Source organism: Oncorhynchus keta, chromosome 21 (genome assembly GCF_023373465.1).
Source record: "Oncorhynchus keta strain PuntledgeMale-10-30-2019 chromosome 21, Oket_V2, whole genome shotgun sequence".
Lineage (NCBI taxonomy): Eukaryota > Metazoa > Chordata > Actinopteri > Salmoniformes > Salmonidae > Oncorhynchus > Oncorhynchus keta.
Window position 1 is genome coordinate 56,385,968 of NC_068441.1, and position 142,285 is coordinate 56,528,252.

A 142,285-nucleotide genomic window follows, 5' to 3' on the forward strand; every position below is an offset into this window, starting at 1 on the left:
CTCAGTCCAGATCGAGGGTGGGGCGGTGGGCCAGGTGTACATTGGGTCGCAGGGCTCAGTCCAGATCGAGGGTGGGATGGTGGGCCAGGTGTACATTGGGTCGCAGGGCTCAGTCCTGATCGAGGGTGGGATGGTGGGCCAGGTGTACATTGGGTCGCAGGGCTCAGTCCAGATCGAGGGTGGGATGGAGGGCCAGGTGTATATTGGGTCGCAGGGCTCAGTCCAGATCGAGGGTGGGATGGTGGGGGCTGTCTCCTGTACAGGTGAACATGGTCATAGAGACCTGGTGGGCCAGGTGTACATTGGGTCGCAGGGCTCAGTCCAGATCGAGGCTGGGATGGTGGGCCAGGTGTACATTGGGTCGCAGGGCTCAGTCCAGATCGAGGGTGGGATGGTGGGCCAGGTGTACATTGGGTGCAGGGCTCAGTCCAGCTCGAGGGTGGGATGGTGGGGGCTGTCTCCCTGTACAGGTGTACATTGGGTCGCAGGGCTCAGTCCAGATCGAGGGTGGGATGGTGGGCCAGGTGTCTATTGGGTCGCAGGGCTCAGTCCAGATCGAGGGTGGGATGGTGGGCCAGGTGTATATTGGGTCGCAGGGCTCAGTCCAGATCGAGGGTGGGATGGTGGGCCAGGTGTATATTGGGTCGCAGGGCTCAGTCCAGATCGAGGGTGGGATGGTGGGCCAGGTGTATATTGGGTCGCAGGGCTCAGTCCAGATCGAGGGTGGGATGGTGGGCCAGGTGTATATTGGGTAGCAGGGCTCAGTCCAGATCGAGGGTGGGATGGTGGGCCAGGTGTACATTGGGTCGCAGGGCTCAGTCCTGATCGAGGGTGGGATGGTGGGCCAGGTGTACATTGGGTCGCAGGGCTCAGTCCTGATCGAGGGTGGGATGGTGGGCCAGGTGTACATTGGGTCGCAGGGCTCAGTCCAGATCGAGGGTGGGGCGGTGGGCCAGGTGTACATTGGGTCGCAGGGCTCAGTCCAGATCGAGGGTGGGATGGTGGGCCAGGTGTACATTGGGTCGCAGGGCTCAGTCCTGATCGAGGGTGGGATGGTGGGCCAGGTATACATTGGGTCGCAGGGCTCAGTCCAGATCGAGGGGGATGGTGGGCCAGGTGTATATTGGGTCGCAGGGCTCAGTCCAGATCGAGGTGGGATGGTGGGCCAGGTGTACATTGGGTCGCAGGGCTCAGTCCAGATCGAGGGTGGGATGGTGGGCCAGGTGTACATTGGGTCGCAGGGCTCAGTCCAGCTCGAGGGTGGGATGGTGGGGGCTGTCTCCCTGTACAGGTGTACATTGGGTCGCAGGGCTCAGTCCAGATCGAGGGTGGGATGGTGGGCCAGGTGTATATTGGGTCGCAGGGCTCAGTCCAGATCGAGGGTGGGATGGTGGGCCAGGTGTATATTGGGTCGCAGGGCTCAGTCCAGATCGAGGGTGGGATGGTGGGCCAGGTGTATATTGGGTCGCAGGGCTCAGTCCAGATCGAGGGTGGGATGGTGGGCCAGGTGTATATTGGGTCGCAGGGCTCAGTCCAGATCGAGGGTGGGATGGTGGGCCAGGTGTATATTGGGTCGCAGGGCTCAGTCCAGATCGAGGGTGGGATGGTGGGCCAGGTGTATATTGGGTCGCAGGGCTCAGTCCAGATCGAGGGTGGGATGGTGGGCCAGGTGTACATTGGGTCGCAGGGCTCAGTCCAGATCGAGGGTGGGATGGTGGGCCAGGTGTACATTGGGTCGCAGGGCTCAGTCCTGATCGAGGGTGGGATGGTGGGCCAGGTGTACATTGGGTCGCAGGGCTCAGTCCAGATCGAGGGTGGGGCGGTGGGCCAGGTGTACATTGGGTCTCAGTCCAGATCGAGGGTGGGATGGTGGGCCAGGTGTACATTGGGTCGCAGGGCTCAGTCCTGATCGAGGGTGGGATGGTGGGCCAGGTGTACATTGGGTCGCAGGGCTCAGTCCAGATCGAGGGTGGGATGGTGGGCCAGGTGTATGGGTCGCAGGGCTCAGTCCAGATCGAGGGTGGGATGGTGGGCCAGGTGTATATTGGGGCAGGGCTCAGTCCAGATCGAGGGTGGGATGGTGGGGGCTGTCTCCTGTACAGGTGAACATGGTCTAGAGACCTGGTGGGCCAGGTGTACATTGGGTCGCAGGGCTCAGTCCAGATCGAGGCTGGGATGGTGGGCCAGGTGTACATTGGGTCGCAGGGCTCAGTCCAGATCGAGGGGTGGGATGGTGGGCCAGGTGTACATTGGGTCGCAGGGCTCAGTCCAGCTCGAGGGTGGGATGGTGGGGGCTGTCTCCCTGTACAGGTGTACATTGGGGGGGCTCAGTCCAGATGGGGTGGGATGGTGGGCCAGGTGTACATGGGTCGCAGGGCTCAGTCCAGATCGAGGGTGGGATGGTGGGCCAGGTGTACATTTAGTCGCAGGGCTCAGTCCAGATCGGGGGTGGGATGGTGGGCCAGGTGTACATTGGGGCAGGGCTCAGTCCTGATCGAGGTGGGATGGTGGGCCAGGTGTACATTGGGTCGCAGGGCTCAGTCCAGATCGAGGGTGGGGCGGTGGGCCAGGTGTACATTGGGTCGCAGGGCTCAGTCCAGATCGAGGGTGGGATGGTGGGCCAGGTGTACATTGGGTCGCAGGGCTCAGTCCTGATCGAGGTGGGATGGTGGGCCAGGTGTACATTGGGTCGCAGGGCTCAGTCCAGATCGAGGGTGGGATGGTGGGCCAGGTGTATATTGGGTCGCAGGGCTCAGTCCAGATCGAGGGTGGGATGGTGGGCCAGGTGTATATTGGGTCGCAGGGCTCAGTCCAGATCGAGGTGGGATGGTGGGGGCTGTCTCCCTGTACAGGTGAACATGGTCATAGAGACCTGGTGGGCCAGGTGTACATTGGGTGCAGGGCTCAGTCCAGATCGAGGCTGGGATGGTGGGCCAGGTGTACATTGGGGCAGGGCTCAGTCCAGATCGAGGTGGGATGGTGGGCCAGGTGTACATTGGGTCGCAGGGCTCAGTCCAGCTCGAGGGTGGGATGGTGGGGGCTGTCTCCCTGTACAGGTGTACATTGGGTCGCAGGGCTCAGTCCAGATCGAGGGTGGGATGGTGGGCCAGGTGTACATTGGGTCGCAGGGCTCAGTCCAGATCGAGGGTGGGATGGTGGGCCAGGTGTACATTTGGTCGCAGGGCTCAGTCCAGATCGAGGGTGGGATGGTGGGCCAGGTGTACATTGGGTCGCAGGGCTCAGTCCTGATCGAGGGTGGGATGGTGGGCCAGGTGTACATTGGGTCGCAGGGCTCAGTCCAGATCGAGGGTGGGGCGGTGGGCCAGGTGTACATTGGGTCGCAGGGCTCAGTCCAGATCGAGGGTGGGATGGTGGGCCAGGTGTACATTGGGTCTCAGTCCTGATCGAGGGTGGGATGGTGGGCCAGGTGTACATTGGGTCGGGGCTCAGTCCAGATCGGGGTGGGATGGTGGGCCAGGTGTATATTGGGTCGCAGGCTCAGTCCAGATCGAGGGTGGGATGGTGGGCCAGGTGTATATTGGGCAGCAGGGCTCAGTCCAGATCGAGGGTGGGATGGTGGGGGCTGTCTCCTGTACAGGTGAACATGGTCATAGAGACCTGGTGGGCCAGGTGTACATTGGGTCGCAGGGCTCAGTCCAGATCGAGGCTGGGATGGTGGGCCAGGTGTACATTGGGTCGCAGGGCTCAGTCCAGATCGAGGGTGGGATGGTGGGCCAGGTGTACATTGGGTCGCAGGGCTCAGTCCAGCTCGAGGGTGGGATGGTGGGGGCTGTCTCCTGTACAGGTGTACATTGGGTCGCAGGGCTCAGTCCAGATCGAGGGTGGGATGGTGGGCCAGGTGTACATTGGGTCGCAGGGCTCAGTCCAGATCGAGGGTGGGATGGTGGGCCAGGTGTACATTTGGTCGCAGGGCTCAGTCCAGATCGAGGGTGGGATGGTGGGCCAGGTGTACATTGGGTCGCAGGGCTCAGTCCTGGGAGAGGCTGGCGTTTATTCTTTGGATTGTGGCAGGGTGGAAGTCCTTCCTCTGTAGAAGGGTTGGTACTACGATTATTGAGTTGGGGAAGATTGCGGAGGCCTTCTCAATCACTCCCCGTAGTGAAGTCGCAACCTCTCCTGCTGAGCACGCAGGTCGTTGCTTCAGGTGTGTATGATTATGTGGCTTGGCGACCCGAGATGGGCCTTATCAAGCAGCTCCATGGCCCTCTGCGTTGTTGGGCACCACACCTTTCTCCTTTTGTGTCGAGGGAAACGTTTCTTCTCCTGAACAAACTTCCCATTTGAGTCCATCAACAGGACGATGTCAGCCAATGTTTATTCTGGACTGGAGGGGGCAGAGGGGGGGCTGGTGGGTGTTGGAGCTTGGCTGTGGCTGGTCTGTTATGGACTGGAGGGGGCAGAGGGGGGGCTGGTGGGAGCTGGGGTGTGGCTGGTCTGTTATGGACTGGAGGGGCAGAGGGGGCTGGTGGGTGGGAGCTGGAGGGGGCAGAGGGGGGCTGGTGGGTGTTGGAGCTGGAGGGGGCAGAGGGGGCTGGTGGGTGTTGGACTGGGGGGGGCAGAGGGGGGCTGGTGGGTGTTGGAGCTGGAGGGGCAGAGGGGGCTGGTGGGTGTTGGACTGGAGGGGGCAGAGGGGGGCTGGTGGGTGTTGGAGCTGGAGGGGGCAGAGGGGGGGCTGGTGGGTGTTGGACCGGAGGGGGCAGAGGGTGGGCTGGTGGGTGTTGGACTGGAGGGTGCAGAGGGGGCTGGTGGGTGTTGGACTGGAGGGGGCAGAGGGGGGGCTGGTGGGTGTTGGAGCTGGGGTGTGGCTGGTCTGTTATGGACTGGAGAGGACAGAGGGGGCTGGTGGGTGTTGGAGCTGGGGTGTGGCTGGTCTGTTATGGACTGGAGAGGGTAGAGGGGGCTGGTGGGTGTTGGAGCTGGGGTGTGGCTGGTCTGTTATGGACTGGAGAGGGCAGAGGGGGGGCTGGTGGGTGTTGGAGATGGGGTGTGGCTGGTCTGTTATGGACTGGAGGGGGCAGAGGGGGGGCTAGTGGGTGTTGGAGCTGGGGTGTGGCTGGTCTGTGCCGGTGCCGCTGTCAGTGGGTTGGGAAGGAGGGGTGCAGCAGGCAGGGCTGGGGAAGCCTGGCTGGTTGAGCCGTTCTCCTCTGCTGTGTGAGGGCAGGGCTGGGGAAGCCTGGCTGGTTGAGCTGGTCTCCTCTGCTGTGTGAGGGCAGGTCATAGAGTGGTTATCTAGCAGCCTGTCCTCTGTCTCTCCTGCAGCTCCTCTCTTAGTATGGTCAGATTGTTATTACTGTTCTGCCTGTCTTTTTGGATCTCTCTCTCTCTCTCTCTGCCTCTCTCTAATCAGAGACCAATATGTTCCAGGCAGGTGCATCTGTGTGAGAGTGTGAAGAGAGAGTTGAGGATGTTTCACCAGTTAGCCAAACTCACAGCGCCCCCATCTGACAGAACTGCAGAACAGGACGGAACGCTAACACAGCAAGCGACAGAGCAGTTCTGCTTCTTGTCAAGAGGATGGCGCTGTAGTACTAGAGTACTGTTTTCTCACTGTGAGGGAGAACTGTAGTTATAGAGAGAGTACTGTTTACTCACTGAGGGAGAACTGTAGTACTAGAGGTACTGTTTTCTCACTGTGAGGGAGAACTGAAGTACTAGAGGTACTGTTTTCTCACTGTGAGGGAGAACTGGAGTACTAGAGTACTGTTTTCTCACTGTGAGGGAGAACTGTAGTACTAGAGAACTGTTTTCTCACTGTGAGAGAGAACTGGAGTACTAGAGTACTGTTTTCTCACTGTGAGGGAGAACTGGAGTACTAGAGTACTGTTTTCTCACTGTGAGAGAGAACTGGAGTACTAGAGTACTGTTTTCTCACTGTGAGGGAGAACTGTAGTACTAGAGGTACTGTTTTCTCACTGTGAGGGAGAACTGTAGTACTAGAGTACCGTTTTCTCACTGAGGGAGCATACTGTGCATTGATATTTTACAAGAATCTCCATTGCAAAAAAAACAAATAAATCCAGAAATACTGTCGGCTTAATGAGGATCTGAGAAACTGGGCTTTTGGTTGATTGATCAGGAGTAAAGAGTCCTGCCCCCAAACTGCTCAAAGAATCTCTTTCTACAAGTTTACAAAGTCTCTTGGCAACGTGACAACAGTGACTGAACTCCGAGCGCAGATGAACAATCTGCTAGTGTATTTTTTTGATTCACAGGCAGAATACTCAGTCGTAAATTGGACTAGTAATAATTCTGAAAATAAATTACGCAAATCTCATTGAAGGTATTCAAATGTCAAGTTACAAGTTTACGACCTTCGCTCAATGTTTTACACATCATGCAACAAGTTTGCAAAATTTATTTGCGCGTCTTTACTTGCAACTTTTGAATCTCAATGTTGCGACCACGAAATTCAAAATATAAACTCACAGGGTTTTGTCATCATTACTGTCCCATAATATGTCCTACATAGTTTTAACACAGAAAATGTCATAATTAACTACAATGGCCATAATCCATTGCGTGGCTACTTTTCCAATCTGTGTTAATTTTAGGCCTGCTTACATATGAGACAGAAGACAATCTAGAGGGAGTTGGTATTCAGTCATTATGTCTTTTAATACTTTGAACTACTACTAAGATATAAATTAGATGACATGGAATTAAATAAAACAAATGTAATGTAGACGACTGTAATATTGTATTAAATTAATGTGAATACGTGATGGACAGTCACTACCATCCTGGGACTTGTATATATTGTTTTATTCAGTATTGTTACAGCAGCAGTCAACACACATAAGAGCATTTCATGTTTTCCCCAAAAATGTAAACCTCAAAAACAGCACTTATCGCTCAGCACTAGAAACCGGTGGGTGCCTACGTCTGTCTATAAGAGTAGTGATCTGCCCAGAGACAATGTACTACTACGCCTGTCTATAAGAGTAGTGATCTGCCCAGAGACAATGTACTACTACGCCTGTCTATAAGAGTAGTGATCTGCCCAGAGACAATGTACTACTACGTCTGTCTATAAGAGTAGTGATCTGCCCAGAGACAATGTACTACCACGCCTGTCTATAAGAGTAGTGATCTGCCCAGAGACAATGTACTACTACGTCTGTCTATAAGAGTAGTGATCTGCCCAGAGACAATGTACTACTACGTCTGTCTATAAAGAGTAGTGATCTGCCCAGAGACAATGTACTACTACGTCTGTCTATAAGAGTAGTGATCTGCCCAGAGACAATGTACTACTACGTCTGTCTATAAGAGTAGTGATCTGCCCAGAGACAATGTACTACTACGTCTGTCTATAAGAGTAGTGATCTGCCCAGAGACAATGTACTACCACGTCTGTCTATAAGAGTAGTGATCTGCCCAGAGACAATGTACTACCACGTCTGTCTATAAGAGTAGTGATCTGCCCAGAGACAATGTACTACCACGTCTGTCTATAAGAGTAGTGATCTGCCCAGAGACAATGTACTACCACGCCTGTCTATAAGAGTAGTGATCTGCCCAGAGACAATGTACTACTACGTCTGTCTATAAGAGTAGTGATCTGCCCAGAGACAATGTACTACTACGTCTGTCTATAAGAGTAGTGATCTGCCCAGAGACAATGTACTACCACGCCTGTCTATAAGAGTAGTGATCTGCCCAGAGACAATGTACTACTACGTCTGTCTATAAGAGTAGTGATCTGCCCAGAGACAATGTACTACTACGTCTGTCTATAAGAGTAGTGATCTGCCCAGAGACAATGTACTACCACGCCTGTCTATAAGAGTAGTGATCTGCCCAGAGACAATGTACTACTACGTCTGTCTATAAGAGTAGTGATCTGCCCAGAGACAATGTACTACTACGTCTGTCTATAAAGAGTAGTGATCTGCCCAGAGACAATGTACTACTACGCCTGTCTATAAGAGTAGTGATCTGCCCAGAGACAATGTACTACTACGTCTGTCTATAAGAGTAGTGATCTGCCCAGAGACAATGTACTACTACGTCTGTCTATAAGAGTAGTGATCTGCCCAGAGACAATGTACTACTACGTCTGTCTATAAGAGTAGTGATCTGCCCAGAGACAATGTACTACCACGCCTGTCTATAAGAGTAGTGATCTGCCCAGAGACAATGTACTACTACGTCTGTCTATAAGAGTAGTGATCTGCCCAGAGACAATGTACTACTACGTCTGTCTATAAGAGTAGTGATCTGCCCAGAGACAATGAACTAGTAATAGTTTCCTTACCAGAAGGGTTCAAAGACAAAATGCAATTCATTTAATTTCATAAAAACAAAAACATTGTGTTCCTAAATTCCTGTTTTAATATAATCTCATCCAGGAAACTTGAATCAGTTCCCAAAGTATTCTAATCTGAAATACAGGGAAGCTATTCATTCACCCTCTGCCTTCCCAAATAGCAAACTATTCCACCCTGGATGGTGCACTCTATGGGCCCTGGTCTAAAAGTTGTGCACTATATAAGGAATAGGGTGCCCTTTGAGATATACCCACGATAATATCATTAGAATGGGGATTTTAGAGTAAAGGGGGGACTTCACTGTTGATGACCTAGGACACAAAGGTTCCATATTTTGCAACAGTGTATAATATAATAATATATGCCATTTAGCAGACACTTTTATCCAAAGCGACTTACAGTCATGTGTGCATACATTCTACGTATGGGTGGTCCCGGGAATCGAACCCACTACCCTGGCGTTACAAGCGCCATGCTCTACCAACTTAAAAAAAAAAAAAAAAATTGTTTAAAACAGCTGACCTAAAAGGTCATCAGAGAACAGACACAGGGGGCACTGTTCAGATGACTGAAATCTGGTTCTTGACTCTGCAGATTTTGCTCTTCAATTGAATGTTTCAGTGTCCCAAATGGTTCACCACTTATGACCAGGGCCTCATGGCCAGGGGTTACGTTAACTGGGGGTATGCTGTGGTCAGAGGGAGGGGTGGTGGGGAAGGTTCTAGGGTGGTCCAGGTGACTAACCAAATGAATAGGGGCCCCCTGGGAGGTTAGGTCCCCAAGGCACGTGCCCCGTGTGCCCGGTAGGTAATTCAGCCATAATTACAACAAGTTTAGATAACTGGCTAGACGAACTTGACTAACTACCAATCTATAAAATGTTATCTGACATGAGGAAACTGCTGATGCACAGCCATATGTAAACTGCTTGTTGTGTAGTCTACTATCCTAACTACCAGTAAGGCCGGCCTTACACCATTTTAACCCAGTCTACCGTTGGGCTCCTGGGGATTTTAACCCAGTCTACCGTTGGGCTCCTGGGGATTTTAACCCAGTCTACCGTTGGGCTCCTGGGGATTTTAACCCAGTCTACCGTTGGGCTCCTGGGGATTTTAACCCAGTCTACCGTTGGGCTCCTGGGGATTTTAACCCAGTCTACCGTTGGGCTCCTGGGGATTTTAACCCAGTCTACCGTTGGGCTCCTGGGGATTTTAACCCAGTCTACCGTTGGGCTCCTGGGGATTTTAACCCAGTCTACCGTTGGGCTCCTGGGGATTTTAACCCAGTCTACCGTTGGGCTCCTGGGGATTTTAACCCAGTCTACCGTTGGGCTCCTGGGGATTTTAACCCAGTCTACCGTTGGGCTCCTGGGGATTTTAACCCAGTCTACCGTTGGGCTCCTGGGGATTTTAACCCAGTCTACCGTTGGGCTCCTGGGGATTTAAACCCAGTCTACCGTTGGGCTCCTGGGGATTTAAACCCAGTCTACCGTTGGGCTCCTGGGGATTTTAACCCAGTCTACCGTTGGGCTCCTGGGGATTTAACCCAGTCTACCGTTGGGCTCCTGGGGATTTAACCCAGTCTACCGTTGGGCTCCTGGGGATTTAACCCAGTCTACCGTTGGGCTCCTGGGGATTTAACCCAGTCTACCGTTGGGCTCCTGGGGATTTAACCCAGTCTACCGTTGGGCTCCTGGGATTTAACCCAGTCTACCGTTGGGCTCCTGGGATTTAACCCAGTCTACCGTTGGGCTCCTGGGGATTTAACCCAGTCTACCGTTGGGCTCCTGGGGATTTAACCCAGTCTACCGTTGGGCTCCTGGGGATTTAACCCAGTCTACCGTTGGGCTCCTGGGGATTTAACCCAGTCTACCGTTGGGCTCCTGGGGATTTAACCCAGTCTACCGTTGGGCTCCTGGGGATTTAACCCAGTCTACCGTTGGGCTCCTGATTTAACCCAGTCTACCGTTGGGCTCCTGGGGATTTAACCCAGTCTACCGTTGGGCTCCTGGGGATTTAACCCAGTCTACCGTTGGGCTCCTGGGGATTTTAACCCAGTCTACCGTTGGGCTCCTGGGGATTTTAACCCAGTCTACCGTTGGGCTCCTGGGGATTTTAACCCAGTCTACCGTTGGGCTCCTGGGGATTTAACCCAGTCTACAGTTGGGCTCCTGGGGATTTTAACTCAAACTTCTGACCCTCTGAGAATGTGATGAAAGAAATAGTGGAAGGCTATGCAAAACATTTGACCCAAGTTAAACTTAAAGGCAATGCTACCAAATACTAATTGAGTGTGAAGTTCTGACCCTCTGGGAATGTGATGAAATAAATAATTGACATTTCATATTCTTAAAATAAAGTGTTGATCCTAACTGACCTAAGACAGGGAATTTTTACTAGGATTAAATGTCGGGAATTGAATCCATGCAGCTTGTAAAGCACATTTTTACACCTCAACTTATTTCGGCTTGAGGTTGAAAACTCAAATCAACACATTTCAGGTTTGAACGTATTACATTTGTAAAAATTATGAGAAAAAAAACCCCATTATGTATTGTGTATGTAGGCCTGTGACGATATCAATTCAATACATTTAAAATTCAGGCTGCAACAAACTGGAGAAAGTGACTGGATGTGAATACTCCCCCCGAAGGCACTGTATGATAACATGATGATGTAGAACAGTTTCTTATACAGTCCATCTTAATACTCATTACCATCTTGTCAATGTTCTGAATACTCTGGAAGTTCTCTTGTCTCTAATAGGAGACGTGTCAGTAAGCCCGCTTATTTTAATGATCAAATGTACATAATTCCTGGGCATGTTTTCTCACATTATGCCACCAAATACTGTGAGAAAACAAAAAACAAACAGCTTTTTTGTCATTTTAACTTTCATCCCAAAACAAGCACTGATGAAACAAACATACGACAGGCATCAGAAAGTACAAATACATATTTATTATCAGAAGTTATTGCTGAAGATACAGGTTATAAGGACAGGGATTGGCAAAGTCCTCGAGACGGATTGTTTTTTTTTTGGGGGGGGGGGTAAGAGAAGAGTTGACGTACAGATTAAGGCCAAAACGCTAATTCAAAAGCTGAACAGAAACCAATTCAGATAACGACAAAGTCCAACGTTAAGAGAGTAGACTACCATTTTAGTTCAGTTGCATCTCTTCTCCTATCGACCTACATTACATAGTTATTAAATACGTAAGACTTAAGGTCAACAGCTAAATAAAGAACAGGTCTGAATAAGATGGTACAAAACCCCAGAACATTCCAGCTTTTGCAGAGCGCATTTTTAACCCACGATACGTGAAGACAGTCACAGACCTCTCAGTCCAGTCCACACACACACACACACACACAAAAAACAGTAGTTTGTAGAAACTGAACGATTAGGGATTGATTGAGTAGTGATCTTGCGCAGCATTCAGCATGGCTGAATCACAGGTGTTTAGGCTGAAAACATAGGATAACATCTATAGTGTTGCTGTACAATGACCACAACCATCAGTAGTAACAAAAACTTAAGTCTGGACTTAATCATTTGGGCTCGGTTAACTTGTTTTGACATATTTAGTTGATAAATGTCATTCATTTACTTTAAACTATATTATTGTTGAGTGCAAATTGTTCCATTCATAATAATAACTATAGGGTGTATTAAGGGGTTTTGTGTTTAAACAAATATCTGGCTCCTCCCCTCCATGGCCGTCTGGTAGACAGATGGGATAGAGGTGAAGAGGACCGTCTGGTAGACAGATGGGATAGAGGTGAAGAGGACCGTCTGGTAGACAGATGGGATAGAGGTGAAGAGGACCGTCTGGTAGACAGATGGGATAGAGAAGTGAAGAGGGATAGAGGTGAAGAGGACCGTCTGGTAGACAGATGGGATAGAGGTGAAGAGGACCGTCTGGGATAGACAGATGGGATAGAGGTGAAGAGGACCGTCTGGTAGACAGATGGGATAGAGGTGAAGAGGACCGTCTGGTAGACAGATGGGATAGAGGTGAAGAGGACCGTCTGGTAGACAGATGGGATAGAGGTGAAGAGGACCGTCTGGTAGACAGATGGGATAGAGGTGAAGAGGACCGTCTGGTAGACAGATGGGATAGAGGTGAAGAGGACCGTCTGGTAGACAGATGGGATAGAGGTGAAGAGGACCGTCTGGTAGACAGATGGGATAGAGGTGAATAGAGGACAGTAAAGTGCACACTATTCCTCATGCAGTACTGGTCAACGTAGTGCACTACAGAGGGAATAGGGTGCCATTTGGAGGTTCCCCCAGGTCTCTAGGGGACAGTGACATGGAAGGGGGAGCCGGGGACGTGATCCTCGCCCCACTTGACAACCAGGATGTAGTCGCCCTTCTCCTTGAGGATATAGGAGACGTTGTACTGCATGTTCCCCATGTGTTTCACTGATACCTCCTCACAGGGGATGTGAGGACCGTGGACGCCAACCAGCAACATGTTCTTACCTACAAGACACAGGAAACGGGATTTATTTCTTGATGAACAGATGGATTTGATGGAGCCAACGCATACGTTACCCGGAAGAGATGTACAAAGCAACATTGGAATGCTCTACCACATAGCATTACAGATAAATCACATATGACAATATTACTAACAGAGAACCAGTACAATAACCACATTCTAACATAAACCTAGTAGCCAAACAAGTCTGCCATCTTGTTTGTCAGGTTGAGCTTAGCTCCCGGTAAACTAATGTTAACTACTACTAATAACTAACAATAATAGGAGTAATAATAATAATAAGATACTGGAATAATAATAAGAAATGATAATAGGAATAATACATTCTAATAATAATAATAAGATACTGGAATAATAAGACATTATAATAATAATAATAATAAAGATACTGGAATAATAAGACATTATAATAATAATAATAATAATAATAAAGATACTGGAATAATAATAAATGATAAAGGAATAATAGGATTAATGATAAAGGAATAATAGGATTAATGATAAAGGAATAATAGGATTAATGATAAAGGAATAATAGGATTAATGATAAAGGAATAATAGGATTAATGATAAAGGAATAATAGGATTAATGATAAAGGAATAATAGGATTAATGATAAAGGAATAATAGGATTAATGATAAAGGAATAATAGGATTAATGATAAAGGAATAATAGGATTAATGATAAAGGAATAATAGGATTAATGATAAAGGAATAATAGGATTAATGATAAAGGAATAATAGGATTAATGATAAAGGAATAATAGGATTAATGATAAAGGAATAATAGGATTAATGATAAAGGAATAATAGGATTAATGATAAAGGAATAATAGGATTAATGATAAAGGAATAATAGGATTAATGATAAAGGAATAATAGGATTAATGATAACTATAATAGGATTAATGATAACTATAATAGGATTAATGATAACTATAATAGGATTAATGATAACTATAATAGGATTAATGATAACTATAATAGGATTAATGATAACTATAATAGGATTAATGATAACTATAATAGGATTAATGATAACTTCAAGGACCCAAAGTCTCTAAGTAATAAAATGTCTCCTTACCAGCCTTGCTGCAGTCGACGGAGAAGCTGGCTCTCTGACCCATGTAGGCCTTGCTGAGGCCTGGGCCACGGGTGGCCACCTTACTGGCGTCGGAGGCAGAACGAGGCAGGGCGCTGTGGGAGTTGGTACTCGATGATTTGGTTACTGACTCCACCATCAGGGAGGAGGTCTCACTGGCGTTACTCACATTCACCAGGCGCTGACCTGAGAGGAGGGAAGAGATTGATTCAAATCAATAACCTGGTCTGAAAAGGCACCCTATTCCATATGGCCCTGGTATAAAAGTAGCACACTCCATAGGGAATATGGTGCCGTAGGGCCCTGGTATAAAAGTAGCGCACTCCATAGGGAATATGGTGCCGTAGGGCCCTGGTATAAAGTAGCGCACTCCATAGGGAATATGGTGCCATAGGGCCCTGGTATAAAAGTAGTGCACTCCATAGGGAATATGGTGCCATAGGGCCCTGGTATAAAAGTAGTGCACTCCATAGGGAATATGGTGCCATAGGGCCCTGGTATAAAAGTAGTGCACTCCATAGGGAATATGGTCCCATAGGGCCCTGGTATAAAAGTAGTGCACTCCATAGGGAATATGGTGCCGTAGGGCTCTGGTATAAAAGTAGTGCACTCCATAGGGAATATGGTGCCATAGGGCCCTGGTATAAAAGTAGTGCACTCCATAGGGAATATGGTGCCATAGGGCCCTGGTATAAAAGTAGTGCACTCCATAGGGAATATGGTGCCGTAGGGCCCTGGTATAAAAGTAGCGCACTCCATAGGGAATATGGTGCCATAGGGCCCTGGTATAAAAGTAGCGCACTCCATAGGGAATATGGTGCCGTAGGGCCCTGGTATAAAAGTAGCGCACTCCATAGGGAATATGGTGCCGTAGGGCCCTGGTATAAAAGTAGCGCACTCCATAGGGAATATGGTGCCGTAGGGCCCTGGTATAAAAGTAGCGCACTCCATAGGGAATATGGTGCCGTAGGGCCCTGGTATAAAGTAGTGCACTCCATAGGGAATATGGTGCCATAGGGCCCTGGTATAAAGTAGTGCACTCCATAGGGAATATGGTGCCATAGGGCCCTGGTATAAAAGTAGCACACTCCATAGGGAATATGGTGCCATAGGGCCCTGTTATAAAAGTAGCACACTCCATAGGGAATATGGTGCCATAGGGCCCTGGTATAAAAGTAGCGCACTCCATAGGGAATAATAATAATAATATAATATAATAATATGGTGCCATAGGGCCCTGGTATAAAAGTAGTGCACTCCATAGGGAATATGGTGCCATAGGGCCCTGGTATAAAGTAGTGCACTCCATAGGGAATAGGGTTCTACTGCAGACCTACCTGTGACTTTGGCCTTGAAGGGGCTGCCAGTGATGTGGTTGGGTCCTCCATATTTGATGAAAACCAGGTAGTTCCCAGGGGCCATGGGAGTGTACTGGACCTTGTATCCCTCTGAACACTCCTGGCAGTCCATCTTGACCTTGGAGGGGCCCTCAATCGTCACCGCCAGGGCCCCGGGGCCCGCCTTGGTGTTGTTGATGATGAACTCTGACTGCTGGCCTAGAGACAAGACAGAGGAAGAAGAGAGGGTTGAGGTAGGTTTTGGACAGGGGTGGAGCAGAATCCTGCCCGCAGGGGGTTTGAGGTTAGGTTCAAGGGATTTAAAGGGACGTTACACTCCACAATTAAAGTTGGTCAGGTATTTTCAGAACGCAGGTGGTCTTATGTTAAGAGAAGTCCCAGGCTGTTCAGTAGATCCATGTCCAGATTTACAGTGGTTATTCTTTCCTTCAGGACCTGGAACTACTTGAACCGACGGTTTAACCTCACTGTGACAGACTCATCCACACGCCAATGATTGAGTGCAGTGGAGAAGGTTTGAAGTTCCTCGGGGTACACATCGCGGACAAACTGAAATGGTCCACCCACACAGACAGCACGGTGAACAAGGCTCAGGAGGCTGAAGAAATTTGGCTTGTCACCTAAGACCATCGAACTTCTACAGATGCACAATCGAGAGCATCCTGGCGGGCTGTATCACCGCCTGGTACGGCAACTGCTCCACCCACAACCGTAAGGCTCTCCAGAGGGTAGTGAGGTCTGCACAACGCATCACCGGGGGCAAACTACCTGCCCTCCAGGACACCTACACCACCCGATGTTACAGGAAGGCCATAAAGATCATCAAGGACATCAACCACCCGAACCACTGCCTGTTCACCCCCCTATCGTCCAGAAGGTGAGGTCAGTACAGGTGCATCAAAGCTGGGACCGAGAGACTGAAATACAGCTTCTATCTCAAGGCCATCAGACTGTTAAACAGCCACCACTAACATTAAGTGGCTGCTGCCTACATACTGACTCAACTCCAGCCACTTTAATAATGGGAAAATGTATGTAATAAATGTGTCACTTTAAACTATGCCACTTTATGTTTATATACCCTATATTACTCTTCTCATATGTATATACTCTATACCATCTACTGCATCTTGTCTATGCTGTTCGGCCATCACTCATCCATATATTTATATGTACATATTCTTATTCATTCCTTTACACTTATACACACACACGGTAGTTGTGAAATTGTTAAAATTACTTATATTACAGTACTGCATTGTCGGACCGAGAAGCACAAGCATTTCGCTTCACTCGCATTAACATCTGCTAACCATGTGTATGTGTGACCAATAACATCTAACCATGTGTATGTGACCAATAACATCTAACCATGTGTATGTGACCAATAACATCTGCTAACCATGTGTATGTGACCAATACAATCAGATTTAACCTCACCAGCCATGTGCCAGAGACATATGTACTGTACTGAGATCAGAAGAGCATATATACCCGTCTCCGACCTGTCTGCTCACTAAACATCAAATATATAACTCTGTCTGACACTGATCTACAGTAGTAATGTACACATACACATATATGAGAGAGCGCGCTGCCTGGGCAGAATATACAGATGGTATATACACAAGACCTGAATTAAGTAGAATTTTACATATTTGAAATACTTGCTTGACGTTCCAGATGAGCTAGGTTTGCACTATTCTATTGTTTTTATTCTGCAGGTCAACAGCTTAAATTATTTTAAAAGATTCAGAACAGTATTTGAACCCAGGTCTCATCTGCACAGAGCTGGCCTGCTTCCCAAATGCCTTCCTATTCCCTACGTAGTGCACTACTTCTGACCAGAGCCCTATGGGTCCCTATGAGAGGCACTACCTGGTCAAAAGTAGTGCACTATAAGGATTCTGTGTGCGCAAGCAGACTGAATTCTGGGAGATCAGGCCACCATAAAGACTTGATTTATGTTTCCTCCATAAGCCTGTTCTTCTTCACCACCATTCAAAACACTTACAGCCCTCGTTAAAAAAAACAAACATTGGCAGCATTTCAACTGGCACCCTATTCCCTACGTAGTACACTACACTGTGGAAGGAAACAGGGTGCAGTGTGGGACATGACCCACATCTGTTATCCAGACCTCGGGCCTTTCCTACTCCCGAGTTTCATGCTTGTTATAGAAATGGGAGTTTTAAAATGGAGGAATTGGTTGATATATGTTTGAGACACAACTTCAACAGTGAATCATGGCGGTTTAAAAACAGACTGTCTCTCAGATTATCAGTGAATGTATCACTCATATTTTTCCAATGTCACGGGCTCCGGTCAAAAGTAGTGCACTAAATAGAGACTAGGGTGGCGTTTGGGTTGCGTCCTCACTGGGCTGGATACAGGAACAGGAAACAGCGGATGTTACAACCCAAACAGTAACACTGTTGGTGACGTGACTTAGGTCGACACATTCATGTGTTACCAGGATGTTGGGGGTGTTGGTGTGTGGGGTGTGGGGTGTGTAGACAATTACAAACACGGCTTAGAAACCCCTGACTGACCATGTGAAAGAGGGGGTAGTAGCAGCAACAGGAACCTTTATTTAACTAGGCAAGTCAGTTAAGAACAAATTCTTATTTTCAATTAACGGCCTCCTGGGGAACAGTGGGTTAACTGCCTTGTTCAGGGGGAGAAAAACACATTGTTACTTTGTCAGCTCGGAGATTCGATCCAGCAACCTTTCGGTAACTACCACCAACAGCAGCAGTCCCATTGCTTCGGAGAACGAAGAAAGGCTGTGTTAAAGGTTAGAGTAAAGTGGTAACACGGGTCACCTGTGGTCCCTCTCTCCAGTCCAGCTCCGTGTGCAGTGACCAGCCCTGCGTCTCCGCTCTGACCAGGCTCTCCCACCCGCACCTGGAAGGGGCTCCCGGGGATGTGGCTGCCATTGAACTGGACGTCGACGGAGTGGAGCCCGTTCTCACGCGGAATGAACCTGATGGCATACTTATCTGGAGGGAGACGGGTACACGGTTTAATCAAGAGGGGTTATACATCTACTGAGCCTTCAGAAACTATTCCCCTCCACTTACTCCACACACTGGAATCACTAACTGCACCAAGGCTCAAAGAGATATTCAATGTCTGCTTCATTATTGTTACCCATCTACCAATAGGGGCCCTTCTTTGCGAGGTATTGGAAAACCTCCCTGGTCTTTGTGGTTGAATCTGTGTTTGAATTCACTGCTGGACTGAGGGACCTTACAGATAATTGTATGTGTGGAGTACAGAGATGAGGTTGTCATTCAGAAATCATGTTAAACACTATTATTGAATACAGAGTGAGTCCATGTGACTTGTTAAAAGCACATTTTTACTCCTGAACTAATTTAGGTTTTCCAACAAAGAGGTTGAATATTTACTTATTAACTCAAGACAGTTCAGCTTCACGTTGGTAATTCATTTGCAAACATTTCTAAAAACATCATTCCACTTTGACATTATGGGCAGGCCAGGGTCAACAATCTCAACTTAATTCATTTCAAATTCGGGCTGTAACAAAATGTGTGAATAGTCAGCGGACACATTTAGCCCGTCCCCTTGGAAGCCTCACCTTGCTCTAGCTGAGACACAGCACATTCCTCCAGAGCTCCAGAGGGCGAGTGGGCCTTGGCTTCGATGGTTCCCTTGGCACCGTTCAGATGTACCGCAAAGGATGCTGGGTGGTTTACCTTGAGGCCAGACTCCTGGAGGCAGCCAATCAACAGGTTAGTGAAGCCCCTCCCAAAATGCTCTACACACCCAGTCAGAGGGAGTGTCCCATGGAGAACCAATTATCAGCGCTGGTCTGATTGGTCAGCCAAGGCTGTGGCTTGCATTGCCACTTCAGAGCCAAGAATACATGCCCATTATAAAATTGTATACAACACTTTGGTTACCATTTTATAAAAATCAACAAATACTCCCCACGTCGGAGACAATCAGCCTGAGTTCTCCTGCTGCACAGAATCTACAAATCACCTTGTTCAGGCTGACCCTCTCGGGTGGGGAGACTTGCATCATAAGATAGATATAGACTATAGAACACAGAATACCACCTTTGCATTTGCCCTGTGCTCAGCTTGGACCAGCTAATGCCTAGAGAGGTAGACCTGAGCCCAATTAGGTAGTCTACTATAGACAGGACAGGTCTATAGGGTCGGGGGGGTCAGGGGCAGGACAGTGAACTACAGGGGAATAGAACTAAAAATCTAGTTACTAGAAAGGTTGTAGAAGACTAAACCAGGTCAGACCAAGGCAGGGGGGGCTTCCTCTCTCTGCATTAGCCAACCAAGCAGCGAGCCAGAATGATGTTGATGCTGTTAAAAGCCTTTAACTGAAACACAAGAGAAACACCACAGAGTCCCACACCAGTTTGAAGGATGTCCCGCAGCTATTTCACAACATAATTAAGCTCACACTTCATTTGGATAGTTCCCAATAGATGGTACAGAGATCCTGAAGCTAATAGTCCCCACCTAGTAAGCCAAACTGTTGTCGATCAAAATCAAGTGTAAAATAATAATATTGGATTTATCTCGATGTGTGTGTGTGCGTGTGTGTGTGTGTGTACATGGGGTATGTATGCATTTAACCATGTCTGTATCAAGAGCACCTGGTAGCTGTAACAGGAAGTTGGATTTTTAAATTTAAAAAAAAAGCTGTTTAAGTGCCATTGTTGATCATTTAGAGTCAACGGGTCCAGTCCATCTTCGTCACGTGACCTAGCTGAGACCTTAGCGGAGCCACAAAGATACTCCCTGATAGATCTGGAACACAGCGTAGTCGATCCTCCACAGATCATACTAGTGATGCCTTTAGGAACACGCAGTGATGATTCATTCCCCCTTTTAAAACCCGTTATCCAATCGGATTGAAGATAATACAGCCGACGGGCTGACCACTACCTTATAATCTCTATTTCATCTATTTTAAAGGTGATGGAACAATTCTAGTTCCAATGTTAAAGAGATTTTGTACAAGGGAAGTGTGGTAATGTTGAAAGATGTGGATCTCACTAATGAATCTGTGTTACACGCTTAACTAAATAGCTGCGGACATGGTGCAGGTGTGGGGGTGTTTCCTTGCGTCTCACCTGAAGACTAGCAACAGTGAGACGGCGGGCGTCGTCCGTAGGCGCCAGGACAGGCACAAGGTACGGGCTGTCTGGGATGTGCTCCTCGTTGAACTTCACCGACACCTCGTAGTCACCTGTGGAGAAAGGTGTGTTGACAAATCCTTCTGGTACTGTACAGACCACGGCTGTCTGAAATCAGAGAGAGGTCAGAGACCTGGCCGTGTGTGGTGCCAGGACAACAACCTCTCCCTCAACGTGATCAAGACTAAGGAGATGATTGTGGACTACAGGAAAAGGAGGACAGAGCACGCCCCCATTCTCATCAACGGGGCTGTAGAAGAGCAGGTCGAGAGCCTTGGTGTCCAAATCACCAACAAACTAGAATGGTCCAAACACACCAAGACAGTTGTCAGGAGACTGAACAGATTTGTATTTCGGTGAAAGTTGTCAGACACGTGGGTCTCTATAGACGATTCTCTTCCTCAATAGCGTGCAGTGAATTCTACTAAATGAAAACCTGAAATGAGTTTAACATCCTGGCATTTAAAACATTCTCCATTATAAATTCACTATAAAAACAGTATTTATTCACATATCCAAAATGGCTACTATTTCAAATGTACGCACAGGTTCACAGCCAGGTACACCGTTACCTTGACCAAGCAGACCCATCCAACCTTCAGACACGCAGTAAAACATTGAGCATACAAAAATAGATTTGAACATTTTTAAACTATATACGTTGGACAGATAGTTGACACAAGTGACCAGGTGCTGTGTCCCTACCAGGCTCCTGAGCTACGTAGGACACCTCACAGGATCCATCCTTCCTGTCTTCAAAGGAGATCTCAGCTCTGCTGGGCCCCTCTACAGCGACAGACAGACCACCGGCACCAGCCTCTCGTGTCCAGATACTGAACTCAGCTTGGAGGAGGAAGAGACCCATATAAATATTATAGAGTAACATTTTCCCCCATATGGAGAGAGATGTGATGAAGGTATATAGAGGGATCTGGGAGACAGATGGAGATATATCAGATGGCTCTACCTGGTTCTCCACAATCTGCCTTCTCCAGGCCTGGTCCACCGGCCCTGACCTTTCCAGCCCCTCCCTCTCCCAGGGGCCCCACAGTGAACTGGAAGGGGCTCCCTGGAATGTGCTGGTCCCTGTATTTCACATCCACCGTGTGAATTCCCATCTCATGGGGAACGAAGCGTACGCAGTAGGTGCTGGGCCCCACCGCCTCCATGTCTGCCTTCTCTGTGGCGCCAGAGGGACTGGTTACCTGGGCTGACACGTCATGGATGTCGATCTCTGACAGGGGGAGGGAGGGGGGCAGAGAAGGGAGGTGTTAGTCCACAGCAGAAAGAGCAGGAGAGTCTCCCAGTTTCTCTCAGTCCCTCTCGTCCCTCCAGAAAGTCGGGTAATGTTGATATTTCACTTTTAAAAGCAGAACGTAAAAGAAACCAAAACATGCATCTTTAAATACAACGGAATAATCTGAAAGACTCTTGGTGCATGTGAAGGCACACACACACACACACACACACACACACACACACACACACACGTGACATGCTGTGATGGAGTGCGTTCATGCTGCCAACCTCGCCATCCGAAAGCCCAGTGCTATCAACGCACCCTCCAGCCCTGTGGGCCTCGCCAGGGGGGTAGCAGCGCTCCACATGCCCACCGCCCTGCACCGTACCAAGGTAGTAGCAGTAGAGTCCCTGCCTAGAACCAGGGTAACACCAGAGGTCCTCCACATGCCCGGGGCCCTGCCCAGTACCAGACCAGACAGCCTGGACACCACTCTGCCTCTAGGGGACCCATGGGACCCTCCACGGCCCCCCAGCCACACAGAGCAGTGGGAGCGACATATAGGAGATACACCATAGAGGATTTCCTGGGATAGAGCCAGAAGGAACCACGTCACTATAGAAGAGAAACAGGGAGAGAGAACCAGGGAGAGAGAGGGAGAGAGAGAACCAGGGAGAGAGAGGGAGAGAGAGAACCAGGGAGAGAGAGGGAGAGAGAGAAACAGAGAGAAACAGAGAGAGAGAGAAACAGAGAGAAACAGAGAGAGAGAGAAACAGAGAGAGAGAAACAGGGAGAGACAGGGATAGAGAGAAACAGGGAGGGACAGGGATAGAGAGAAACAGGGAGGGACAGGGATAGAGAGAAACAGGGAGGGACAGGGATAGAGAGAAACAGGGAGGGACAGGGATAGAGAGAAACAGGGAGGGACAGGGATAGAGAGAAACAGGGAGGGACAGGGATAGAGAGAAACAGGGAGGGACAGGGATAGAGAGAAACAGGGAGGGACAGGGATAGAGAGAAACAGGGAGGGACAGGGATAGAGAGAAACAGGGAGGGACAGGGATAGAGAAATCAGGGCTGGAAAGAGAGAGGCCCAGGAAACAGGAAATACAAAAGTAGATGAAATAGCAAAGTAGGATAAAGAAACCTCAGAACCCATGTAGAATAGGGACATCAGTAGTACAGGGAACCTAGTGACCCCCCCCAAAAAGAACACTGTTGGTTCAGTCCACACCCAGAGTATGACATCAGCACACCGCTCCAGTGAATGGGCCTCCACGATATGGGGAACATCCAGCCCATCCTACTTCCTTGGGATAGCCAACAGTAAATCCTCTACAGTCCAATACTCATTCTACAGCATTGGCCAACCCTCCATCTGCATGGCCTATACAAACATGGATGGGCGTGTGGCCTCAGAGCCACAATTAGAGAGGGAACAGAGCGAGCTGGCAGGCACTCGATGAGCTGTTCTAACTTGGCTGCCAAGTGACGCGTCTTCTGAACGAGACAATGTTTCCCAGAGGTCTGTGTGTTTCAGAAATAAACTCCAAAAGAGACGTTTCTTTCTGCTGTACTATGGGGAGATTAGACGTAATGTGTGTACTTGTAGACATACCCTAATATTTCTGTCCATGTGGTTTCAGTTATAGCAGACAAACTATGGACAAAGTCCTTGCTACCTCGGCATGAGGCTGAACAGCCAATAAGATTTGTCGTCAACATACAGTAAACTTAAATTATTTAGACCGTTAAAATTACAAAGAATACTTGTCTCAACATCAATAGATGGAAAAATATATATCTGTCAAATTCCAATCTATGGCCCCCCAGATTGGAACGCCCCATTTCAGAAACGTACTTTTGGCACACATCTGTACTCATTCATACCTGAATCGAACACTCTTCCCAGAGTCAATCGAGGGGCGGGGCGAACGTACAGAGGGGCGGGGCGAACGTACAGAGGGGCGGGGCGAACGTACAGAGGGGCGGGGCGACTAGCAAACTGCTCCGAACATAAGAAATTAATAACTTTGGTGGACCAAATGTCACTGAAATTGTTCAATATAAAATATATCTTGCCGGTCAGTGAATGTAACAAATTAAAGGCCTATTATAACTAAACAATACTCAGTGTGAAAAAAAAATGCCAATACCACCAACTTTCAATATTAAAACATTTCAGGGTGGTAATATATATAGGTTATATAGGCTGGTAATATATATATATATATATATATATATAGGCTAATATATATATATATATATATATATATAGGCTGTAATATATATATATATATAGGCTGGTAATATATATATATATATAGGCTGGTAATATATATATATATATAGGCTGGTAATATATATATATATATAGGCTGGTAATATATAATATATATAGGCTGGTAATATATATATATATATAGGTTATATATATAGGCTGGTAATATATATATATATATAGGCTGGTAATATATATATATATATAGGCTGGTAATATATATATATATATATATAGGCTGGTAATATATATATATATATATATAGGCTGGTAATATATATATATATATATATAGGCTGGTAATATATATATATATATATATATATATAGGCTGGTAATATATATATATATATATATAGGCTGGTAATATATATATATATATATATATATATAGGCTGGTAATATATATATATATATATATAGGCTGGTAATATATATATATATATATAGGCTGGTAATATATATATATATATATAGGCTGGTAATATATATATATATATATAGGCTGGTAATATATATATATATATATATATATGGTAATATATATATATATATATATAGGCTGGTAATATATATATATATATATAGGCTGGTAATATATATATATATATAGGCTGGTAATATATATATATTATATAATAGGCTGGTAATATATATATATTATATATATAGGCTGGTAATATATATATATTATATATAGGCTGGTAATATATATATATATATATAGGCTGGTAATATATATATATATATATATATATATAGGCTGGTAATATATATATATATATATATATATATATATATATATATATATATATATAGGCTGGTAATATATATATATATATATATATATATAGGCTGGTAATATAGGCTGGTAATATATATATATATATACTGGTAATATATATATATATATATATATAGGTTATATACAGGCTGGTAATATATATATATATATATATAGGTTATATACAGGCTGGTAATATATATATAGGTTATATACAGGCTGGTAATATATATATATATATAGGTTATATACAGGCTGGTAATATATAGGTTATATACAGGCTGGTAATATATAGGTTATAAACAGGATGGTAATATATATATATAGGTTATATACAGGCTGGTAATATATAGGTTATATACAGGCTGGTAATATATATATATATATACACAGGCTGGTAATATATATATATATATATATATAGGTTATATACAGGCTGGTAATATATAGGTTATATACAGGCTGGTAATATATATAGGTTATAAACAGGCTGGTAATATATATAGGTTATAAACAGGCTGGTAATATATATAGGTTATATACAGGCTGGTAATATATATAGGTTATATACAGGCTGGTAATATATATAGGTTATATACAGGCTGGTAATATATATAGGTTATATACAGGCTGGTAATATATATAGGTTATATACAGGCTGGTAATATATATAGGTTATATACAGGCTGGTAATATATATAGGTTATAAACAGGCTGTCTATACATAGGTTATAAACAGGCTGGTAATATACATAGGTTATATACAGGCTGGTAATATACATAGGTTATATACAGGCTGGTAATATACATAGGTTATATACAGGCTGGTAATATACATAGGTTATATACAGGCTGGTAATATACATAGGTTATATACAGGCTGGTAATATACATAGGTTATATACAGGCTGGTAATATACATAGGTTATATACAGGCTGGTTATATATATAGGTTATAAACAGGCTGGTAATATATATAGGTTATATACAGGCTGGTAATATATATAGGTTATAAACAGGCTGGTAATATATATAGGTTATATACAGGCTGGTAATATATATAGGTTATAAACAGGCTGGTAATATATAGGTTATAAACAGGCTGGTAATATATATAGGTTATAAACAGGCTGGTAATATATATGGGTTATAAACAGGCTGGTAATATATATAGGTTATAAACAGGCTGGTAATATATAAATACATACACAGGTTGATAATACATTCTATAGGTGTTCTTACCTGGTATCTTGAGGTTGAGGTCACAGACACTACCGACAGTGGCGATGGAAGCAGCCTTCTGTCTCCTGGTGATGCTCTCTCTGATACGGCCCTCACCGGTCACCTTCACCGTGAACGGGCTGCCTGTGGCGACGAACACGCACAGCAGGGACAACGGTCACTTCATTTTACAAGAAATTAATCAAATTAACATTATACCATTTAAAAAATGAGATCACTGACAATTCACAACTTCAAGCTCTGCTGCAACACCAGATGGGCATCTTAGATACGAAGCACGTTACATCTACTCAGGGTTTTCTAAAGCGAACTAGCTTCAGTTCTTCACATTCCAGCTCTGGCTTCAACCGTGGCTAGTCGAACGCCGAAACATCAATCCATGGGCTAGTCTGAGCCACATTTTCTTTTGTGCCCAAATCAAAAAGAGGAAGTTGTCACAAATTCAGAAGGCTGTGGTAGAAAACAAGCTTTTAGAAGTACCAGGATGGAGACCAGGCAGTAATCTAGTGGAGTTATATTTAACTCTAATATCACAGAGTTGTTGAATACTTGGTTCTAATTGGTTCGAAGGGCATTCTAGAAATACAGGTGTGCCAAGCTTGTAGCGTCATACCCAATAAGACTCAAAGCCGTATTCGCTGCCAAAGGTGCTTACCCAAAGTACTGAGTAAAAGGGTCTGAATACTTATGTAAATCAGATTTATTTTTAATAAAATTAGCAAACAATTCTAAAAACCTGTTTTTTTCTTTGTCATTATGGGGAATTGTGTGTAGATTGATGAGAATTGAAGGCATTTAGCTCATCTGGTCGTGTCACTGGGCAGCTCGTGGCTGGGTTACCCTTTGGAATCCGTGATCGATGTGTCAGGATGTCAGAGTCCGGCGTAGTTAAATCTGTCCTGTATTGACGCTTTGCCTGTTTGACGGCTCGGACGTCGTAGTGGGATGTCATATAAACATCCAGATTAGAGTCCTGCTCGTTCAACGCGGCAACTCTAGCTTTTAGCTCAGTGCGGATGTTGCCTGTAATCCATGGCTTCTGGTTGGGGTACGTACGTACGGTCAACTGTGGGGACGATTTTGTCAACGTACTTAAAGAAGCCGATGACTGATGTCGTTAACGCCTTAATTCCATCGGATTATTCCAGAACATACCCCAGTCTGTTAGGGAAACAGTCCTGTAGATTAGCATTCACTTCATTGGGGTACAAGCCGGAATCAGGATGAGAGTTACGGTCAGATTTGCAGCTTTGTATGAGTCTCTATGTGGAGTAAAGGCGGTATAGAGTTTGTTCTCCCTCTGGTTGCACATTTAACATGCTGGTAGAAATGAGGCGAAACGGATTTCAGTTTACCAGCATTAAAATCACCGGCCACTAGGAGCGCCACCTCTGGATGAGCGTTTTCCTGTTTGCTTTATGGTCGTATACAGCTGGTTGAGTGCAGTCTTAGGGCCAGCATCAGTTTGTGGTGGTAAATAGTATGGTCTAGCCCCCCTATTGAGTTAGCCTGCCGCAGAGCAGGTTAGTGCTAAAGGATTCATTGTCATAGAAATGTACCTGGCTAAAAGGTGAGCCACATTCCTATGACCAGTTATCCCGAGTCGAACCCCAAAGTTACCTCGTTAACTCCTCAAACCTGATTGGTAGGATCCTCCTCGTTGACCCTGATAATTTTGGTATAAAGGAAGCGTCTGGTACAATAACAGAGCTGTACGTAGACTCACCTGGCACGTGTTGGTCAGCGAAGCGTACGGAGACGATGTAGGAGCCTGGTTCTGACGGGCAGTAGGAGACGACACATGTCCCATCCTCCACGTCCTGGGTCTGGATGTCCACCTTACTGGGTCCCTCAACAGATAGGGCCAGACCCCCGTAACCTGGGTAACAGAGTAGACAGTCAGACCCTGGATAGACAGGATCAGACCCCTGTAGCCTATAACAATACCAGTCAGGTACAGTTCTGGGAGTGAGACTGAGCAATGTGTTGCAAAGTGGCGCAGCGGTTGCGATGCAGTGACTTAGACCATGGTTCGATTCCGGGCCGGCTGTGATTGGGAGTCCCATAGGAAGGTGCAGGCCATCATTGTAAATAAGAATCTGTTCAGACTTTAGTTAAATAAAAGGTTTGAAAGCATTTTCTTTAGATGCATTCAGCAGTCGTGTCCGTTTCGGAAACCATTGGGACCATTTGACCAAATCAAAAGATGCTTTCTATCCAACCACAACGCTGGAGATGGACTGACAAAGCCAGACGTAAAAGCCACATATTATCACGTTCACATTATACAGCCAACGAAGACTAAACTTAATAACACAATCACATCTCTGGTTTCCAGAAAGAATCATTTTTGGGTTTGCCGTAATACAGTGTTTAAGGTTATATAAGCCCATTATGGTTCATTCTCTTCCTGTATATCTGTAGGCCTGTTCCATACCCAGTCTGATTGGAGGTTCGACTATTCTACCCAATCACAACGACTGTGTCCCAAACCACAGCCTGTTCACTACTTTTTAACCAGGGCCAATAGGGAATGGGGTTCCATTTGGGACACAGGCACCGACTCCACAACATCCTAGGTCCTAATCACACTGTAGAGGTTTTGGCTGAAACTTAAATTCTCTCACTTATGTTATCTACCGTTACCGGAACCTGAGACACCGCCAGAGACCATGTGTTAAGTGTGTGTGTGAAGGTGTGAGAATCAATAACAGGAAACAGAAACGCTGGGACCCAGGCCCGGACACCCAGGACCCAGGCCCGTAAGAACATGAGACTAATTCCAAAATCATCCCCCATGGCCTCTTAAAGCAACCATTCCAATAGGAGAGGCATTATTTTAGGGGGGGGTAGTAGTAACAGAGTTTGGCGGGGTGACCCTGGGCCGTTGTAATGCCTACAACAAGTTATAGGGTACTATTCAAGACACTCACCTGCTTCTCGTGTGTCGACCACAAAGTCAGACATGTCGAAGGTGTGTCCCTCGACCAGCCCCTGTCCGTACACCTTGACCTTGGAGGCGTCGCCAATCTCAGATTGCACAACCATGATTGTGATGGGGCTGTTGGGAACATGGCAGCCATTCTTCTTGATGCTCACCACGTGCTCCCCAACCTCCCTCGGGATGAAGGAAATACCTGGGGAGAGAGAGAAAAGGGAGGAAGGGTAGATGCCCTGCTAAGCTATTTTAATCTAGACATAGATTAATTTATTATAGGTCAGACATAAATCCATACCAGTGCAGTCACCTGTAAGTGACCCTACTCATACATGGTATATACCATCACCTGTCTCCATACTCCCTTGCCAAACAAATTTAATTCCTCAAGAAAACTCCCAGCCCTTCAGTCAGTTGAATCAGTGGGTAAACAGACCAACAGTTCACCCACCTTCGGTGTAAAAATGCATTGAAAGTATAAGGAGCGCTACGGTCACAACGCGGCCGGCGAACAGTTATTCCACACATTTGTTTACCGCTGAAGAATAATAATCAAGACTGTACAGGTTAAAGCTGATTCCCAGGACACACAGCCCTGTCCCAGGGGGAACAGACATGCTTTACAAGATGGATGGTTGTCGGGCTGGGGTTAGGGTCAGGTCTTACCGATGTGGTTGTCGGGCTGGGGTTAGGGTCAGGTCTTACCGATGTGGTTGTTGGGCTGTCTCTTGAGCAGACAGGGTTCGTCGCGGCCAGAGGGGGCTTTGATGCTGGCGGTAAGTAGAGACAGGTCAGTTTCTGTAATGTCCAGGGAGAAGTCAGCTGCAGAACCCAACTTCAACTGGGAACAACGTTTCTCCTCTGCGAAGAGACACAGACAGGGGTTAGTGAGTTAGAGGCAGTCACATTGACCATTCAGGATGAGACTTAAGAGAAACACTTCAGGTCAGGGAATAGGTGTTTTATTGATTACATTTACTGGCAGAACGTTAATGTTAACATAAATACCGATCTGGTGTCATTGGTAGAGAGTCAGAGAATGGACTGTAAGCACAACACTGTGAGGCAGGTGGAAATGGTTTATCAGCCTGTCCAATACACTGGAATACAAAAGAAGCCAACCACTCGACGGGCTCTTGATGAGTTTAGGGACTTTAAAACCTGTTAATGATGTGTGCGAGTCACGTCACCCATCTGGTTTCTAACCTCATCTGGATGGATCCATAACGATTTACTGCGGGAATAAAATCACTGAACGACAGAAATAGTGGAATAAAGTAGGCTAATGCAATTGAAGGCAAATGGTTGCTTACTGAAACTCCCAAAGTTATACAATGTTCAAATAGGATTTGAAGCAATAGCCTACCCACGTGTGGTCAACCATTTCAGCACTGTTTCACACTGCTCTGAGACGAGCATGGAGGACTGGTCCATTACACACTGCTCTGAGACGAGCATGGGGGACTGGTCCATTACACACTGCTCTGAGACGAGCATGGAGGACTGGTCCATTTCACACTGCTCTGAGACGAGCATGGGGGACTGGTCCATTACACACTGCTCTGAGACGAGCATGGAGGACTGGTCCATTTCACACTGCTCTGAGACGAGCATGGGGGACTGGTCCATTACACACTGCTCTGAGACGAGCATGGAGGACTGGTCCATTACACACTGCTCTGAGACGAGCATGGGGGACTGGTCCATTTCACACTGCTCTGAGACGAGCATGGAGGACTGGTCCATTTCACACTGCTCTGAGACGAGCATGGGGGACTGGTCCATTACACACTGCTCTGAGACGAGCATGGGGGACTGGTCCATTACACACTGCTCTGAGACGAGCATGGAGGACTGGTCCATTTCACACTGCTCTGAGACGAGCATGAGATTCTGTCCATTACACACTGCTCTGAAAGCATGGAGACTGGTCCGTTTGACACTGCTCTGAGATTCTGAGCATGGGGACTGGTCCATTTGACACTGCTCTGGGGAACTGGTCTTGAGACACTCTGTTTGGGTATTGGTGGGGACTGGTCTTGACTATTCTGCATGGAGACTGGTCTTGATAAATCTGATTCTGTATTTTCAACATGGGGACTGTTTGGGATTCTGTATTTTCACCGAGCTCTGAGACTAGCATGGGAACTGGTCTTGATAAATCTGATTCTGTATTTTCACCGAGCTCTGTTTTGGTGAGACTAACATGGGGACTGGTCTTGATAAATCTGATTCTGTATTTTCACTCTGTTTGGGTATTGGTGAGACTAACATGGGGACTGGTCTTGATAAATCTGATTCTGTATTTTCACTCTGTTTGGGTATTGGTGAGACTAACATGGAGACTGGTCTTGATAAATCTGATTCTGTATTTTCACCGAGCTCTGTTTGGGTATTGGTGAGACTAACATGGGGACTGGTCTTGATAAATCTGATTCTGTATTTTCACCGAGCTCTGTATTGGTGAGACTAACATGGGGACTGGTCTTGATAAATCTGATTCTGTATTTTCACCGAGCTCTGTATTGGTGAGACTAACATGGAGACTGGTCTTGATAAATCTGATTCTGTATTTTCACAGAGCTCTGTATTGGTGAGACTAGAACTCGGGTGTGGAAAGGATCATTTTACTCTTCACTTAGTAACCTTGGCCTAGTCCTGACCAGTCACGTTGTACTGCTCCATCTTCTCCTAACAGAAACACAGGCCGACATAAAAGCATTTGACAGTAGCCTCTCTTTCTTGGAAAAGAAACACCATACTATGAATCAATTTAATTTGAGATAAATAAACAAATAATTGACAAACAAATTATTTTCAACCCCATTAGTCTGTTATAAAAAAATATATTTTAAAGTCTAGTACAGCCAATATTAAAAACTGTCAAACGCATTTGTGAATTCTAACGACTTTAACCGACAAGTTACAATTTATTCATTTTTTTCTTATTATTCAAGGATCCTTTTGTTATTTAGTTTTATAACTGAAATGTTTGACGGCATTTAAAGACATGTATAACATGACACACTGTAATATAGAAAGAGGCCGGTAATGCCAATAAGTCTCAAAAACAGCAACAGAGAAGCAAGACTGTCAAACCTACAGCTCCTAGTCTTTTAACAACTTCTCAAAGACGCCCTCTGGTGGTCAAACAAGCATATTACCGGCAACGATGACGTCATGCACACCAACGTGCAGTACCGCAGCATACCACAAGCTGAACCACTGACCATGTGCTTTTCTCTCAGAGAGTGTGAATGTAACGTTAGTCTTTTCATTGCAGGGCACCAGTATGTTAGCGAGACAGAGAGACAGAGAGACAGAGAGACAGAGACAGAGAGACAGAGAGAGTTGTGATCCTAGCGTTGTGTGTGTGTGTCTTACCGGTGATCCTAGCGTTGAAGGGGCTGCCAGCGATGTGCTTGTCGTTGTATCTGACCAGGATATGGTAGTCTCCAGGGAGAACAGGCAGGTAGGTCACTGTGCAGGTACCATCTTTATTATCCACACAGGTGATATCTGCCTTGGAAGGACCCTCGATGGCCAAGTCCAAACCTCCTGGAGACCAGTCAGAAACAGTCAACGGGGATCAGATGGTTCCTCCAACACTTCATAAGGATGTTCCAGACAGCCACGGCATCGACCAGACTAGTCATCATTTACAGTAAAACATGAAAGTCCCATGTCTCCTCTGTACGTACCCTCGGCAGCGTCCTCTGTGTAGATGGTGAACATGGCGGTCTTGTTGGCGATGCCGTAGACCAGACCGGGACCGGAGGCAGTCACATAGGCACTGTTGGCGTTGTTCACATAGAACTGTAGAGGAGACTCTGAAGAGACAACGACAACGTCATCAACCTGAGACGATAAGCTAGGAGGAGGGCCAGGAGTTGTCCTTGATCAGACAGAACAACTCCTGGTCCTATAACGCATGGTGGTTGTCTACGAGTGGTGTGTCTGAGCAACAAAACTCATAGTACGCTGATGCAGAGCTATCGTCTGCATTACAACAAATATCCATCCAGGTTGGACAGCAGAGATCAGGTGTCGATCCCCCCCGTACCCCCACACTAACCCTCCATTCCTCACACCGTACCCCCACAGTAGCCCTCCATTCCTCACACCGTACCCCCACACTAACCCTCCATTCCTCACACCGTACCCCCCACACTAACCCTCCATTCCTCACACCGTAACCCCCACACTAACCCTCCATTCCGCACACCGTACTCCCCACACTAACCCTCCATTCCGCACACCGTACCCCCACAGTAGCCCTCCATTCCTCACACCGTACCCCCACACTAACCCTCCATTCCTCACACCGTACCCCCCACACTAACCCTCCATTCCTCACACCGTAACCCCCACACTAACCCTCCATTCCTCACACCGTACCCCCACAGTAGAGGTCTATCACCAGGAGAGGTCTATCACCAGGAGAGGTCTATCACCAGGAGAGGTCTATCACCAGGAGAGGTCTATCACCAGGAGAGGTCTATCACCAGGAGAGGTCTATCACCAGGAGAGGTCTATCACCAGGAGAGGTCTATCACCAGGAGAGGTCTATCACCAGGAGAGGTCTATCACCAGGAGAGGTCTATCACCAGGAGAGGTCTATCACCAGGAGAGGTCTATCACCAGGAGAGGTCTATCACCAGGAGAGGTCTATCACCAGGAGAGGTCTATCACCAGGAGAGGTCTATCACCAGGAGAGGTCTATCACCAGGAGAGGTCTATCACCAGGAGAGGTCTATCACCAGGAGAGGTCTATCACCAGGAGAGGTCTATCACCAGGAGAGGTCTATCACCAGGAGAGGTCTATCACCAGGAGAGGTCTATCACCAGGAGAGGTCTATCACCAGGAGAGGTCTATCACCAGGAGAGGTCTATCACCAGGAGAGGTCTATCACCAGGAGAGGTCTTTCATCACCAACTATCAAGCATCTCAACGGGTCTCTGAGCTCAAAACAGAATCTCGCAGAAAGGAGGATCTTTTCAACTGAGCGATTCTCTTCTTCCCTCCGCCTCTCTTCCCCCTCCCTCCGCCTCTACCCCCTCCCTCCGCCTCTACCCCCCCCTCCGCCTCTACCACCCCCCTGGTATGTCCTGTTCATGACATCAACACACAGGAATCCTGACAGGATATTCATCACTCATCTGTGCCCTGTGTAGTGTGTGTGAGATCTGTGTTCCTGTGTTGGAGATATTTGCCTTTGTTCCACAGCCTGTTATTCTAGCAGCAAAACAAACAAGTAAACAAACCCTGAAAGTGCACCGTGCACGCTGTGTGTCCGTGCACGCTGTGTGTCCGTGCACGCTGTGTGTCCGTGCACGCTGTGTGTCCGTGCACGCTGTGTGTCCGTGCACGCTGTGTGTCCGTGCACGCTGTGTGTCCGTGCTCTGACCTGGAATGTGCGTTCCGTTGTACTTTATGTGCATCTCGTGTAGACCGGCCTCAGTGGGGGCAAACTTCACTGTGACTGTCCCGTCCTTGTTGTCCATGATCTCAGGCTGAGCAGTCTTCCCCGACGGCATGTGGACCTCACCTAAGAGAGAGAACGTAGGCTACTATAAGAGAAGAGTTACACTGCCCTACCCAATCGACAGGTCACTCCACACTGCCCTACCCAATCGACAGGTCACTCCACACTGCCCTACCCAATCGACAGGTCACTGTGCCAAGAAGCTTCTCATTCCTATGTGTTTAGTTAACTTCTTTGAGACTGGGGGGGCAGTAATGAGTAGCTTGGATGAATAAGGTGCCCAGAGTAAACTACCTGCTACTCAGCCATAAAAACTAGAATATGCATATTAGTATATGTGGATAGAAAACACTGACGTTTCTAACTGTTTGAATTATGTCTGTGAGTATAACAGAACTCATATGGCAGGTAAAAACCTGAGAAAAATCCAACCAGGAAGTGGGAAATCTGAGGTTTGTAGTTTTTCAACTTGCACCCTATCGAAGATAGTGGGATATTGGTCATATTGCACTTCCTACGGCTTCCACTAGATGTCACTCTTTAGAACCTTGTTTGATGAGTCTACTGTGTAGCTCGTAAGGGCTGTTTGAGTCAGGTGTCTGACAGAGTGCCATGAGCTCATGACGAGCGTTCATGTGAAAGTTCCCCCTCGTTCCATTGCTTTTATACAGACAAAGGAATTGTCCGGTTGGAACATTACTGAAGATTTATGATAAAAACATCCTAAAGATTGTTTCCATACTTTGTTTGACATGTTTCTACGAACTGTAATATAACTTTCTGAACTTTCGCATGGACTCGCCGGCACATCGTGATTTTGGATTGTGTATTAAAACGCACGAACATCAAGGAGGTATTTGGACATAAATGAGGGACTAAATCGAACAAATCAAACATTTATTGTGGAACAGGGATTCCTGGGAGTGCATTCTGATGAAGAGCAAATGTAAGTGAATATTTATAATGCTATTTCTGACCTCTGTTGACTCCACAACACTGCAGATATTTTTTGGGCTGTTTTATTGTCTGAGCGCTGTACTCAGATTATTGCATGGTTTGCTTTTTCCATAAAGCTTTTTTGAAATCTGACACAGCGGTTGCATTAAGGAGAAGTTCATCTAAAATTCCATGCATAATACTTGTATTTTCATCGACAAATGGCTGTGTTTTTCTGTGACCAAACAATCGTTTGTGGTGCTTTCGCTGTAAAGCCTATTTGAAATCGGACAATGTGGCTGGATTTACAAGAACTTTTGTCTTTAAAATGGTGTAAAACACTTGTATGCTTGAGGAATTTTAAGATTTGTTTTGAATTTGGCGCTCTGCACTTTCACTGGCTGTTGAGGTGGGACGCTACAGTCACGAATATCCCAGAGAGGTTAATGATGAGACAGGCCTCCTCTCCATCCTATATCTTACTGGAAAGATGTGCCTGTCAACGACTCACCTATGATATGACCCTTGATCTGTTACTGCAGTGGTCAATGTCTCACCTCTTAAAATCTCCCTCAACAGGAAGTTCTCACCTGTGATCTCTCCCTTGCGGAAGGCGAAAGGAATGACCATGTCGAAGGGCCTGAAACCTGTTCCGTTCATACGGTTGGCTGGGTTATAGGACCCGTCTGTGACCTGGAGGGGAGAGGGAAAGATGATCGTTAAAAACGTGACAGATATGTCTTTGGTAGGAGATCTGTCAAAACAGGAAGTGTGACTATCTCCACTGTATTTCTACCATTTACGATCTCATTCTGCCTGAGTCGTCCTGTAGTAAAAGCAGAGGTAAGAGAAAATCAGGTAGGCAGGCAGGGATTCAGATACAAGCCATCAGGGCAGACCGGTTCCGTTCGGTGCCTCTTGCAGGGGTGCATGGAGTAAAGGAAGGAGGGATGGGTGGAGAGAGAGATAAGATACGTGGAAAAACAGAAGCTCTCAGAACTCCTGGGAAGAGCGAGGAAGAGAAACCCAAATACCTGTAACCATGGTAATATATAGTAGATGAGCAGGGAAGAGAAGAGGATGAGTAGAGGACAGAAGATGCATTTTGATAGACATTGCAAGCCAAGACTTTGCCAGATTCAGCTTTTGATATACCCTCGATAGTCAGGCCAAGGGCACGGGTCTGTCTGGTGGCCTCCCTGATGGACGGGCCAAGGGTCTGTCTGGTGGCCGCCCTGATGGACGGGCCAAGGGTCTGTCTGGTGGCCACCCTGATGGACGGGCCTGTCTGGTGGCCTCCCTGATGGACGGGCCTAGGGCACGGGTCTGTCTGGTGGCCGCCCTGATGGACGGGCCTGTCTGGTGGCCGCCCTGATGGACGGGCCTAGGGCACGGGTCTGTCTGGTGGCCACCCTGATGGACGGGCCTAGGGCACGGGTCTGTCTGGTGGCCGCCCTGATGGACGGGCCTAGGGCACGGTTCTGTCTGGTGGCCGCCCTGATGGACGGGCCTAGGGCACGGGTCTGTCTGGTGGCCACCCTGATGGACGGGCCTAGGGCACGGGTCTGTCTGGTGGCCGCCCTGATGGACGGGCCTAGGGTACGGGTCTGTCCGGTGGCCGCCCTGATGGACGGGCCTGTCTGGTGGCCGCCCTGATGGACGGGCCAAGGGTACGGGTCTGTCCGGTGGCCGCCCTGGACGGGCCTGTCTGGTGGCCGCCCTGACTATACACGATGAAAGATGTGCGTCTGTGTTCTCGGAAGAAAAGCAAGTAAAAATCCCTCTCCGTTCCAACATACTGAACCTTAGTAGTCGAGGAATACGTGTGTGATCCCACACATTCCTATTGTGGTAGGAACAGGAGAGAGGTGTTCCCACTGTAATGGGTCTGGCATGGTGCCACGGTTGGGGGCGCTGACTGACAACGAGGGCAGGATGGAGACAAGATAACGAAATGAAACTAACATGGCATGGGACACCCGTTTCTCCAGTGTACGATCAGAGAGCAGTAGAATATTAGCCCAAAGAAACAGTCAGCCATTACACATAAACAGCCATGTCCTATAAATATGATGGGAGAGAAGGACACCGTGAGAGAGGGAGAGAAGGACACCGTGAGAGAGGGAGAGAAGGACACCGTGAGAGAGGGAGAGAAGGACACCGTGAGAGAGGGAGAGAAGGACACCGTGAGAGAGGGAGAGAAGGACACCGTGAGAGAGGGAGAGAAGGACACCGTGAGAGAGGGAGAGAAGGACACCGTGAGAGAGGGGAGAGAAGGACACCGTGAGAGAGGGAGAGAAGGACACCGTGAGAGAGGGAGAGAAGGACACCGTGAGAGAGGGAGAGAAGGACACCGTGAGAGAGGGAGAGAAGGACACCGTGAGAGAGGGAGAGAAGGACACCGTGAGAGAGGGAGAGAAGGACACCGTGAGAGAGGGAGAGAAGGACACCGTGAGAGAGGGAGAGAAGGACACCGTGAGAGAGGGAGAAGGACACCGTGAGAGAGGGAGAGAAGGACACCGTGAGAGAGGGAGAGAAGGACACCGTGAGAGAGGGGAGAGAAGGACACCGTGAGAGAGGGAGAGAAGGACACCGTGAGAGAGGGAGAGAAGGACACCGTGAGAGAGGGAGAGAAGGACACCGTGAGAGAGGGAGAGAAGGACACCGTGAGAGAGGGAGAGAAGGACACCGTGAGAGAGGGAGAGAAGGACACCGTGAGAGAGGGAGAGAAGGACACCGTGAGAGAGGGAGAGAAGGACACCGTGAGAGAGGGAGAGAAGGACACCGTGAGAGAGGGAGAGAAGGACACCGTGAGAGAGGGGGAGGAGTCAGAGGGAGGGAGGGAAGGACAACGTGAGAGAGGGAGGGGTCAGAGGGAGGGAGGGAAGGACACAGAGAGGGAGGGTCAGAGGGAGGGAGGGAGAGAAGGAAGGAAGGGAGATGGACAGAGGCGTTTCTCTACTCTGTACCCAGGGCTGGAAGGAAGGAAGGTAGGAAGGGAGATGGATAGAGGTGTTTCTCTACTCTGTACCCAGGGCTGGAAGGAAGGAAGGAAGGAAGGAAGGGAGATGGATAGAGGTGTTTCTCTACTCTGTACCCAGGGCTGGAAGGAAGGAAGGAAGGAAGGAAGGGAGATGGATAGAGGTGTTTCTCTACTCTGTACCCAGGGCTGGAAGGAAGGAAGGAAGGAAGGAAGGGAGATGGATAGAGGTGTTTCTCTACTCTGTACCCAGGGCTGGAAGGAAGGAAGGAAGGGAGATGGATAGAGGTGTTTCTCTACTCTGTACCCAGGGCTGGAAGGAAGGAAGGAAGGAAGGAAGGATAGAGGTGTTTCTCTACTCTGTACCCAGGGCTGGAAGGAAGGAAGGAAGGAAGGAAGGAAGGATAGAGGTGTTTCTCTACTCTGTACCCAGGGCTGGAAGGAAGGAAGGAAGGAAGGAAGGAAGGAAGGAAGGAAGGAAGGATAGAGGTGTTTCTCTACTCTGTACCCAGGGCTGGAAGGAAGGAAGGAAGGAAGGAAGGAAGGAAGGAAGGAGGATAGAGGTGTTTCTCTACTCTGTACCCAGGGCTGGAAGGAAGGAAGGAAGGAAGGAAGGAAGGAAGGATAGAGGTGTTTCTCTACTCTGTACCCAGGGCTGGAAGGAAGGAAGGAAGGAAGGAAGGAAGGAAGGAAGGAAGGAAGGAAGGAAGGAAGGAAGGAAGGAAGGAAGGAAGGAAGATGGATAGAGGTGTTTCTCTACTCTGTACCCAGGGCTGGAAGGAAGGAAGGAAGGAAGGAAGGAAGGAAGGAAGGAAGGAGGATAGAGGTGTTTCTCTACTCTGTACCCAGGGCTGGAAGGAAGGAAGGAAGGGAGATGGATAGAGGTGTTTCTCTACTCTGTACCCAGGGCTGGAAGGAAGGAAGGAAGGAAGGAAGGAAGGAAGGAAGATGGATAGAGGTGTTTCTCTACTCTGTACCCAGGGCTGGAAGGAAGGAAGGAAGGAAGGAAGGAAGGAAGGAAGGAAGGAAGGAAGGATAGAGGTGTTTCTCTACTCTGTACCCAGGGCTGGAAGGAAGGAAGGAAGGAAGGAAGGAAGGATAGAGGTGTTTCTCTACTCTGTACCCAGGGCTGGAAGGAAGGAAGGAAGGAAGGAAGGATAGAGGTGTTTCTCTACTCTGTACCCAGGGCTGGAAGGAAGGAAGGAAGGAAGGAAGGAAGGAAGGAAGGAAGGAAGGAAGGAAGGAAGGAAGGAAGGGAGATGGATAGAGGTGTTTCTCTACTCTGTACCCAGGGCTGGAAGGAAGGAAGGAAGGAAGGAAGGAAGGAAGGATAGAGGTGTTTCTCTACTCTGTACCCAGGGCTGGAAGGAAGGAAGGAAGGAAGGAAGGAAGGAAGGAAGGATAGAGGTGTTTCTCTACTCTGTACCCAGGGCTGGAAGGAAGGAAGGAAGGAAGGAAGGAAGGAAGGATAGAGGTGTTTCTCTACTCTGTACCCAGGGCTGGAAGGAAGGAAGGAAGGAAGGAAGGAAGGAAGGAAGGAAGGAAGGAAGGAAGGATAGAGGTGTTTCTCTACTCTGTACCCAGGGCTGGAAGGAAGGAAGGAAGGAAGGAAGGAAGGATAGAGGTGTTTCTCTACTCTGTACCCAGGGCTGGAAGGAAGGAAGGAAGGAAGGAAGGAAGGAAGGAAGGAAGGAAGGAAGGATAGAGGTGTTTCTCTACTCTGTACCCAGGGCTGGAAGGAAGGAAGGAAGGAAGGAAGGAAGGAAGGAAGGAAGGAGGATAGAGGTGTTTCTCTACTCTGTACCCAGGGCTGGAAGGAAGGAAGGAAGGAAGGAAGGAAGGAAGGATAGAGGTGTTTCTCTACTCTGTACCCAGGGCTGGAAGGAAGGAAGGAAGGAAGGAAGGAAGGAAGGAAGGAAGGAAGGAAGGATAGAGGTGTTTCTCTACTCTGTACCCAGGGCTGGAAGGAAGGAAGGAAGGAAGGAAGGAAGGAAGGAAGGAAGGAAGGAAGGAAGGAAGGATAGAGGTGTTTCTCTACTCTGTACCCAGGGCTGGAAGGAAGGAAGGAAGGAAGGAAGGAAGGAAGGAAGGATAGAGGTGTTTCTCTACTCTGTACCCAGGGCTGGAATCCGGCGGCTCCAGGAGCAGCTGACTGCTGATTGGCTGACTGTTGCTGCATCATTGGATCCTCATCAGTCGCCTGGGGAATCACAACCATGTCAGGTTTCACACACAATCTAAAAAGACATGATCTTATCACCATCACAACTGAAACAGGATACAAAATGTCTGCACAGGATCAGACAAAGATACAGGGATGCATTTTCATAACATATTAGAGCATACATTCCATGACCCTGCATCCCCCGGCAGCATCCTTCCACTACCCTGCATCTCTCCCCCCACCCCCAACAGTAGAGTTCCACTACCCTGCATCTCTCCCCCCACCCCCAACAGTAGAGTTCCACTACCCTGCATCTCTCCCCCCAACAGTAGAGTTCCACTACCCTGCATCTCTCCCCCTACCAGTAGAGTTCCACTACCCTGCATCTAATATATAATAATAATAATAAATGCCATTTAGCAGACGCTTTTATCCAAAGCGACTTACAGTCATGTGTGCATACATTCTACGTATGGGTGGTCCCGGGAATCGAACCCACTACCCTGGCGTTACAAGCGCCATGCTCTACCAACTGTGCTACAGTAGAGTTCCACCAGCCTGCATCTCACCCAACAGTAGAGTTCCACCAGCCTGCATCTCACCATGACTTTGAAGGGGCTCTTGGGGACGTTCTCTCCTCCAAATCGTACGTATATGACATAGTTCCCGGGGGTCGGGGCGGTGTAGAAGATATCGAATGTTCCGTCCTCGTTCTGGATGACATCAGCCTCCACCTCGGTCCCATCCGGCGTCACCACTATACACGTCACCTTCCCCTTCCCAGCTGCCTTAGCGTTCACCACAAAGCCCACCTCTTCCCCGACCGCGATGACGGGGGCGATACCAGGACCTGGTAGGAATAACAGATATAAAAAGAGAAGTCTGGAGAAGAAAATTGTAACTGAAAAGCTCAGATGAACATCAGACTGTTGTAATTGTGGAGAGAGGCGTGTAGGATGTTATTCTAATGTGCGTTGTATCCATTTGATTCTGTGTAGCAAAACCACGATACACCCCCCCCCGGGAGAAGTATATCCTATCAGTCTGGAAGGACCCGTGTGTAACACATTACCTCTACAGGGCTCAACACCGGTGCTACAGGGACTACAGAACACTGTGTTTCTACCTTTGAGCCCAAAGACATCTCTAGTTAACATCGTTTCCTTTCTGCAATTTGTAAGTCACTCTGGATAAGAGCGTCTGCTAAATGACTTAAATGTAAATGTGCCAAAAACTAGCGAAAAAAAAAAAAAAAAATGTAAATTTGCGGTGCTCCGTGATTGGATGAGCTTGAGGTCCAGAATGCAGGTCGTATGTCAGACACCCATGACAACAGTATATTCCGAAGCACACGACGACTCCCTCACCTGTGACGGTGCATTTGCTGGCGTCTCCCGAGGACGTGGCTCTGACCCGGTAGGGCGAGGCAGGGATCTCATCTCCTCCGTACTTGATCACGATGGTGTACCGCCCCACCTTGTCAGGTACGTAGGACACCAGGTAGGTCCCGTCACGGTTGTCCTGGATACCAACCCTCTTCGGCTTCCCATCTTGGTCCTGAGAAAAACAATGTTTCAGAGCTATTATACACGTGATCCTGCTTAACAAATCAAATCAATTTATATAGCCCTTCGTACATCAGCTGATCTCAAAGTGCTGTACAGAAACCCAGCCTAAAACCCCAAACAGCAAGCAATGCAGGTGTAGAAGCACGGTGGCTAGGAAAAACTCCCTAACCCACCCAGTAATTCATTATTTGTCATCTTAATATTAAGCTCAAAAGCAACTATTTTACAATCAAGATGTTTGAGATATATATATATATAGCGCACAATTGGCCATGTCAAGTGTATAGGTTGGCAGGCTACAACTTTAATGAGGACATTACATTTACTACTATACTTCCTGTTAGTTTACTACATGACTACTGGCAGCGAGTATTATACTTCCTGTTAGTTTACTACATGACTACTGGCAGTGAGTATTATACTTCCTGTTAGTTGACTACATGACTACTGGCAGTGAGTATTATACTTCCTGTTAGTTTACATGACTACTGGCAGTGAGTATTATACTTCCTGTAAGTTTACTACATGACTACTGGCAGTGCGTATTATATTTAGTGTTAGCAATCTAGCTAATGTGTTTTGAGTTCTCAATTCCTCGTGTGGTCAATTAGCCCCCAAAATAACCCACAATTCATTAGGACGGCACATCAATATCCTGTATCACTCGTTCTTGGAAAGATATTCAAAAGAGACAGTTGTGTATTTTAGTCGAAAGCAAATGACTAGTTTTTGTTTTGCGCAACGCCGCAGAAAGAAATGGTTTCGACCAAATCATACTCAGGTGGCACCAACGGGGAGGGGGGGGGGGTTGTGTCACTGGTTAAACTGAGGAAAATGTTTGTCTGGAGTCCTGGCATGGGGTGTGTTGTTTAATCTGCTGTTGAGTAATGTGTTCTTCTGCCAATTGGCTGGGGGTCATGTGATAGGATGTTATGCAGAACAATCTGTTGGTAGGACAAGGACATGCAGGTTTGAGAACATGGAAGTCAGTGATTTATACTTGTTTGGTTAAATGAGGCAATACTGATGTGATTCAAATGAAAGTGATTTTTTTTCTAAATGGCTCACTTATTATTATTCAAATAACAAAAATATTTTTAGTCAAATTGACTAAGACTAAATATATAGTAAACCATTTGTCCCAAAAGTACAAGTAGCAGCTGATTACTACGTGAATAGAGCGTCACACCAGGCTCTTTCAAAAGTACTACCAAAGAAACAATGATCACACGCAGCAGTTAATCATTCATTACCACTTAAATGAGCTTAATAATCATTACCACTTAAATGAGCTTAATAATCATTACCACTTAAATGAGCTTAATAATCATTACCACTTAAATGAGCTAAATACTCACTGCCACTTAAATGAGCCAAATACTCACTGCCACTTAAATGAGCTTAATAATCATTATGCTGATAATCTCCTCACGTTATTTCTATATCCTTTACCCATGATGCTAGTTTGTAGTGACGGGGCTGTAGGATGAAGTGGTGTTTCCACATAGATACAATATAGTTCGTTACCTGTGGAGGTACCCACTGCTTTAGACTCCATGAACAAAATGGCTTCATTTCACAGTCCTCTTCCTTCCTTCCTTCCTACGCTGTTAGTGTGAACGTGGTAATAATGTTCGTTGTTAAAGAAAAATAAAACTGAATGAGATCAAGGACAGATTTGCCGTTGTCTTTGTGGGATGAGTCATCAACGCAGTGGTCCCTCACAAGTAACTACACTACTCAAAAAATAAATAAAGGGAACACTAAAATAACACATCCTAGATCTGAATGAATGGAATATTCTTAAAATATCTTTAAGTGTTTCCTTTATTTTTTTTTGAGCAGTGTACATTCTGTGTGAAAAGACGACGCCCTGCAGCCCCGTTCAGTACGAACATACAGGAAACTACAAAGTAGAACGTGAGAGAAGACCAAGAGGATGTTGGTGTTTTAGGTATTACTCTTTAAAGAGACCGACGTTACTACACATTCACATAGTAATAAGCTACATGTGTTACTACTAAGTAGGTAGTACTTCCTTCCTTGGTTCCTACTTCCTTCTTTGGTTCTCGTGTTTAAGACTAAATTGTTCCTACATAGTGTCAATTTTACTATGCATTTACCAGGCTGTAAAATGGAGGGTTACAGTCTACAGTTACCGGGACCATCCATAGAGCAGTGCTACTGACCGTCTACAGTTACCTGTAAAAGGGAGGGTGAAGGGTGAAGGGTGAAGGGTGAAGGGTGACCACCGCCTAGACACCAGCCGTTATATGTTTCTCGGAAGTCCAGCCTGCTTCGAGAACCACAACACAACCCTTGGGTGAACTCACTGTGATCTGGACGGATAGTTGTCCCTCTCCTGCGTCCTTGGCATCGATGGTGAACTCCACTGGAAAGCTGGCTGGCACTCCGGTGGTTAGACCTGGACCACTAGCCACCACCTTACTGGCATCATGGGTAGGCAGCACTCGCAGCTTGAAGGGACTGGACAAGGAAGTAAACAATAATAATAAACCTGGAGGAATCTAGAAGGGCGTCACAGGTAGGGTCTAGAATTAAGGTGTAAACATTTAACGGGGGATCGTTAACTTTAATAAAAATAAAAATAAATAAATAGAAAAACCGTTCTGTCCGGTGACTGACCTGCCTATACTGATAGGCCTAGGGCACGGTTCTGTCCGGCGACTGACCTGCCTGTCCGGCGACTGACCTGCCTGTCCGGCGACTGACCTGCCTGTCCGGCGACTGACCTGCCTGTCCGGCGACTGACCTGCCTGTCCGGCGACTGACCTGCCTGTCCGGCGACTGACCTGCCTGTCCGGCGACTGACCTGCCTGTCCGGCGACTGACCTGCCTGTCCGGCGACTGACCTGCCTGTCCGGCGACTGACCTGCCTGTCCGGCGACTGACCTGCCTGTCCGGCGACTGACCTGCCTGTCCGGCGACTGACCTGCCTGACCGGTGACTGACCTGCCTATACACGATGAAAGATGTGTTTGCGTTCTCGGAAGAACAGCAACTAAAAATCGCTCTGTTCCAACATACTGAACTTTAGTAGTCGAGGAATATTACTTACGTGAAGTTTAAAGATTATTTTTAAGAAAAAAATGTTACCTGCCCATTTGATTTTCCTAGACATTTCACAGGGAAAACTCTGGGATCACAGTGTAATCACAATAAAAATGGGTTTATATCTGCTGTAAAACCTGTGGCTAAAGAATGAACAGACAACCATCTCAAAAACACACTGTACTCGATGTAACAGAGTCAAGATCAGGGAGTTACCTGCGCGTGATCTCCTCGTCAGCGTACTTGACCACTACAGAGTAGGGTCCCTCCACTGAAGGGGTGTAGGCTACAGTGTGTGTTCCATCTCTGTTATTTATCACCTCCACCGGCTCAGCCACACCTGAGAACACACACACACACACCTGACATCAGGACAGGACCGACCTTAGTCGTACCGGAAATGGAAAATATTGGTATTGAACACAATAAAGTAGTATTGAATTAGACATAAAATAAATACAAAAAGTATGTGGACACCTGTTCAAATGAGTTGAGCCGGCTATTTTAGCCTGTTGCTGAAAGGTGTGTATATTAAAACTGAGAACACTGGGAATAGAAAGGCCTAAACGTGGCACAGTCATAGGATGTCACATTACCAAACAAGTCGGTTTGTGACGAAATTGAGCCACGAAGTAGTAGGCCACACAAGCTCACAGAGCGGTACAGGGCCAGTGCTGAAGAGTGTAGTGGGATTAAAAATCGCCTCGGTTGTAACACTCACTAACGCGTTCCAAACTGCCTCTGGAAGCAACGTCAGCAGAACAACTATTCCCCGGGAGCATCATGGCTGGAGCGGTGGAAAGCTAGTGGCCATTAGACTCTGGAGCGGTGGAAAGCTAGTGGCCATTAGACTCTGGAGCGGTGGAAACGCGTTCTCTGGAGTGATGACTCATGCGTCACCATTTGGCAGTTCGACGGCTGAATCTGGGTTTGGCGGGTGGCAGGAGAACGACCTCACCGAATGAGTGCCAACTAAAGTCCGGAAGAATAATGGTCTGTTAAAGCTACATTATACAATGACATTCTAGACGATTCTGTGCTTCCAACTTTGTGGCAACAGTTTGGGGAAGGCCCTTTCCAGTTTCAGCATGACAATACCTCCAAGCACAAAGCGAGGCCCATACAGAAATAGTTTGCAGAGATCTGTATCGGTGTGGAAGAACCAAACCTGACCTCAATCCCATGAATTGGCACGCCGACAGCAAGCCAGACCTAACCGCTCAAAATCAGTGCCCGACCTGCAGCTAGTGGAAAGCCTTCCCAGAAGAGTGGAGGCTGTTATAGCAGCAATGTTCCATCATCTAGTGGAAAGCCTTCCCAGAAGAGTGGAGGCCGTTATAGCAGCAATGTTCCAACATCTAGTGGAAAGCCTTCCCAGAAGAGTAGAGGCCGTTATAGCAGCAATGTTCCAACATCTAGTGGAAAGCCTTCCCAGAAGAGTGGAGGCTGTTATAGCAGCAATGTTCCAACATCTAGTGGAAAGCCTTCCCAGAAGAGTGGAGGCTGTTATAGCAGCAATGTTCCAACATCTAGTGGAAAGCCTTCCCAGAAGAGTGGAGGCTGTTATAGCAGCAATGTTCCAACATCTAGTGGAAAGCCTTCCCAGAAGAGTGGAGGCTGTTATAGCAGCAATGTTCCAACATCTAGTGGAAAGCCTTCCCAGAAGAGTGGAGGCTGTTATAGCAGCAATGTTCCAACATCTAGTAGAAAGCCTTCCCAGAAGAGTGGAGGCTGTTATAGCAGCAATGTTCCAACATCTAGTGGAAAGCCTTCCCAGAAGAGTGGAGGCTGTTATAGCAGCAATGTTCCAACATCTAGTGGAAAGCCTTCCCAGAAGAGTGGAGGCTGTTATAGCAGCAATGTTCCAACATCTAGTAGAAAGCCTTCCCAGAAGAGTGGAGGCTGTTTTAGCAGCAATGTTCCAACATTAGTGGAAAGCCTTCCCAGAAGAGTGGAGGCTGTTATAGCAGCAATGTTCCAACATCTAGTGGAAAGCCTTCCCAGAAGAGTGGAGGCTGTTATAGCAGCAATGTTCCAACATCTAGTGGAAAGCCTTCCCAGAAGAGTGGAGGCTGTTATAGCAGCAATGTTCCATCATCTAGTGGAAAGCCTTCCCAGAAGAGTGGAGGCCGTTATAGCAGCAATGTTCCAACATCTAGTGGAAAGCCTTCCCAGAAGAGTGGAGGCTGTTATAGCAGCAATGTTCCAACATCTAGTGGAAAGCCTTCCCAGAAGAGTGGAGGCTGTTATAGCAGCAATGTTCCAACATCTAGTGGAAAGCCTTCCCAGAAGAGTAGAGGCTGTTATAGCAGCAATGTTCCAACATCTAGTGGAAAGCCTTCCCAGAAGAGTGGAGGCTGTTATAGCAGCAATGTTCCAACATCTAGTGGAAAGCCTTCCCAGAAGAGTGGAGGCTGTTATAGCAGCAATGTTCCAACATCTAGTGGAAATCCTTCCCAGAAGAGTGGAGGCTGTTATAGCAGCAATGTTCCAACATCTAGTGGAAAGCCTTCCCAGAAGAGTGGAGGCTGTTATAGCAGCAATGTTCCAACATCTAGTGGAAATCCTTCCCAGAAGAGTGGAGGCTGTTATAGCAGCAATGATCCAACATCTAGTGGAAAGCCTTCCCAGAAGAGTGGAGGCTGTTATAGCAGCAATGTTCCAACATCTAGTTCTCAACTGGCCTACCTGGTTAAATACAAAATGTACTATAAGTATTCACACCCCCCGAGTCCAACTTCATAAGATAGAAAAAGGTGTTGAATTGCTGGAAATTAAGCATAACAATTCTCTGCGCCATACAAATGTGTTGCTGTAGTCGCCACAAGTCTCTCTGGGTAAATTCCCCGTCGCCTCTTACAACTAACAGAAATAAAACTAATCCAGTCTGACATTTGGCGTGCTGTGACAGCCACAGAGAGGGGCCACCACACACACACTGAATCAAACCCTCACCTTTCGGTGCGGAGACTGCTACAGACAGCGGAGCCACCCCGGCCTTGCTGCAGTCCACAGTAAAGGATTGTGGGATATTGGCGCGGACACCTGAGCTCACGCCGGGTCCTGAGATCTTCACCTTGCTGGGGTCAACCATGTCTTTCACTGGTACCTTGAATGGACTGCCTGATGGACAGAGAGAGAGAGAGAGAGAGAGAGAGAGAGAGAGAGAGAGAGAGAGTTAGATACACCGACAGCTGGGCTTGGAGTTATTCCTAAACCAGATAAGAAAATCAATGTTATGGTGAAACTCTGGGCACCAAATAGAACATTTCCAACAGCAGTGTGTCCTTCATTGGTCTCTTGAACCAACAGGCTGGTGGACAGACTGGAGGATCCGTGGTTCTACAGGATAACAGATAGTTGCCGGGAAAAAAAAAAAAAAATCAGCAACCCAGGGAACCCCATTATATTTTAGTTAAAATAATGTTAAAATCTGGTCTTTTCAGGTGAAATGCCAGCGGCACTCGCTTTTTCCAAAGCCTATGACCACGTTGTCGACAAGCAATTACATTTTTGGTTCAGTACCCCCCCCCCCTTTTTGTTCAATCTAACTTCATCGACCTCCTGCATTACCAACAACCCCCCCCAGGTTCACATCATGGCTTTGATCTAGTGTAGGGTCCCTGGGCTCGAACCAGGGACCCTCCGTACAACAGCCACCCACGAAGCATCGTCACCCATCGCACCACAAAAGCCGCGGCCCTTGCAGAGCAAAGAGGTAACAACCACTTCCAAGGTCTCAGAGCGAGTGACGTCACCGATTGAAACGCTATTAGCGCACACCACCGCTAACTAGCTAGCCATTTCACATTGGTTACACTAGCACTACGCAGCTGATAAAATGTTTTGGTAATTATTTTATTGAACACACAAAACAAACACATAACAAACACGACGTCGTCACCCTGCCAAAACCCACCTGCACAAACACTAATCTTTAACTCTGCAGCATAGTCTCAAACACAAAGCTTGATGAGTGGGTTATTGGAGTCAGCCATGCCATGCTAGGACAACAACCACATGTTCACCCAGGGAGGGCCCATTACACAGTTAGGGGAAACCCTGTAGTAGAGTCTCGTTACCTGGGATGTGTTTTCCTCCATACGTGATGTTAACGTCGTACAGGCCTGGGACGAATGGGATGTACTCTACGTTACAGCTGCCGTCCTTATTGTCTTTACAGGACATCTTAGACTCAGATGGGCCCTCGACTGTGATGCCCAGGCCTCCGATACCTGCCCCTCTGGGAAAAACACACAGGATTAGAGCAGACTACTGTATTAAATGGTAGACAGGATTAGAGCAGACTACTGTATTAAATGGTAGACATCAACAGGACTGTTGTGGAGCAGGATGAGAGCCTCAAGCTTTTCAGTGTCCACATCACTAAGGAGCCATCGTGGTCCACATCACTAAGGAGCCATCGTGGTCCACATCACTAAGGAGCCATCGTGGTCCACATCACTAAGGAGCCATCGTGGCACATACTAACAGTTGTATAAAGAGCAACAAAGGCTCTTCCCCCTCAGGAGACTTAACAGATTTGTCATGGGTCCTCAGATCCTCAATAGGTTCTACAGCTGCACCATCGAGATCATCCTGACCGGTTGCATCACCGCCTGGTATGACAACTGCTCTGCCTCCGACCACAAGGCACTACAGAGGGTAGTGCATATGGCCCAGTACATCACTGGGGCTAAGCTTCCTGCCATCCAGGACCTCTATACCAGGCGGCGTCAGAGGAAGGCCCAACATTTTTTTTTGCCAAAGACCCCCAGTCATAGTCTGTTCTCGCTGCTACCGCACGGCAAGCAGAACTGATGCATCAAGTCCAGAAACTACAAACGGAACAGCTTCTATCCCCAAGCTACAGGACGACTAATATAGTTGAACTCTATTGACTCAGATACGTTGCGGTTTATTATCTATCCTGTTGCCTAGTCACATGTACATATCCATCTCAATTACCTCATACCCAACACAAGTGAGCATTCTAATGTTAGTATACACCTGTTATTTACAAAGAATGTGACAAACGTGTGATTTAACTACTGAACTAATGCTCAAGTCAAGTTTCCCCTGTTGATCAGTGCTGTCATACCTGGGTTCATTAAACACCAAACAGGAAAAAAGGTTTTAAACGATTATGAATGAACATCGCTCCCTCCTTCTCTGTGTCTTAAGACATGAACGTGTGTGTGTACCTACCTGGTGATGATGGAGAAGTTGTTGGGGGCCTCTGTGATGGCCTCCTGGAGCCCGGGGCCCTTAGCCAGAACCCTGGTAGGATCACAGCCCTCCTCTACCCCCACCTGGAAGGGACTCTTTGGGACCGGAGACTCATCGAACAGCACTTCCACAGCATGGACTCCTAGGAGATCAGAGAGATGTCAACCAACCACATAAATCTATACATAATACCCTTTTTACGTCAACAAAAGGCTCAAAAGGCCACAGCTTTTACCGTTTTCAAAGGGTGTGTACTCAATGCCGTAGGTCCCGTCCGCCTTGTCAGTGACGATACAGTCAGTCATGGCACCAGAGGGATTTCTGACCTGGGCTTTGATGTGGTCACCTCCCTTCTTCGTCAGAGACCTGGCATCTACTGTGAATTCCGTAGTAGCTTCCCGGAACAACGCTGGAGAGAAATTTAATTAAATAAATAGTTCATTTTGGTCGACTCATTTCCAAGTCATGGTTGAGCTTTTGTTGACTTTGTTTCCACACACACACACACACAGCTCTCCATCCAGGGGTACTACTCCACAGCTGGCCCTGTGCTTTTCAACATCTGTGTATTTGTGTGGGTGTTGTCAACTCGCCAGCCTCACCAACTGCCCCTTTGAACTCTAATAGGTCTTTCATTGAGGCTGTAGTGGTGACGTGACGTTCCTTATGTCACTGCTCTGAGGTGAGGTAGACGTTTTATAGACTTCTCTGTTCAACCGCTACAGCGTTATTCAGAAGCTTCTAGAAAAACGCTCCCATTTCTTCTGGACAAAGCAACGTTCTCCACTACACAAAAGGGCTCCTGGTGTCATGTTAACCCGGCAAACTAACAGCAGTTGTGGTCGATCAGAATGAATGAAGGAGAGTCACTTTCAGTTGGAGTAGGTTTGTACCCAGACGGACAATAAAGTCAAGCCTCTCCTGCAGTTACCCAGGTTAAAGATTGAGTCACTTTCAGTTGGAGTAATTTGTACCCAGACAGACAATAAAGTCAAGCCTCTCCTGCAGTTACCCAGGTTAAAGATTGCCAAGAGACACGCTACAATACACTGGGTTTCATGAGTTTGCTTCTCAGTGCCACTCCAAAATCAAATGTTTATTTTTTTTGTTTTTAAAAACACTTTGTACATCAACAGTTGTCACAAAGTGCTTTATAGAAACATACACCCCCAAAGAGCAACAGAGTGTCTGTAAATAAACTCTACCTGGTCCCTCCACTCCGGGGCCAAACACCTGGATTCTGGATGTGTCCACTGCAGGGTCGACCATCACCTTGGCAGGGAACCCGGGCGTCGCCTTGCCTCCGTACTTCAGTAGCAGGGTGTACATCCCAGCTGTCAGGGGCACGTAGGTCACTGTGTAGGTGCCATCTTTGTTGTCGATCACCTGAATCAATTAATTATTTAAAAAAATATATAAACTATTGAAGGGGATTTGTACCTGTAAGCACATTAGTTAGCTTACAACTAAGCTTTTCTATGAGATTGATATGCAGGACTTCTAAGAAAAATGTACTACTTCAAGAGTCAACAAACAGGTTAATAATGCTAGAGTAAGTAGGATTCCTACCATCATATGAACAGTTCAATTAAACAATTTAAATTTCTATAAATATTTAATATTCCAATCTGTTAAGATCACCACTCTCCCATGGTACACACCTCGGTCTTCGCCTTATTGTTGCCAGAGTCAGAGGCAGCGTCCAGGGTGAGTTGACCCGGCCCAGCCCTGGAACAGTCCACATTCACCACACTGATCTCTCCCACCTTGGCCCTCTTCAGCCCCGAGCCAGATGCCACCACCTGACAGAATGATATTTAGAGGTATTTTGTCATTCAGCAGACACCCTTACCCAGAGGGACTTGGCTACAATAAGGGCATTCAACATCAATAGTCATATTGGTTTTTACTTGTAATGAATGATAAATCAGTCTCCCAATACATCAGTACAATCGAAACAGTATTAGCAAGAAAAATAAATATGATAAAACGAGTTTAACAGTGTAGTGTTATAAGTCCCAGGTTGGTTATTACTGTCCGGCATGAAGGCAATGAACAAGGGATGTGTGTGTGAGTACACAATATGGAAAGTATTCAGACCACTTTACTTCTCCCACATTTTTGTTAGGTTACAGCCTTAGTCCAAAATGTATTACATCTTTTCTTCCCCCTCAAATCAATCTACAAAGATGAACAGAGAAAAGTACAGAAATATCCTTGATGAAAACCTGCTAGACTGGGGTGAAGGTTCACCTTTCAACAGGACAATGACCCTAAGCACACACAGCCAAGACAGGAGTGGCTTCAGGACAAGTCTCGGAATGTCCTCGAGTAGCCCAGCCAGAGCCCGGACTTGAACCTGATCGAAAATCTCTGGAGAGACCTGAAAATAGCTGTGCAGCGACGCTCCCCATCCAACCTGACAGAGCTTGAGGATCTGGGGAGAAACTCTACAAATACAGGTGTGCCAAGCTTGTAGCATCATACCCAAGAAGACTGGAGGCTGTAATCACTGCCAAACGTGCTTCAAAAAACAGAGTAAAGGGTCTGAATATTTACGTAAATGTTATATTTCCTGTTTGTTTTTTTTAATAGATGTGCAAACATTTCTAAAAACCTTTTTTCACTTTGTCATTGGGGTATTGTGAGTAAATGGATGACGAAAAAAACGATTTAATCCATTTTAGAATAAGGCTATAATGTTAAAAAATAAAAAGATAAAGTACAGGGGTCTGAATTTCCCATATATATTATGTGCTATTAAGCAGACGCTCTTATCAAAGTGACTCAGTCGTGTGCGCACACAATTTTTACGTGTGGATGGTCCCGGGATTTGAACTCACTACCCTGGCATTGCAAGCGCCAGGATCCACCAACTGAGCTACAGTGTACGCAAGTGCAGCGTTCACGCATCTGCGCATCCCTACCTTGGTGGGGTCAAAGGGGCAGTTGACGTCAGAGTGGAAGGGGGATCCTGGGATATGAGTCTCCTCAAACAGGATGTTAACCAGGTACTCTCCTGGCTCCGTGGGAAGGTAGGACACGCTACAGGTCCCGTCCCCGTTATCAGAGCACTCGATCTTGGCTTCGGTGGGCCCCTCCACAGTCAGGCCCAGGCCACCGGTCCCTGCACCCTTAGTGTCGATGGTGAACTCAGCGGGATTACCCACCAAACCTCCCTTCAGACCTGGACCAAACGCCTTCACCTGGAGGGACAGACAAACAGTCAGTTTTAAATAGTCAATACAAAGAGCCAGTTATCCGAACCTCCACTAAACAGAAGCAAAAATGCTTTTTACATTTAAAAATTATTATTTTTTTTTTAATCAATCAATCATGAAATAATCCATTAGATTAGGGATCAATCACTCGCTGTACTAGCTGACATCCTGTAGAACCTACACATCCAAGTATATCTGACCAGATTATGAAAGACAGGCATTGTCATTTTGAATTCCGTAAAGTGAGTGTGGAAGAAGTGAAAAAAGTATTGTCTTTCAACAATTGCAAGAACCCGGGGTCTGACAACTTTGATGGAAAATAACTGAGGATAATAGTGCCACTCCCATCGGTCATCTTCAATTTCAGCCTACTGAAAAGTATGTGCCCTCAGGCCTGGAGTGAAGGTAAAGTCATTCCACTACCTAAGAATAGTAATGTTATGGCTCAAACAGCCAACCAACCAGCCTGTTACCAACACTTAGTTTTAAAAAATAAAGTGTTTGACCTGATAAAATGCTATTTTACAGTAAATAACTTACCAAACTTTCAGCATGCTTATAGTGGAGGGCATTCAACATGCCATGACTTATCCAATCCATCACTTGTGAGAAATGGATAAGATTGTGGGAACTGTTTTGTTATACTTCAGCGTGGCTTTTAAGATTATTGATCATAGTCTGCTGCTGGAAAAACATATATGATATGGCTTTTACAACCCCTGCTATATTGTGGATAAAGAGTTAAATGTCAACAGAACAGAGGGTGTTCTTTAATAGAAGCCTATCCAACAAAATCCAGGTAGAATCAGGAATTCCCCAGGGAAGCTGTCTAGGCCCCCTTTTTTCAATCTTCATTAAGGAGTGCATTTATGTATTCAGGTGCTTCAACACCACACGTCACCTTCTACAGCAACTGAAATTACTTCAACACTTAAAAGACTTGCAGTTATTTCTTGCCACCCATTTAGAAACTAAGTTAGACCAAAATATTTTTAAACTAAAAGCATTATATTTGGGACAAGTCATTCACTTAAATCTCATAATGATTACAAAGAAATTGAGGAGACTAAAGTGCTTGGAGTAACCCTGGATTGTAAACTGTCATGGTCAAAACATATCGATACTTCTCCCCATCTTAGCTACTGTTGTATGTCCATGATAAAGCGCTGCCCTACCTTCTTAACACCAACAAGGCAGGTCCTACAGGCCCTAGTTGTATCTCACCTGGACTACTGTTCAGTCGTGTGCCACAAATATGGGAGAATTACAGTCCAGAAAAGAGCAGAATGACTAAAATTATTAATATGAAGGTCAATCTCTCATAGCTCAAAGTAAAGGAGAGATGACATGTTTATTTAAGTAAATATATTAACTTTATTTAAATTAACTCTTCAAGTAGTTCTTCATTGTAAGTCAATTTCTGCCTACCCGAGACCAAACCCAGACGACGCTGGGCCAATTGTGTGCCGCCCTATGGGACTCCCAATCACGGCCAGATGCGCTACAGCCTGGATTCGAACCAATGACTGTAGAGACATCTATTGTACTGAGAGACTGCTGCGCCACGACTTGTTTTTGTAAGTTGTGTTGACAAGCTGAAGATACTGAGCTGTCTGTTTAAACTACTAACACAGCTCAGACACTCATCTATACCCCACAAGACATGGCAACCAGAGGTCTCTTCATAGTCCTTCATAGTACCACAGAGCCATGACTACATGGAACTATTCCACATCAGGTAACTGATGAATCAAATTAGATTAAAAACAGATGAACACCTTATGGAACAACGGGGATTGAAGAGACAGGGAAATACACATATAGATTGTGTTGCAGTAGTGTAGTGGCCTGAGGACACAATGTATTGTGAAATCTGTTGTAAAATTAATTTTAATGTCTAGAAATTGTATTATAATGTATATAACTGCCTTAATTGTTTGATGGACCCCAGGAAGAGCAAGGCAGCAATGGGGATTCATAACATATATACAAAAAAAAAACAGTCATGAAATAAACTCATTAAACTACAAGGTCGTGACAGTGAGTCGTGACAGTGAGTCGTGACAGTGAGTCGTGACAGTGTACATCAGTGTACGGCTGTACCTTGCTGGGGTCTGGAGGCAGTGTGGCCTCCACAGGGAAGGGGCTGCCTGGGATTGGGTGTCCATCGTAGTTCACCTCCACAGCGTAGAGACCCTCCTCCTTGGGGATGTACTTCACCGTGCTGTTCTCGGGTCTTTTCCCAGGCTGAGCCTCCAACACACAGGGGACAAGCTTACCGCTAGGGCTGCTGATCTTCACCTCCAGTTTACCCTGGCCTCCCGCTCCCTTGGTGCCCACCACAAACTCCTGGTCCTGCCCCACCTCCACTCCTGAACAAACAAGGAGAGGGGATATAGTTTAACATTTCAGCACACAGCCTTTCTAAAGACGCATCCTAAAGAAACAAGCACCAAGACAATCCTACGAAGGCACACAGGCAACAATTTCCCCCCCTCCACTAGTGGTAGGGAAGGGGGTTCATGAAGGAAGGGGGTTCATGAAAAAGGGCTTTTCCTGAAATGGCAAACCGTCGTAGGACCATAGAGGCATGCTGCCTGCTGAACACCAGCTGGGAAGTTCTCAGCTGAACCAGTAGGAAGCTAGCGTCCGTTAGGTCAAAGGTTAACACTACTTACTGCCGTCCAGGTTGTTGACCTGGACCTTGGTGACATCTAGAGGAGCAGCCACTCCCACAGCAAAGGGACTCTTGGGGATGACATCTCCTCCAAACGTTATGATGATTACCATCTCTCCCTAGAGACAGAGAACGAGACCAAGACACACAGAGACAGAGACCAAGAGACCAACACACAGAGACAGAGAACGAGACCAAGACACACAGAGACAGAGAACGAGACCAAGACACACAGAGACAGAGAACGAGACCAAGACACACAGAGACAGAGAACGAGACCAAGACACACAGAGAGAACGAGACCAAGACACACAGAGAGAACGAGACCAAGACACACAGAGAGAACGAGACCAAGACACACAGAGAGAACGAGACCAAGACACACAGAGAGAACGAGACCAAGACACACAGAGAGAACGAGACCAAGACACACAGAGAGAACGAGACCAAGACACACAGAGAGAACGAGACCAAGACACACAGAGAGAACGAGACCAAGACACACAGAGAGAACGAGACAGAGAAAGAGAGACAGAGAAACAGAGAAACACAGAGAGATAGAGAAACAGAGAGAGCAACACACAGAGAGACAGAAACACAGAGAGAGAGAGAGCAAGACAGACAGAGAGGAGGCACACAGAGACAAAGCGAGGGAGACAGAACGACAGAGCGAGAGAGAGAGGAGGCACACCGAGGGCAAGGAAGACAGAGCGAGAACAAGACATACAGAGAGAGAGACAGAGAAGGCACAGAGACAGAGAGCGAGTGTGAGACAGAGACAAACACCACGTTAATTGAGCCTTTACCTATACTAGTGATCACAGATGAAGAATGTCTGGTAAAAAGAGTATCTGTCCCCAGACAGGATGCTACACAGTACCACAGCAGAGCTCAGTCATTGCTCATCCATTTACTCCGATGCCATTCCTTAAGCCATTAGGTAGTTGTTGTGGAATTTGTTAAATGACTTGTTAGATATTACTGCACGGTCGGAACTAGAAGCACAAGCATTTCGCTACACTCACATTAACATCTGCTAACCATGTGTATGTGACCAATAAAATGTGAATTGATTGGAGCATGAGTCATAATACCCATAAAACCTAGCAGTCAAATAGGGAAATGGTTCCAAATAGTTTTCCCCATAGAGGATTTTTAGAAACACTTAAAATAAGGGCTGTTTTGTGTCGACTTCCCCGGGTGTGACATTTTGGTAACCTTTTAAATCTCTATAGGACAAGGTGACTCAAATATATTATCCTCTATTTACACGCAAAAAAAAAAAAAACGCAAATTAGGTTATTATAAAGAACTATAAATAGCTTTGTGATTTGGTATTATCTTTAAATGGACAATTAAGTGAATTGTCTTGCGCAACTTTAACATGGACACAATACTTGTTCAGCAAAGGTTTCAGCTGAGAGATGACGTGCAGGAGCTTGCTGGGATTTGTAGTTTTGCGTGATGTCTACTTTGACGCTCATTAGCATTTTAGAATCAGAGTAAATATGGACGAACAGATTGATGATAGTCACATTGTCCTAGAGAGATTTACATGGTTATCATATCACGCCAGGGTAAACCTACACCAAACAGAGCCCTTATTTTAAACGTTTCTAAAATCCCCTATTGGAAACATGGTGGGGAAATGATTGGAACCATTCCCCTGTTTGACAGCTAGGTTTTATGGGTATTATGACAGGACCGGTGTGGGGCTCTTATCTGACTGGAAGAACCACTAAATAAGGGATAGCCATTTTAACATGCACTATAAGGTTGACAGAGATGGTTCAAATACTATTTGAAATAGTTAAGACTTCAGCGATGTTTGATTGAGCTTGCCTGGCTTAGCTGACCAACACGACACGCAAAATGGCAATCCAGACAGGCTAGAGCAAACGCAAAGTTATGAAAGATGTTAAATACTATTGGAACCCATGTCTGGTGATTTGACTCAACTGTTGTATTGGAGTATACTTGACAGTATGAGAGTAGTCACCTGTTGTATTGGAGTATACTTGACAGTATGAGAGTAGTTACCTGTTGTATTAGAGTATACTTGACAGTATGAGAGTAGTTACCTGTTGTATTGGAGTATACTTGACATTATGAGAGTAGTCACCTGTTGTATTGGAGTATACTTGACGGTATGCGAGTAGTCGTAGTTGTCGATGATGTCATAGTCTTGGACGGCGTCTCCTTTGCCGGTACCAGTGAACTGAACGTCCACGGGAGCCTTGCCTGCTCCTTTAGTGTGCACCGTGAAATGGGTCGGTTTGCCACACTCCACTCCTGAACGAGCCACTCCAGGACCCTCGGCCTTGACCTTGGTGGCATCATGGGAAGGTTCCACTTTGACCCTGAACGGGCTGATGGGAATCTCCTACAAAACAGAAAACTTTAATAAAACCTATTTGCACAGGATGGGAACATTCACTTAGACATCTTACATACGTTAAAAACACAACTTAACATTAAAAACAAAGACAAGCGAACCGGGCTATTACGCTCCACATTAAGGGCCCGTTTCCTGAAAACAGATTAAGCCCCTAGTCCGGGACTAAATTTAATCTGGGTCCTACGAGTGCTGCCTTGCCCTAAAAAGCCAATGGGAACCGAGCGTAATAAACTGCTGTGTGTTTGTCAGTCACCTACCTGGTCAGTGAAGAGGACCTTGATGGTGAGCCGTCCAGCTCCAGGAGGGATGTACTTCACAGTGATGGTGTCGTTGGCATTCGGGATGATATCAAAGTCCACGTCCTCCTCTTTATCACTGATTATATTGGCATCACACTTGATACCTACACTCACGTCCCCTGAAACACACAAAACATTAAGAACACCTTCCTAATATTGAGTTGCAGCCAACGTTTGCCCTCAAAAGCCTCAATTCGTCGGGGACATGGACTCTACAAAGTGTTTGAAAGGAGTTCCACAGTGAAGCTGGACCTTGTTGACACCAAATGCTTCCCACAGTTGTGTCAAGTCGGCATGTGTGTGTGTGTGGTGTGTGTGTGTTACCTTCCCCAGCCTCTGTGCAGTCCACAGTGAAGTGTGTGGGTTCATTGGCCTTCAGTCCAGTCCTCTCTATTCCTGGACCGAAAACCTTCACCTTGTGAGGATGGCTGCCCTTCCCAACAGTCACCTGCACAGTCACAACAACAGTACCTCGTTCAATTGTACCCAAGGTCCAATGGAAATTCCCCTTCTGCTTTACCCCTCTGGAAAGACACCCAGGTCGGAGCGCACAGAACCGTTTTAGTTTCAGAGAATTGACAGTAACAACGTTTAGGACAATAACAGGAAACAGGAACAGGAAGCGTACCAACTACAACAAAACAATGGAAAGTCACACCGTCCAAAAATAGTTATATATATGATCATCTATCTGAAGTCATTGTCCTGGTTCAGCTAGGCTACGTGCGTTGAGCAGGGAGGGGTCAACTGCCATGAAGACAATACAAAAAAAAGAGGGTTTTGGGTTCTGCCAGAACTCTGATTTGATCATGTCATTTCTTTACTTCAAAATTGGATAAAAAAGCCAAACAAACTCATTAAAATCAAAACAGTCTCAGGCCCTCGCCATTTGTATCGCGTCTCAGGCCCTCGCCATTTGTATCGCGTCTCAGGCCCTCGCCATTTGTATCGCGTCTCAGGCCCTCGCCATTTGTATCGCGTCTCAGGCCCTCGCCATTTGTATCGCGTCTCAGGCCCTCGCCATTTGTATCGCGTCTCAGGCCCTCGCCATTTGTATCGCGTCTCAGGCCCTCGCCATTTGTATCTAGTCTTCCCCTGCAGAATAACTTACATGTTGGTAGGCCTCTGTTGTCCATAAAAACCGATGTATAACAGATATATTTTTAACAAGTAATATTATAGCCGCATCAAGTGCATACTATTGTTATTTATAATAATTTGATCTTAACCGAATTGCCGAGTTAAATAAAAATGTATATATTCAATCTGGATCTGGGTAAGCACATGTGTGATATTCTCTCTTCCATTAGGCAACTTTGACAGTTACAGACTCTTAGTAACTACAGTATTGCCTTCCTTGGTTAAATCGGATTTAACAACGGCTGACTTGGTGGGAAAGAAAGGCCCGTTTTCGCCCGTTTGACAGTTCAGTTTCAGGGCGAATGATTTAAGATGAACCGGCAGAATATGAAGATTGATTATCAGAGGAAAGGGATGGACAGACTACAAACTGTTGTAAACATTTACTAGCCTCCTGCGGAGTTCACTACTCTGGGCAGAAAATGTGAACAAGGAAGCTCATTGAACTTGTAAAAGGTAGCCTAAATTAAATCTCAGATGAATCTTATTTGAAAAGACGGCCCTCAAAGATTGACCTCAAAGTCTGTTAAACTTTGAGATTGATTTCCAAAAATGTACCAACCCCCTTGGCCATCTTCACAGGACTATAATACCCTGGTAGGTTGTATCATGCAACAAAAATACCTTCAAACGAACAAACAAGTTAAACGATCAGTTGGAATTCATTTGGTATGAATGGAAGTGGAAAGAAACATGTTTTCATGTATGTTTTCAATACTGTAATGCTCAGTGAAGTGTGACAGTAGTTGTAATAGATACTGTGGTCCTTTCCTAACAATGTCTTCTAGAAATGTAGTTGACCCGGTTTAGGTGGGCAGCGGCCCGAGTCAGACAGACCGGCAGCACAGAGTCATGCTGAGACTACTAGATACATCGAATTAAAGATTTGCAACTTCCTTACAGATGGGTTGAGTTTCTTGAACGAGTAAATCAACATAGTTTTTTGGTCAAATGTCTCAGTGGATAGAAAGACTACGGATATTAAACTCTTTATAGGCAACAGACACGAATCTTGACGTGAATGAAGTAAAGAAAGATATCAGGTGTGACTAAAATGTATGTTCTTATATATCGATTGGATTAAATAGTTAGAAATAGAAAGTGTTTATTAACAAATAAACCAAATATATTGTAGTGTGAAAGTATAGAAATATAGACAATCAAGTAACCATGTGGAGTTTTGATCATTGTAAGAAAATATTCCTGAAATTATAAATATACGTTCGTCAACTATATTACGCATCAGCTATACATCTGTGGTGTTACTGACCACAAAATGTACAGTATTCTTCAGAGGCTTCTTAGGTTTATTTTGTAAGTCGCTCTGGATAAGAGCGTCTGCTAAATGACTTAAATGTAAATGTAAATGTTTATATTTTGTATTCTCCTGAGTGACATTGGTTAGATTACAGTCTAGTGGTTGGGGTACCGTAAGTAGTATTCTCCTGAGTGACATTGGTTAGATATGCTTCAGGACTCTCCAAGGCGGTCATGGTTAGATTACAGTCTAGTGGTTAGGGTACCGTAAGTAGTATTCTCCTGAGTGACATTAGTTAGATATGCTTCAGGACTCTCCAAGGCGGTCATGGTTAGATTACAGTCTAGTGGTTAGGGTACCGTAAGTAGTATTTCCTGAGTGACATTGGTTAGATTACAGTCTAGTGGTTGGGGTACCGTAAGTAGTATTTCCTGAGTGACATTGGTTAGATTACAGTCTAGTATGTTAGGGTACCATAAGTAGTATTCTCCTGAGTGGTTGTGGTTATGTAACGATTGTCCCTCCCCCTTTGGGACACCAGACAGCGGTTGTTTAAGTCTTATTACCCTGCAGAGCGGTTATGTTTTGTTCAGGGACCTTTGTCCTGCGGTGGTCTTACCCTGAAGGGACTGTTGGGTACACTGACTCCTGCCCAGGTGATGGCGACTGTGTGTTTGACCGCGGCAACGGGCGTGTAGGAACAGGCGTAGACACCGTCTCCAGTCTTCTTCACCTTAACGTCGAGGGGACCGCCCTCGGCACTCTGTGGGTTAGAGACAACATAGTTACCACTAGTCTGTCTGTGTGGTGTGTGTGTGTGTGTGTGTGTGTGTGTGTGTGTGTGTGTGTGTGTGTGTGTGTGTGTGTGTGTGTGTGTGTGTGTGTGTGGGTTGTCTTACCTGGGCAGAGATCTTCAGGGGGCCTGTCCCAGCATCCTTAGTGTGGACGGTGAATTCTGCCGGTTTGTTGATGACGCAGCCACTCTTCTCCAGGCCTGGACCGTAGGCCTTCACCTGAAACAATCACAATTACAGATATGCTACTGGAGCAGCAGATAGTAACAGTAACACTACCGGTGTCCCCCAAGGCTCTGTACTAGGTCCTATATGTCTCACTACTGGTGTCCCACCGGGCTCTGTACTAGGTCCTCTATAATGTCTCACTACTGGTGTCTCCCAGGGCTCTGTACTAGGTCCTCTATAATGTCTCACTACTGGTGTCCCTCAGGGCTGTGTACAAGGTCCTATATGTCTCACTACTGGTGTCCCCCAGGGCTCTGTACTAGGTCCTCTGTCTCACTACTGGTGTCCCACCGGGCTCTGTACTAGGTCCTCTATGTCTCACTACTGGTGTCCCCCAGGAGACAGGAAGTGTGACATCACTCACCAAGCTGGGGTTAATGTCCTGGTTGTCAGGGACGATGTAAGCCATGAAGGGACTATCCTCTATATCGTCGTCGTCACACATCACGTGGACAGCGTACTCCCCTGCCTCCGATGGCCAGTACTTCACATCACATGAACCATCGTTCTGGTCCTCACACTCTATTTTAGCCTGGGACGGGCCCTCGATGGCAAAGCCTGTTAGAGGGAGGGTAGAATGGCTTATCTCTAACAAACACCAAATCAAATCTTATTGGTCACATACACATGGTTAGCAGATGTTAATGTGAGTGTAGCGAAATTATTCTGCTTCTAGTTCCGAACATGCAGTAATATCCAAGTAATCTAACAATTTTACAACTACCTTTTAGACAAAAAATAAAGGAATATGTACATATAAATATATGGATGAGTGATGGCTGAACAGCATAGACAAGATGCAGTAGATGGTATAGAGTACAGTATATACATATGAGATGAGTAATGTAGGGTATGTAAACACTGGATGTGCATCACTGAAAGCTTTAATGATATTTGTTTGGGGGAAGCTACAGCAAGCAGATATACAACACCTGGTTGATTTAAAAACTGATGAAGAACAATGTTAACGCTTTTTCGGGATGACCTACAGACCAAAAACACAGACCGCCTTGATTCAAAAACCGTGTCTTGAACTTACCCAGAACTCCCACATCAGTGCCGATGGATTCCGCCACAAAGTCAGCCGATTTACCCACCATGCCTCCCTCCAGACCTGGCCCCCAGGCCCTGATCTTCTGAGGGCCCGCCTCCGGACCAACCCCCACCTCAAACGGACTGCGAAAGAGAACCAACAGTTAGACATATGTTCCAGAGAGTTTTTTTGGGGGATATAATACAACCCTATAGAGGGATTGGTGAAACCCATAATCATGCCTGTAGTATCTCATTTCTATGCGCTTCATGTCCCCTTTGCCTTGCCATCGCTACCGAGTACAGTGGTGTCTTTCTGCACAGGAACAAGTAGGGATTGTTTTCAGAACATGGCCTTTAGAAAAGGTCTGTAAGTTAGTGGGCGGGGCAGACCGCCATTGAGGTGAGTAACGCTGGGAGCTGAGAGCCTGTTAAATGCAGAGACAGACCGTGGTAACAGGCAGACTACCCAGTCTGTCTGGGAGGTAATACCAGCTCATCCGTCTCTCAGGCATGGTGGTACCGTAGCCAAGCAGACCTCTCCATAAAATGGCTTTAAAAAGGGCCTGTGGTTAGGAACATCACCCTCAAACTCATTGCATTTCTTTCATTAGTGTTGATTTAGTCCCAAAATGTTTTGTAAGGCAGCAATCAAGTCAAAGAGAAAATTATATAAAATGACAGAAAACAGTTTTGCTACATTTATTCCGAGTGTCTGATCAAGAGCTCGTATACACATGAAAACATTAAATTACCCCCGGGGAAATCGACAGAACATTACTCAGAGAAGCCCAAAAACGATATCACGTAAAAAAAATAATTTAAAAAATGGGTGAACCGTCCCATAGAGAGCCATTTCAACCTGGTACGGAGAGCACTGGCTCTGACACAAGGTCAGCTGGGAGCATGTTCAATGCTTAGTAACACCATGGTAACAGCATGGGGGTAATTCCAGGAGACCATGCCGAGCACGAACAGACCAGAGCCCTTTCCTAAACAGTCTCCCAAGCTTTGTATTAGCATTGCCAGAGCCCTCTAAGACTGCGTTACGACCTGTAATCCAATCCCCAATGTAGTAAACCCCGATGAAGATATGGAAAGAAAATGTTAGACTAAATCCACTCACAGCGAACTGTGACAGAGTAAATTATTTTCAGTTACATAATTTCACAGGTTTCCATCGTCAGTGTGGCATAAAGATGAATTTCCTCATGCTGATACCAGGTCTTACACTAAAAGCATCATTTCCAGGGTTGCTTGTTAAGTTAATCGGTCTGTGACCAACAGTCTCTTTCTCAGGGTACAGAGCCTAGCCCTGGTGACGGGAAATGTGAGACAATGTGACACACAGCTCCCGAGATCCCACGATCCACCACACCTCAGTCCCTAGATCCCCCTCACCTCAGTCCCTAGATCCCACCTCACCTCAGTCCCTAGATCCCACCTCACCTCAGTCCCTAGATCCCACCTCACCTCAGTCCCTGGATCCCACCTCACCTCAGTCCCTGGATCCCACCTCACCTCAGTCCCTGGATCCCACCTCACCTCAGTCCCTGATCCCACCTCACCTCAGTCCCTAGATCCCACCTCACCTCAGTCCCTAGATCCCACCTCACCTCAGTCCCTAGATCCCACCTCACCTCAGTCCCTGGATCCCACCTCACCTCAGTCCCTGGATCCCACCTCACCTCAGTCCCTGGATCCCACCTCACCTCAGTCCCTGGATCCCACCTCACCTCAGTCCCTGGATCCCACCTCACCTCAGTCCCTGGATCCCACCTCACCTCAGTCCCTGGATCCCACCTCACCTCAGTCCCTGATCCCACCTCACCTCAGTCCCTGGATCCCACCTCACCTCAGTCCCTGAGATCCCACCCACCTCACCTCAGTCCCTGGATCCCACCTCACCTCAGTCCCTGGATCCCACCTCACCTCAGTCCCTGGATCCCACCTCACCTCAGTCCCTGGATCCCACCTCACCTCAGTCCCTGGATCCCACCTCACCTCAGTCCCTGGATCCCACCTCACCTCAGTCCCTGGATCCCACCTCACCTCAGTCCCTGGATCCCATCTCACCTCAGTCCCTGGATCCCACCTCACCTCAGTCCCTGGATCCCAATGAGTTCTTAGCAACAAGTAGAGACCGAACAATCAGCCGCGGACAAGCCAAGCCCCTCCCACCACATACATGCACAGCTCTAGTCGTCATAAGTGACCCAAAGGAACCCAGTCAACCCCAACATGTCGTGACCCAAAGGAACCCAGTCAACCCCAACATGTCGTGACCCAAAGGAACCAACTCAACATGTCGTGACCCAAAGGAACCCAGTCAACCCCAACATGTCGTGACCCAAAGGAACCAACTCAACATGTCGTGACCCAAAGGAACCAACTCAACATGTCATGACCCAAAGGAACCCAGTCAACCCCAACATGTCGTGACCCAAAGGAACCCAGTCAACCCCAACATGTCAGGTGACAATCTAATATATGAAGCTTTTGTTTTTGATGAACAACCCAAAAGCATCGAGAACGGGAAAGTGAAACCTTTGACGCTCCTGGTCCAATCATCTCACCTCTTAGGGATGTGCTGTCCTCCCCAGGTGATGGTGACCGTGTACTTCCCAGGGGCGTGAGGGTAATAGTCATAGTTAAACACCCCATCACCTGACTCCTTCTGTTTCACTGGCTCCTCAATACCTTCTACGTGGAGGAGGGAGGAGAGAGGAGAGGATGGAGAAGAGAGGAGAGGAAAGAGAGGAGAGGATGGAGAAGAGAGGATAGGAAAGAGAGGAGAGGATGGAGAAGAGAGGAGAGGAAAGAGAGGATAGGATGGAGAAGAGAGGAGAGGAAAGGAACCCAGGATGGAGAAGAGAGGATAGGAAAGAGAGGAGAGGATGGAGAAGAGAGGAGAGGAAAGAGAGGAGAGGATGGAGAAGAGAGGAGAGGAAGGAGAGGAGAGGATGGAGAAGAGAGGAGAGGAAAGAGAGGAGAGGATGGAGAAGAGAGGATGGAGAAGAGAGGAGAGGATGGAGAAGAGAGGATGGAGAAGAGAGGAGAGGATGGAGAAGAGAGGAGAGGAAAGAGAGGAGAGGATGGAGAAGAGAGGAGAGGAAAGAGAGGAGAGGATGGAGAAGAGAGGATGGAGAAGAGAGGATAGGAAAGAGAGGAGAGGATGGAGAAGAGAGGATGGAGAAGAGAGGATGGAGAAGAGAGGATGGAGAAGAGAGGATGGAGAAGAGAGGATGGAGAAGAGAGGATGGAGAAGAGAGGAGAGGAAAGAGAGGAGAGGAAAGAGAGGAGAGGAAAGAGAGGAGAGGAAAGAGAGGAGAGGATGGAGAAGAGAGGATAGGAAAGAGAGGAGAGGAGAGGATAGAGAGGAGAGGAGAGGAAAGAGAGGAGAGGATGGAGAAGAGAGGAGAGGAAAGAGAGGAGAGGATGGAGAAGAGAGGATGGAGAAGAGAGGAGAGGAAAGAGAGGAGAGGATGGAGAAGAGAGGAGAGGAAAGAGAGGAGAGGATGGAGAAGAGAGGAGAGGAAAGAGAGGAGAGGATGGAGAAGAGAGGAGAGGAAAGAGAGGAGAGGATGGAGAAGAGAGGATAGGAAAGAGAGGAGAGGATGGAGAAGAGAGGAGAGGAAAGAGAGGAGAGGATGGAGAAGAGAGGAGAGGAAAGAGAGGAGAGGATGGAGAAGAGAGGATGGAGAAGAGAGGAGAGGAAAGAGAGGAGAGGATGGAGAAGAGAGGATGGAGAAGAGAGGATGGAGAAGAGAGGAGAGGAAAGAGAGGAGAGGAAAGAGAGAGAGAGGAAAGAGAAGAGAGGAGAGGAAAGAGAGGAGAGGAAAGAGAGGAGAGGATGGAGAAGAGAGGATGGAGAAGAGAGGAGAGGATGGAGAAGAGAGGATAGGAAAGAGAGGAGAGGATGGAGAAGAGAGGAGAGAGAGGAGAGGATACAAGAGAAAAGCATAATTAATCTTTGTCACCGGGGAAGTCATGTTTTAACTAAGGTCTCTTTCACAAATGAACTTTGCACAAATACATAAACAAGCAAGTAGAGAGACAATACACATTAAGATACAACAAAATACTGTTTTTTTGTTAGAAATTTAAATTTCTAAGTCTGAATTAGGCCTAAGGAAATCACAGCATCCAATCAAAACATACGTTTGAGACTTCCAGCTGGACTGGCTCTACCAACCATGGTGGTCATACCATTCTCTAGACCAGTGCCAACACCAGCCTACTGCACCCAGGCTTCTAGACCAGCACCAACCTACTGCATCCAGGCCACCACATATTCCCCCCCCACCAGCCAGCGCCGGCCATCAGTCCGTATGCAGCCAGCCAGCGCCGGCCATCAGTCCGTATGCAGCCAGCCAGCGCCGGCCATCAGTCCGTATGCAGCCAGCCAGCGCCGGCCATCAGTCCGTATGCAGCCAGTTAGCGATGCTAATGACAATCGCCGTTTTGTGGATAGACTAAGACTTTACCCAAACATATTAAATGTTATCCGCAAAGAAAACTCACCTGACAAACTAGTGCCTTCACACCAACTTTTTGCACATTGTTGGGTTACAGCCCGAATTTAAAATGGTTTCAATTGAGATTGTGTCACTGGCTAACACACAATACCACATAACATTAAAGTGGAATTGTGTTTAGGATAGTTGACAAATTCATTTTAAAAATGTAATCTGAAATGTCTCGAGTTAGTAAAGTATTCAACCCCTTTGTTACAGAAACCCTCAAATTCAAGAGGATAACATTTGCTTAACAAGTCACATAAGTTGAATGGACTCACTGTGTGCACAATAGTGTTTACCACCATGACTACCTCATCGCTGTACCCCACACACAGGTAATTGTAAGGTCCCTTAGTCGAACAGTGAATTTCAGACAGATTCAACCACCAAGACCAAGGCCTCGTAAAGGGTACCTATTGGAAGTTACTTGGTGTATCAATACACCTAGTCACAACAAAATATATGCTAGGAAAGGATAGAGACCCCTGCTACAGAGGGGAGAGGGTATGAAAAGAGAGGGGAGAGGGTATGAAAAGAGAGGGGAGAGGGTATGAAAAGAGAGGGGAGAGGGTATGAAAAGAGAGGGGAGAGGGTATGAAAAGAGAGGGGAGAGGGTATGAAAAGAGAGGGGAGAGGGTATGAAAAGAGAGGGGAGAGGGTATGGAAAGAGAGGGGAGAGGGTATGGAAAGAGAGGGGAGAGGGTATGGAAAGAGAGGGGAGAGGGTATGGAAAGAGAGGGGAGAGGGTATGGAAAGAGAGGGGTATGAAAAGAGAGGTATGGAAAGAGAGGGGAGAGGGTATGGAAAGAGAGGGGAGAGGGTATGGAAAGAGAGGGGAGAGGTATGGAAAGAGAGGGAGAGGGTATGGAAAGAGAGGGGAGAGGTATGGAAAGAGAGGGGAGAGGTATGGAAAGAGAGGGGAGAGGTATGGAAAGAGAGGGGAGAGGTATGGAAAGAAGGGGAGAGGTATGGAAAGAGAGGGAGAGGTATGGAAAGAGAGGGGAGAGGTATGGAAAGAGAGGGGAGAGGTATGGAAAGAGAGGGGAGAGGTATGGAAAGAGAGGGGAGAGGTATGGAAAGAGAGGGGAGAGGTATGGAAAGAGAGGGGAGAGGTATGGAAAGAGAGGGGAGAGGTATGGAAAGAGAGGGGAGAGGTATGGAAAGAGAGGGGAGAGGTATGGAAAGGGTAGAGAGGGAGAGGTATGGAAAGAGAGGGAGAGGTATGGAAAAGAGAGGGAGAGGTATGGAAAGAGAGGGGAGAGGTATGGAAAGAGGGGAGAGGTATGGAAAGAGGGGAGAGGTATGGAAAGAGGGGAGAGGTATGGAAAGAGAGGGGAGAGGTATGGAAAGAGAGGGGAGAGGTATGGAAAGAGAGGGAGAGGTATGGAAAGAGAAAAGAGAGGAGAGGTATGGAAAGAGAGGGGAGAGGTATGGAAAGAGAGGGAGAGGTATGGAAAGAGGGGAGAGGTATGGAAAGAGGGGAGAGGGTATGGAAAGAGGGGAGAGGTATGGAAAGAGGGGAGAGGTATGGAAAGAGGGGAGAGGTATGGAAAGAGGGGAGAGGTATGGAAAGAGGGGAGAGGTATGGAAAGAGGGGAGAGGTATGGAAAGAGGGGAGAGGTATGGAAAGAGGGGAGAGGGTATGGAAAGAGAGGGGAGAGGTATGGAAAGAGAGGAGAGGTATGGAAAGAGAGGAGGGTATGGAAAGAGAGGAGAGGTATGGAAAGAGAGGGGAGAGGTATGGAAAGAGAGGGAGAGGTATGGAAAGAGAGGGAGAGAGGTATGAAAAGAGAGGGGAGAGGGTATGGAAAGAGAGGGGAGAGGTAGAGGGGAGAGGGTATGGAAAGAGAGGGGAGAGGTAGAGGGGAGAGGGTATGGAAAGAGAGGGGAGAGGTAGAGGGGAGAGGGTATGGAAAGAGAGGGGAGAGGTAGAGGGGAGAGGTAGAAGGGAAGGATGTAGAGGGATCAGTGGGGGGAGATTTAGAGAACCGAGTGGGGTGGAGTTAGTCTTCTGACCTCAAATGGAACTTCTAGGTTAAAAAGGGGTCAGAAACCATCTAATGAAAACAATTACAAAAAATAAGAGCGTTGTTGTATTAACTATTAACTATTAACTCACTGGGGCCTTTGACTGAGACCTTGAGATCCCCAGTCCCTGCGTTCCTGGTGTCCACTCTGAAGTCAGCCACCTGTTTCACTCTGACACCTCTGGGCTGGAGGCCACGCCCTGTGGCACGACACGACCCTGGCATTGACGCTGAAACACAGAAGACAAAGGAGACTTAATACATGAATCACTTGAGCCCAGTAGTGGGTCAACATAGTGAATAAGTCCTGTGCTAAAGGACCAGCTGAGTAAAATACGCCAAAGTACTACTGAAGCAGTTTTGCACATCAGTACTTAACTCATTTACAGTCAGGTCCATTAATATTTGGACATTAACCATGTTATCAATTAGGCTGTGTATGTCACCACACATCAGACTTTCAGCTTTAAATTTGAGGGTATTTACATCTAAAATCAGGTGAACGGTGTTGGAATTACAGCGCTTTTGACGTAGTCTCAAATTTAGGGGCCAAAAGTATATTAAATTGTGAGATTTAATACTTGGTCACAAATCATTTGCAGTCAATGACTGCCTGAAGTCTGGAACCAAATGCTGCGTTTCTTCCCTGGTGATGCTCTGCCAGGCCTTTACTGCAGCGGTCCTCAGTTCCTGCTTGTTCTTAGGGTGTTCCGCCTTCAGAAAGTGATATGCATGCTCAATTGGATTCCGGTCAAGTGATCGACTTAGCCATCGCGGAACATTCCACATCTTTCCCTTAAATAATAAATAAAAATAACGGGTTGCTTTCACAGTATGCTTCGGGTCATTGTCAATCTGCACTGTGAAGCGCTGTCCAGATGAGTTTTGAAGCATTTGGCTGAATCTGAGCAAATAGCCCTAAACAGTTAATAATTAATTTTGTCAGGAGTCGCGTCAATAAATACAAGAGAACCAGTTTCTATTGGCAGCCACATAGGCCATAACACTACCTCCTCCATGCTTCACAGATGAGGTGGTATATGCTTCAGATCATGAGCAGTTTCCATACACTCATCCTTCTGGTACCAGTTCATCTTTGTCTCGTCCGTCCATAGGATGTGGTTCCAGAACTGTACACGCTTTTTCTTTTAGACATTGTTTCGGGACACTAATCTTGTCGTCCTGTTTGAGGGTTTACATCTTGTGGTAAAAATAGTCCGTATTTACTCTGATGAAGTCTTCTCTCTTCAATGAAGACTGACAGACATGCTGACTGACCTCCTTGGAGGGCGTTCTTTATCTGGACAACTGTTGTAAAAGGGGGTTTTCACCAGGGAAATAATTATTCTGTCAACCACAGTTGTTATCTGTGGTCTTCTGGGCCTTTTGGCGTTCCTGAGATCAGTGTGTTCTTTTTAAGAATGTACCAAGTAGTGGGCCACACCTCAGGTTTCTTGCCATGTCTGACGGGTTCGTTTTTGATTTTTCAGCCTGATGACTTGCTTCACTGGCAGTGACCGCTCTTTGGGCTTCATATTGAGGGTTCACTTCTTGGTGACAGGGGAGGGAGGGGGCAGTATTTTCACGTCCGGATGAAAGGCATGCCCAAATTCAACTGCCTGCTAGACATGCATATCATTAGTAGATTTGGATAGAAAACACTGAAGTTTCTGAAACGGTTTGAATCATGTCTGTGAGTATAACAACTTATTTAGCGAAATACACAGGGTTATACACAGGCGAAACCCCGAGGATAAACTCAGATTTTTTTTTTTGAGGTCACTCTTTTCAATGGGTTTTCATTGGGAATCCAGATTTCTAAGGGACCTTCCTGCAGTTCCTACCGCTTCCACTGGATGTCACCAGTCTTTAGAAATTGGTTGAGGTTCTTCAATTTGTGTAATGAAGAAGTACGGCCATCTTGAACGAGGGTAACTTGTAGTCTACTGTTAGCGTGACCAGAAAGCTAGCTAGTTTGTTTTTTCTTCCTGTATTGAACAGATCACCCAGTTATCAATTTTATCGATCAGTTACGTTAAATTCCATAAAGTTGTATTTCCAAAAGTAGTTTGAAATGTTTTCGCAAAGTTTACAGTTAACTTTTGAGAATTAATTTAACAAAAAGGACCATGTGATGTTCATGGGACATATTGGAGTGCCAACAAAAGAAGCTCGTGAAAGGTAAGGCATGATTTATATTTGTATTTCTGCGTTGTGTCGCGCCAACAGGGTTGAAATATGCTTCTTTGTTTACTATGGTGCGATCCTCAGATAATAGCATCGTTTGCTTTCCCCCGAAAAGCCTTTTTGAAATCTGACATGTTGGCTGGATTCACAACAAGTGCAGCTTTAATTTTATATTTGCTATCTTACATGTGTGATTTCATGAAAGTTCGATTTTTATAGTAATTTATTTTTAATTTGGCGCGCTGTATTTTCTGGCTTTTGGCCAGGTGGGACGCGTCCCACATATCCCAGAGAGGTTAACAGCAACACACTTGAAATCAACTCTAGACCTTGTCTGCTTACTTGTAAATTAAACTAATGAGGAAATAACATATTGCATTGGAATAGCCTCAAGCAGTTGGAAATCGGGGGGTTGTACTGTAGGCCTCAAGCAGTTGGAGTAGAAGGGGGATTGTACTGTTATAAGCAGTTGGAGTAGAACGGGGGATTGTACTGTAGGCGTCAAGCAGTTGGAGTAGAACGGGGGGGGGATTGTCCTGTAGGCCTCAAGCAGTTGGAGTAGAGCGGGGGGGATTGTACTGTAGGCGTCAAGCAGTTGGAGTAGAACGGGGGGATTGTCCTGTAGGCCTCAAGCAGTTGGAGTAGAACGGTGGGGGATTATACTGTAGGCCTCAAGCAGTTGGAGTAGAACGGGGGATTGTAAGGCCTCAAGCAGTTGAGGAAGAACGGGGGGGATTGTACTGTAGGCCTCAAGCAGTTGGAGTAGAACGGGGGGATTGTACTGTAGGCCTCAAGCAGTTGGAGTAGAACGGGGGGGATTGTACTGTAGGCCTCAAGCAGTTGGAGTAGAACGGGGGGATTGTACTGTAGGCGTCAAGCAGTTGACATGAAGGGGGCGTCATTCAGACATAATAATCAACATGACTAAAGAAAAGTTGTCCAAATGGAAGATAGGTTGCAGTTTGAGAGACTTCTGGACAAAAAATATGTAATATGTAATATGCTTCCAAACTGAGAAGGCTGTAAGTTGGAGGTGGTTTGTAGAGATGCTCACTTCCCAATTCAACAACCACCTCAGTTTCAGTTACCCATTTGAATAAAATTGACTACAAATCCTTTGTTTTGGAAAATCAACTTGTGGGTCTGTAAAGCCAGAGGGTTTAGGGTCATGGCACAGTGTTGTACTGTGCCGTGAGGTCGTTGTGGCGTGGAAAATCTGCATCAGGGAGATGGAATTTAGGGTTTTATGAGCTAGGCTGTAGGAGGAAGAGAGAAGAAGGGCTGAACAAGGCTGCCAGCTCCCCTGTCCACCATGTCCTGGCTTAAGGCTTAAGGCTTACACATGCTTCCCAGGCCATATATTCTGACAACATTTTGGACTTCGGTGAGAGTTTGGCTGTTCTGGCACATTTTTTTCTGGAGGCAAGCCGAAGTTCAGAGCCAAAGTCTACACCTCGTCATCGGTGATTGGTCAACAGTAGGGATTCGTCAACAAAGTGTTGTCATTCAACGAGAGACGACTTGTCGTCGTCCCCCCCCCCCCGTCGAGAAATACTTCAGCAAACAGCCTAGTTATATTTACCACTTAGACATCCGCCGCAAAAACTTAAAACATTAATGACATATCTTGAGTTCTTAATGGACAAACACTACTATTGCCACTTTTTCTAAGTGAAGGACTTAAGAGCGTATGCAAGCACACTGGTTCTGTTCAGCTAGCCAAGTTTGTCGAGGCGCCAGCCGAACCATGCTGACGCCTTTAGTCCTAATGCTCTCCTTCTGTCCACTTTCATCTTTTCCTAATCACACCTGTCCATCCCCTCTCAGCCCTGACCCAGCAGCTTCCTGACAGCCAGAGTCGAGCCAGGTCACCGCCCCCCTGAGAGGGTGAGCGAGTACTGTAGGTGGTGAGACATGAGTTGAGCCGGGGGAGGCAGCTGACCATTCAGTGGAAACTAACAAGACAAACTATGTGCACCCAATTGTGTCAGACAGAGTTCTACAATCTAGCCAGAGTTCTGTATATAGGCTGGACCTGGGGAACAGGGGTTCTAGAACCTAGCCAGAGTTCTGTATAGAGGCTGGACCTGGGGAACAGGGGGTTCTACAATCTAGCCAGAGTTGTGTATATAGGCTGGACCTGGGGAACAGGGGGTTCTAGAACCTAGCCAGAGTTCTGTATATAGGCTGGACCTGGGGAACAGGGGGTTCTACAATCTAGCCAGAGTTGTGTATATAGGCTGGACCTGGGGAACAGGGGGTTCTAGAACCTAGCCAGAGTTCTGTATATAGGCTGGACCTGGGGAACAGGGGTTCTAGAACCTAGCCAGAGTTCTGTATATCAGCTGGACCTGGGGAACAGGGGTTCTAGAACCTAGCCAGAGTTCTGTATATAGGCTAGACCTGGGGAACAGGGGTTCTAGAACCTAGCCAGAGTTCTGTATATAGGCTAGACCTAGGAAACAGGGGGTTCTAGAACCTAGCCAGAGCTCTGTATATAGGCTGGACCTGGGGAACAGGGGTTCTAGAACCTAGCCAGAGTTCTGTATATCAGCTGGACCTGGGGAACAGGGGTTCTAGAACCTAGCCAGAGTTCTGTATATAGGCTAGACCTAGGGAACAGGGGTTCTAGAATCGAAATAAAGCTCTTCAATTTAAAAAAATATATATATATCCAGAAGGTTTAGTGGGGTTGAAAATGTAAAATGTCTGGATTGTCTTCAGAAGGTTAAAATACAATCCATATAATTGATTAACCCCACCCCTCACGAGGCGTAGGTTAGTGTTCACCTGGTCCAATGTTGACAGTAGAAGGACTCTTGGGTATGGCAATGCCTCCGAAGGTGACGGTGATTGTGTGAGGACCTTGCTGGGTGGGCTTGTAGGTACACCTGAAAACACTGTCTCCCTTATCCTCCACCATGGCCTCCAACAGTCTGCCCTGGGGATCCTTGATTAAAGCCGACACTTCTCCCACTCCTGCCCCTAGTTGTGAGAGGAACACAGCAATACTTTAGCCAAAGCACCTAGATTCACTTTTCTGCCATAAACATACAGATCTGGGACCAGTCCACAAAGTAACAAGTTCAAACTGCTAATAAACAAAGGTCAACAACCCAGTGCATTTGGTTAGTTATTATCCTACTAACAGAAGGAGCTGTGGGAGGAGAACCAACCTGCAGTGTATATGTCGAAGTATGTAGGTTTGTTGGCTATGTTTCCTATAGCTTCCAGTCCAGGCCCTTTGGCTGTAACCTTGGTGGGGTCTCCCTGAGCCTTGTCCACGCTCACCTCAAACGGAGACTTGGGGATCTGCTGGCCTGCAAACAGCACAGTCACCTAGACAAGACAACAACCATGTCAGAAAATCAACATGGAAGTGGTATCTCATGCCGCCAAACAATTTAGACACTGTCAGACCAGCTCCCGGTCAAGTGAAGAACTTGACTCTAGAACTGAATCAAGAGCTTGCCAAATTAAGTGAAGATGCTGTTGTGGGTAGGACTGGGGCAGTCAAAATTGTGTCACCTGGTAAATGGCACTCTTCAGGTTTCCACACATGCCTACAAGCCACTGATGCAGACTTCTGGAACATCCACATTCTAATACATCCATGCAATAGTCTACACCATCACAATAAATCCATTATTTATTTTAGACAGGTCTAAAGAAACATGATATGAAGAAAATGTAGTTTATTTCAGTAGAACAGAATGTCCTTATGTTAGGTCCTGATCTGGCTATGCCAAATGGCTGTAGGCTACACTAGTTCATTTAGCAGACTAGATTTGCTTAGAATTCAGTGGCATTTTATAGTATGAAGAAAACAATTGCACAAAGCTGAATAAAATAGAAATAAAATTCTCCAAACAATTTGAGGAAGTGCACACGTTCTGTGTTGAGCGGTGAAAGAAATAGGTATTATTAAATGCTTAACGTAGAGTTAAAATGTAACTTGTTCTACAAACGTTAGGCTACATGTTCAGATTTTTAATACATTGTAAGGTTGCATGATGCAATTAATGATTTGAAAAAAGTTGCTTGGAAAAGGCACGAGCTCTGCTTTGGTTTTTGTTTTTTGTGCAGGCTGTACACACTTCAATCTCTCCTTCACAGTTTGACAAGAGGTTTATAAAGCCTGGAATTTGATGGCATCCCTGTTGCCGTAATGAACGCAAAATAAACTAATTCCATGCCTTTTGCCCTTGGGCTAAATATAATACTTATAATTCTCTTCTCCCAGCTGCATGCTCAGAAGCACCTCATGTGATCAGCGCTTTCTCACAGGCTACAAGTGAAGACAAACACACGCGTCTTATTTCAATTCCAAGGTGAAGAACTGTCCACATTGAATTTGTCAGCCAACGAGAGTAGGCCTGACGAACAGGAAAAGCACTAGCCTACGGCAATCTCATATCCCCCATGGTACATAGGTCAACCTATACTATTCTGTGCGAAATATTCTAAAACAGTCTGGAACAGTAGCGAGAATCGATAGTGCCCAAATTAATACTAGCATCAAAAAAATGTTTACGCAATGTGGCTGACGCAATAGATCCGAAAGTTTAGCTTAACATGTATTTCTTCACATTTTAAGCACAGAAACACACAGTAGGCTATTAGCGGGAAAACACCATTATCAAAAGCAACCTCTAAATGTGATTATGCAGCTTTTATTATAAAAGGTGCATTTATGGTGAAAATAATCTTCCCCAAACTTGAAACTGCTTATGTATCCCAGTTAGGCTCTAAACCCCTTGTAAAATGGATTGATGTCCTTAATTTAAATGAAGTTCATCACAACTAAAGTGACCAAATAACTTAGGCCTATGGGGTAGACTACGCACAAGCGATAGCATCAGGATAGGACCCATCAGACTATTCTTGATTTAATCTGGTCTTTACTAAATAACACGAGTTAGAACGGATCATTATCATGCAGCCATTTTAAAAAGGGGAAGTGGCAACAAAAAAATGCGTTCTATTAAATAGCAGGAAGACAACTTTCCCGTAGTTCATGTTCAAGCCAGTCAGGTAGGCTATACTCCTGTTGTAAAGATGAGCCTAATAAGTTTAATATTAGGAAAGTTGAGAAATAAATAGGCCAAGTTGATAGAAAGTTGATGGAATCCTCCTCTTTTTAGTAGAGGCCATCACTGTTTTCACACGCAATTGCATGACCTATAGAAATGTTGTGCAACATGAGCTCTCATGAAGTGTTTGATTAGATTGTCCATCACATTTGCATTGATGTCAGGAGTGATTAGAGGGACAATAGAGTGCTGAGTACCAGGCAGTTAACAAGTTTGGTAGGCTACTAATGACCATCAGCAGCATCAGAGCTTGGAGAAGACTAGTTACCGTGACTAAACAGTCATGTGGAATTTGACTGCCTTCATAACTCATGACCACCGGTGTGGCAGAAATACGGTCACCGCAACAGACCGAGAAGTTTGGAGAATGGCACAAGATCAGTTCATAGTAATGGTTAGCTGCATGAATGTTTTTACAAAAGGGACTTGGGCTGTACCGTACCTTGTGATGACCCATAACCTGGGGTATGTAGGTGACACTGAAGGTTTTCTTCCCTTCGTTAGGAACCACCTTCACCTCTTCTCCGGTTCCTTCTGGATCCTCCACGTAAACAGTGACCTGTCCCTGACCAGCACTGAACGTGTCCACCGTGAAGACAGCAGGACGCAACACCCTGTTACCTACTGGCTCCAGACCTGGGGAGGGAGAGATCCGACTGATTAACACACCAGATACAGGAGACTGTACTCAATAACAGTCTCCGGAGGTCTGTAGTACTGCAGGTCTTCATCCTTCAGTAACGGATTCAGAATCAGATCAGCTGAGATTCAATGAGGTTGATTTGGAACGGAGTGCAAATAAAAGTGTCCCGAGCAGTGGGTTCTCTTTCACAGAAAGCAACGTGACATCCAGGACTTGTTACACGGAGGAAAAGCATGTCCTCTTCAGGGTACAAGGATTACAGAGACCAGGGGGGTCTGACACTGTAGCATATGGATGGAACAGAGATCATTCTCCTGTCTGATGACGGGAGGGAAAGTGCTGCTGAACCTATAGCCGGCCTGTGCATTATTGAGCAGATGGGGAACCCAGGCCATCCTGTCCAGTAAGGAATGAACCAGGCATTTAAAGCAACAGAATTTACAGGTGGACCTCTCCATTGCGTTTCCTTAAAGAGGGGAGATAAATTGTGTCTTCTGTCGATGCATTTGTCCTCTTTCCTTTGTTGTTAGTATTTTCTACATTGTAGAATAGTGACGACATCGAAACTATGAAATAACACTTATGGAATCTGTCTCATTAGTGATTGTAAACTGATCTTTGTACATAATTTATTTTACCTTTATTTAACTAGGCAAGTCGGTTAAGAACAAATTCTTATTTTCAATGACGGCCTAGGAACAGTGGGTTAACTGCGTGTTCAGGGGCAGAACGACAGATTTGTCAGCTCGATTTGTCAGCTTGAACTTGCAACCTACTGGTTACTAGTCCAACACTAACCACTAGGCTACCCTGCCGCCCCAGTCTCCGCCATAATTTTCTAAGACAGCACACAGCTTCTACTTCAACAAGTCGGACCAGGCCCTAATCCCCGGGACTCAAGGTAATGGCAGTGAAAAAACTCAAAACGAGCGAGCCGGCATCCTGACGATGTTGGCCAAAAAATAGATCACCATCGCCCTCTGTTCTACTGGTGAAAGTGCAATCAGAACAGACTGGGCGAACTCGGTCCGAGACGATCCTGGGTCCTGAAGAACTCCTGTCCTGTTTGTCAGTCGTTGCTGAACGAGGGCATGTTAATACAGCTCGATGTTATTTTTCGTTTTGCATCGTCGAAACCGGATAGAAGACCAGGGTAAGACGAAGGGAAGAGGGGTGTGTCTGTCAACAGCTGGTGATCTCATGTTAAGGAAGTCTCAAGTTTATGCTTGCCCGAGTTAAAATACCTCATGATTAGCTTGCACTAAGAACACACACACAATGAGCTGTATAGACCCATAAGCAAACAAGAAATTGCACAGTCAACGTGTGTCTTGTGGCCGATGATTTTTCCTCATTTACCAGCATGTAACCTGCAACGAGGAGAAAAATAAGTAAATCTAGATCTTAACACATACACGGCTATACAATCCTCTCCCTCACTCAATCCTCCTAACAAATTCTATCCTGGACTTCCAGGGTGGACCGCCCCCCAGGTGGTGAGGTTAGGCAACACCACATCTGCCACGCTGACTCGTACACCATCACGTGTGCTGACAGGTAGGACTGGTCACCGACAACAATGAGCAGCCTATAGGGGCGAGGTCAGAGGCCTGGCATTGTGGTGCCAGGCCAACAACCTCTCCGTCAATGTCATGACAACAGCTGATCGTGGACTACAAGGAAACGGAGGGCCGAGCACACCCCCATCCACATCAATGGGGCTACAGTGGAGTGGGTAAAGAGCTTCAAGTTCTGGTGTCCATATCGGTAAGGAATTAACATGGTCCACACACCCAAACAGTTGTGAAGATGTCACTACAACGTCTCTTCCCCTTCAGGAGGCTGAAAAGATTTAGAATGTTCTAGAGCTGCACCATCTTGAGCATCTTGACTGGCTGCGTCGCCCCTTGGTATGGCAATTGCACTGCCCTTGACCGTAAGGTTCTAAAGAGTGATGAGTAGGGCACCAGTACATCCCTGGGGCCAAGCTTCCTGCCATCCAGGACTTCTATACCAGGCGGTGTTAGAAACAAGCAAAAAAAAAAAAAAATGTCTCCAGTCCCGAGCCATAGACAGTTTCTGCTACAGCGTGGCAAGCCGTACCAGTGCACCAAATCTGGAACCAACAGAACCCTGAACAACTTCTACCCATAAGCAATACGATGGCTAAATGATGAATGAGGCTATTAAGGCCAAAGGGAGGGGGGGGTTCAAATCAATACTAGGGAGGTGTTAATGTTTTGTCGACAGCTACATGATACGTGTTTGGCAGGCACACAGTAGGACTTAGAAAAGGTGTCATTATTAATAAGCTTGGGCCTAGTAATGTTGTGCGGTTTTGTTCAAGTTATTCCTCGCAATGCTGGGATTGTGGGTAACATTTCCTCAGGTATCAGATATATTAAAGGTGAACGCATTCACTGCGCTGAAAGTCACTTTGGATAAAAGATCAAATAAATAACTATATATATATATTACCTGGTCCATATGCACGGGCCTTCTTGGGGTTGAGTTTGGGTTTGAGGGGAGCACCAGGCTTCAGTTTGGCTTTTGGGAATTGGGACAGGTAGGTCATCACGGACTGTTCATCCACACTGGGGTCAATGATCTCCTCTGGTGCAATCACCTAAGACAGAAACCCGACAATATCAGATAGCCTCTCCAGACAACACACAATGAGGCCCTGAGTTCTGCTGACAACCTATAATTATTGCTGTTCGCGTCACATGGGAAAAGTGGTCAGCGTCAAATGATCTAATCTACAGATTTCAGTATTCAAACAAAAGTCTGCTGGTGTTGAGCCTGTGGGTAAAAGAGTCAGGGTTAACACCACAGAGGAAGTCTGGAGGCAGGGTTAACACCAGAGGTCTGGAGTGTTACTACAATGTTGCCAATAGAGACACAGGTTTATACAAATCTCTGCTGTTGAAAACCAAATGTTAGTCTAAAAGAAATGGGAGATCATGTCTACATGCTTTTTAAAGTGGACATAAAGTTTATAAATTGCCTGGCTGGGCTGATGAGACAGTGGAATTGCGCAGTGAGATTGAACAGAGTAAATAGGCATTTTACCATCATAGATTTAGCCAGTGGTAACTTGTGGACTAGACACCGGCTAGAATGTGGTTTAAACCAAATCGGCGTTCAGAACTAGACCCACCCCGTTGAATAAATAATGTCAGTAAGTCTTGGAACAGCGAGACTGTTTGCAGACGTTTAACTTGGGCGTGTTGTATGATTGATTTCAGTAACGCTTTTCATTGTTTCAACGCTGCACCCACCTGGTAGGTAAATACAACTCTCAAAAATACAATTAACCACTAAAATTAGGAATCTGTCTTTACAATTTATAGCGAAGCGTAGTGTATTTTTTTATTGATTGATTCGATAAACTACTGTCAGCTTCCTAAGTTAAAAATAAGTGTATAAAAATATGAACTTATTTTCTTTGCATTATTCGAGGTCTGACAACACTGCAGCTTTGTTATATTGACCAGTTTCTGTAAATAAATGCTATAAATTACATTTTTATTTGGGAGAAATGTTGTCAGTAGTTTACCGTCAGAAACAAATGACAGGGACCAGAGGGCTCCCTGGTCCAAGCCTCACAGGGACCAGAGGGCTCCCTGGTCCAAGCCTCACAGGGACCAGAGGGCTCCCTGGTCCAAGCCTCACAGGGACCAGAGGGCTCCCTGGTCCAAGCCTCACAGGGACCAGAGGGCTCCCTGGTCCAAGCCTCACAGGGACCAGAGGGCTCCCTGGTCCAAGCCTCACAGGGACCAGAGGGCTCCCTGGTCCAAGCCTCACAGGGACCAGAGGGCTCCCTGGTCCCCAGAGGGCTCCTGGTCCAAGCCTGGGACCAGAGGGCTCCCTGGTCCAAGCCTCACAGGGACCAGAGGGCTCCCTGGTCCAGGGCCAGAGGGCTCCCTGGTCCACAAACCAGAGGGCAGGGACCAGTTGGTCCATTCTCACCTGAGGGGCTCCCTGGTCCCAGCCTCACAGGGACCAGAGGGCTCCCTGGTCCAGCCTCACAGGGACTGGTCATGGGACCAGAGGGCTCCCTGGTCCAAGCCTCACAGGGACGTCCCTGGTCCAAGCCTCACAGGGACCAGAGGGCTCCCTGTTGTCCCAGGGCTCCCTGGTCTCCCAGAGGGCTCCTGGTCCAGGAGGGACACAGGGACCTGGTCCACCTCACAGGGACAATAACGGGACCAGAGGGCTCCCTGGTCCAATAAACAAGACCACTCACATTATCAATAACCAGAGGGCTTGTTGTCCCAGCCTCCAGGGACCAGAGGGCTAAACACCCACCAAATAACAAAAAGCACACGCTCACCACCAGTTAACCTCTAGACATCAGAATGGACACTTGTACACACCTTGACCCCCAGAACCTACCTGGAGCACAGCTGTCGACCAGGGCTCCCAGGGCCTTGCCACTCTGCCAGTCTCTGCTGAAGTTGTTGATGGGCAAGTCTGGCACTTTATTCTGGATCCATCCCAGAAGCCTCTGCTTTGGAGTCTTCTTCTCCGCCTCGTCATCCACCTCGTCTTCCCACACCGGCATGGAGATGGAGTAGTGGAGGATCAGGGTCCACACCATGCCCAGGATCAGTTTCATGTTACCATCCACTATGGCCTTTGAGTCTGGAGGGACAAGACAGATCCAGGATCAGATTTTAGGTTCACATCCACATACACCATTTACTGTCTGGATGAAGGGAGGAGGAAGACAAAGGATGGACAAGGGAGGAAGAAGGGTTGAAAGAAATAAGGAGGGAGGAGCAGGAGGAAGACAAAGGACTGAGAAGGAGGAGAACGTCTTGACAATGCCAGTATTTTTCGTGACAAAACAGATCGTGCCTCCAGAAATTCCACATCCTTTTGACTTTCCCACACGGAATTAAAATATTTTTCAACTTTGTTACTGGCCTAAACAAACCCCATAATCTCAATGAAATTATGTTTTTAAAATTAATAAACATTTCAAAGCTGGAATGTCTCGAGTCAGTAAGTATTCAATCCCTTTATTATGGCCTAAATACATTCAGAAGTAAAAATGTGCTTAACAAGTCACAACAACTCAATGCGTGTAATAGTGTTTAACATGATTTTTATGACTACCTCATCTCTGTAGCCCACACATACAGATAACTGTAAGGTCCATTAATCAAGCAGTACATTTCAAAGAGAGATCCAATGCCTCACAAAGGGCACCCATTGGGAGAAAAAAAAATCAGACATTGAATATCCCTTTGAGCATGGTGTATCAGTACACAAAGGCACAGGCCTCCTTCCTAACTCAGTTGCCGGAGAGGAAGGAAACCACTCAGGGATTTCACCATGAGGCCAATAGGGACTTTAAAACAGAGTTTAATGGCTGTAATAAGAAAACTGGAGGATGGATTAACATAGTTACTCCGCAATACTAAATGACAGAGTGAAGAGGAAGCCTGTACAGTATAAAAATATTGCAAAACATTAAACAAATCACTAAAATAATACTGAAAAAGAAGGTGGCAAAGCAATTAACACTTTGTATTCAGGACAAAAAGTTGTTTGGGACAAATCCAACACAGCACTGAGCACCACTCTGCATATGTTCAAACAGTGGTGGCTGCATCATGTTATGAGTCTGCTTGTACTTAAGGACTTGGGAGTTTATCCAGGATTAAAAATAAACAGTGAAGCTAAGGACAGGCAAAATCCTAGAGGACAAGCTGGTTCAGTCTGCTTTCCATCAGACACTGGGAGATTAAGTCCCCTTCCAGCAGGACAATAACCTGAAACACAATGTAAAAATCTACACTGGAGTTGCTTACTAAGACAGTGAATCCCTGAGAAGCAGAGTTACAGATTTGACTTAAATCTACTGAATATATGGCAAGAGCTGAAAATGGTTGTTAAGCAATGTTCAACCAATTTGACACGGCGTGAAGCATTGAAAAGAATAAAACACAATGTTGCACAATCCAGGTGTGGAAAGCTCTTAGAGACTTACCCAGAAAAGTGTTTCTACAAAGTATTGACTCAGGGGTGTGAATGCAATATTTAGATTTACAATAAATTAACAAAACATTTCTAAAAACAAAGTTCACTTTGTCATTACGGGCTAGTGTGTGTGTGTGTGTAGATGGAGGAGAAGAGTAGTTAAATATACAGCCTGAATTCCAAAAGTGTTACAAAATGTAGATTAAGCCATGAGGTATGAACACTTTCTGAAGGCACTGTACTGTCTTCATGTTTAAAATTCCCTGGATAAGATGACCTTCAACCCATACAGTATCACAGCTCTCCCTTAGACCATACTGTGGAGGCCATCCTGATCAACACCAAAACAGGGGGGGGGCGGGGGCATTAGCTCATCTCTGAAGATTGCAGATAAGGAGGAAAACAGTTGACTTTGGCCAGAGTAAGACACATGTAGCTGTACAGCATCAGGTAGAAAACCATTGCTCGGGGCCCACAAGTAGACGGTTGTTCAAAAAAAAAAAAACAATTGAACAAAATTAAACCTTGAAGTTTAGAGAAGAGATTGTGTCCTCTAAAACAGTTGGGAAATCAGATAGCTGTTGAAAAATATTGCTCAACAGCCATGTCACAACAGTTTACAGAAGTGATTTATCGTTCAAACAGTGGATGCGTCCTATATAGCACCATATATCCTATATAGTGCACTACTTTTGACTGGAGCCCTATGGGGAACAGGGAGCCATTTAGTACAGAACCATTCAATAGGTGTTATCCTCAAGCGGTGTGTAATTCATTATACACATTACCACAACAAGAGACTTGCTATAGAGACGGTCAGAGCAGAAGGTTGCCCAACCTGGAGGGGCTGCGCCCTGTCCACAACTGCACCACTCACACCGCTTCAAGGTGTGTGTGTGTGTGTGTGTGTGTGTGTGTGTACACAGTATCAGCCATCTCTGCCAAACATCCTGTCAGCGAGCACATAACAATGGTGTGAGCAGAGCAGGAGTTGAACTCTAACCCACAGCTGATGACACACCCTACCTAACACAGCCCAGTGTGTGTTTACTGTGTGTAAAATAAAACACATTTGTACAAAATGTACATTTTCTATTTAAACTATATTTTCACATTGTGGTTCCGTTTTAGTTCAAGCTTCTTGGCTGTAAGAGTTGGAGCGTCATGAACAAATTATTACTTACTATGACTTAAAATATGGGGAGTTCCACAGGGTCCAGTCCTGGGGCCATTGCTATTCTCACTATGCTAATAAATACAAACAGTACTGGCTTGAACCCTATGGCTTCAGACCAGAGCCCCTAGATGTATACCAAACAGGCAGACCGCTTTGAGAGCATATGGCAGGGTGAGAGACCAGGCACTTTCTGAAATTTGGACAGAGATTCCCTGGCAGTTTGATAGCAGGGGCTGTACCGGGTTGCATCTGAAATGGCACCCTATATAGAGCAGATTTTAGACCAGGGCCCATAGTAGCTGGCCTAGCTCTGAAAGGAAATGAAAAACCAGCTTCAAAGTGTTAAATTAAGACCAAGACAACCAGCTAAAGTGGAGTACCTAACACAACCCAGAGACAGTTTTATTCTGCAGTATCACCGTGTGTGTAGTTTAGGAAAAGCCCCCTGTGGATAGTCTGGTACAGATTTAGACAGCACAGAGACAGATGATCCAATACACTGCATGGCGAGGAGTTCAGCCTAAACTCCAGTTTGAATTGTAATGCATACCAACGAATCATCCATGACCAGCCATGGACGACGCTGTGGCTAAGAGCTCACGACAATATGAAGGTGTAGAAGGACTCGGGGGGGGCAAACGAGGCAGAATCCCACGTACACAAACATGTGTCAGCATAAACTCTAAACAGAATGGCTTTTTAAACGAGGCTCCTATTTGTAGACAGAATCCTTCTGTAGCACAGTTGGTAGAGCATGGCGCTTGTAACGCCAGGGTAGTGGGTTCGATTCCCGGGACCACCCATAAGTAGAATGTATGCACACATGACTGTAAGTCGCTTTGGATAAAAGCGTCTGCTAAATGGCATATATTAGAATCAGTGGTGTTAGCTAAAATAAAGAGTTGACACTACGGTACCTCTAATGGGAAATGTCTTGGTGCGGTTGTTACTACGCCTTGGGAATCCTCGGCTGTTCCTAACAACTACAGTATGTTACTACCAGAGGCCTGCTGAAGTTGGACTGTCTCCAGCTGGACCTTCTCCAACTGCAGCCTTAACTGTCCACCTAGAACAAGGACGTCAAAATCAATTCCTGGGTGTGAGCGCCGAGTACCTAACGAATCAATAACATTAATTTGATTAAATCAGCCCACCCCCCCAGTAATTGAGTTTCACAGCCCTAACCTGGCAGCTCTGAGGCTGGGAAGGCTCCCAGCTGTGCATGGTCCATCACAGAGGGAATGACTCATTTAACCTTACTTCACTGGAAAGACCCTGCAGGCCAAACATCTCTTTAGAGAGGGCAGGACTAAGTCAGAGCCTCACTGTCTGAGGCACTGCTGGAGGAGAGTAGAGCACGACAGAGCATGCCAGAGGATAAGGGAGCTGACATGACTGGCAGAAGGGAGAAATTCTCCTGCTAATAGCCAAGACCCTCTGAACTGCTGTGTATGAGTCCTAGAATCACATTAAACCATTAACACCAACCCCCAGTTCCTGGTACCCAGCCAGCCCAGAGAGGGGGAAGGGAAGAGGTGGTAGACATGGCTTCCCCAGAGGATGTAGGGGGACCAGAGGGTTAGGGGCCTGGTCCCCAGCCAGCCCAGAGAGTGTTAGGGGCCTGGTCCCCAGCCAGCCCAGAGAGTGTTAGGTCACATCACACCCCTGACAGCTCCGTTTGGTGTAACTGAAACGCACCACATCTACGTACACCGACAGAGGAAGATAATTCATCCTTTACATTAGTACATTTAGCAACGCTAAAGACCATGTCTCTAGACATTTGAGCTGCTAGGGGGTCATTGGGACTGCTCATGAAATAAACCTTATTAATCTGCCACTGAACAAGTCATGCCCCGCTGCAGTCCTAAATAAGTCGATAAACACAGAAGTTAATATCAAACAGAAGGTTAAAACAAGTTTTATGGGGGCATGTCATTTTGAATAGTTGAGTCCCATAGGGCAGTGCATTATGGGACCAGCGTTGTCCGGGCTAGGGGAGCGTTTCCCAGCGGTAGGCCGTCATGGCAACAACCTTACACTTAACGAGGCAAGTCCGTTAAATACTTCTCAAAAAAAACTTCATAAAACATGATTTTTAGACGACAAATATCAATGAGTATTTTGCTCATTACTTAAAGGGGCAGTCCTTCGAGGCCCAGCCGTAAAATTAAAGCGAGTGTCCGATGAACCCGCAGACACTGTTATGCATCTGCGTGAAGTTAAGGAAGTTGCTAACTAGCGTTAGCCCCACTTCCAGTCATTGTACCAAAGCTAGTTAGCAATAGTTTACATAAATAACCATCAACTTACTTCTAACTGCAAGTGAAAGCAAAGGGCTTAAATTGCCAAAATCTCACACCATCCCTTTAAATAGCTTCCAGAACCAGGTCTTTTGAATTCAGCAGACCACAACTTGCTAGGACAAATCACAGTTCCATTGTTTCATTCTGGTTCAACTAAATCCTGTGCTTTTCTCACCCCAGCCAGTGAGCCAGCCAGGTGTATGGGATAAGGCCAGGGAAGAACAGAAGCGACTAGTTTGGACTCGAGTGGCAGTCGTAAATCTAGAGAAGTAACTAAGGTGCAGTCGGGCACCAAACAAGGGGAAAAGAGAACACTCGGTGCACCACTAGATAAATGTGGAAATTAAATGTCCAGGGAGTGAAGCTATAATATCAACTGTAGTAGAAATGACTGGCTAACGGCCTCCACCCGTATAGAAACACAAGACGCATTATGGTACGTTAGATCAAACGAGGTCTTTGAACACTACTGCTCTTCAGTGGAAAACATCCAAGCCGTCCCATCAGTTTAGATAGTGTGTCCTGGGAGCCAACATCACACATCACATCTGGAAATCCACTGTAGGGAGGTGAATGCTACAGGCCCACGTCCAAGCTACGATATAGACCTTTAAATCTAGAGTCTCCTTACTCCGCTGATTGGAAAGGAAATCAAACCACAGGAAGGAACCAGTTTGCCTTACAGCGGGCGGCTGTTCACAAGCGATATTTACCTCAACAGGAGTACCCGTCTATTCAAATTAAATGTAAATAAGTCAAATTTAACACTTTAGTCTTAATATATGTAACAAAAAGTCTTGTTTCATCAATTTAATCCACTTTTTTAAAAAAAGGTTTGTTTCACTTTGTAAGAACAGGTCAGTTAAAACAGCCCCATCTAACACCTGTCCTAACATCAACAGGAAGAGTCATGAATGAGATGAAACCAACACTTTAGATGTCTCATGCACAACCCTTACATTCCAAATTCCAAACACATAATTCCAAACACCACTTCACGTTCCAAATTCCAAACACATAATTCCAAACACCACTTCACGTTCCAAATTCCAAACACATAATTCCAAACACCACTTCACGTTCCAAATTCCAAACACATAATTCCAAACACCACTTCACGTTCCAAATTCCAAACACATAATTCCAAACACCACTTCACGTTCCAAATTCCAAACACATAATTCCAAACACCACTTCACGTTCCAAATTCCAAACACATAATTCCAAACACCACTTCACGTTCCAAATTCCAAACACATAATTCCAAACACCACTTCACGTTCCAAATTCCAAACACATAATTCCAAACACCACTTCACGTTCCAAATTCCAAACCAGATAAACGATTGAAGGGGGTTTTGGAAGCTGCTTATTTTTTTTTTCTTCCCTCCCCCAGTTGCTATGGAGACCAAACAAACACTCCTAGACAACATCCATACTAGAGAAGGGAGGGAGCGAGAGGGCAATGCGGGAGGGGAGGGAGCCGTAACAATGACTGTCTTAGTGTTTCTTCAGTTCAGGAAACATTCCAAGGACAGGAAGTGTGCGACTAAGATCGTGCCACAATAACCTGCAGACATTAAAATGTATTACCCTACATAACAGAGGACATTAAGTGATGTTACATGACAAGGTTCATTCATATAGGCAAAATATTAGCCAGGAAATAAAAATGGGGAATATGAAGTCTCATCCAGACACACCAACTGTCTGGCGCGTCAGAGAGTATAATGAGGATGTGAGTGAAATGTTGTAGAAAGCCTAACCTGTTAACAGTAACAATGGTGAGTTAGAAAACCTAAACGTTACGGTAAAAATTGTCTTTCATAAGTCTATGAAAACACTGGAGAATCACTATTTTACAGTGCATGTCTATTTAGCATTGTAGAAAGCCTCTTAAACAGAAAAAAAAAAAATGTACCGACAAAGGAACGTCTGCATCCGATTTGTCTATCCCCCAAAATTAAATTAAAAACGCTGACTGGTTCTCACCACAGCGGGACAATCTGGTTTCCGTCTGATGATGTCATGGTGAGTCGTGTTGCTGGCCCCACCTGCAGTCGGTCAACAGGATGCAACCTAACACTGCCAACGGTTAACAAATACAACCACTGACTACATGAGACAATGAGAATAGCTTAGACTAAGCTGGACTTCTGTAAAGTCTCAATCTATTCCTTCAGTATGGTAGTTAATACAAGCAGCTTTTCATCTTACAGCTCGAACTAAATCACATTATCTGATATTAAGCTGAGTAATACAGAGGAAGGGATTGAGAGGATTTGAGCCATGTGACCAAGACGCAACCAACAGGCAGTCCTGGCAGAACCACCACCCAGGAACATTAGTCTGTGCTAGCGAAGCAGTCCTGTAGCTTAGCATCCGCTTTGTCTGACACCATCAATACTGAGCCCGTCACTGGTACTTCGGTTAGAGTTTCTGTAGACAGGAAGCAGGAGGATGGAGTCATGGTCTGATTTGCTCAAAGCAAGGCGAGGGAGGACCTTGCATGCATTTCTATGGGTAGACTAAAAGTTGTCCAGTATTAGCGCCTCGAGACGTGGTGCGAAAAAGGATTCGTCTCCCCACTTTAAAGTCTCCGACCACGATAAAAGCTGCCTCTGGGCGAACATCGTTTATGGCCCTGTACAGCTTGCTGAGTGGTGGGATGTAGCCGATGTGAAATGGCTAGCTAGTTAACGGTACAGCTTGCTGGTAGCATTTCAAAAAAAAATCGGGTGACGTCACTTGCTGAGACCTTGTAGTGGTTCCTCTTGCTCTGCAAGGGCCGAGGCTTTTGTGGAGCGATGGTTAACGATGCCTCGAGGGTGACTTGATGTTTGCAGAGCGCCCCTGGTTTGCACCCAGATCGGGGCGAGGGGACGGACTTAAAGTCTATACTGTTACATAGACAAGCGTGATTACAGATAATGTCTTCTCTCTTACCAGGAGTTTCTCAATGGGTCGACATGTCTGGTGATTATGGTAGAACTGGGACATTTTTTCAGACTCCAGGAATTGTGTACAGAAACATGAGGTGATGAATGAATGGCACGACAATGGGACTAAGGATCTAATCCCGGTATCGCTGTGCATTCAAAAATAACTATCGATAAAATGCGAAATGGTGTTCGTTGTCCGTAGTTTATGCCTGCCCTTACCATACCCCCCCATGGGGCGCTCTGTTCACAACATTGACATCAGTAACCCACTCGCCTACATGACGCCATACAGTCAGTCTGCCCGGTCCAGTTGAGACCGGGATTAATCCACAAACTTCTGCGTACCAGCGGCCATCGAAGGTAAACATTTGCAAACTGAAGTCAGTTATGACACCGAAATACAGTCGGGTCAAGACCCTGGACCATGAGCTTCCCCGAGACGGTTTGTGAAGAAATTCTTCAGTTATCCAAACCCAGTGTCATCAGCTGTTCCGGGGTGGCTGGTCTCAGACGATCCCACGGAGCGAAGAAGCCGGATGTGGAGGTCCTGGGTTGGTGTGGTTACGTGGTCTGCGGTTGTGAGGTGGTGTTTTATGTACTGACAAATTCTGAAACGTTTGTAGTTTATGGTAGAAAAATGAACACTAAATTCTGGCAGCAAGCCAACAGCACACTCCCTCAAAACATTGCTCTTTACACACAATGACAAATACACTTGTGTGTATAAAACATTCCTGGGATCTTTTTTTTTTCGGCTCATGAAACAACCACTTAACAAAAATAAAACGCAACATGTAAAGTGTAGTTCGGTGAGCAGAAGCTGTGGACCAGTTGTTTAAAGAGGCTGTGGTGTTGCTAAGTCCGCTGTCCAGTTACAAATTCACATCCCGTTGGTAGAAACTCTTGAAATGAGCTCGCCCATCTTGTTCTCCAGTATCTGGACTTTATCCAATAAAAACATTGGGGGGGGGTTCCAGCCCTTCTACAGCATTGTCACTTGGGTAGCCCAAAATAATGGATTAGGGTCCAGTGTAAACTAGGGAATAGCTGAGTTGAAGTAGGAGCCGAAATAGGTTGAGTATTAGTAGCAGTTGATTCATAGTTCAAAAGTACTTGAAGGTAAGTGATAATGGTGTGAGCTTTAAATACAAAAAAAATATAAACAGGAAAAAAGGTCCAAATAGCAAAGTCAGGTTGGAGCACGTAAGAAGTCTGTCGGCACCATCTTTCCTGCTCTGGTATTCACGAAGACCCAGAGACACTCCAAACAGAAAGGCTGTTGGTACTTAACATCTCTGGTGTCTGTACGTTCCTGGCTAAATTCCCAATCTGGCCCTCAAACCATCACGGTCACCTAATAATCCCTAGTTAACAATTGGCTCATTCATCCCTCTCCTCTAACTATTCCCCAGGTCGTTACTGCAAATGAGAACGTGTTCAGTCAACTTACCTGGTAAAATAACAGAAGTCGAGTGGTAAATGTACATGTCGGAGAAGACAGGGCGGTGCGAGTACATGGTAGAGACCATGGTCCTCTGTGGGGGTAGCAGATAACCAACCGGTTTGTGTGAGAACCACAGAGGCCTTTGTCTGTGTGTGTCACACACCCTTTCCCAGGACACTTGACCCTACATCAGGAGCTACTGAATCTAACATGTGAAGTGTACCTTGTTTCATGAATTGAAATAAATGATCACAGAAATTAATCATTACAATTTTTTTTTTTAAAAAAGCTTCTTAAAAATGTTATGCACAAATGTGTTTATATCCCCGCGAGTAAGCATTTCTTCCTTAACAAGATTTCATCCACCTGACAGGTGTGGCATATCAAGACTTGATTAAACCCGCATGATCATTTCACAGGTGCACTTTGTGCTTGGGACAATCAAGTGTGCAGTTGTGTCACACCGCCACAGATATCAAGTTGGGGGGGGGGGATTAGTCTGTAATAAAGCCATTTTTGGGGATAAGCTCATTCTGATTGGCTGGGCCTGGCTCCCTAGTGGGTGGGCCTAGAATGGCTGCACCCCTTCCCAGTCATGTTAATTCCATAGGCCCCCCAATTTATTTCCTTACATTTAACTCAGTAGAATTTTTGAAAATTGTCACATGCAGCGTTGATATTTAGGTTCAGTATAGCTCTAACGAGGCCTGCCCTGAGAGCAGTCGGTTTCTACTCATGCCATTCTGCAGAGCGGGAGACAGACGAGCAGCTAATGGAGCAAGTCATGTATGATTTCACGGGACAGTACGGGGACTGCCAAGCTGGAGCTGTGTGTGGTGTAGTACATAGTGGAGGGAATTCCTCTCGGATGAGATCACCACCTCAGGGGAGCCAATGAGGATGTAGGAGAACAATGAGCCCCGCCCCCATAAACCCATTAACAGTCCAGTCACACGACTACAGCTACCAGCAACTTCTGTCACCTAAACCACCATCATTAGATCTCACCGAGTATGAAGGGAAGGATGGAGAACGAGACAGAACTGCAGTGTTCTGATTGACAGCCATTGAGGATAATTAATGACGGTGGTTTTGAAGCTTCATTCTGAAAACCCACGGGAGAAGGCCAGCTCATCTCCTATAAACAGCCACGGGAGAAGGCCAGCTCATCTCCTATAAACAGCCACGGGAGAAGGCCAGCTCATCTCCTATAAACAGCCACGGGAGAAGGCCAGCTCATCTCCTATAAACACCCACGGGAGAAGGCCAGCTCATCTCCTATAAACACCCACGGGAGAAGGCCAGCTCATCTCCTATAAACACCCACGGGAGAAGGCCAGCTCATCTCCTATAAACAGCCACTGGAGAAGACCAGCTCATCTCCTATAAACACCCACTGGAGAAGGCCAGCTATCTCCTATAAACACCCACGGGAGAAGACCAGCTCATCTCCTATAAACAGCCACGGGAGAAGGCCAGCTCATCTCCTATAAACACCCACTGGTGTTAAAACTAGACAATGCAACAGAACAGCTCTAACTCAACAGACTCAACTCCTCGCCTCTGCTGGCTCCCTGTGATAATATTGTTAGTACCTAATGTTAAAACATCCCCTCCCTTAACCATAAGGTACTTTTAATATTAATACACAACATACTGCACTTTAATTAAAGTTCTGAATAAAACGGACAGGCTCGTCTTGGTGGGGGACATCAAAAGACAGGCTCGTCTTGGTGGGGGACATCAGTAGACAGGCTTCTTGGTGGGGGTCAGTAGAAGGCTCGAACATCCTACCCTAGAATTAATTGGGGCAAGTGGGTAATCCTGTATCTGTTGCAGCCTCGCCACAGATGTTGAGTCAATGCTTTAATCATTTGTCAAAGCCTCCCCATCATGACCCCCACAGACCATTTGCTACAAACTTAGAATCCTAGTGTGCCCAAAACCACAAAGACCATTCGGAAAAAATTCAACTACAAAACAGGACTCCATTTTGGCCTCAGCTTTGTATGAGCAGACAGAGGAACAAGAGAGTTTCATGTTCCAAATGGCACCCTATTCCCTACATAATGCACAACTTTACCAGACACCTATGGGCTATGGTTAAAAAGTAGTGAACTATTTAGGGAATATTATACCTGGTGTAGCACCGAGCGAGAGTCCACAATGAATGTGTCCCAATACTGTAATGACCCAGTACAAATCACCAACAAGATAAAGATCACTTCAGACACCAAGGTCAGGTCTACACTTTACATGCCACTTCTGCTATCAGGATACAAAGACCGCATTGAAAATACGGGTCGACGCACAAAAGTTAATTTGTGGTCTGATTGTGTGCCGATCTGTCTGACCACTTCAAGGTGGTGGTCAGGAATGAAAATCAAGCTTCCCAAAAGCACAGTGGGCAACGTCATCAGCACCCCTCCCACAAATCCACAGATAAAACTTGTTTTGGGACCAATGGGATTTGGACCGTAACATTATGACGTTGGAGGAAATAATTTTCCAGCGTGTCAAGAAAAGGGTTTGTTGGCATCAAATGCTAGCCAGCTAGCTAACATTTGTAAGCAATTTCTTGTTTGGCTCGAGTTACGCCAACCTGTTTGCACTACCTTTAACGTCGTTTGCTAGCTACAGGAGGTTAGCTGGCTAGTTAGCTAGCTACAGGAGGTTAGCTGGCTAGTTAGCTAGCTACAGGAGGTTAGCTGGCTAGTTAGCTAGCTACAGGAGGTTAGCTGGCTAGTTAGCTGGCTAGTTAGCTAGCTACAGGAGGTTAGCTGGCTAGTTAGCTGGCTAGTTAGCTAGCTACAGGAGGTTAGCTGGCTAGTTAGCTAGCTACAGGAGGTTAGCTGGCTAGTTAGCTAGCTACAGGAGGTTAGCTGGCTAGTTAGCTGGCTAGTTAGCTAGCTACAGGAGGTTAGCTGGCTAGTTAGCTGGCTAGTTAGCTAGCTACAGGAGGTTAGCTGGCTAGTTAGCTAAAGCCATCAGTTGTGTTACCATATTTGACTTATTCCTCCATTTGTAGAAGGCACACTGGAATTTGAATATGGCGCAGGAAAATGGAATCCGGACACCGTGTTCCTAATGCCACGAGCAGAACTCTTATGATCAGAATATATAAAAGCTACATGAAAGGTCAGGTCTAGAAAGGGCTTTAGGCTCCTGGCAGACAGTGCAGCCAAGGACAGGACATTGGGACGAAACCAACAACAGGGTGTTTCACACTAATGAGCTGGCCTGGTTACACATCCAGTGTGAAAACGGTCAAAGTGCCCTGAAGTCAAGAGTCATATTACTATAGAAAAACCATATATACACACACACAACATTGTGTCTGTCCTCTGCTCTAGAAACCATCTAGTGTGGAAGTAGGAGGACTTAGCTGAACTACAGTAAAAGGGAGAGAAAGGCCTGGGATTGCAGAGTCATCAGTACATTTGGCTGTATGCATTAAGAAACTGAAGCCAGGAAGTTAAAAATGACAAGCCACTCTGGGTTGTTTTCTGGCCTGGAATTATAGTCAAAGCAGCACCGCACCCCCCATACGGGTTCACCAGGCTTTAAGCATAAATCTCAATTACAAAGCAAAGGAAGAAAACATGTTTGAAAGAAGCAATAGGGTGGCCATGGGAGGGAGGGACGGCCAAGAGGAGAAAGGAGGCGACGAGGGGGAAGGAAACAAGTTTGAAAGGGGAGATGCACCGGGGGATGGGGGGGGAACTCACTGAGACACCACCACTAGAATCTTTTGGGTTCTAACACAACCATATAGACATCTTAGAATCAACTATTAAAGACTACCAGAACCCACTGGATTCTCAAAATGACATTGAATGAGGTACAAAATACAAGCCCTCCAACCCAGAAAGGCCTGTGGTGTTGATGGTATCCTCAATGAAATGATCAAATATCAAATTCCAACGGGCTATACTTAAACTCTAACACAGTCCTTTGCTTCCCCAATATTTGGAATCAATGACTTATCACCCCAAAGTGGAGACAAATGTAAATGCGTCAACAGCAACCTAGGAAGAATCTTCATTATCATTAACAGACTAGTGCATTCTCAGTGAAAACAATGTGCTGAGCAAATGTCAAATAGTCTTTTTACCAAATTCCAGTACAACATGACAGACCACATACTCAACCTAATTGACACAAACCAAAACAGAGGCAAAAGCTTCAATTTGGCATGAGTGTCTGCTATACAAATTGTTGGAAAGCTATAAGTTTGTTAATGAATATTTATATTTTGTGTTTAAGTTATACTTGGTGTTTGTTATCACTGTTACTTACACACAATTCCATGTGGACAATTTGGGAGTTTAAGAAACAAACATGCATGTAAATAATTCTCAATGAGACATTAAGAACAATACAATCATAGGGGGTAAAACATACGACATTATAAAAACCATGTTCAAACAAGTGTGCGTTAGAAATTTGCACAAAAAAACCCAATTCTTCCCACAGGGCTTTGGGGTGAGACAGGGATGCAGCTTAAGCCCCACCCTCGTCAACATATCAATGAATTGGCGCGGGCACTAGAACAGTCTGCAGCACCAGGCCTCACCCTACTAGAATCTGAAGTCAAATGTCTATTGTTTGCTGATGATCTGGTGCTTCTGTCCCCAACCAAGGAGGGCCTACAATAACACCTAGATATTCTGCATAGATTCTGTCAGACCTGGGCCCTGACATTAAGTCAGTCAGACCAAAATAATGGTGAATACAAATACTAATTCCAGCAACACCCAGCAAAACAATGGCATAGAATGCCATAGAATGCCATAGAATGCCATAGAATGCCATAGAATGCCATAGAATGCCATAGAATGGCTGATGTTTAGGGGAAGGTGTGTAGCGTTTTTTTTTGTTGTGTGCTCTGGTTTTTGTTGTGTCCTCCACAACGCTGTGAACCAGCTAACAAAATGCATTCTATGCCAGTCTATGCCATCAATAGAAACAGAAAATGCGGCATCTGGCTAAATATAATTCAGTTATAGAACCCATTGCACTTTATGGTTGTGAGGTCTGGGGTCCGCTCACCAACCAAGACGTCCTTCTGTAGCTCAGTTGGTAGAGCATGGCGCTTGTAACGCCAGGGTAGTGGGTTCGACTCCCGGGACCACCCATACGTAGAATGTATGCACACATGACTGTAAGTCGCTTTGGATAAAAGCGTCTGCTAAATGGCATATATTATATTATCATTACACAAAAATGGGACAAACACCAAATTGAGACTGCATGCAGAATTCTGCAAAAAATATCCTCCGTGTACAACGTAGAACACCAAATAATGCATGCAGAGCAGAATTAGGCCGATACCCACTAATTATCAATTACCAGAAGAGCCATTCATTTCGACAACCACCTAAAAGGAAACGATTCCCAAAACAAAGCCATCACCTACAGACAGATAAACCTGGAGAAGAGCCCCTTAAGCAAGCTGGTCCTAGGGCTCTGTTCAAACAAACCCACCCCACAGAGCACCAGGACAACAGCACAATTAGACCCAAACACATGAGAAAACAAGGATAATTAATTGACACAGGAAATATATATATATATATTTTTTTAAAGAGCAACCTAGAATGCTATTTGGCCCAAAACAGAGACTACACAGTGGCAGAATACCTGACCATTGAGCCAAAATGAAATCTTTGACTATGTACAGACTGAGCCTTGCAATTGAGAACGGTCGCCTTAGCCGGTCTTCTCTACGTGCACACAGACTGAGGTGGAACCCGAGCTGCACTTCCTAACCTCCTGCCAAATGGATACATATTTCCCTCAGATTAGACAGACCCAAAGAATTAACAAACCCAATGTTGATAAACTCCCATATCTACTGGGTGAAATACCAGTGTGTCATCACAGCAAAATACATTACTTGAGGCAGTCAGACACAGGAAGCAGCTCTATATAAAATTAGACTTAGAACTAAGTCCTTAAATAAAACATGTAATGAACACAACTTATTCTATTAAAGTATTGTGAATAAGTGAGAGACCGCCACTACCATATCTCGTTTTATTTAGTATTGTTACAGCAGTCAACCCACATAATGCAGAGTGCATTTCATGTTTTTATTTAGTTGTCAAAATGAAATCGTGATTGCTTTATTAACTGAACAGACCTAAATAAATAACACTACCTGACATTTTTACTTATATTTTTTATTTTATTTTATTTTCTTTATTTTACTAGGCAAGTCAGTTAAGAACAAATTCTTATTTTCAATGACGGCCTAGGAACAGTGGGTTAACTGCCTGTTCAGGGGCAGAACGACAGATTTTGTACCTTGTCAGCTCGGGGATTTGAACTTGCAACATTCCGTTTACTAGACCAATGCTCTAACCACTAGGCTACCTTGCCACCCCATTCTAAAGGCATGCATCCATTTTACCACAGAACAACTTCAACACACATCTCAGTAAACGATCAGGTTCTCCTTGTTGCCACTTCAAATAAGTGCTGGTTAAACACAGCAGTGTTTGTGCTGGGTGTCTGGCCACACCCTGATCTCCACAGCTAAGTGCTATTCTATAAGTGGGTATTACCAAAGCTGAAAGATGAATCTGTCATTAACAATAGAGACCAATGACATCAGGACAACACTTTAGTTGACTAGAGGGCTGTTGGGGGGAAAAATAATAATTATAATTTCAGTCTGACTGAGATGCTCATTGTTGAGTCATGTCTGATGGTAAATCCATTGGATAGAATGTCTCTAGTCTGAACGTCGAGACAACCAGGTCATGAAAAAAGGGCGTTCGGGGTTCCATCAAGTTTCTGATGAGACGAAACGTCTGTTCGCCAGTTTAGACAAAGACTTCAGACGAGCTGTTTGTCTGGTCAACATCCAAATAACCGTTCTGCCACCTGAGGAACGCAAGAGTGAACGTCCTAAATCTTACGTCGTTTCCAAGTAAAGCCCCCAGGAAGTAACTGGGTCTCAAGAGTGAACGTCCTAAATCTTACGTCGTTTCCAAGTAAAGCCCCCAGGAAGTACGTGAACGTCCTTCTTACAAGTAAAGCCCCCAGGAAGTAACTGGGTCTCAAGAGTGAACGTCCTAAATCTTACGTCGTTTCCAAGTAAAGCCCCCAGGAAGTAACTGGGTCTCAAGAGTGAACGTCCTAAATCTTACGTCGTTTCCAAGTAAAGCCCCCAGGAAGTAACTGGGTCTCAAGAGTGAACGTCCTAAATCTTACGTCGTTTCCAAGTAAAGCCCCCAGGAAGTAACTGGGTCTCAAGACTGAACTTTAAGCTCGTCATTGTTATGGTTGAAGCTGGAGCCGTGCCGATCTCACAGCCAAGCATTTCTACTTCTCACTTTACCCGAGGGCCAAGGGGAGGGGGCTATTATTTAAGTTCTTTACTGGTACAATGACTTACCTTACTAACAAGGTGGCCAGGGGATGGCATCTTGCTGTTTTGTTGACAGTGGAGGCAGGTAGCTCCAGAGACTTCCAGTCCCCAGACCCGCTCCCTGACCAGAACAGACCTGCTTGAGGCAGTGTAATCCCAGACCAAGGTCCTTGTAGTAAAATGGCACCCTATAACCAGGCCCCATAGACAATAGGTGTGCTGTTTGGAATACACCCAGAGATTAACAGGACTGTGATGACTGCTGTACTGTGTTTCTCATGGTCACCAACACTGGGACCTGATGTACACGGCTGGACAGCAGAGGATAGTTGCAAAATCTGAAAAGTTGATTTAACAATGTTGCAGAAATATTAAAACCACAATGGCTGGATGCACAAGAAATAGACTTCATTGATGCAGACATCAAGATGAAATATGACTGAAGGGGTTATTGCTGCGTAAAGTAGACCATGGCCTGTCTGAAGGGTTATGGGGAGAGGAAGAGCCCTCCCGAGTGGCACAGCGGTCTGAGGCACTGCATCTCAGTGCTAGAGGCGTCACTATAAACCATGGTTCGATTCCAGGCTGTATCACAACTGGCCGTGACTGGGAGTCCCATAGGGCGGAACACAATTGGCCCAGAGGTGGCCGGGTTTGAAGTCCTCTTGGTCCTGTGATATTCGTGCTGCACAGGGGACAAGGTAAAACTCCTTTGAGACAGTACCCATCCTCCCTGTTCTGTCCGATGTCTTTTCACCACTGACAGCCGTTCTATAAGAGAGGAAACGGGGACTAAGACAGGAGCATCTGTCATGGCCAGCGAAGAGCCAGAATCTCAATCCCATTGAGCACGTCTGGGACCTGTTGGACCGGAGGGTGAGGGCTAGGGCCGTTCCCCCCCCGGGAATGTCTGGAAACTTGCAGGTGCCTTGGTGGAAGAGTGGGGTAGCAAGACCTGGCAAATCTGGTGCAGTCCATGAGGAGATGCACTACAGTACGTAATGCAGCTGGTGGCCACACCAAATACTGACTGTTACTTTTGATCAGGGACACATTACATTTCTGTTAGTCAAATGTCTGTGGAACTTGTTCAGTTTATGTCTCAGTTGTTGAATCTTATGTTCCTACAAATATTTACACATGATCAGTTTGCAAAAAATAAAGTTGACAGTGAGAGGACGTTTCATTTTTTGCTGAGTTTATACGCGAGTAGCTCTAAACCACCAGGAAAACACCATTATAACGCCAACTTCTATCAAACTGGTGATTGGTTGTTGGGTGACGTCCATGTTGCTGGTAGGAAAGGGGCGTTGCATTCAGCCATTTGGAACAACGCCAAGTCTCGACTTTAAGGTCAAACCAACCAATCACCAGACTGCTGACTCAGGTTGCCATGTCAACAGCAGAAACTAGTTTCATGCCCTCGAGTACCCCTCCGTGACATGCAGAGCCTGTTAAGACAGTTCCGAGGACAGTTAGTTTTATTCTGATCTGTTCCCATAGCGACTCACTGATAACATAGGGAAACACTAGATTATGAAGTGGCAGAGAGTGAAAATACAGAGGAGATGAGTAGTACGACTCAAACCCACAGTTCAGAAACACCCTCAATATGAAGTGAATTCAGAAAATATTCAGACACCTTGACTATTTCTTCCATCTTCTCCATTACAGCCTCTTTCTAAAAATGTATTTAAACCCCCCCATAGTGAAAACAGGTATATAAATGTTTGCTAATTTTCTTCTTTTTTTTTTTACAGAAAACCCTTATTTACATAAGTAGTCAGACCCTTGTCTACGAGACTAAATTGAGCTCAGGTGCATCCTGTTTGCATTAATCATCCTTAAGATGTTTCTACAACTTGATTGGACTCCACCTGTGATAAATTCAATTGATTGGACATGATTTGGAAAGGCACACACCTGTCGATATAAAGGTCCCACAGATGAGTGTTTCAGAGCAAAAACCAAGCCATGAGGTCAAAGAAATTGTCCGTTGAGCTCCAAGACAGGATTGTGTCGAGGCACAGATCTAGAGAAAGATACCAAAACATTTCTGCAGCATTGAAGGTTCCCAAGAACACAGTGGCCATCATTCTTAAATGGAAGAAGTTTGGAACCAACAAGACTCTTCCTAGAGCTGGCCGGGGCCAAACTGAGCCATCGGGGAGAAGGACCTTGGACAGGGAGAAGACCCAACAACCCGATGGTCACGCTGACAGAGCTCCTCTGTGTCGATGGGAGAACCTTCCTGAAGGACAACAATCTCTGCAGTACTCCACCAATCTGGCCTTTATGGTAAAGTGGCCAGACGGAAGCTACTACTTAATCTAGGTCCAAAAGGCTCCTAAACAGCTTCTACCCCCAAGCCAGACTGCTGTACAGCTTTTACCTCCAAGCCATCAGACTGCTGAACAGCTTTTACCCCCAAGCCATCAGACTGCTGAACAGCTTCTACCCCCAAGCCATCAGACTGCTGTACAAGTACCCCCCCCCCCAACAGGGTGTTGTGTAGATGAAAAAACATGATTTAAATACATCTACAATAATCCTGTAACGTAACAAAATGTGGGACAAGTCAAAGGGTCTGAATACTTTCTAAATGCCCTGTATGTTCAGTCCCAAATGGCACCCTGTTCCTTATTTAGTGGATGACTTTTGATCAAGGCCCATAGCGCTCTGGTTAAAAAGTAGTGCAGTTGGGGAAGGGAATACTGCGCCATCTGGGAATACTGCGCCATCTGGGAATGAGATTACCACACAAAGTGTGTGTTCTGGCAGCTGCCTGTATTCCCTAACATCAACTATAATTCACAGCTCGTCAAACCGAGGCATGCACAGGCAGAGCCTCCGTCATTTACCTGGTTACCCAACGCTCAGCACACACACTTTTGCAATCTCAGGCTTTATCCCCTGAAGTATAGCATTAAGAGGTAACAGGGTGCCGTTTTAGGCATCTAGCTGTGGAGACAAAACTGCAGGAGAATTTCTCCACCTCCTGAAGTTACTGGTGTTTGAGTTAATGATTCACAAACAAAAGGAACAGCATCTCAAATCACTTTCTCAGCCAACACCAGAGAGAGAATGAGTGAAAGTGAAAGGATATTGCTGCCACTCCAGTATAAGTCCACACCCTATTGTTAAACTTGTTCTGACAGGTTCCTGATAAGAACCATTACTCAATTTCTGCTCCATCTCCATCAATGCCGCACAGTGGACTCCACACCCAACACACACTTCCTTCAGAAAGTAATTACACCTAGACTTTCCACATCGTTGCAGCCTGATTTGAAAACTGATTAAATTGAGATTGCCATCACTGGGACCACAAAGTGGAATAGGTTTAGACAATAAAAAATAAAAAAAGTCTTGAGTCATTAAGAATTCAACCTCAATCAAACCAAAATAAATTAACAAGTAAATGTGCTTAAATCACAAGTTGCACAGATTCTGTACAAAAATGTTTAGCTTTTTGAATGACTACCCCATCTCTGTACCCAACACGTAGATAATTGTAAAGTCCCTCAGTCGAGCAGTGAATTTCAAACAGATTCAACCACAAAGACCAGGGAGGTTTTCCCATTGGCTCACAAAAGGTCACCTATTGGTAGATGGGTAAATAAAAGCAGACATTGAATATCCCTTTGAGCATGAAGTTAAATACACCATTCAAAGTATATCAATACACCCTGTCACTAAAAACTGCGACTTTACATAAAAACATACATTGTTCTAAGTGTTGTGTTTGGGGCAAATCCAACACAGCACTGAGCACCACTCTGCATATGTTCAAACAGTGGTGGCTGCATCATGTTATGAGTCTGCTTGTACTTAAGGACTTGGGGAGTTTATCCAGGATTAAAAATAAACAGTGAAGCTAAGGACAGGCAAAATCCTAGAGGACAAGCTGGTTCAGTCTGCTTTCCATCAGACACTGGGAGATGAAGTCCCCTTCCAGCAGGACAATAACCTGAAACGCAATGTAAAAATCTACACTGGAGTTGCTTACTAAGACAGTGAATATCCCTGAGAGGAAGTAGCAGAGTTGACTTAAATCTGCTTGAAAAATATGGCAAGACATGAAAATGGTTGTCAAGCAATGGACAACCACCAATTTGACACAGCGTGAAGAACTTTGAATAGAATAACGGACAGAATGTTGCACAATCCAGGTGTGGAAAGCTCAGACTTGCCCAGAAAGACTCAACAGCAGTAATCACTGCCCCAGGTGATACGGCTGGTTTATACCTCGTCTAACGACATGACTCTAGACAATTAGAATGCCACAACTGTCTAACCCCAAAACAGCATTCACTTATACTCCAGTGGACCGCCTGTAAACTGACTACAGTTGATGCAGACGGGGTCAAAGTTTAAGACATTGTCAGCTATGATATCATTACTTGAACTGGCACATCAGCTAACAAGCTAGAAACAAACCAAAACATTGTTTAGGAAGTTGCTTTCAGTTGCCTGGGTTTGTTAAATTGACGTATACTAAATATATTTTACAAAAACAGATGGATTTATTTGTGTTAAAATACACCCGTTATGCTAATTCAGACCACCAGGCTGCTGATGTCACGCAGCCTATAATTTTGTGTTTGTACTTTTTCATAACGACAAGTCTAATGGACGACAACTGTCTACAGACATCTTGATAGACCAACTAAACGAGCCGTTGTATTGACTCGTAGGGGGGGGGGGGGCAAGATGCCCCCAAAATTTCAGGTCTGCTGAGCGCAAACGTAGACATGGTCAAAACCCTCCTTACTGTGAACACTGAGGCTGTACCCGCTTTAAGTTAAAACGGCAGCCAAGTAGACTAATGTGGCTATTTGATCATAATGCAGGCCTACCAGAGAGGTCGCCCATCAGTGCACTTCATTTGCTCTCTGGCCCGCCAGGAAGGCAGTTTGCATCTTCAGACACATGAAATGGTTCAATAAAAGATTGCAAGTTCACCTACCCGGCGCGCCAGGCAGTGGAAATCAGGTGCACCTACTGCCAACAACCCATGAAGAGTAAAACAGTTACCAAGGCTTTATCATTGTTTATCTATTGACTAGGTATGCATTAAATACGGACCAGTCGATGACGTTCGACGGGTTGGTGACCACGGCGCTAGAAAGTGAAGTGAAGTTCAATCTCTTGTTTTTCTCTGATATTTCTGCACTGCAGTCCCGGGGAACTGTGCAGCAGTCTCGGGCTTACGGCGCACAGGCACAGAAAACTGCTCAGGGGTTGTGATTAATTAAAACGAGGAATTTTAGTTCCAATAAATGTGCTTAAATGTATTTCATGTTCTCACTCTGTCACCTGTTGTTTTGCAAAGCATGTCACAAATAACGTTTATTTGCCAAACAACTTATGTCTAATATAATGTTAAGATAAAGCTCAGCTCGCGGCCACCCCGGTGAGTTAGGGTGTGTTCAGAGGCTTACAGCTACTCCTCCAACAGAGTGAATGACGTAAACCCATGGTGTGCAAGGGGTGGGGGGGGACGGGGACAAACACAAGAGTTATTTATTAACTACCAAGCCCCACCTAGCTCCCAGCACCTCATACTCCAATAACAGAGCAGCAAATCACCTTTAAGAGGACTGAGGAGTCAGGAAGCTGGTCTAAAGAGAAGCTTTCCCAGTGTTCTTGTTTTCACTAAACCCCTAGTTACAGGCTACATGCTCTGAGGGTGAGAGAGGGAGGTTGGGTGAAAAATTCCTTTAATAAACTTAATGGCTGCATGAGATCATATGATAAGAGGCCACCAAGCGCAGGCCTCGGGTTTCCTTTTCTCTGTAACAGAGTGGTAATTGTGGCCTGGTCCGAGTGGCACCAGGTTGTGAGATGCCATACCTACATGTGGAGAGAAGGTGAGCGAGAGGGAAGTGGGAAGGTGAAGGGCACCGGGTCCACCACATCATCCATCAAGAAGAATTACTAGACTTTAAACCGTCTCTGTGGAGGACTAAGCCCTGTACGCCCACCGACCCGCAGGACAGACAGAACCACAACTAATCAGTCCTTTACTAAACGCTGTTTTACTGGGACAGTGCATATGAAGACCTTATTGTAAACGTACCAGATTTAGCTGGGTAGTTAACTAAAGTCCCGACACGAGATATAACTAGGATACAATATAAGTAAAGGGAAAGAACTTGTTAAAAATAAAAATGGAGGATTTCCACAGCTGAAATGTGAATTCACAAATGGCAACACCGGTTTGAGTCTTCGGGTGAGACCCCGTTCAGATAGTGAAGCATTGCACCTGACATTACTGGTCCTCAATTCCACCTAGCAAATGTATTTCAGTATCCAAAACTCAGTATTGTCATACAGGACTTGACTGCTTTGCTCTAACAACTACAAAATACTTGATTCCGACTCTTTGAATGTCGACTCCCATTTCAGAGAGTCAAGATTAGATTCCACCAAGGAATCAACTCCTAAGAATCACTATTTTTTTTTTTTTTTAAACGAGTCATCTCTGTAGTATGGAAACAAGTCGAACGCTTGCATCTTTCATCGCAAGCTAGTGAAAGGGCTCAGTATAGGCATGTTGACCACCAGACCGAGTGATACACTAGGACCAGCGATCAGAGGTTGAATCTCACGATGGGATACTGTATCTTGGCAATTTCTTGACTTATCGTCTCGCCACTTCAGTAAAGCAGGGCCTATGATCAATGAATAGACAAGGATATTCTACAGACCGAAGACTTAAAACACTGGAATCATTAGTTGCGCGGTGCACATCACTAAGGACCTATCATGGTCCAAACACACCAACGAGGACAACACCTCTTCCCCCTCAGGAGGCTGAAAAGACAAGGCATGGGCACTCATATGGCCACTGCTTGGCATCTCACCGTAAGGTTACTCTGTACCAGCACTCTTTGTACATAGTTGCATAATAACGAGGCTGTCTTACTTTCTAACACTGCATTGTTGGTTAACGGCTCGTAAGCAAACATTTCACTTTAAAGTCAACACCTGTTGTCCGGCACATGTGACAAACACAATGAGCTTAGTCTTTCTTCTCTTGCTGTCTTGGTAATCCGTATCTCACCATGTCCAGCATCCCTCGTCAATTCACCACAGTCTAAAGTTCAACTCTGGTTTGATTTAAATTAACAACTTACCCCCGGCCTTTATAGCCCATCGCCTAGTTAGGCTATAAAAATAAAAAAAACAGAGAATGTGATTTTAATGCGCAGAGAGAGAGTTGGTTCCAGTTACGAATCAACTTCGTTTAAACATTTTAGCAGTTTAAAACATTACTACTAGAGACAGTGAGTGAAGGTTGTGATGGATAAGTTATACTGAACATTGAGATTTCACAACGGTAGCCCTGCAGTGATACGAAAACACTAAGTCCCACTGCTTGTTCCAGCACACTGTATAATTTAGTCATAGAATGGAGACAGAGCCCCTGAAGACCAAGGCATTCTTCTGAGCAGCATAAAACGCCTCTGAGGGAAGGGAGGCAGGCGTAGGACCGGACCCAAACCGTCACTGTGGACTGCATAGTACTGGTACCAATGACAGAGGTGGGCCTAGAGTTATGGGGACTTCCTCCCCTCCATTTGTCCTCCTGGTGGTGACCAGGTCAAACTTCAGAACCTGTAGCATGGACCTTAAAGGGTTACTTCAGGATTTTTGGCAATGCGGCCCTCGATCTACCGGCCCAGAGTCACATTAACTTGTGGATAGAATGTTATGTCAGTGTCCAGTTTGAAGGAAGACCGAGATAGCATTGGCTTGCTAAACTAACTAGTGTTAGCACAATTAATGGCAGTCTGTGCTAGCATGATAGTTAGCAATTTATCCTACTGCGTAGGCCGACATGCACTATATAGCGGAGTCTCTCCTAGCGTCGCACTCATGTGGGTGCTAACAAGCCTGCTAGGTAGTGCTACGTACCAACAGCCAATTCACTAAGGGTTGCAAAGCTAGTGAGTTTCGATTGGTCACTTGTGCCACGAATATCACCAAAGGATTTGCATAATACAGCTCATTTTATTTGCGTAGCGCGGGACATCGAAAACAATCTACAGCAACAACTGTTTCAAGTTGAATTCTGATATTTCATCCTTAGAACCTGGTCTTAAAAGAGTTCAGTTGGGGATGTCGTCACAGCAACCAGAAGAGCTTTTTTTAAATACTTTTTAAACAGTCTAAAGTGAAGGATCAGTCCCTGATGAGGATTGCGTTTCACGTGCCTTCCTGGGTGAAATTCATCACCAATTAAGCCAAGCTGAACAGCACCCACAGCCTAAACAACCACCCCATTAAAGTAGGAAAACTCCTGTTACAGTTTTACCGTTGGGCTATGGGGCCATGGGGCTAGCTCCTGATTTCACAAGCACAAGGTAACAAAGTTAAATGACACTGGTTCTGCTGCGGTGACATGGCAGATGAAGGGAGTTAAATGAATGACCATGTTCTGCTTGCCTAGTGCAGAGGAATGAGTGAATCCCCACTGCCTAGAGGTCACCATTCAGCCACAGAGTACAGTCTCAAAACAGAAGCTTATTCCCACAAGCTCTGTCTAAGGGAGGGAGCCATATGGGCCAGTCCATCATTAACTCTCCATGTCAGTATTACTCGGCCTCTCTGGCGGGGCGGCCAGGGAACACCTCTTGCGGGGCGGCCAGGGAACACCTCTTGCGGGGCGGCCAGGGTACACCTCCGGCGGGGCGGCCAGGGTACACCTCCGGCGGGGCGGCCAGGGTACACCTCCGGCGGGGCGGCCAGGGTACACCTCCGGCGGGGCGGCCAGGGGCGGTAAGACATGGAGCAGGATTCCATCAGCATGACCTCGCTGTTTCTAGAGACTCATAAGTTTTGTAACCGTTCACGAGAAGCAGAGTGTGTGAGGAGTGTGGGAGGGGTAAGGAGGCTTTCAACAGCCCTCAAAAACACACCAAGGCCTTTCCCAGGAGAGGGGTGGTGTAGAGGTTCTGCTAGGCCAGGGCAAACTTATGTAGTACAGGGCTGACAACAACCTCACCAATCTACCAACACAAGTTTATATATAGTACTGACTACTGTATTAGAGCCTCCTGGACAGGAAGGGTTTATATAGTACTGCCTACTGTATTAGAGCTGGGCCTCCTGGACAGGAAGAGTTTAGAGTTTACTTAGTCACCCTTGACCCACTCCACATAGGACCCCAACAGATGATGCACACTCCCCTTTCCCACCTTGACAAAAAGGAATTTAACATCCACAGGTGTAAAGGCACAACGCCTCCCAAGTATTACATTCCAGTGTAAACCTATCCGTATTACATTCCAGTGTAAACCTATCCGTATTACATTCCAGTGTAAACCTATCCGTATTACATTCCAGTGTAAACCTATCCGTATTAAATTCTAGTGTAAACCTATCCGTATTACATTCTAGTGTAAACCTATCCGTATTACATTCTAGTGTAAACCTATCCATGTTACATTGAGCTGGGTAAATGGAATATGAATGACAGTCATGTAATACACAGCAAAACCTAAAAAAGGCCAACCTGCTCAAACAAATGGAAAAATGACATCTAAAAAAGGCCAAGCTCAAACAATAAAAATTACATCTTAAAAACAACCGCCACTGACAGCTACATGATTTACACCAAACCGATGCACATAAGACTCTAAGTTCTTTAAGTATTAATTCCTTGTCATTATCCTTCCATTTGTCGTTCTGCCCCTGAACAGGCAGTTAACCCCCTGTTGCTAGGCTGTCATTGAAAATAAGAATTTACTCTTAACTGACTTGCCTCGTTAAATAAAAAAAGGTTAAATAAAAATGAAATATTTCACTGTATTGTTGGGAAGGACCTGTCAGAAAGCATGTCATTTTGTTCATCTCCACACGTTGTGTGCGAAGCATGTCGCAATTTCTGTGTGTCTGTGTCTGTGTCTGTGTCTGTGTCTGTCTGTCTGTGTCTGTCTGTGTCTGTCTGTCTGTGTCTGTCTGTCTGTGTGTCTGTCTGTCTGTGTGTCTGTCTGTCTGTGTGTCTGTCTGTCTGTGTGTCTGTCTGTGTGTGTGTGTGTCTGTGTGTGTGTCTGTGTGTGTGTCTGTGTGTGTGTGTCTGTGTGTGTGTCTGTGTGTGTGTCTGTGTGTGTGTCTGTGTGTGTGTCTGTGTGTGTGTCTGTGTGTGTGTATTGATTTTTAAAGATTGAGAAAGTCAACATGCATCACGGGAGATGAGTCATAAAGCAGGTAAGTTGTATTCCTTTGGGAGCACCAAAGTTATACACAATGGATAGTGACAAACTCAATTGGCTTCCATTTTGTCCCTAATGAACCCGAGACAGAAACTAGTGCTGCAGAAGGCTGGGGGTCGGTTCTCAGGTCAACATTCATTTAGGATTAAAGTTAAGTAGTGAGCTGGTCTGCCATTGCTTCCTCTTCAAAAATCAATCAATATTCAATAGTCTGACTCACATCCTGGTCCTGCAGAACTACAGATAGACTCGACCAGTCACCACTTCTCTGACTCACATCCTGGTCACGACAGATGTGTGTAAATACAATGTAACGCGTTAATGTTGGGCTTATTTGTGTATGTGTACGAGCAAGACGAGACCTCCAAAGCTTTAGCAACGTCTAAATCCAAGCTTACCACTGGAATGAAACCTGCAAGTAAAACCCAAGCTGTTACGTGGGTATTTACCACCACCACTTCTTGGTGGTAAACAAAGTTCACATGTAGTGGGAGCGCCGGAGAGGTCTCTAGTCTGGCACACACACACACTTGCTAGCTATTAGCATCAGTACTCGCTTGCTAGCCATTAGCATCAGTACTCTATCTATTAGCATCAGTACTCACTTGGTAGCACACAGCAAGACAGCTAGTCTAGCTAAAATGAGTTATATTAGCAGTGGCCTTATCTACTGAGCAAATAATGGAGGTTAACTAGCACATCCGTGGAACAACCAGCCGTCAGTTAGCCATCTAGCTAGCGATCCTTTCACAAGACTGAAGAAAGCTAGCTTGCTAGCTAACGTAAGCATTCACCGGAAACAAAATTAGCACTGCAAAGACAAATGCATTACATTGTGTCCACTGTTTGATTTTAAACAATAAATATTAAAATATTAAATATAAAAATATATTTTTTAAAAGTATTATTTTAAAAAAAAATCGCTGCCAACCACTTCAGCACTCGGCCTGGATCTTTTGGCGGTTTATCAAACGAGATAACAGCATTTCCCCCTTTCTTGTTGTGGCAGCCGACGGCAGAGCATATAGAGTACATTATGCAGCCTGACGGATGGGTTCTGTTTTGTCGTATTGAAGCGGTCATCTATGACGTCAGCTGCAGGGTATGGAACAGCTACATTTTTAACCTTTCATTTTAATAATCAGGTACTCGTACATCACTTAATAATAACGTTGGAGCTTGTGCTGCTTAACTCATGGTTTTCAGATCAAAAGCCAATAACAAACTATTAGGTAACCAGAGCTTCAGCTTTGAAGTCTTCATCATGTTGCCAGGTTACCATCCATCAACCACATGTTTCCTGGAGACCAAAGAGGAGTGATCTCAGGTCACACACACACACCCTATAATAGGCGTTTCCATGGTGATGCATGTTATGTTTGACGTTCTAAACTAGTAAATGGGCTGGGTAAATAAATTGTGTTCATACAGGGCTTTAAAAGATAAGGACCTAGTTGATATAAACACGCGCTGTTCTTTCTCCTTGGCAGCTGAAACGCCACAGGTGTGAACCAACTTCGCCTCTCTGTGTGTGTGTGTGTGTGTGTGTGTGTGTGTATCAAGCTAGTCTCCCTGCTGGTTTGGATTACTGATCGGACACCTGAAGAACACCTGATTACACACAAGACCAAGCATGTTTCTGACGTTGTTAAAGCAACGTGTGGATTTTATCCATTACGAAGGCACGAGAAAGACCCAGAAAACCTCCAGGTGTTTCACCATAGTGAAGGAGGAAGCTAAAACAAAGCCAAAACACAAGGAATAGCATGACTGAAAACAGACCATGGTGATTGAAGAATCAAATCACTTCTGGGAAAGTGAGAACACACTAAACAAACATGAAGAGCGATCTGGCCAAAACAGGTCGCTGGATGAAACACGTTTCAGCTCTATAAAAAAAAAGAAACAAGAGTAAAAACCCTCACACGATCATTTACAACTGAGCTGCTAAAGACAAAACAAACCCGCCAACCCAAAATAGACTGTGGTGTGGACGGTATCCCAAACAAAATAATATACCGACCACAAATACTTGGCACTATCCTCAGCGCCGGCATCTTCAACAATACTTAACCCGAACAAGGACCGTGGAATCTGCGTTAGCAGCAACCTCAGGAGCTGCCTCTGCAGCATTAAAAACAACAAAAGCCAACATTCTCAGTGAAAACAATATCCTGAGCAAATGTCTCCGTATACGAGACCTCCAAAGCTTTAGCAACGGCTAATCCTAGCTTACCACTGGAATGAAACCTGTAGGTAAATTCCAAGCAGTTACGTGGGTATTTACCACCACCACTTCTTGGTGGTAAACAAGGTTTACATGTAGTGGGAGCGCCGGAGAGGTCTCTAGTCTGGCACACACACACAAAGCGTCTGGCACTACCACGTAGTCATCACAACCTAGTTGATAGACAACCAACAAAATCCTCACATGCTTTGTTGATTCCAAAGAGGTGTTGGACTCAATTTGGCACAAGGGCCTGCTATACAACATGGCCTGAAATAAGTTTATTTGGGGGGGAATACAATATTATGAACTCTGTACATAAACTAACGTGTAGTTAAAATGGACAATACAGACGTCTTTCCTCAGTCATGGGATGTAGCTTGAGCAGCACCCCCCGCCCTTTGCCTTCAGAACGGCCTCAAGTCATCAGGGCATTGGACTCTACAAAAATGTCCAAAGCGTTCCACAGGGATGCTGGTCCATGTTAACTCCGGTGCTTCCCCACAGTTGTGTCAAGTTGGCTGGATGTCCTTTAGGTGGTGGACCATTATTGATACACAGCGTTGCAGTTCTTGACACAAACCGGTGCGTCTGGCACCTACTACCATATCGGTTCAAAGGCACTTGATCCCACAGGGCCCTCACCGATAGAGAGATGAACCTGGAGAAGAGTCCCCTCAGCCAGCTGGTTCTGAGACTGTGTTCAAACAAACCCCTCACCGACAGAGATGAGACTGTTCACAAACCAATCCCCAGGACAACGAAAGTATTTATAAAGTCCTTCATACATCAGCAGTTGAGAAAGTGCTTATACAGAAACCCATCCTGAAACCAAACAGCAAGCAATACAGATATAGAAACCCAGTGGCTAGGAAACACTCCCCAGAAAGAAACTAGGCTCTGAGGGCTGTGCCGGGTGGAGGTTATAAGAGTACATGGCAATTATGGCCAGATCTTTCAAGATATTCACATGTTAAATGAACAGCAGCATGAAATAATCACAGTGGCTGTAGAGGGTGCAACAGGTCAGCACCTCTGAGCTGCACTTTCTAACCTCGCGCCAAATGTAGGACCATATTAAAAAGCCATTCATATGTAAACATTGATAAACTACCATGTATTTTTGGGTGAAACATTGCAGTGTGCCATCACACCAGCAAGAACTGTGACCAGGTTGCATCTTCCATTTTGTATAAGACCAACCGTACTAGATGGCCAACATTAAACCTTGCCAATATTCATATAACATTGTACACATCTGCCAATCTAAAAACAGGTAGAAGGTGGTATAACCAATTAAAAGACTGGAATTGCACCTTAAACATGACACTGAGACATTGCCTAATATACTAGGCAACAGAGAGGAAGAAGCGGAAGCAAGAGGGTTTTTAACCGTCCGAAATCTGTGCATGGAAACAAGCCCACGGAGTGAGGTTTTTCTTTAATGCATGTCAAGGTGTGGAGAAGTTAGTCAACAAATAATTCAATGACTAAACTGTTACGCGAGAATGACATGGTTATCAAATCACGCCAGGGTAAACCGACACGAAACAGAGCCCTTATTTTAAGTGTTTCTAAAATCCCCTATTGGAAACATGAAGGGTGGACAACCTATTACAACCAATTCTCTTTTTGACAGCTAGGTTTTATGGGACACCTTGGTTTTATGGGACACCTCCACTGTGGGGGATCTATAGTAATCACCCGCCCCAGGTCCTCAAACAAAAACCTTTTCACAGGTGAGGTCACACACCCGAGCGCACTTGACACAACGTGGACTTTAGTCTCAGGCCTGGTTCACATTACCCATAAGCACTCTAACATTCTGCTGCATGTCAATGGGAACGTCCACAACGAGGTGGAATCTCTACGCCCCATTGCGGATGAAGGCTCCATTGCGGGACAGACACTACATATTCTGACATTATCAAAACGAGGCTTCGTCTTCAGTCCAGCAAAGAACTGGAAGTAACCAAACCACTGAATAATTTTTTTTTTTGTGGTTTTATGGGATGGCTTTATGGGATAGCTAGAAACTTAGCATTTACCCATTTGTATTAGTGAGTACTAGGTTAATAGGAATGTTAACTACACAATGGGTGTTAAGGCAATTATTACTGTTGCCTCCCTCTAAGTTTGTGATGGTAAGGATCATTAGGTGGTGGCTTGCTACAGAGGCATCTTTAACATAGCCAGACTTTTACCTAGCTGCCCTGCAGGACCAACGTGCTGTAACGTTATAGAACGTGTTAAAAACACCCAAAAAACCCTTTTATTTATCATGTCTTGAATGACAAGTTATATTTAGCAATTGCTCTAAATAATTTAGATCTCCGAAAAGAGACAGGCTCTCATCCATCTCGCATTACAAACAATACACTTGTCCATTCAGTAGTGCGGCAAGACTCCGTGAAGACGTAAGGTGTAATGAGTTAAGTCTCGATGTAATGGGCATAATGCCGCGTTCAAAACATCTGGGAACTCGGAAAACGAGCTGCAACTGGGTGGGGGGGGGGCATCTCTTTTGAACAACCATCCATCTCGGAACTCCGACCTGAAGTCAAGGCTTGGTAATTTCCGAGTCTCCAGTTGTCTTGAAAGTGCCATAATTACAGGCGACGTTCCGTACACGGTCGCAAGGCCCTCCAACGTTTAGTGACGACGGCACCGTCAGTCACTGGGACCGTGCTCCCGTCCATGCAGGACATCCGACTGGTTAACACTTCAGCTACACTAATTCTCCTCTGCACAATTTACAACACCTACCCCCCCTAATCCCCTCTTCCCAAAACACGTAAATGTTGGACTTTAAATGGTTCCTTCCATTGTACTTGTTCATTATATTCTACTGAGCCATTAACTTTATCACATTATTTCTTGTTACATTGTTGAGAAGGAACATGCAAGTGAGCATTTCGTTTGACGGTGTATACATGCGTATCCCGTACATACGACTGATAAAACTCATCTAGCCCATTCTATTAGGATCAGCTAAATATATTTGATACAAATTGAGACAAAATGTCAATACAGAAAGAAGTGACTAGGACATCACTCCAAACAAAAAGTACTTCGATTGTCATCAGGTAGACGGGACCACGTGACATTAATTAAAACGGTATCTTACCTATGGAAACGAGTCGGATATTCTCCCGGTCCAAGAACTCCAGCGCCACGGACACGTTCTCGAGTTTCATCTGGCGGAAAGTAGGTCTAGCATGATACTTTCGGTACATCTTCTTCTGGCTCAGTACCTCCAGCAGGGCGATAAGTCGCAGCCCGTCGCTCAGGTCCAACTGTAGGTCGGCTATCCTCTTGTTCACACACTTTAAGTGCTCGTTGCACCAGCGCGTAAAAGTGTTTTGTTGGATTTTCTTCCATGGCGCGTCGTCTGCCAAGTCTTTCTCTGTAACCGGCATCTCGTTAACGGGTTTTTCCCCCCGGTTTCTTTCTTAGATAGTTTGGAGTTGTAGTCTCGTGTTGCTGTCGCTGGCTCCGCTGCGTTTGAACTGTTCAGTGTCCTGCGGTCCAGAGTCTTCCACCGCTCTGTGGCCTTACGCATGCGCACTGCACTTTATCCATGGAACGACTTCAACTTCCGATGACGACACGTTCACTGTTTGGCTCCTCTTTCGGTCCCGCCCTAATTTATTACCTGTCATCTCACAGGTATAATCAACTGTCATACTTTTCAGGTGTGGAGGCTACTCCTTGTAGATAAACGACAGATCTTGAAAACCTCTTTGAACACATCGTTCTCTTCTTCTTCTTGCTGCACTAAATTCTACAGATTCAATTTGGGTGGAATTTAAACATTTTGAGGTTCTGTATCTGATAAGGTGTTCATTTATCAGATTTATTACCCAAATTAGTTCCACTGACATGATATCTAAACAAATCATAATTTTAAAGTATTACTTTTGGACATAAACCATTATGAATGGCCTTATGGATTTAAAGGGAGGTATAATATTTATATTTTTACATTAAACCTTTATTGAAACAGGGTCACATTGAGATTAAAAATATATTTTACAAGAGAGCAGTGAAAACACAATAACAAAACAAAATATACATATTTAATAAAAGCAATTCAACTACATAGCGGTCCTCAGTCAATGACATCGACTGCACAGGACCACACCTTTTCGTACAAGTCCTGACCTCACACCGTCCTCTGAGTGTAGATGTGTCTATGGCAACCACAGTTTTGATTATTTTAGATTCTGTGGTGTTTCCGGTGTAACGGATCAATGCGCGATCTCTGGTGATTCACAGGGTGGTTCTATACACACATACACACACACACACACACACACACACACACACACACACACACACACACACACACACACACACACACACACACACACACACACACACACACACACAGAGGGTGGTTCTACACACACACACACACAGAGGGTGGTTCTACACACACATACACACACACACACACACACACACACACACACACACACACACACACACACACACACACACACACACAGGGTGGTTCTACACACACACACACGCGCACACACACACACACACACACACACACACACACACACACACACACACACACACACACACACACACACACACACACACACACACACACACACACACACACACACACACACACACACACAGGGTGGTTCTACACACACACACACACACACACACACACACACACACACACACACACACACACACACACACACACACACACACAGGGTGGTTCTACATTGCATCACAACTTCTTGCAGAGACACATTGCCACGCCTGCAGCCTAGCGAGTGACAGCTGTTGAGTTCAACTCTGTTTCACGAACCTTACATTTATGTTGCGATGCCACAAGGCTTTATGACAGATTTATGTTGATCGTTGAAGAGTTTATAGAGATAAAGGCATGTTTCATCCCCCAGGCTTTACTTTACCAATCAAAGCTTCTGTGTGTGTGTGTAACACCACCAATTCTTCCCAACAGACATTCCTGGTGTGTGAGTGTGTCTCAGTGTACATTTCCTGTCCCTGTATACTTGTCTTTGTTCTCACAGTCCAGTGACGTATAGTTTGGCTCCCAGAGATGTAAAGAGAACCTGCCAGAATGATGTGGTCACTATGACCCAAACCTGTTGTTCTCTGGGTCACCTCTACATGATGTGGTCACTATGACCCAAACCTGTTGTTCTCTGGGTCACCTCTACATGATGTGGTCACTATGACCCAAACCTGTTGTTCTCTGGGTCACCTCTACATGATGAGGTCACTATGACCCAAACCTGTTGTTCTCTGGGTCACCTCTACATGACGTGGTCACCCTCGCCCAAATGTGGTCTCCCTCCCCCTCAGTCTATCTGTCCGTCTCCCTCCCCCTCAGTCTGTCTGTCTCCCTCCCCCTCAGTCTGTGTGTCTGTCTCCCTCCCCCTCAGTCTGTCTGTCTGTCTCCCTCCCCCTCAGTCTGTCTGTCTGTCTCCCTCCCCCTCAGTCTGTCTGTCCGTCTCCCTCCCCTTCAGTCTGTCTATCTCACTCCCCCTCAGTCTGTCTATTTGTCTGTCTGTCTCCCTCTTTTCTTTGTGTGTCTCTTTCTCCCTGTGTCTCTTCCTCCCTGTGTCTCTTCCTCCCTGTGTCTCTTTCTCCCTGTGTCTCTTTCTTCCTGTCTTTTTCTTCCTGTGTCTCTTTCTTCCTGTGTCTCTTTCTTACATTTACATTTACATTTAAGTCATTTAGCAGACGCTCTTATCCAGAGCGACTTACAAATTGGTGCATTCACCTTATGACATCCAGTGGAACAGCCACTTTACAATAGTGCATCTAAATCTTTTAGGGAGGGGGGGGGTGAGAAGGATTACTTCATCCTATCCTAGGTATTCCTTATCAGGTAAGAAACAACACAAATCCTGTGTAGTAATCCACACTGGATCCTAGGTATCCTATCCTAGGTATTCCTTAAAGAGGTGGGGTTTCAGGTGTCTCCGGAAGGTGGTGATTGACTCCGCTGTCCTGGCGTCGTGAGGGAGTTTGTTCCACCATTGGGGGCCAGAGCAGCGAACAGTTTTGACTGGGCTGAGCGGGAACTGTACTTCCTCAGTGGTAGGGAGGCGAGCAGGCCAGAGGTGGATGAACGCAGTGCCCTTGTTTGGGTGTAGGGCCTGATCAGAGCCTGGAGGTACTGAGGTGCAGTTCCCCTCACAGCTCCTTAGGCAAGCACCATGGTCTTGTAGCGGATGCGAGCTTCAACTGGAAGCCAGTGGAGAGAGCGGAGGAGCGGGGTGACGTGAGAGAACTTGGGAAGGTTGAACACCAGACGGGCTGCGGCGTTCTGGATGAGTTGTAGGGGTTTAATGGCACAGGCAGGGAGCCCAGCCAACAGCGAGTTGCAGTAATCCAGACGGGAGATGACAAGTGCCTGGATTAGGACCTGCGCCGCTTCCTGTGTGAGGCAGGGTCGTACTCTGCGGATGTTGTAGAGCATGAACCTACAGGAACGGGCCACCGCCTTGATGTTAGTTGAGAACGACAGGGTGTTGTCCAGGATCACGCCAAGGTTCTTAGCGCTCTGGGAGGAGGACACAATGGAGTTGTCAACCGTGATGGCGAGATCATGGAACGGGCAGTCCTTCCCCGGGAGGAAGAGCAGCTCCGTCTTGCCGAGGTTCAGCTTGAGGTGGTGATCCGTCATCCACACTGATATGTCTGCCAGACATGCAGAGATGCGATTCGCCACCTGGTCAATTCTTCCTGTCTCTTTCTTCCAGTGTCTCTTTCTTCCTGTCTCTTTCTTCCTGTCTCTTCCTCCCTGTGTCTCTTTCTTCCTGTGTCTCTTCCTCCCTGTGTCTCTTTCTCCCTGTGTCTCTTTCTTCCTGTCTCTTTCTTCCTGTGTCTCTTTCTTCCTGTCTCTTTCTTCCTGTGTCTCTTTCTTCCTGTCTCTTTCTTCCTGTGTCTCTTTCTCCCTGTGTCTCTTTCTTCCTGTGTCTCTTTCTTCCTGTGTCTCTTTCTCCCTGTGTCTCTTTCTCCCTGTGTCTCTTTCTCCCTGTGTCTCTTCCTCCCTGTGTCTCTTTCTCCCTGTGTCTCTTTCTTCCTGTGTCTCTTCCTGTCTCTCTTTCTGTGTCTCTTTCTTCCTGTGTCTCTTTCTTCCTGTCTCTTTCTTCCTGTCTCTTCCTCCCTGTGTCTCTTTCTTCCTGTGTCTCTTTCTTCCTGTCTCTTTCTCCCTGTGTCTCTTTCTTCCTGTGTCTCTTTCTCCCTGTGTCTCTTTCTTCCTGTGTCTCTTTCTTCCTGTCTCTTCCTTCCTGTGTCTCTTTCTTCCTGTGTCTCTTTCTCCCTGTGTGTCTCTTTCTTCCTGTGTCTCTCTTTCTCCCTGTGTCTCTTTCTTCCCTGTGTCTCTTTCTTCCTGTGTCCTTCCTCCCTGTGTCTCTTCTTCCTGTGTCTCTTTCTCTTTCTTCCTGTGTCTCTTTCTTCCTGTCTCTTTCTTCCTGTGTCTCTTTCCCTGTCTCTTCTTCCTGTGTCTCTTCCTCCCTGTGTCTCTTTCTTCCTGTGCTCTTTCTCTTTCTTCCTGTGTCTCTTTCTTCCTGTCTCTTTCTTCCTGTCTCTTCCTCCCTGTGTCTCTTTCTTCCTGTGTCTCTTCCCCTCCCCTGTGTCTGTGTCTCTTCCTCCCTGTGTCTCTTCTCCCTGTCTCTTTCTTCCTGTGTCTCTTTCTTCCTGTGTCCTCTTTCTTCCTGTGTCTCTTTCTTCCTGTCTCTTTCTTCCTGTCTCTCTCCCTGTGTCTCTTTCTTCCTGTGTCTCTTCCTCCCTGTGTCTCTTCCCTCCCCTGTGTCTCTTTCCCTGTCTCTTCTTCCTGTGCCTCTTTCTTCCTGTGTCTCTTTCTTCCTGTCTCTTTCTTCCTGTCTCTTTCTTCCTGTGTCTTTTCCCTGTGTCTCTTCCTCCCTGTGTCTCTTCCTCCCTGTGTCTCTTTCTTCCTGTGTCTCTTTCTTCCTGTCTCTTTCTTCCTGTCTCTTTCTTCCTGTCTCTTTCTTCCTGTGTCTCTCCTCTTCCTCCCTGTGTCTTCCTGTGTCTCTTTCTTCCTGTGTCTCTTTCTTCCTGTCTCTCTTTCTGTGTCTCTTTCTTCCTGTGTCTCTTCCTGTCTCTCTTTCTGTGTCTCTTTCTTCCTGTGTCTCTTTCTTCCTGTCTCTTTCTTCCTGTGTCTCTTTCTTCCTGTGTCTCTTTCTTCCTGTCTCTCTTTCTGTGTCTCTTTCTTCCTGTGTCTCTTTCTTCCTGTGTCTCTTTCTTCCTGTGTCTCTTTCTCCCTGTGTCTCTTTCTCCCTGTCTCTCTTTCTGTCTCTGTCCCTCTTGTCTTTCTGTCTCTCTCCATGTCTCAATGAACATGGCCATTTGTGCCCACATCAAAGACAATTCAGTGCATGACGCCTCTGTTCTGTGTCCCTCCAAGAGATTAGTCCCTCTCTCTCGTTTTCTCTCCGTCTGTCTAGACTCGTCCTTCCCTGACTCACTCACCACAAGATAACAACGTCACTGTCTGTCTCACCTCAGGGCCTGATGACAAACTGACTGTCCTATCATTTAACAGTAATCACATTACACACATCATCAGCTCATCCACCTGCTTAGCTAAACCAGAGTAGACAGAGTGACTGCATGGCTAGTCTGGGTTTACTCTGCTTCTCTTCCTGCTGTGTTCTGTAGTCCTGAGAGCAGCTTGAGCTATTCACTAAAGGCATGTCTGTGTCAGAAATGGCACCCGAGTGCCATAGTCTGAAGTAGTGCCCTATATAGGGAAAAGGGTGACATTTCAGATTCACATTACTGCATAGGCTGTGAACATCCCCTTAGTTCTGCCAGTGGTGTCGTGTAACCTAAAGCTGGCTGAGGGAATCAGGATCACAGAGAGCTGGCTGAGGGAATCAGGATCACAGAGAGCTGGCTGAGGGAATCGGGATCACAGAGAGCTGGCTGAGAGAATCGGGATCACAGAGAGCTGGCTGAGGGAATCAGGATCACAGAGAGCTGGCTGAGGGAATCAGGATCACAGAGAGCTGGCTGAGGGAATCAGGATCTGAGGGAATCAGAGAGCTGGCTGAGGGAATCAGGATCACAGAGAGCTGGCTGAGGGAATCAGGATCACAGAGAGCTGGCTGAGGGAATCAGGATCACAGAGAGCTGGCTGAGGGAATCAGGATCACAGAGAGCTGGCTGAGGGAATCAGGATCACAGAGAGCTGGCTGAGGGAATCAGGATCACAGAGAGCTGGCTGAGGGAATCAGGATCACAGAGAGCTGGCTGAGGGAATCAGGATCACAGAGAGCTGGCTGAGGGAATCGGGATCACAGAGAGCTGGCTGAGGGAATCAGGATCACAGAGAGCTGGCTGAGGGAATCAGGATCACAGAGAGCTGGCTGAGGGAATCGGGATCTGAGGGAATCAGAGAGCTGGCTGAGGGAATCAGGATCACAGAGAGCTGGCTGAGGGAATCAGGATCACAGAGAGCTGGCTGAGGGAATCAGGATCACAGAGAGCTGGCTGAGGGAATCAGGATCACAGAGAGCTGGCTGAGGGAATCGGGATCACAGAGAGCTGGCTGAGGGAATCAGGATCACAGAGAGCTGGCTGAGGGAATCAGGATCACAGAGAGCTGGCTGAGGGAATCGGGATCACAGAGAGCTGGCTGAGGGATCACAGAATCGGGATCACTGAGAGCTGGCTGAGGGAATCAGGATCACAGAGAGCTGGCTGAGGGAATCAGGATCACAGAGAGCTGGCTGAGGGAATCAGGATCACAGAGAGCTGGCTGAGGGAATCGGGATCACAGAGAGCTGGCTGAGGGAATCGGGATCACAGAGAGCTGGCTGAGGGAATCAGGATCACAGAGAGCTGGCTGAGGGAATCGGGATCACAGAGAGCTGGCTGAGGGAATCAGGATCACAGAGAGCTGGCTGAGGGAATCAGGATCACAGAGAGCTGGCTGAGGGAATCAGGATCACAGAGAGCTGGCTGAGGGAATCAGGATCACAGAGAGCTGGCTGAGGGAATCAGGATCACAGAGAGCTGGCTGAGGGAATCGGGATCACAGAGAGCTGGCTGAGGGAATCAGGATCACAGAGAGCTGGCTGAGGGAATCGGGATCACAGAGAGCTGGCTGAGGGAATCAGGATCACAGAGAGCTGGCTGAGGGAATCAGGATCACAGAGAGCTGGCTGAGGGAATCAGGATCACAGAGAGCTGGCTGAGGGAATCAGGATCACAGAGAGCTGGCTGAGGGAATCAGGATCACAGAGAGCTGGCTGAGGGAATCAGGATCACAGAGAGCTGGCTGAGGGAATCAGGATCACAGAGAGCTGGCTGAGGGAATCGGGATCACTGTGTTCCACAACAGCTGCTGTGTTAAAACTGTAGTTGATGATTGTTAAGCATTTTCACTGAACACGTACACATATTTTGCAGATGTTATTGCAGGCGCAGCGAAATGCTTATGTTTATAGCTTTAGTAATATCTAACAATACATACAAATAGAAATATCAGAACAAGCAATGTCAGAAATGCAGAATATATACAGTACCAGTCAAACGTTTGGATACATCAACACTATGAAATAACACATATGGAATCATGTAGTAACCAAAAAAGTGTTTAAAACATGTTTTATGTTTGAGATTCCTCCAAGTAGCCACTCTTTGTGCAAAGCTGTCATCAAGGCACTCTTGGCATTCTCTCAACCAGCTTTCATGGGGTAGTCACCTGGAATGCATTGCAATTAACAGGTGTGACTTGTTAAAAGTTAATTTGTGGAATTTCTTTCCTTCTTTCCTGCGTTTGAGCCAATCAGTTGTGTTGTGACAAGGTAGGGATGGTATACAGAAGATAGTCCTGTTTGGTAAAAGACCAAGTCCATATTATGGCAAGAACAGCTCAAATAAGCAAAGAGAAATGACAGTCCATCATTACTTTAAGACATGAAGGTCAGTCAATACGGAACATTTCAAGAACTTTGAATGTTTCTTCAAGTGCAGTTGCAAAAAACATCAAGCGCTATGATGAAACTGGCTCTCATGAGGACCGCCACAGGAAAGGAAGACCCAGAGTTACCTCTGCTGCAGAGTAGAGTCTTTGTGAGACACGGAGTAGGTGAACGGATGATCTCCGCATGTGTGGTTCCCACCATGAAGCTTGGAGGAAGAGGTGTAATGGTGTGGGGGTGCTTTGCTGGTGACACTGTCTGTGTTTTATTTAGAATTCAAGGCACACTTAACCAGCATGGCTGCCACAGCATTATGCAGCGATACGCCATCCCATCTGGTTTGCGCTTAGTGGGACGATCATTTGTTTTTCAACAGGACAATGACCCAACAGACCTCCAGGCTGTCTAAGGGCTATTTGACCATGAAGGAGAGTGCTGCATCTGATGACCTGGCCTCCACAATCACCTGACCTCAACCCAATTGAGATGGTTTGGGATGAGTTGGACGGCAGAGTGAAGGAAAAGCAGACAAGTGCTCAGCATATGTGGGAACTCCTTCAAGACTGTTGGAAAAGCATTCCAGGTGAAGCTGGTTGAGAGAATGCCAAGAGTGTGCAAAGCTGTCAAAGGCAAAGGGTGGCTACTTTGAAGAATCTCAAATCTCATATTTTGATTTGTTTAACACTTTATTGGTTACTACATGATTCTGATTCAGAGGGGTTAAATGCGGAAGACACATTTCAGTTGAATGCATTCAGTTGTACAACTGATACGGTTTATCTTCCGTCGAAAGAGAGTCGGACCAAAATGCAGCGTGGTTCGTTCGATACATCTTTAATGAAGACGAAAAACAAACAATACAAAAACAACAAACGGAATGTGAAAACCTATACAGCCTGTCTGGTGACAACTAACACAGAGACAGGAACAATCACCCACAAAAACACAGTGAAACCCAGGCTACCTAAATATGGTTCCCAATCAGAGACAACGAGAATCACCTGACTCTGATTGAGAACCGCCTCAGGCAGCCAAGCCTATGCTAGATACCCCTACTCAGCCGCAATCCCAATGCCTACTAAAACCCCAATACGAAACACAACAAAATAAACCCATGTCACACCCTGGCCTGACCAAATAAATAACGAAAACACAAAATACTAAGACCAAGGCGTGACAACAACTGACTAGGTCTCCCCCTTTCCATGTGTGTTATTTCATAGTTTTGCTGTCTTCACCATAATTCCATAATGTAGAAAATAGTAAAAATAAAGAAAAACCCTTGAATGAGTAGGCATGTCCAAACGTTTGACTGCTACGATATATATACAGTGATATATACTGATATATACACAGTGATATATACTGATATATACACAGTGATATATACTGATATATATACAGTGATATATACTGATATATATACAGTGATATATACTGATATATATACAGTGATATATACTGATATATATACAGTGATATATACTGATATATATACAGTGATATATACTGATATATATACAGTGATATATACTGATATATATACAGTGAGATATACTGATATATATACAGTGATATATACTGATATATATACAGTGATATATACTGATATATACACAGTGATATATACTGATATATATACAGTGATATATACTGATATATATACAGTGATATATACTGATATATATACAGTGATATATACTGATATATATACAGTGATATATACTGATATATATACAGTGATATATACTGATATATATACAGTGATATATACTGATATATATACAGTGATATATACTGATATATATACAGTGAGATATACTGATATATATACAGTGAGATATACTGATATATATACAGTGAGATATACTGATATATATACAGTGATATATACTGATATATATACAGTGATATATACTGATATATATACAGTGATATATACTGATATATATACAGTGATATATACTGATATATATACAGTGATATATACTGATATATATACAGTGATATATACTGATATATATACAGTGATATATACTGATATATATACAGTGATATATACTGATATATATACAGTGATATATACTGATATATATACAGTGATATATACTGATATATATACAGTGATATATACTGATATATATACAGTGAGATATACTGATATATATACAGTGATATATACTGATATATATACAGTGATATATACAGATATATATACAGTGAGATATACTGATATATATACAGTGATATATACTGATATATATACAGTGATATATACTGATATATATACAGTGATATATACTGATATATATACAGTGATATATACTGATATATACAGTGATATACAGTGAGATATACTGATATATATACAGTGATATATACTGATATATATACAGTGATATATACTGATATATATACAGTGATATATACTGATATATATACAGTGATATATACTGATATATATACAGTGAGATATACTGATATATATACAGTGATATATACTGATATATATACAGTGATATATACTGATATATATACAGTGAGATATACTGATATATATACAGTGATATATACTGATATATATACAGTGATATATACTGATATATATACAGTGATATATACTGATATATATACAGTGATATATACTGATATATATACAGTGATATATACTGATATATATACAGTGATATATACTGATATATATACAGTGATATATACTGATATATATACAGTGAGATATACTGATATATATACAGTGATATATACTGATATATATACAGTGAGATATACTGATATATATACAGTGAGATATACTGATATATATACAGTGAGATATACTGATATATATACAGTGATATACAGTGATATATACTGATATATATACAGTGAGATATACTGATATATATACAGTGAGCACCATAATTCATCGGGCAGTTAACATTTTTTTTGTTATTTTTGTTCTGTACTCTAGCACTTTGAGTTTGCAAGGATACAATGACAATGAAGTGCAGACTGTCAGCTTTAACTTGGGGGTATTTTCATACATATCGGATGAACCGTTTAGAAATGAACCAATTAGAAATGAACCAATTAGAAATGAACCGTTTAGAAATGAACCGTTTAGAAATGAACCCTTTAGAAATGAACCCTTTAGAAATGAACCCTTTAGAAATGAACCGTTTAGAAATGAACCGTTTAGAAATGAACCGTTTAGAAATGAACCCTTTAGAAATGAACCCTTTAGAAATGAACCGTTTAGAAATGAACCCTTTAGAAATGAACCGTTTAGAAATGAACCCTTTAGAAATGAACCGATTAGAAATGAACCGATTAGAAATTAACCGATTAGAAATGAACCGATTAGAAATGAACCGATTAGAAATGAACCGTTTTGAAATGAACCGTTTTAATAATAATAATATAATATATAATAATAATAATATAATAATAATATAATATAATATTAATATATATATATTATTATTATTATTATATTATATTATTATTATTATTATATTATTATTATTATTATATTATTATTATTATATTATTATTATATTATTATATATTAATATATATTAATGAACCGATTAGAAATGAACCGTTTTGAAAGCTTTTGTACGTCATCTAATTGCATATGCTTCCTCTAAGAAAAAAGCAATGGAAGCACACAGGCTAGATCTTGAGAGGGAGCTGGAATGCTGTGAAAAAATACATAAACAATCCCTAGACAGCACCTCCTGGAGTCATCTTAAAGCAGCCAAAGCCAAACTGAATTTGGACTACACTCGGGAGATAAAAAAAAAGTTCTTTACTAAACAGAAATACCATGAGTATAGCAATAGGCCCAGTTGATTGCTTGCTTACCAATTAAAAAAGGAGCAGTCAGAGCGTACAATCATGGCTATCCGAACAGCAGAGGACGAGGTCACATATGACCCAAAAAATATCAATTGAACTTTTCATGATTTTTACTGCAAACTATATACCTCTGAGAGAAAACACACGGAGGCAGAACTCCACTCTTTCCTAGAGGGAATCTCGCTACCTAAACTATCAGAGACCGACCAGGAAGATATCAACTCCCCCTTCACTCCTGAGGAGATCCTGGAGGCAATTACCTCCATGCCACCTAATAAGTCCCCAGGCCCAGATGGATTCCCCAAAGAGTTCTACAAAGCTTTTTGGCCCCAGCTCAGCCCTATCTTCATGCCAATGCTGGAGGATTTTTGCAAAAACTACTCAATGCACACAGCTCGCATTACAGTGTTGCTAAAAAAGGACAAGGACCCCCTATCCTGCTCGTCCTTCCGGCCCATAAGCTTGTCGGATTTCGACTATAAAATAATTACCAAATTGCTCGCCAAAAGACTAAACACTCTTCTTCCCAAAATAATAAAAGCGGACCAAACTGGATTTATTAGAGACAGATACTCTTCTGATAACATTCGCCATCTTCTTGATATTATTGATCAAGTAAACGCACAAAAGACCCCTGTCCTGCTGGCTTCACTGGATGCTGAGAAGGCGTTTGACAGGATGGAGTGGAGCTTTCTGTTTTCAGTCTTAGAAAAGTTCAATATGGGCCCACATTTTATTAAATGGATCAAATCACTATACTCTCATCCAAATGCCATGGTGACTACTAATGGACTGAACTCTGACAGATTCCCTCTGGAACGGGGCACAAGACAAGGGTGCTCGCTGTCCCCGCTGCTCTACTTGTTGGGGGCGGAGCCTCTGGCAGAGCTGATAAGGAGCAATCCAGGTATTATGGGTGTTTCTGCAGGTGGCCTGCAGCACAAGATTTCGCTTTACGCGGATGATGTCTTGCTCTACATATCCAACCCTGAGAAATCCCTCCCTCTCATTTTAGACACAATTGCTCAGTATGGCAAGTTTTCAGGTTATAAGATCAATTTTAACAAATCCACTGTCTGCCCTCTCAATATTACACTCACCAGCTCTATGAAGACACTTTGTCCTTTCCAATGGAAAACACAGGGTTTCAATACCTCGGGATCTTCATAACACCACATCTGAATAGCTGGAAAATTATCTTCCACTCCTGGATCGAATCAAGAACGATCTCCAAACCTGGATCTCCTCCCAATTAGCTTAGTAGGAAGAATGTCATCCGCGTCCTCCTAGACTGAACTACAGCGCAGATGCTCCCATGCTATCTCCCCGTTTCCTTCTTCAAAACAACTAACCAAAGCATCACCACATTTATATGGGGCAATAAAAAACCTCGGATCAACTTTTCCACTCTATCGAAACCTGAATCTAAGGGTGGTCTTGCCCTTCCCTCCCTTCAATTGGACTACTGATCTGCCCAAATCCACAACATGCTAACATGGATCACAAACAGACAAGAGTCAACGTGGATTCAGATAGAAGCCCAATCCTGTGGTTCATTGCCCTTAAGCTCAATTATATTAATTACTAACTTTAGTGAAGTGGGCAACATAGCCAAAACCTTTGTGATTTACAGCACCCTACTAGCGTGGAGGGACTGTAAGAAATACCTGGGCACTTCCTCCCAAATATGTTCTCACTCACCTATAGTAGGCAACCCAGACTTGCCAAAAGCCCTGAGGGATGCCAACTTGAATCTTTGGCATACTCTAGGAATCAGGACCGTTTCAGACCTATTTCATCAGAAAACCACTACACTGAAATCCTTTCAAGAGCTCTGCAGTGAATTCGATGTGCCAAGATCCCATTTAAAAAAATATATATCTTCAAATTAGACATGTAATTTCCTCATTTTACCTCCAAGAGGAGGTTTAGAACTCAGTTGAATGAAGTTGAAACCCTTCTTGAAACCCTTCTTGAAACCCTTCTTGAAACCCTTCTTGTCACAGCACAATCCACAATCCTTTGAAAATAATCTGGGAAAAGGACCTTGGTCTGACTATTAGTGATGAGTTATGGGCGGAGGTTTGCGACAGGGTATACTGCTCCTCTACCAATGTAAAAATGAAAGAATCTAATTACAAATTTTTGTACAAATTTTATTATACTCCTTTGAGACTCCATAGAATGAAAACAGATATGTCTCCTAGAAATGTATTCTTCTATTGTGGGCCCCTAATACCCCTCCTACATTTAAAATGTGGATTGACCAGATTGTTGACTTTCTTCCTCTTGAAAAGCTCACTTATGACCTCCACAAGAGACAGCCCAAGTTTGATAGACTCTGGTCTCCTCTACTCAACTATATTTCAAACTGGACAGAGTGAACTGGGTGACTAGGGAAATGCACAGATACATGTTAACGGGCGTTCAAGGTACTGTAAAACCTAAAAACAGATTATTGGCCCGTCGTCTCAGCGAATGCTTGAAATAGCTGATAAGAACCTTGATAGTGCTGCTGCAAGTGTTATGTGTTTTTTTTGTGTGTTTTTATTTTAATTTAGTTTTTAAGTACGTGTGTGTATGTATGTATGTATATATGTATATATACAGTGCCTTGCGAGAGTATTCGGCCTCCTTGAACTTTGCGACCTTTTGCCACATTTCAGGCTTCAAACATGAAGATATAAAACTGTATTTTTTTGTGAAGAATCAACAACAAGTGGGACACAATCATGAAGTGGAACGACATTTATTGGATATTTCAAACTTTTTTAACAAATCAAAAACTGAAAAATTGGGCTCCCACTAGACTACTTACTGATATAACCCCTCCCACTAGACTACTGATATAACCCCTCACACTAGACTACTGATATAACCCCTCCCACTAGACTACTGATATAACCCCTCCCACTAGACTACTGATATAACCCCTCCCACTAGACTACTGATATAACCCCTCCCACTAGACTACTGATATAACCCCTCACACTAGACTACTGTTATAACCCCTCACACTAGACTACTGTTATAACCCCTCATACTAGACTACTGACACACTGTCTCCCCTGACATAACCCCTCACACTAGACTACTGACACAACCCCTCCCACTAGACTACTGATATAACCCCTCCCACTAGACTACTGATATAACCCCTCCCACTAGACTACTGATATACAGTGGGGCAAAAAAGTATTTAGTCAGCCATCAATTGTGCAAGTTCTCCCACTTAAAAAGATGAGAGAGGCCTGTAATTTTCATCATAGGTACACTTCAACTATGACAGACAAAATGAGAAAAAAAATCCAGAAAATCACATTGTAGGATTTTTAATAAATTTATTTGCAAATTATAGTGGAAAATAAGTATTTGGTCAATAACAAAAGTTTATCTCAATACTTTGTTATATACCCTTTGTTGGCAATGACAGAGGTCAAACGTTTTCTGTAAGTCTTCACAAGGTTTCCACACACTGTTGCTGGTATTTTGGCCCATTCCTCCATGCAGATCTCATCTAGAGCAGTGATGTTTTGGGGCTGTTGCTGGGCAACACGGACTTTCAACTCCCTCCAAAGATTTTGGATGATGATTTTTTATTAATTTATTTGCAAATTATGGTGGAAAATAAGTATTTGGTCACCTACAAACAAGATTTCTGACTCTCACAGACCTGTAACTTCTTCTTTAAGAGGCTCCTCTGTCCTCCACTCGTTACCTGTATTAATAGCACCTGTTTGAACTTGTTATCAGTATAAAAGACACCTGTCCACAACCTCAAACAGTCACACTCCAAACTCCACTATGGCCAAGACCAAAGAGCTGTCAAAGGACACCAGAAACAACATTGTAGACCTGCACCAGGCTGGGAAGGCTGAATCTGCAATAGGTAAGCAGCTTGGTTTGAAGAAATCAACTGTGGGAGCAATTATTAGGAAATGGAAGACATACAAAACCACTGATAATCTCCCTCGATCTGGGGCTCCACGCAAGATCTCACCCCGTGGGGTCAAAATGATCACATGAACGGTGAGCAAAAATCCCAGAACCACACGGGGGGACCTAGTGAATGACCTGCAGAGAGCTGGAACCAAACTAACAAAGCCTACCATCAGTAACACACTATGCCACCAGGGACTCAAATCCTGCAGTGCCAGACGTGTCCCCCTGCTTAAGACAGTACATGTCCAGGCCCGTCTGAAGTTTGCTAGAGAGCATGTGGATGATCCAGAAGAAGATTGGGAGAATGTCATATGGTCAGATTGAACCAAAATAGAACTTTATGGTAAAAACTCAACTCGTCGTGTTTGGAGGACAAAGAATGCTGAGTTGCATCCAAAGAACACCATACCTACTGTGAAGCATGAGGGTGGAAACATCATGCTTTGGGGCTGTTTTTCTGCAAAGGGACGAGACTGATCCGTGTAAAGGAAAGAATGAATGGGGCCATGTATCGTGATATTTTGAGTGAAAACCTCCTTCCATCAGCAAGGGCATTGAAGATGAAACGTGGCTGGGTCTTTCAGCATGACAATGATGCCAAACATACCACCCGGGCAACGAAGGAGTGGCTTCGTAAGAAGCATTTCAAGGTCCTGGAGTGGCCTAGTCAGTCTCCAGATCTCAACCCCATAGAAAATCTTTGGAGGGAGTTGAAAGTCCTTTGTTGCCCAGCAACAGCCCCAAAACATCACTGCTCTAGAGGAGATCTGCATGGAGGAATGGACCAAAATGCCCAAAAGCAACAGTGTGTGGAAACCTCTCTCATCTTTTTAAGTGGGAGAACTTGCACAATTGGTGGCTGACTAAATACTTTTTTACCCCACTGTATATGCAATCTATTAGCTTCCAAAATGTAAGTAGGTATATCTAGCTGTCTGATCACACATTCTGATGAAATAGCTTGTCCTGCACTTTGTAAAAACCCAGAATGCATTGAGTGAATGTTGGAAAAATATCTTGATTCCTTTCTTAACACAACAATGTGAATGCAAACAGGACTCGGACCACAACACGGATGAAGTGAACTGGCAAAAGAGTTGAGTCCTCATTCAAAGTCAGGGGCAGTGGGAATACAAAGAGTTATTTTGGTCATTTAAAGAGGACTGGGATCGGTTCTTTACGGGAGGACTGGGATCGGTTCTTTACAGGAGGACTGAGATCGGTTCTTTACGGGAGGACTGGGATCGGTTCTTTACAGGAGGACTGGGATCGGTTCTTTACAGGAGGACTGAGATCGGTTCTTTACGGGAGGACTGGGATCGGTTCTTTACAGGAGGACTGGGATCGGTTCTTTAATAGAGGACTGGGGTTCTTTAAAAGGACTGGGATCGGTTCTTTACAGGAGGACTGGGATCGGTTCTTTACGGGAGGACTGGGATCGACGGGAGGACTGGGATCGGTTCTTTACGGGAGGACTGGGATCGGTTCTTTACAGGAGGACTGGGATCGGTTCTTTACAGGAGGACTGGGATCGGTGGGATCGGTTCTTTACGGGAGGACTGGGATCGGTTCTTTACGGGAGGACTGGGATCTTCTTTACGGGACTGGGATCGGTTCTTTACAGGAGGACTGGGATCGGTTCTTTACAGGAGGACTGGGATCGGTTCTTTACAGGAGGACTGGGATCGGTTCTTTAAAAGGACAGGAGGACTGAGCTGGGAGGACTGGGATCGGTTCTTTACGGGAGGACTGGGATCGGTTCTTTACAGGAGGACTGGGATCGGTTCTTTACAGGAGGACTGGGATCGGTTCTTTAAAAGGACTGAGCGGTTCTTCAAAAGAAGGACTGAGCGGTTCTTCAAAAGAAGGACTGAGCGGTTCTTTAAAAGAAGGACTGAGCGGTTCTTTAAAAGGACTGAGCGGTTCTTTAAAAGAAGGACTGAGCGGTTCTTTAAAAGAAGGACTGAGCGGTTCTTTAAAAGAAGGACTGAGCGGTTCTTTAAAAGAAGGACTGAGCGGTTCTTTAAAAGAAGGACTGAGCGGTTCTTTAAAAGAAGGACTGAGCGGTTCTTTAAAAGAAGGACAGAGCGGTTCTTTAAAAGAGGTAGAGTACCATTGATGGTTGACCTTATAATTACCTCTGTGCCTATAGGAGGGGTTACATTAAATGGATCCCATTTCTCAGACTTATACCAAAATAAGAGGCGGGGCAGTCGCGTTGTTGTTTTTCGAACCCCAGACTGTAGCTTTAAGGGAGGTGTGTCTGGAATTCTGGAGGCCGCAGGGCATTGATATCGCTACAGGGCAGACTGAGGGCGGTGACGGAGAACTTCCTGTTGGATCCACTCAGTGGTCAGGAACAGACAGCTCATCAGTAGTGACAGTGAGCAGGTTTTTTTTCCTTCTATTGATTCTATTGTGCCAGGCAAGCTCAATCAAGAATTATTTCAGCTCAATCAAACAATATTTAAGATACTATTTGAACCGAGGTCTGCCTGAAGGGAATGAGGGCGATTGAGCTCATGGAGATGTTAGCGATATCAGAATTTTAAATGTGTGTCTGTATGGGTAAGGGCGTTGATATGGCTACAGGGCTGACTCGGAGGGCGGTGACAGTGTACTTCCTGTCTTCTCCCCTGCTGGCCAGGATCCAGTGGGTCTCGAGTGATCAGCTCAGACAGACAGCTCATCTTCACATCACTACACCTCTCGTTACTTAACCCAGCAAACCAAACCTCTCTCATGTTGTTCATTAAAGGGAGCCACATTGATTCTTACATGGCTCTGTGTGGCATATCAGTTGAATTGCATCATGGGAAACCTCTTTTACGATCCTCATTTTGAATAAAAGACATGACTGTCCTCAAAGACGACTTCTGTAATGAGTCGCACTATCAACCAGCAGCAGTGTTTCCTCAGAGGGAAGCGGGACAGGCCTGGGATCACGGTCCAGGGGCAGACAACGCTACAGACAGACCCCTCCAGACAACACTACAGACAGACCCTTTTAGACGACACTACAGACAGACCCCTCGAGACGACACTACAGACAGACCCCTCTAGACGACACTACAGACAGACCCCTCTAGACGACACTACAGACAGACCCCTCTAGACGACACTACAGACAGACCCCTCTAGACAACACTAGACAACACTACAGACAGACCCCTCCAGACACACTACAGACAGACCCCTCCAGACAACACTACAGACAGACCCCTCTAGACAGACCCCTCTAGACACTACAGACAGACCCCTCTAGACGACACTACAGACAGACCCCTCTAGACAGACCCCTCCAGACACTACAGACAGACCCTTTTAGACGACACTACAGACAGACCCCTCTAGACAGACCCCTCTAGACAACACTACAGACAGACCCCTCGACACTACAGACAGACCCCTCTAGACGACACTACAGACAGACCCCTCTAGACGACACTACAGACAGACCCCTCTAGACGACACTACAGACAGACCCCTCTAGACGACACTACAGACAGACCCCTCTAGACGACACTACAGACAGACCCCTCTAGACGACACTACAGACAGACCCCTCTAGACAACACTACAGACAGACCCCTCCAGACAACACTACAGACAGACCCCTCTAGACGACACTACAGACAGACCCCTCTAGACGACACTACAGACAGACCCCTCTAGACAACACTACAGACAGACCCCTCTAGACAACACTACAGACAGACCCCTCTAGACAACACTACAGACAGACCCCTCCAGACAACACTACAGACAGACCCCTCCAGACAACACTACAGACAGACCCTTTTGGTTCTATCGAGATTGGTGAATGACAGACAGTAGGCTACAGTTAGCATCATTCACTAAGAACAGCATTGATCCAGAACAATACCGGTATTTTGAGTTCTGGATTTAGTGACTAAGTGGACATTAGGGGTCAGGGGTCAAAACACAGAAGGCTGCTATTGTTGGCAGACCTGATCCATGTGTGTTCATCTTTCATGTCTATTCGTTGTTACTCACACTAACCTGAAGTCAGAGGGCAGTTAAAAAGCCACATTGTAAATCTGGACGGATCACGAGGCAGCAACGAGCCTCGTTGTAAATCTGGACGGATCACGAGGCAGCAACGAGCCTCGTTGTAAATCTGGACGCATCACGAGGCAGCAACAAGCCTCGTTGTAAATCTGGACGGATCACGAGGCAGCAACGAGCCTCGTTGTAAATCTGGACGGATCACGAGGCAGCAACGAGCCACGTTGTAAATCTGGACGCATCACGAGGCAGCAACGAGCCACGTTGTAAATCTGGACGGATCACGAGGCAGCAACGAGCCACGTTGTAAATCTGGACGGATCACGAGGCAGCAACGAGCTGGATTCATGCTGTAAAAATGATTAAGTAATATATATATTTTTTAAACTGTCGGTAATAAACCATTTATTAAATCATAACTCCCACATTTATAAACCATTTACTCGTCATTAAAGTATATTTGCAGTTCCTAAGCTAAAACGAGCGCTATTTAACACTGACCCAACTAACCCTGAATTCTGTGTATTAAAATAAGAACATTGAAATAAAAAGTGTAACCAAAGACAAAAACACATGACTATATGAGTCACAATGACAGACAAGTCAAAAACACATGACTATATGAGTCACAATGACAGACAAGTCAAAAACACATGACTATATGAGTCACAATGACAGACAAGTCAAAAACACATGACTATATGAGTCACAATGACAGACAAGTCAAAAACACATGACTATATGAGTCACAATGACAGACAAGTCAAAAACACATGACTATGAGTCACAATGACAGACAAGGCAAAAACACATGACTATGAGTCACAATGACAGACAAGCAGGAAAGTAAAATTGTTTTATTAAACTTATGCACAACACGCTACTGAAAATACTTTCATGTACTCCGTAAACTCTAGTATAACGTTCAATTTCTTTACAAAGTAGAATTTGAACATATTAAGGATCAGACCCTTTTTCTCCCCAATTTTCACCTAAAATAACATACCCAAATCTATCTGCCTGTAGCTCAGGACCTACAATGACATTCCCAAATTTATCTGCCTGTAGCTCAGGACCTACAATGACACACCCAAATCTATCTGCCTGTAGCTCAGGACCTACAATAACATACCCAAATCTATCTGCCTGTAGCTCAGGACCTACAATGACATACCCAAATCTAACTGCCTGTAGCTCAGGACCTACAATGACACACCCAAATCTATCTGCCTGTAGCTCAGGACCTACAATGACATACCCAAATCTATCTGCCTGTAGCTCAGGACCTACAATGACATACCCAAATCTATCTGCCTGTAGCTCAGGACCTACAATGACATACCCAAATCTAACTGCCTGTAGCTCAGGACCTACAATGACATACCCAAATCTATCTGCCTGTAGCTCAGGACCTAAAATAACATACCCAAATCTATCTGCCTGTAGCTCAGGACCTAAAATAACATACCCAAATCTATCTGCCTGTAGCTCAGGACCTAAAATAACATACCCAAATCTATCTGCCTGTAGCTCAGGACCTAAAATAACATACCCAAATGTAGCTCAGGACCTACAATGACATACCCAAATCTATCTGCCTGTAGCTCAGGACCTACAATGACACACCCAAATCTATCTGCCTGTAGCTCAGGACCTACAATGACATACCCAAATCTAACTGCCTGTAGCTCAGGACCTACAATGACATACCCAAATCTATCTGCCTGTAGCTCAGGACCTACAATGACATACCCAAATCTATCTGCCTGTAGCTCAGGACCTAAAATAACATACCCAAATCTATCTGCCTGTAGCTCAGGACCTACAATGACATACCCAAATCTATCTGCCTGTAGCTCAGGACCTACAATGACATACCCAAATCTATCTGCCTGTAGCTCAGGACCTAAAATAACATACCCAAATCTATCTGCCTGTAGCTCAGGACCTACAATGACATTCCCAAATCTATCTGCCTGTAGCTCAGGACCTAAAATAACATACCCAAATCTATCTGCCTGTAGCTCAGGACCTAAAATAACATACCCAAATCTATCTGCCTGTAGCTCAGGACCTAAAATAACATACCCAAATCTATCTGCCTGTAGCTCAGGACCTAAAATAACATACCCAAATCTAACTTCCTGTAGCTCAGGACCTACAATGACATACCCAAATCTAACTTCCTGTAGCTCAGGACCTACAATGACATACCCAAATCTAACTGCCTGTAGCTCAGGACCTACAATGACATACCCAAATCTAACTTCCTGTAGCTCAGGACCTACAATGACATACCAAAATCTAACTTCCTGTAGCTCAGGACCTACAATGACATACCCAAATCTAACTGCCTGTAGCTCAGGACCTAAAATAACATACCCAAATCTAACTTCCTGTAGCTCAGGACCTACAATGACATACCCAAATCTATCTGCCTGTAGCTCAGGACCTACAATGACATACCCAAATCTATCTGCCTGTAGCTCAGGACCTACAATGACATACCCAAATCTATCTGCCTGTAGCTCAGGACCAGATGGATATGCATATTCTTGATACCATTTGAAAGGAAACACTTTTGACGTTTGTGGAAATGTGAAATTAATGTAGGAGAATATAACACATTAGACCTGGTAAAAGATAATAAAAATAATAAAAAATATGTTTTCTTTCTTCATCATCTGAATGTCCTACATGATGGATCATTAGCTTCCCTACAGAAAATACACTAACCTTCACACATCTAGATAGCTGGGTGGGGTGGGTGTGGAGCCAGAGACAGCAAGGGTTCAAACTGTAGAACCCAGTTCCTACATTTGAATATAAAAATTGATTTTATTAAACAAAACTATGCTACATTTTTTTTATCTCTGGGGCCCTCAGGTTGACAAATCAGCCAGATTGCTGAAAGCAAGAACATCATTTACCTTCAGAGGTGAATGTATCAAACCAGTTGCTGTGATAAAATTAGTTGTGCACTCTCCTCAAACATTAGCATGGTATTATTTCACTGTAATAGCTACTGTAAATTGGACAGTGCAGTTAAATTGATAAGAAGTTAAGCTCTCTGCCAATATCAGATATGTCTATGTCCTGGGAAATGTTCTTGTTTCTTACAACCTCATGCTAATCACATTAGCCTACATTAGCTCAACTGTCCCACGGGGGGGGAGGGGTCAAACAATTAATTAATTGTAAAAAAAAACAAAGTTAATTTAAATATTCAGATAAAACTGTGTTGAGAACACGGTGTGTGCCACTGGCTTGGTTTCACGAGAGCGACTGACATTCTTTAATCATTCTTTTTCAGGAAGAAATCCAAAACCGTTGGAATATTAAATATGACAAAAGATTTTCTTTTTAACAAAATGTTTGAATAAATTGTACAAATAATGCAGTATGATATGATTCAGTAACAATTTGTATAGATATTCTGACCTTCCCTGCGTTGGTTGTATAAACTACAGTACTTTACCAAACTATACTCAGTTTGTACTCTTCCGTAACTCTTTAAGTAGTCTAATAAAACTGGTGATAAAATGATTTGATGCTAATTATTTTCAGGTGACCAAAATTACTGGATTCCTATTGGTCGGTCAGGAAGTACAAGAATTAAGCTGAATAAAAACATGCATTCTGAGACTTTAATCAGTTTGATCATGAAACTATCCATCTAAATATATGAAAACTAGATGTTAATTATGTGACAGAATTTTTTTTTTTTTTTTAAACTGCAAAGTGGGTGGTGTACATGTTTTATGTACCAATTGATTTTTAGCCAAAAGTTACGACTGAAATAAACCCAAATAACAAAAAGCCAACAAATGACTGATTAAACTGAAAGTGATCAAAACCCTCATTTAAATAATGAATGGTGGCATGCTGAACTGAAACATGAAGACTTGCCAGAGGGGTGTGTGTGTGCAGCCCAAAAGGCACCCACATCCCTATATAGTGCACTAACAGTAGTACACTAGATAGGGAATAGGGTGCTATTTGGGAAGGGCCGAGTGTGTTATCGATAGGCCCACACAGACTCACCCAGCCATCCTATAGAAAAATCAACTCAAGCAGCAGGTTGGATGATGTGACCCAATATCACTTTTAGTATCAACTTTTATTTTGTGTTCTCGAGAATGCATATTTACACAAACACACAGTGAACCACAAAATAAAAACAGTCACACATTTAGTTGTTTCGGCTCAAGCAGCACACTTTGGAAAGATACAATGACCGAGGTCAAAGTGTAGACTGTCAGCTTTAATATGAGGGTATTTTCATTTAATTCAGATTAACAGAAATGACTTCACTTTTTGGACGTGGTCCCCTAAAAGGGGGGGATAAAAGTATTGGGACAATCTCACTTGTGTGTATTAACGTAGTCAGAAGGTAGTAACTGGTCCCATATTCCTAGCAGGCAACGACGACATCAAGCTGGTGATGCTGCAAACCGGATGGGTGAATTTGCAGGTTCGTTGAGAGGTTAGCATGTCTTGGGGCTATATTTGTGCCTCAACATTTCTCTCATTCAGAATTCATTCAGGATTATCCTAAATCGTGGTGGCGTCCACATGAATGTATTAGTATGTAGAAAGAAATTATATTCCAATTTACAATAAAAGTGACTCCAAGGACACATTATTTACCATTAATTTCTATTGGGAACAAAAGAATCAGAAACACAACCAAAACAAACAGCAAATGCATCCAATGAGTGTGTAGAGTCACCAGCTGGATGTCATCAGTATCGGCTATGAATATGGGACCAAATACTAAAGTCGACTACTTTAATACACAGTGAAATTTTCCCCAATACTTTTGGTCCCCTAAAATGAGGGATATGTCGAAAAAGAGCTGTAACTTCTAAACGGTTCACCCAATATGGATGACAATACCCTCATATTAAAGCTGACAGTCTGCACTTTGACCTCAAGAGTCGTTGTATCATTTAAAATCTACAGTGCCGGAGTACAGAACCAAAGCAACAACAAGTGCTCCACTGCTTTTGGCGCTCACTGTGTATCCAAAACACATACCTGTGGGTGACACGAGACTGCATTCTTATTTGACACATTCTAGCGATAAACATCACATTTGGAAAGCGTGAAAAAGGGGGAATTGTTATTGTGTGCTTCATGATGATGATCGATGCGAGGCCTTGTGATGTGAAACACAGTCACTGTGTGATGTCACTGTGTGATGTCACTGTGTGATGTCACTGTGTGATGTCACTGTGTGATGTGTGAGTAACACGGTTCAAGGTGTCCCCCCCGTTGGCTGGCTGGACTGATTTTAACCTCCTCCTTCCTGGTGTCTCCTGTATGGTCCAGTCCTGGTCCAGGTCCTGTGCTCAGGTGGTGGTGTCACATGACAGGGGGCGTTGATGCATTATTATACATTGACATGTATTGACACAGTGAAATAGGATGAATAGCTGCTTTGCAAAGCCAGTAAACTCTGTATGGATCCTGGTATAGCCACACTGAATCGGGGAGCTTAATGGTGATGCCAGCATTCTGTCTGTTTTAACCAGACTAGGCATCAAACACACACAAAAGTAAACCCTTAAACTTTCCTTCTTTCTTCATGTTGATCGTTTCCCTGATTCACATTGATCCAGTCTCAAAACACAACGCCCAGGTTAACCTCGGACCTTTCAACCTCTTTATAAACTACACTGGACTGGTAGTGAACATCACTGTGCTTAGTGGTAGGATAACAAATAATGCCAAACCAACCAGTCTGACATGTTCATAGCTTTCTGCTCCAGATTCAGTCTGGAGGTGAGAGACGGGGAACTCCATGTCACAGACAGGTAAGGCAGCAGATTCATCCTCAGGTGACTTTGGAGTAGTGATCTGTGGTACAGAGGTCTTTCTGGCTGGCTGGGAATACAACCATTAACATTCTGGTATGGGACTAGAACCCATAAAGTACAGAGAACAGTCTGGGGACTAGAACCCAAAACATACTGTGCGCTTGGGCCTGGGGACTATAACCCATAAAGTAAAGAGGGCCTAGAACCATAGACATGGGCAGGGTCTGAGACTAGAACCATAGACATGGGCAGGGTCTGAGACTAGAACCATAGACATGGGCAGGGTCTGAGACTAGAACCATAGACATGGGCAGGGTCTGAGACTAGAACCATAGACATGGGCAGGGTCTGAGACTAGAACCATAGACATGGGCAGGGTTTGGGACTAGAAACATATGGGCAGGGTTTGGGACTAGAACCCATAAAATACAGAGGGACTAGAACCATATGGGCAGGGTCTGGGACTAGAACCATATGGGCAGGGTCTGGGACTAGAACCATATGGGCAGGGTATGGGACTAGAACCATAGACATGGGTAAACATGAGGGCACATCCTTTTCAAATCAGGTGAGGCACCACATTTTACTCTTAACACCACTTTGGATATAGTTTGATAAAAATTTTAAGACCGATTTGTCAAATTGTACAAAAACAAAATGTCTGTCCTTCACATCGGAGTGCTGCTGCAGGCTCTTTGCGTATCTTGACCAATCAGATTCACAGAAATTGCAGGAAGTGCAGGCCAGGCACAAAGCTCAAGGTGTGCTTTCCACTTTCCTCCAGTATTTATTTAGCAAGCATGATAACACATCACTCTCGACAGACACAAGCAAAAAAAAAAAAAAAAAAAAAAAATGTAGTAGCCTAAACATCAGCGATCTGACATTAGCGATCTCAGTCTGATCAACTGTTGGTTACGGACAGCTGCAGTCTAGCCTCCCGTGCCCAGTCCTTCTGGCCAGGGTAGATGATGCAGTAACATTCTGTATTTATAGCCCGTTTTGTTTCTGAGAACATGTGAATGAGATCAAATTTGGTTTACATTCAAACTCGGGCTGACACGGCTACCTAGACTGGAACGAATCAATATAAACAAAAGCTGACAAGACTGAGGTACGTTTTCATTACGCCTACAGTTGCATAGGGAAAGAGCACACGATGCAAACCTGCATATAGCAAGCTCAGCCCTATGTGAGTTTTTATCGTCCAATCATGTTGCCTTCTCTGTGTACACAGTAGGAACCTCCCTCCCCTTCTTTAAAATATAATTCATACGAACAACTACAAGGTTGCTACAGTTTGACAGATGTTCATACTCCCAAGGTCAGGAGTTGTTCCCATTTGACCCGATGGAAAAACTCTGGTCCCATCATAGCCCATATTAAACGTTTTATTTGTAATTTTTTTTATTTTTTACAACAGATTAATCACGTCATACCGTATCAGGTTCGGAGTTTGCCCTGGGTAGGTTACCATCTATCTGCACATGGGCCAAGAACCCAGAGTTAGCAGGCTAGAGTTTAGAGAGACAACTTACTGGTCCAGTCCACTACAGCCTTTAACAACATGATCAACTGAAGCCCATAATGTCTTCTTGTGGCTAAAACCAGAGGCCAAATAAAACTGTGTTCAAGTCAACATATCTCCAAAGTTTACCAAAACTCATCTAGTATCACATCCGAATAACAAGTTCTGTAGTGTTGTTTTAATAAACATGATGAATATTTTGTCCATAGTTATTGTTATTATTATTATTATTTTTTACAATACACAAATAAAACAGGACGGAATAGTTCAGCAGAGATACACGTCGGTATAAACCCAGTTACCCACACACACCAGATGGGTTTCAATAACGGTTTAGAAATGACTTCAATCCGACTCCCCTGTTAGTTTCAATAGGCACTTAACAAGGCCGGACGTTCCCAAAACAGCACCCTATTCCCTGTATAGTGCAGTACCTTTGCCCAGGGCAACATACAGGGATAAGTATGCTGGTTCGACCATTAGGGATGTAACCTAACAAATAATCACTTTGATGATTCTGGCTTCGATATTAAACTCATATTTGTAATGATGCACATGAACAACCCAACATGGTAA

The 142,285-nt window shown here is 45.3% G+C and overlaps 1 protein-coding gene and 2 long non-coding RNA genes across 5 annotated transcripts; 1 reads left to right on the plus strand and 2 right to left on the minus strand.

Annotated features, from left to right (window-relative positions):
- Positions 1–12,239: 12,239 nt before the first annotated feature.
- On the minus strand, positions 12,240–115,137 carry LOC118375212 (filamin-B-like). Its single transcript, XM_052474587.1, has 47 exons — positions 114,700–115,137; positions 82,232–82,531; positions 81,962–82,041; positions 81,527–81,811; positions 80,363–80,510; positions 77,684–77,877; positions 75,325–75,487; positions 74,939–75,133; positions 70,054–70,191; positions 65,991–66,117; positions 63,422–63,558; positions 62,747–62,940; positions 62,260–62,373; positions 61,980–62,123; positions 59,287–59,410; positions 58,921–59,081; positions 58,388–58,648; positions 56,267–56,384; positions 55,692–55,960; positions 53,295–53,573; positions 52,029–52,169; positions 51,573–51,753; positions 50,603–50,776; positions 50,347–50,509; positions 49,221–49,381; positions 48,094–48,261; positions 45,355–45,478; positions 44,400–44,553; positions 41,866–42,055; positions 41,101–41,348; positions 40,451–40,534; positions 35,945–36,047; positions 34,341–34,481; positions 32,634–32,762; positions 32,317–32,490; positions 29,638–29,793; positions 28,928–29,131; positions 27,721–27,873; positions 25,995–26,117; positions 21,415–21,681; positions 21,153–21,290; positions 20,385–20,500; positions 18,864–18,996; positions 18,085–18,261; positions 15,239–15,457; positions 13,884–14,087; positions 12,240–12,779 (listed from the first exon to the last, which is right to left on the minus strand). Exons 1-47 carry the CDS (start codon positions 114,989–114,991, stop codon positions 12,592–12,594), a joined length of 8,136 nt encoding a protein of 2,711 aa, XP_052330547.1. The 5' UTR covers positions 114,992–115,137; the 3' UTR covers positions 12,240–12,591.
- Positions 25,120–25,986, plus strand: LOC127910489 (uncharacterized). Its single transcript, XR_008075063.1, has 3 exons — positions 25,120–25,454; positions 25,649–25,676; positions 25,761–25,986. It is a non-coding gene; the product is annotated as an uncharacterized LOC127910489 (long non-coding RNA).
- On the minus strand, positions 73,250–74,765 carry LOC127910490 (uncharacterized). 3 transcript variants are annotated; one of them, XR_008075064.1, is made up of 4 exons: positions 74,709–74,765; positions 74,552–74,603; positions 74,342–74,394; positions 73,250–74,288 (listed from the first exon to the last, which is right to left on the minus strand). It is a non-coding gene; the product is annotated as an uncharacterized LOC127910490 (long non-coding RNA). The 3 variants fall into 3 exon arrangements; XR_008075065.1 differs by lacking the exon at positions 74,709–74,765 and adding an exon at positions 74,657–74,695; XR_008075066.1 differs by lacking the exon at positions 74,709–74,765 and having other exon boundaries at positions 74,500–74,608.
- Positions 115,138–142,285: the final 27,148 nt, after the last annotated feature.

Excerpts from the sequence above, each read along its gene's own strand:
- LOC118375212 (XM_052474587.1), bottom strand. The coding sequence starts at position 114,991 with ATGCCGGTTACAGAGAAAGACTTGGCAGACGACGCGCCATGGAAGAAA. Across the intron at positions 53,574-55,691 it reads TGCCTCCAGACCCCAGCAAG|GTGAAGGCGTTTGGTCCAGG; the intron begins GTACAGCCGTAC and ends CTGTCCCTCCAG. Across the intron at positions 21,291-21,414 it reads GGCAGATTGTGGAGAACCAG|CTGAGTTCAGTATCTGGACA; the intron begins GTAGAGCCATCT and ends TCCTCCTCCAAG.